The following is a 144,179-nucleotide window of genomic DNA, read 5'->3' on the forward strand; positions in this document are numbered from 1 at the left end:
CTCGACTGAGGGAGGGAGGTCATCATCCCCTGCATGTCAGGTATCTGCACCCATGTAGTCCTCGTGCCAGAGAGATCCTTGGAGCTTCCACCCCTGTTGTCCTGGCACACGGTGGTTCTGATAATAACTTCTACCCACTGACAGAGCTCAAATCATGCTGCTTGGTCTCAGAGCTGGTGAGATCCTCTTGCAGTGGTCAGTCTGACCACTGACTTTTTGGGGACCTAAAGTATGAGTCTGTAGAACTCGTGTGGATCCTTGGATTTAAGAAAAGCCCAAGCTTTGTTTTGCCTCTTGCACAGGCTGTGCAAAGAACATGCAGGAGAGCTCAGAATCTCAGTGTTGTGCTGCTGTAGGGAAAGGGTCACAGCTAATGAACCATGAACAATATAATGAACTCTTAACAGCACATCAGTCATTTCATTAGGCACACACATTCTACAGGATGTATAATCCAACATTAATTTTACAATTAGTCAGGAAAGAACTGTCATCTCTGAGCTGCTGAGTTTCTGACATGGTTTCCTAAAGGAAACACAGGACATTACATCTGAGTACTGATTTTCTTGGGTTTTGGAGGGTCTTTTTTGGTGTGTCAGATACGTCAGAACATATGTGATTTTAACTGATCTACTAAAGAAGCTAACAATTCAAATGTTGTTAATGTTATGTCAATCAGACTGTTGATTTTTTTAAATAATAGATACTATTAATTCCTCCTGTATTTTGCTGAGAGTTTTTTTGGGGAAAAAAAGCAAAAAGTTGATGGCTGCAATCTCTGACCATGATGGTAACACACAGAGGTGAGAATTTTATTATTTTGTAGCCTGTACACTAAAGAATGACTCTTTTTGCACTTTGTACTGCAGCAAAACAAGCTTTAACTTCAGATTCTCAAAAGCCATTAAGACTTCAGTAAGAGCAATGCTGCTGTTTGCCTGATACAAGAGTGTTGTAGCTGTGCAATATCTGAATGGGGCTACAGGAAAGCTGGTGATGGACTTTTTAGGATGTCAGGTAGTGACACGACCAGGGGGAATGGATTCAAACTAGAGGTGGGTAGATTTAGATTGGATGTTAGCAAGAAATTCTTCACCATGAGGGTGGTGAGACACTGGCACAGGTTGCCCAGAGAGGTGAGGAAAGCCCCATCCCTGGAAGTTTTTAAGGCCAGGCTGGACAGAACTCTGGGCAACCTGATCTGGTGGGAGGTATCTCTGCCCATGGCAGGGGGGTTGGAACTGGATGATCTTAAAGGTCCCTTCCGACCCTGACAATTCTATGATTCTACATCCTGGTTCAGATCCTGATAAAAGAATTACTGGAACTGTCACTACACAAACACAGAGAAAGAGAGCAAACTCTCTCTGCTCCTCTGATAGTTTTTTATCTGCTGTCAGTGGCCAAAGAGGAAACAAGATGGAAAAACAACCAACTGCAGCTCAGGCAGATGGAATTGACCCATGTTGAAATACTAAATTATTTTGCTGTCTTTTGACTATGCACATTTTAATTTTTAGTACTCTCCCAAGACATCCTACTGTTACATTATAATGGAGTAGGGCTGTTACTATTGATTAAATTCAACCACTCTTAAATGCTCCGTGACACCAAAGGGGCTTTCATGGGATGATGCCAGGCTCACAGTAACAGCAGTGACAGCAGAATCTTCCACGCAGTTCTTGGTACAAAATTCCACCTCCCATTTTTAAAGGTAAAAGGAGATGGAACCTCTTAACCAACTTTTAAGCTGAACTGCACTGACATTTACAAAATGGTCATTAGAAGGAAAAGTATGAAGAAATTCTCATTCCAAAGGCTAGAAATAGATCCTTCCCACAGCACTGGATTGCACTTCATCCAGGATGAATGAGTTTCTCCTTGAGGAGAGCATGCACTAGGATTGCCTTAGTATTCCAAGAAATGTCAGATGTTTTGAGTTTTAACCAAAATTTTCACAATAGTGACTCAGAGATACTCCAAGCTTGGGTTGCCCAGTTTGAGATGTAGCAGTGCAGCAGGAGCTTTGTACCCTTTTAAAACCAGGGATTACTGAGCAAAACTGAGTCTCTCAGATTTCTTTAGGTTTGCCTCAGTTTTGTGACCGGTGGTTTAAAAAGCAGGCTTTTTTCATCACTTTTGAAAATTACTGTGGTCTATATTTAAGAATTAACCTGCATTTCCACCTCTAGCCACGGCCTTTTGACACCTTTTTAACATGTAATGTACTTCTTACCATGGGAGTGCATCTGACTTGCTCTGAATTTATGGACGGGAAAACTTTCCAAAGCAATGGATGCTGTTTTTATATAGCACAAGTTCAGGCATGTTACATCTGGTTGCAGTTTGGAATCTCTATGTGAGTGAAGCTTCATGAAATCAATGTAGTATGGATTATTTAAACATGAAAAGGAAATCCATGTGACCTTTGATTCAGTCAATACTAAAATAATATCCCCTGTTACTTCCAGGTGACATTTCAGTGTTTCAAAAATTGATTTTCAGTTACTTCTGCAGAAACATGAATTTAAATGTATTTTTGTGTAGTTTTTCTGCCTGACATCACTTCAGTTTCCATGTCTCCAATATTTTTATTCTTTTTGTGTGGGTCAATACCCTGCAGCCTGCACGTGTGTCACCAATCTCTCTCTCTTCATGCAGACATCCAGAACACTTTTACAGCATCAATCAGGATAAGGCCTGAAGTTCTTTTGAGCAGCAGCACAAGGTGGCTGCGCCTCACGTACTCCCGGGTCTGACGACTCTTTTGCAAAGCAGAAAGGAGTGCAGGGATTTCTCCCTTTCTTAATTTTCAGGAAAACAACCACTGAAAACAGAGCAGAAGAAAACACACATTGGCCAAGAGCCAAGCCCTGGTTCAGACAGCCTCCTGGAGTGGGCTGGCTTGCAGTTTATACTCTGCATTGCTTTGAAAAGTCCAGAAGGATAATACCTCCTTTTGAAATACATTCCAGATTTTGTAACTGCAGGGAGAAAGAAATAAAAATGGTACACACACATATACAATTTGCTTTTTTACTAACTGCAGAGCTAGAATTTGATTTTGATACCTGATAGAAGAAATTTATCTTCATCAATGCTTAACTATTGTAATGCTAAAATTTTTGTCAAGGGGAGGCAGGGGATCTAGCAGTGTTTCCCCTCTTGCAAATGCTGCTGGAGATGAGAAAGATGAAACAGCTCAGCCATGATCTATAGATGATGCAGACAACATTTCTGTGAAACTAAGGGGGCATTTCATGGCTGCACTAACAATTGCAGCAGCTTTGCCAAGGCATGAGCTTTTTTTCCCAGGGATGAGCTTTTTTGCTGCAACTATGATCTGGAGGCCTCACTATTTTTGGAGACTTCCACTGGGATGGTGCTTGGAACTTTCCTTTTCTATAAAAGGAAAGTTTGTGTTGAAGGAGTGATTCAAACCAGTGTCACAAGTCACCTAACATATGACACAGTTGGTGCAGCCTTAAGTGATCGCTTTCCATCACAGAGTTGTGCTATGAAATGTGCAATTTTTTTATACCCCTGAATGTACAGTTATCTTTCAGAGCTTTAAATTTAAAAGTTTATTTTCACCTTGCTGCTTTACAGGATCTTACTCCCTGAGGACAGGATTTCAAGTTTTAAATGACAATTGGATTTACATAGAAAAATTAGTTATAAGTTCTGAGTGTTCAGAACCACAGATATTTTAAATATTTGTAATTAATTTTATAAAATTGATAAAGTAACTGTTTTTTCAGGGTGAAAAAAGTCTTTGTGGGATTCATGTTACATTCCCTTTTGTTAGAAATAACTGGATGGAAAACATGTAAGTGAATTTATATTCACAGTAGCTTATTTGAGTATAAATATTATGTTTATTTTGTATTTTTCTCCTTTTAAACTCAATCCAATAAATCAATGTGATGGCTAGAGACTTAAATGCAGAACAACACAGTTATTCTGACTGCATTAGCTGCTTTCATCTCAACAAGGTGACTGGTCTTGCTAGTCTTTAATTTAATTTTTTATCCAAATCAATGCTGTTAGTGTTTTCTTATCAGTATTAATGAGAAGGCAGAGTGTATGTTTGCAGTTTAATAGAGAATGTAGTACTGAATGAATTAAATTTATCTCATTTTTTTCTTTCATGACATTTTTTCTGTGGTAAGTCTGAAAATCAAGGGCATCTTTTTGAAAGTGCTCAGAATCCAATATATTTGGCTTCAGGGGTAGCCAAGAGACCTCTCAGAATCTGTTTGCCTTTAAATGTGTAAGTGATTTTTAAAATTATTTTGGCTTTTTTCAGAAAGAGGAGAAAAAAACCTTGTTCATGACTTGTCTGGAAAACCTGACTTTCGCAAGGGAACTTCATTATGGATGATAAGATTTTTTGCATATCACTCAAACATTCGTTAAGCCAGACCAGCAATGATTTATGATTTATGATCATATTTATTTATGATTTAGAATTGCTGATATAAATAAGATCACCTGTAAATTTTGGCATCAATCTTTAGTTTGTTTTGAATATGAGAATATTCACTGGGAGAGGGAATAGAATACATTGACATAGTTCGATTATGCCTTTTGTTCAACATGCAGACCTCTCCTTCCATTTTCTCTTGCCTTCAAGTAAACAATGGATTTGGAAAATGGAGCTCAATGTAACTACTTCTCTTATTTTTGCTTAATTTTTTTTCTGCATGGATTGAAAATATTGATTGTAATTTGGTTTATAACAGTCTTTGTAATTGTGCGACTGAAAAAGGCCACAGGAATTTCTCCCACAAGGAGAAAGTATTTAGAATTGTGGTATAAGAACTCACTAGAAATACTGATATTTTCTTTTATATATAACTTTATTAAATCCATACTTTGAAATAGAATTCACCTAGCAGGCTTTCAGTTCAATAATGACAATCATTTTTCAGAGGACTTCTTTCATGTAAGACTAGGAAAGGAAAGTAATTAATTTGAAAAATTAGTATCCTCCATACATGTGCATTATTCTCATGGTTGGCTTCATTTTGAGAAGTTTTGAAATGGTTGCATTTTAATCTGGTGTGCTTATGAAAAGTTTAATCTTTCAGGACACAGAATTCATGTGACCCACTAAATTGCAGCATGACCCTTCAGAAATCAGAGCAAAGCTATTTAGGCCAAATCATGTGCCAAGTTTTATGGTCCAGTGTGTTCTTTACATGGCTGAATTATTTATAGATTTGTATTACCTTGAACAGTTCTAAAACCCACAGGTTTCCTCAGACATATGACAGCAAGGCAAGGAAATCATTGAGCAACAAGACTAGAGAGACACAATATGAGCAGCTATAAAAAGACAGACACTGCCATTCTTCTGGCAAAATTCTTGGAATCAGCCAGTCAATACAGACAGAAAGTGTGATTTGGGGAATTTTCCATACAGAAAGACACAAGATTTATAAGAAGACAAAGCACTACATACTTTGTAAAATCTTTCCATATGATCTCCCTGTTACCTTTACTTAATTTCCAGCTAAATACAAAATTTGTCTCTTGTGACTCTCTGATGTTGAGAAACACAAGTTTATCTCTTTCCCAGAAAGTTAGAAGGAAAATTCATGAGCCTCAGAAACAGCAAATAGTTGTGTTATCCTAGGAGAGGGGCTTATAAAGAGTGCAGAGAAGCTGATGAAAGATTGTCTGACAGATACATTTCTGTGAAGGCATCAGAGTCCAATACCCTCTGATCAGATTCTTTTAGTTACACAGGGGAAGTGTATTGTTTAAAACCATACTTATTATCTGAAGAAATTTGATGTTATATGGAATTTCTGATTTATCAGATTGACACAAAATGTATGGAAAACACAACAGAAATGTAAGCTATATTGGCAAAACATAGCATTATCCATACACAGTTCAACCGCAATACCACTGTGATTCCCATTAATCATCACTATAGTATGCTTATTGCCAGAGTGCTGAGCATCCTTGTAGCAAATGCATTGCAAGCAAATGAGAATATTTTTACCATGTCAGTCCAGATATTCACTTAACTCTGTCATTCATTGTCCTGTCTCCATAGGAGACAAACATCAGATACAGAGAGAAAACCTGAAAAGCAGAGCAAGAGTAGAGTACTGCTGTGATACATTTTTATCTTTGTCTAGTGGTTAGTAGGCCAAGCATGTCCTCAGTCAGTTAGGGTGGTTTTTGTCATAAAAAAATAAGAAATCAACAGCATTCTTTTAAAAATGATTGGGTGTGAAACCTCCATATGCAGAGAAAGCATGCTGGAATGAAACTTCACCTGAGGAAAAAATCTGAAAATTAAGTACAAATAATTTTGACAAGGTATATGCTGTTCAAACCATGATATTAAACGTACTGATGGCTACTGATTTTTTCCATGACCTGCTTTTTGAAACCAAAACAATTCCAGCAGGAAGTGGTCCTCATGAGATTTTCAAAAACCCAGCTCTGCAGCAGAGAACCAGGGAACCTGAGCCTGGCTGTCACTTTGGGAATTTCAGGTCATCATTGGCTGAGAGGCTGGAAACTGGGCCCCAAGGGTGCTCTGCTCTGAAGTACTGCTCCAATGTATTATACATTTCTATGATCAAAAACTACAACTACAGGTAGATCCATGTGGTGGATGGATTCCTCAAAATTAAGATGAGATGTCCTGGGAGCTCTGAGTGTGGCTCCAGAGAGATTAAAGTCAAAAGTCACATGATGAAACAGAGCTCCCATCAGTTTCAACATAGAATAAAAATCATCCATACATGTGCATTTTACTTTATGCAGAAGCTTCTTTAACTCTGAGCTGTAAGTTAAGCAGTTGCTCCATAGGGTGTGTGTGGTGATACCCTCTGTACTTGTTAAATCTTGTGCCTGTCAGGATCAACAAAAAGGGACAACCTGTGTCTACAGAGTTAAAAATGAAAATCAAATTTTGCAGGACCCACAAACATTCATTGTGCATGAAAAACTGTGAGAGAAGGAGGGAAGAAACTTTAAAAACTATTGATCCTTGTCCGTTATTCCACCTGAGTGAAAGCTCCTTGCTGTGCAATAATTACAACATAAATATAACAAAACTACCAGCAAGTGTATACAACATTAAAAGGTTAATTTAGTTTAATTTATGTTCCTTCCTTCCTGCTCTGCTGCTGTGGGAACTGTCCACATTGTCAGTGGTTATTAAACCAGCAGAGTAATTTATTCATTCAAGTGGATTCTGTCCCACCACACAGACTTATGTGTAGTAGCATGTATCAAACTCTAGTAATGAAAATAATAATAAAATTCTCCTCACCATTTTGTATTTGAATTAACTCTCTGTAAACCTTTTTCTGCATAGAATTATGAAGTAAACCAAGATAAATAAGACCAATACTGTTTTCTTGAACTTGCAAAGAAGTGAAAAGAGAAAGGCTGCAATGTATTTGAATGGAAGCAGAATGACAGCAAAGCTGATTGGTTTTCAGCACCTTGGACTCCATAAAAAATATTAACTGAATCATGTGACTAAATTTTGTCTCCCCATTTTTCTAGAGAGCCAAAAGACAGAAATGCTGACAAAGGAAAATGAGGAGTCTGCAGTCAATAATCCACACCTAATGTGTCAAACAAAATAATGTTATATAGGGTCTATACAGTAGTCAATAAAAAATATATATAGATAGTTGTTTTTTCCCTTTGAAACATCTTTAACTTCTATGACTTTGGGTTTGGTTTTTTTTTTGTTTTTTTGTTTGTTTGGGGTTTGGTTTTGTGTTTTTTTAATATTTTTTATTAGATGGAAACTCTATGAATTTTTTTTCAGCATTTCAGGAAAGCATGCTGTGGCCTCTTCATGCATCTGCTGTATAGAGCTTTAGAGGGAAGAGAGGTCCAAAAAAGCTGGTGGATCTCTAAGGAACTTATAAAAATGTCATCTGGGCTTTATTCCATGAAGTACTCAGAGGAATAAATACTGAACAATCCACACTGTAAATTAAAAGGCAGCTGCGCTTTTCCTGAGATAGCCCTGGCCTGGAACAGGGTTCTTGGGAATAATAACTTTTCTGATATCCAGAGTGAATGTGTGGATATCGCAGTCTGTGTGAATATCTATGCAATGTTTTTTCAGAAGTGTTCTGCCTTCCCATCCCTCTGAAACTGACACTCTGATTCCCAGTATGAGGGCTCCCATCCCAGCTTCTGAAGATGTGCTCATTGCTTCCTCATATGCAGCAGACCAAAGCTGGATCTGTTTTGTGCCCTGATAGCTGTCACTTCATGGCATTGTTACAAGTGAGGCTTTAGACACATGAAATGGGCCAGGCTCAGCTGCAATGACATTTCAGGAATGGCCTTAGCACAATTTTTCAACAGTCTGTTCTAGCACCATTTTCATGCATCCTGAGAGTACATTAACCCATCTGACAGGTACATTGTAATCACGTGATTTTCTGCTGTAATTTTTTTAGATATGGAAAAGAAATAAATATCATACATTGTCCATAATTTCCTCTCTGGGTTTTCAAGGTTTTTGCCAAGCAGAGGTAATGGAAAAGTACAGATAAAGATTAATATTTTAAGGGTAAAAACACTGAGATTCTTCTTGATCATGATCTATTTTTATTCCATCTCAGAGAAGCAGTCAATGGTCTCTCTCTGTATTTAACTTAAATCCTTGAGTGGTTGATACTTGCCATATCTAACTTTATCACTGGAGGACATGGAAGTATTTCTTAAAATTTCTTAGGGAAAAAAAAAAAAAAGTATAGGTATATTTTTCTGAAACTTTTGTGTATTGCTGTTTTGTTTATAATTCCCAGAGAGAGAAGGCTCAATACAGATACGCAGGAGATAGAAAGAAATAGAAAAATTGTTTTGTCATGACTGATTTATCCAATATTCAAAGCTTTATGTTTAATCTGGAGTAGAGGCTAGTAAAATATCTCTCTTAGGATTGGGCAGACTAGCAGCCCTTCTGTTGGACACCCTGACTGTGCCACCCATGTAGGAAGGGAGACATTTGCTGTTGATCTGTGTTCAAGGACCCCAAAATTCAAGCACTCTATAAGGTCAGGAGTAGTGAATAAAAGCTTCACTTCTTGCTTAAGATATCTTACAGAAATACTATTCTAATTTTTTTCATTTGATTTGACACTTAATTTTCAACATGGAAAATTTTAAGTAAAGTCCCATATTTTCAGTAAAATCTTTTTAAGGAGACTGACACTGGAAGAGGAAGGAGGGATTTTATTTCTTCTGAGCCAGAGATGTATGGCTGGGTGAGAAATCATGATGAGTTGAAGAGCTTGTGACAGAATCTGTGTGACAGAATCTTGTGACAGAATCACCAAGTGAGTTTTTACCTTTCTTGAAGCAATAAGAAATGGTTGACGAACTGAATGCCAGTCTCTTCAATTCCTGTTTTTAGGAAAACAACATTAAGTGTGGAAGCTAGGATGGGGTTTTATTTCTGCCAGTGAGGCTATAATAACATAGTGTAATACAAGGAAATCACAAAGAGTCAACAGTGACTTGACAGGGTTTTATTTGGCAAATCCATTTAGCTTCGTTTTACAGCATACATATATTGGAGATGTTCACTTTAGTAAGGTTTTTGACAGGTTTCACAAAACTATCCTAAATTAAGTTTCAAAAATCTATCTAGAGACACTGCTACAAAATTGTATAAAAGTGATGAGAAAATCATATCCAGAAAACTGCAATTAATATTTCATTGCCAAGACTGAGACTTAGTGAGGTGCAGTTATGCACATTTCTGTCCTTGGACATCTTCCAGTGTATATTTTCATTACAAATATAGGAATATTGTGCTTTTTAGTCTTAAAGCTAAAGGCAAGAAGGGCCTATGACTCCCTGGAGGACAAGTCTGAAAAAAAGATCACTTTAAAGACAGAACAAAAGTTTCCAACCCACAGTGTCTGGGAATCTGTGTTCTGCTCTTCTCTGTGTCCATCACTGTCCTACAGAAACAACTTTCTCCTCATTCCCACAGTTGTTGCCCACTATTGATCAGACTTGATGACTTAAACTAAATTGTTGTGCTAACTAAGGATGCTCAATACCCTGCAGGATTGACGGGATTGAGATGCAGTCCCTATGTCTGTTGAACATTACTGTTTTATATTTGCAGGAATTGTGTACACATTGAACTTTATTTTCATAGCCCTATCTTCTAGTCAGAATTCAGCATCTTAACTCAAATACATTGCCTTTTCCTTGCAGCATGTTTTCCCCTAAAAACATCTGCAATTCAAAATGTTACATTACTTACACCTGAAATGGGGGACATAGTTGACCTAAACACTAAGTTAAACAAGTACACTTTGTTGGGCATCCATGAATCTGAGGGAAGAATGTAAGGAGTGTTTCTGCAGGTGAGTGGGAAGGATCCCTGGGGAGATGCTTCCTTACCACGGGTTATTCCATATGTGCCCGTCAAACACTTTTTTCCACATTATTCCCTAGAGCTGTTCATCAGCAGATAAACAAAAGCCAATTGAACAAGAAAGGACTAAAATTCTACTTTTCATAAGTTTAAATTCCTTAGCCTGTGGGAAAGCATTTAATTTACTATGAGTAAGATTTTTCTTTGATGGAAGGTGTCAGAATTGATCTCAGGGCTTCAAACTGGAGGCATTGTCTGAAGAGGAAAGGGGAACGTTTGCAGGCAAAGCAGTCAGGCAAATCAGCAAAGGATGAAACTGAGAGGCTTAAAGAACAGAAAAGGGAACCTTCCAAGGCTGCTGCAGGGAATAATATCTGGAAAATAATTTTTCTACATAGCTCACTCTTCCATCATTTCTCTTGAGTGCTCTCCAATTCACACCTTTCTAGAAAACTAGTTTCTCTATATGTATGACCAAAGAGCAATTTCCCTGACTGTTGAACTATAGAAATCACACCTTTCTTATCAAATGCAAATCTTCTTGACCTGTAAAAAAAAATGGCAGCAGAAAAAAAATGTTAATTCCAGTCCCATTGAGCATTTTGAGATAATTAGAGAAATGCAAATCTTTAAGTCCAATGCAAGTTTGCTTTTTAGTAAAAGACATTGGTTCTGACCATTGAAGCTTTATTCTGGGTTTATATGATCTTTTAATTTTTTTAACTTTCCCTTAAAGTGTTACGAATTTGTCTGCAGAGAGCACTCAGAAGTGGACTCCTTTTTTTTTCACCCCAGTTAAAAACTTCCCAATTCTCAATTCTCTCAAGCTCTCTTTGCTTAGTAAATCCTCTATCATAGTAGTTAACATTTGAGAATATTTTAAAACCCCATTAAAAAAATATCAAATATAAGTTATTAACAGGTTCACTGAAGTGGGATTCAAGATGGCCCTTAGTACTCCAGAGCACATGCCTTAGAGAGATATTCTATGAGGAACCTACCTTTACTTTTTTTCTTTACTACTTGAAATTAGTTGTTCAGAAGTTTTTTTTAGAGGAGTGTATATTGGAAAAAGCTACTTTCTGGCAATCTTTTTAGCATATGATTTTGATGCAAGCAGTGGTATGTGACAGATATGTTATGTCACTGGGGATAAACAAGCCTTTTGACCTCTTTCAGGGGAACTTTACATCATATATTTAGTTGTGCTCACTTAGTGATGAGATGAATATGCCTTAAGTGCATACTCAAGAGTAAAGAAGACTAGGAAGAATTTTCTCTCTCTTAATCTCATGATGTGTGCTCATGCTCTCTGAAATAAAAAAAAAATAAAAAAATTCATCCTTATCCCCATGTGCAATTTAAGTTTTAATGTTTTGTGGTGTTGATTGTACACATACTGCCGTTTTCAGAGGAACTTATAGATATCCACACTCACTGAAATTAAATGCTTGTTAGAGTGTCTGGAACAGTTACCAGCCTTCAGACAACATAGCACTGAATATTTCATGGTAAACTCCTACTGGAAGTGTATGAATTTCGCCCTATACCTGTTGACATTAGACAAATCTAAGAAAATAAAATGGAAACAGATGCATCTTCTTCTGAAGTGGTGCAATTTCATATGCTTGGCCCAATTACAGAGAATATCTACTTGGCTGATTAAGGAAAATGATAGCTATAAAAATAATAAGGCATGCTGGTTGAACTCTTTTGCAACACCAATTCTTAAGGTCTGCTGCACATCTTGTGCACTGCCTTCTACAGCACAGTGTCACCTCCTGATGGCTCATCTTCTTCCACTGGCAGGTACCTTCAACACCTCTGCTGCTCTCTTCTGTACCAGCAGGGCTCTCCCTGGGGCAGTGATGGTGGGGCTAGTCGTTTGCCTGCAGAAGGGTATGAGAGAATATCTCTTAATCTCCTTGATTTTATATTCATCTAGACAAATGCAGCTCTTGGGATTTTTTATTCCTCTTTCCTGAGTACTGTGTTCCAAGAGCAGTCCTTTTCTGACTTCAATTAAAGCTAAGCTCAGAACAGTATGGAGAAAGAAAGGTATTCTAAACTCACAATATTCTTCTTGAGAATAGAGGGGGAAATTCTTCCTTGGGATGGATTCTAATTCCTTAGATGTTGAAATTTTGGTTCTTAAAAATGAAAGCATTAGAAATCTAATCCAGTATCATTGTGTTTCCAGTCGAGAGCATTATTATAATGCTTCAGGGAAAATGCAAAACTGTGTAATAGAAAGCTGCTTCATAACTTAGGGTTGAGTTTTACTCTGGGTCATATTAGACCTTCCAGTGAGGTATTTTGACCTATTTTTTCATTCTGATCATATCTTAAAGAGGCCTCCCTTCTCATACATTCCCATCTGGTGGCATTGACACTGCCCTCAGAACAGTTGTTGGCTTCTGAGCGGTGGCATCCAACATCCTGAGCTGGATTCCCACTACATGAACTGATTTTTAGTCCCTTCCATCACAGCAGCAGATGGTTTGTCCAACAGCCCTTTAGAGGAAATCCCACTGTCCTTGCAGCCATCTGCAGTCCTGGGAAACTCAATGTGCCATGGCTAAGGACCACTGATGTTTTATGGCACAGTGGAACAGGCAGGTGGGCACAAAAATCAGTGGTGTTAGTGGACAGCTGTAGCCCAGAAGTATTTTGGTAGCTCAGCTGCTGGTGGGTTTGGGAGTATGATGGCCATGATTTCCCTGTGAATAAACAACCACTTCTTATTCCTGCTAACTACAATTGCTAGACGTACAAGTCAGGGACATAAAGCAAGATTATAGAAACATAGTATTATAAAGAACTGTTAAGAAACTGCAACAGCTAATTATAATATAATTATAATATAAACATGCATCTGGAATTTAAAAGAGTATAGATTTTTGCATGATCACATTGTGTAACAGATCACATAACTGCTCAAATGGCTCCTCTTCCCTCTGGATCTTTCAAGGAACTTTCTGGTGAAAATTTTCCATATTCTGTGTAATGAAATATCAGTTTTATTTCAAGTGGAAATCAATATTAGTTTCAGTGCTTGCATTTGGTTTCATATGTTTAAAAAAAAACAACCTTCTTAGTGAAACATGAACTAAAATACTTCAGAATATATTTTCACATTTCACATTTATGAAAAATAGTTCTAAAATCCTTGTCTAGTTGTAGCTCTTTTTATCTTTATGTAGTTAAGCTACTTTTTCTCTTTGTTTTCATGGTAAATATCAAATTTACATATGAATACAGGCTTATTCGGGGAGAGGTTTTCTTACACTGGTAAATTTCTTTTCCAGTAGTAGAGCATGAATTGTGATTATCTTCATTTCTCTCTTATTAATGATTTCTTAGAGGATTTGTTCAGAGTATTTGAAGACTACCTGATCGAGACATAAGTAAATACAGCTTTTCCTAAAACATGTTGTTGATATTCAGCCAAGTCAAGGAAATAATTTAATGCCTTTTGTTGACATTGATCCACAATAATGCACTGAAATGTTTTGTACATGGGGAAGACAAGTCTGAGTCACTTCATGGGCTAAATGACAATGCCAGTCAGACTGGCATGCTTAGGCAAATGTGTCTGTCACTTAACCCATGGCTCATTAGATTCTGAGGGGACTTTCTAGCATCTGTCCTGTAATGTGACTATAAATCAGCTCTATTGGCAGCAGAACAACAATATTAAGAAGGCGCTGATCCTGTAAGCAGTGAAGTGTGTGCTTTATTTCATGCAGTGTATGGTCATGCCATTGGGTTGAGTCTTTCAGTGAATAACTCTAGAGATGTTTGCTTTGGGCACTTAAAGCTTAGTTGGGTGTCAGCTCTGGAGATGTGGGAGGCAAGATCCTCCTGTTTGGGAATCTGACCTGTGAGAGGTGGCCTTCCCCAACACCTCTGAGACAAATACAGTATCCCTGGGCTGATAAGGCTACACAGCAGGATGGATGCTATACTGTTCCAGATATTCAGGTGAATGTCACTCTGTTCTTTAACAGAAGACTCTCAGTGGAGAAGGCTTCTCCAAATGCACAGCTTAGTCATAAGCAGCTGCCTTCCATTTCTGCAGGGGCTCATCCTTGGCATGTTGGAGTCTCAGCTGCTCTGTTTGCTGAGGATGCAGAGGGATAATGCCTGGAAAGAAGACTACAGAACTAGTTCCTCCAAACTCACTGCCTAATCTCTGTGAATTCTGAAATAGAGCCCCAAAGGTCATTAGCAAGTCAAATGTCCTGTTGTCTGAGCACAAGATTCAGTGAAAACAGAAGCTGAGGAATATTCCTGGGACTGGAGGCTTCAAAGTCCTGCCAGTGCAAGGCAGAATCCGTCAGCAGCACTGGCAGAGAGGGCAGGGCTGAGACAGAGTCACAGCTTTGCTGTCACTGGCAGCAACTCATCACAGAGGTGCCAGCTGTGTCCTGGCACCCTCACATACAGCACTTATGAGGAAGAATGGTAGGAACCAACCAATAAAAATTAAAAAGGTTGAAACCAGTTAAATAGAATGTCAATGGCAAGTACTATTAATCAGTGGTGCAATTTAAATGTTAGAAACCCTTTCAGGAGGTGATTGTTTGGTGGGAATGTATTAATTCCCCTGGAAGAAAGCCAAAGAGGTATCTTTGGGAACTTCCCCCTCGCTCTCCCAGAATAGCATCTGAGTGTCTCAGGTACAATTTACACATTTACACACTTGTACTGAAACAAACAAGATGCTATCACTATTCTGTGCAAAATCTAAAGCCCATGAAGAAGCAGGTTATTGTATGCATGTGGATCTACAGAGCTTTCAACTGTTTTAAGAAGGTAAGAGAAAGTCTATGGAAAGCAGTTACCTAGAGAGAAATTTACATAGAGATTGCAGGTATCTGGTTTAGGATTCCTTACCTTGCTTACCCACAAACAGGAATGCATTTCTCTTTGACATTTATGTTAGTCAGCTCATCTTACACAAAGACTAATTTAACTTCGAGAGAATTGCACATTGTTTTCAGTCTTTGCCCACCCACTTTCATTGCCCATCCTCATGAGCTGTAGCATGTTCCATTTGTAATACATTTCAGCACTCCTAAGTTACTGCAGATACTTATAATTACTGGGGAAAATAACCTTACTTAGAAATGTGATTTATCCTTCAGTAGTGCCTCCAGTTATGTCCTGGACACATCCTAGAGAAGAGTGTCACTGGATGCAGAAGTGTTTCTTCATTACTGTAGTATCATGTTTTTGCTGCTGACTTTAATGTCTCTTCAGATGCTGTTATTGACCCCTTCCTCACACAGGAACAAAATGTGTGCTTCACTGCAGCATATGCTCTGTTCAGTTCCTGGTATCCAAAGAACAAGTCTGAGGTATTTTACTGACCTTCTGATATGTTTCTCATTTTGCTGAGGAACAGCAGCAAGACTTTGACATCAGGTAGATCAAGATTATTTATCAACCATCCACTGAAGCTGAAGACATACACATGGCTTCATTAATGTCAGTGGGAAATGGGTTTTCTTACATGTATCTCTTTTCTGAATACAAATTGTTCTTACCAAGTAAAAGAGGGAGGGAAATACTTCCTCTTGCCTTTTAAGTTTGAGATTTACTCTGAAACCACTCTGCACTTTCAGTACAAGTGTAACTGGGTAGGGCAAAGGAAAAGAGCCAGTTCTTGGGAAGGTTGAATTCAGATACCTGGGAGCTATTCCTGTGAATGAAGAGTCAAGGCTGAAAATGTAACACCTTCTGCTTTGTCCAGTGTCTTCCCAACAGCAAACACCAGTGCCTGACTGGACCCCACACCTGTGGTTGCAGTAATGGTCAGTGATGTACATCCCTGGGCAATAGGATGGCCTCAGACCTTGAGAGACATGATGGGAGCTGGCAAGTGCTCCTTAGGGTGGCAGAAGTTTCCAAGAATCCTGATGGAATAAGTGAGAAAGACACCTTTTATATTTGGATGTCAATATACAAATTTTAAATGGTTAAGATGTGACCTTGGGATCCTGAGAGTGTGAGGATTTGCTATTCTACCATGACTACCTTAGTGATCTTTGTGATCAGAGGGCACTCATCCAGAGATGAACCTCCTCTGCCTCATTAGCAGCCTTAAGATGTATGGGTATTAGGATAAAGGTATTAATTACACAAGACCCTCAGAAATGTGAAAGGAGTATGTAACACATGCTAATACCACTCTTTTATGGCTTAGTTACTTCTTTTATAGCTTGGCTTTTGCAAAATGTTGATCACAGAAGAAAAATCTGTTGTGTTTTATCACATTTTTACATTGAGTATAAGAGATAACAGAATAGAAACTGAAACAGGACCTCAGTGGTTTTATCCATGATGCTGCAGCTGCATGCCTGAAAAGGCTCATCCAGTACTGTTGAGAAAAAACATTTCACAATGTGAACTCTGGTTTATGTCTTCACTGCAGAACAATGCAGAAGGAAAGTGAACCAGAAGTGTCACAAGGAAATGTTACAGCAATTAAATAACACTTTTTCTTGTTCACATCCCAATAGAAGAGACATGAAGTTGAAGTAGAAGAGATCTTTCAAGGTTTTGAATTAGATGCCTTGCAGTCATATTTTAGTGATGAACAAGCACACACAAGGTGGTTTTATGGGAAGTGAAGCAGCACAAGTTGTGGATGCCTCAGTAGATCTGTGCACACAGGAACAGCAGGAATAATTTTAATCTTAACTTTTATACTGTGCTTTGTACTGTCTTTTTGGGCTCTTTTGCGTGACTGACTCATGCTTCAGCTTCTCTCATAAATCATGTAAATCAGCTGCAAGGTGTTTTTTGTGGAATATTATGGAAATTTAGTCATTGGTCTCTTCGTACCAAATTAACTAAGGATCAGAATCATTCTGGCACACTTCTCATATCATGTAGTAAGGTTAGCACATGTCAGGTAGTTTTTAGATAGTTATATCCAAAAATCCCAACTTCCTCTTTATCAAATATTTTAAGCATTTATTAACAAGCTGAAATTATGAGGAAATGTTATTTAATTATAGCTGTTGAATGCTATTTCATTACAGCACATCACTTCTGCCTCTTCAGTAAGGTTAAGCCATAAATGGAAAGACGCAAACAATTGTTTTTTCATGCTTATTCTGTTACAACAGGTGGAAAACTCATGAAATAAATCACAGAATCACAGAATGGTAAGGGTTTGGAAGGGATCTCTGAGCATCATCTATTCAAACCCCCCTGCTAGAGTAGGATCCCCTACAGCTGGTTTGAAAGAAATACATCTGTGTGGGTCTTTAATGCCTCCAGGGATGGAAACTCCACAGCCACCCTGGGCAATCTGTTCCAGTGTTGTGTAACCCTCAAAGTGAAGAACTATTTTCTGATACTTAATTTAAATCTCTTGTGTGTCAGTCTGTATCCATTACCCCTTGTTCTATCACTGGACACAGTGTAGAAGAGTCTAGACCCATCTTCCTGACACACACCCTTTGGATATTTTTAAACCTTTATAAGATCCCTCCTCAGTCTCCTTTTCCCTAAGCTAAACAACTCAAGCTTTCTCAGCCTTTCCTCATAGGGTTGATGTTGGAAAAAATATTGTGCACTAGAAAACACAGTGCCAGTGAAGGAAGATCGTGGTAAATAAATTTTTCTGATCACAAAACAATGCTTTGAGAAAAGAAGAGGGAAATATTGGAGCATTTTTTATTTTAGAAGAAGCGCATTGAAAGAAAAGATTTAATTGTATATTATAATGAGTGTTATAATGAAAAAATTTCTATCATAAATAATATTGAAATTCAGTGGCATCTCTGATTTGCTTGAAACATTTATTTCTTCAGAATGTCTTTTGCAGATGAGTGGTAGAATTCGCCTATGGGCTTATATGGGGATAGTCTTAAGTAAAAAGTCATAGAACCACAGAATCATTGAATGGTTTGGGTTAGAAGGGATCCTCAAGTTCACCCAGTCCCAACCTGTGTGCTGGGACAGGGACACCTCCCACTAGACCAGGTTGCTCAAAGCTCCATCCAACCTGGCCTTGAAAGCTTCCAGGGGTGGGACAGCCACAACTTCCCAGGGCAATGTGTGCAGCACAGCAAAGGATTTCTCCCTAATATAGAAACTAAATCTCCCCTCATCCACTTTAAAACCATTACCCCTTGTCCTGTCACTAAAAAGTATCTCCCCAGCTTTCTTGTGGGCCCTCTTTGGGTACTGAAAGGAAAATGAGGAATCTTTGCTCCCCATCCTCTCCCCCTGGCACCCCACCAGCAGTGAGGAGTGCTAAAGCACTGCTTTAGAAGAATTTACCAACATGGCTGTAGTTGGACCTCTCCCTGCTCCTCCCTTCACAACTGGTACAGCTCTGTTACACACTGCATTCTTTCATGCACAGCAAGGATTTAGAAGGAATCTTTTCTTTTAGTGACAGTAAAGACTGAGATTACTGTTAAGATGTCACTTTCCTCCCCGGGTCTTTGAGGCATTAACTCAGTTATTACTCCTGTTGCTACACCTTAGTGTCTAGGCAAAGAGCAAGTATAAACCAGTCTACAGCTACATGGGAAAACAGGCATGCAAACTAGAGGGAAAATCATGCTAACAAGGACTAATAAATGACCCTTCAAAACAGAAGATAAAACATTCTGTCTCCATAAGATTAAGATGTCAGGTGGGTTGTGTTTGTCTTTTAATACACATCAATGCATCCCTGACCTCTTCCCAGGCTCCACACCAGATCCCCACCCTTGCTGCTGGCTGGCAGGAGCTGTGTGGAAATTGCACTGGAGCAGCCCATTTCTGCAAGCAGACTGGAAGTCCTTTATTTATTCAGAGTGTTCAGATGTCCTCATTTGTAGGTGACCACCTCATGGACAGCTGTGCTGGATGTGTAGAAATGGAGGCAGAGAACATGGCTGGAGAGTGCAGAAATGCAGACTGCAGAGTTTGCTCTCCTCCCATGTGCCATCACCTGCTTGTGAACTTCAGAGAGGTGGGAGCAACCCTGGCATCCACAGATGTTTCTTCCTACTTTTCAAAATTATAATGAAGCTTATTAGAGTGAAATAGGCTGTGAGCTTGGAAATAAACATTTGGCAAATGTAAGGAAAACTAATAGAATTTCTAATGGTGGTTTGTGTCAATCATAGAATCATAGAATAATTTGAGTTGGAAGGGACCATTAAAGCTCATCTACTCCAAGCCCTCTACAATAAGCAGGGAGACCCTCAACTAGACCAGGTTGATCAGAGCCTCACCTTGAATATCTCTAGGGATGAGGCCTCAACTACCTCCCTGGGCAACCTGTTCCATTTTTCTACTGCCCTCACAGTGAAGAACTTTTTCCTAACATCCAATCTAAATCCACTCTTCTCTAATTTAAAATCATTGCCCCCCATCCCATCACTCCAGACCCTTGCAAACAGTCCATCTCCAGCCTTCCTGTAGGCTTCTGCAGGTACAGGAAGGTCACTGTTAGGTCTCACCAGAGTTTTTTTTTCTCCAGGCTTAACAACCCAAGCTCGCTCAGCCTGTCTTTGTAGAAGAGGTGTTCCAAACCCCTGCTAATTTTCATAGCCCTCCTCTGGACCCACTCCATCAGATCAATGTCTGCAGATTGTTCTGACCCAGGTGCAAGACCCTGCACTTGGTTTTGTTGAACTTCACCATGTCCATCTTACCCCACAGCATAGCAAAAGCCAAGTGAGTGTTAGGAAGAAGGGGAGGAAACTGAGTCTACTTGGAGAACTGGAGATCAGGATGAGGAAAGTGCTGACCCATTCTTCTGGAGAATACCAGATTTTTACTGTCAACAAATGTGTAATGGATAGGACAGAGGGTGTGTTTCTGCTGTGTGTGACTCATGGAGCGTTGTGATTATAGGGCTGCTCTATGATCTGCCTTGGTTCTGTTTTTAAGTCTGTGATGATCAAGACCACTTTGGCTTCTGCATAGCTTCTAAGGAAGCCATTTCTTTTCTGGTCCCTTGGGCTTCTAGAGGGTCTATGTCGTGTGGTCCTTGGCTGCATGATGTACATGTCCACTGTCTGCACTCAGTGAGCCTTTTGCTTTGGGTAGTCCAGGTTACATGTAAGTACCTAAACTGCTCTTCCACTTGTTGTCATTTGCAGAAGTTGAACTGGCTTTGGGAATGTAAAGGATCTGCTGTTGTAAACAGAGCTGTTAACATCATTTGTTATTAAATTTTGAGTTGTTAAGCACTGCTCTGCCAAAGGAAATGGCAGAGTGTGTGGATGTGTGCTCCAGGGTTAAATTAGTTTCATTTATTTATCTCCTATTATATTTTGACAAAAGAGCTGTTTAGAGGCCCCAGTGACATGTGCTGAAGAGGAAAGCATTTCTGCAGCAGGCTCTTCCTTGAGTCTCAGCTGCTGAGGCCCTTGCTGCTGGTCCCTGTCTCAAAGTCAGATTGCAGCCTTTGAAAAGGCTGATAAAGACTTGAGGCTACCCTGATAAAACAGGCAGATTTTCCAGGGGCTGTTTCCTGCAGAAGAATTTCTTGCTTCACTACCAGACTCTGAGCTGTTGAAGAGTGAGGTCAGTCCTGATAAAACCTTTCCATGTGCTGATCACACAGTGACCAGGAGTAAGTGGCAGTGGCTTTCCCTCCAGCAGGGCTCATAGCCTCTTTCCTAGATCTCTTGGCACATTTGTCCTCTAGATGCTTACCACTAAAAAGGAGTGGAAACAACAGCTCAGCAGTGTCTCCTGAAGGACAGAAGCTCAGCCCACCCCATATTTGCTATGGGCAATGCATGACCAGGACACACACACCAGGTCTGGAATCCCAGCCCCATTCCAGCTTTCCTGCCAGTGCTCAGCTCCCCAGGTTCCTCTCCTGCCCATGGGCAGCAGTGACACTTTGATGATGGAGGAAACTCTGCTGCCTTGCAGGCTTTAAAAGTTGGATTCATTTCCCTTGACTTTCCTGAACAGAAGCTGGGCAGGGATCTTAAAAGGGGTTCTCTGGTGGTCCCCTCCAGTTAGAAAAATAAATGTTTATCTTAGACCAGAATGAACAGCTGTCTGGATGTGTTTCTATCAGTGCATGCACTTACCAGCACTCCTGGAGAAGCACCTACTCTTTCAACAGGTGAGTCTGAGTCAACCAGAGCTCTCTCTTTGCCTTGAGCCACTCAGCCAAAAGGCTCTGGCCCTCATCCCTCAGGGGCTGGGCAGAAGTCTAAGGATGATCCACTTTGCTGTAGGTCTCTGGAATCTTTTGATCTTTTTGGCCAAAGTCACTGTGTTTGCAGTGCTGGAAAGCTCTTTGATTAAACTTTATTAAAAGAGATCTGCAGTGTGAATATTGACATTGAATTAAAGATCCCTCTGCAACATCTGTCAAGCTGTAAAAAACAAATAAAGCTCTGCAAGACACAGACAAAACTGGAAAGATGTGCTGAAGGGGGGGATTGCCTTTGTTCATGGGTCTTTATGTTGCAATAAAAGCAGGCAAATTCTTATTAGTATCATAGCTGTTTTCAGAGCCCGGAAACAGAGTCAGAATCTGGAATAAGCTTGCAGAAGGAACCTTTGAAGCCAGGCACACAGAGGTGTGTGTGGGGTGGAGGCAGGCAGATGAAGGGACTCAGAGGGAAATGCTGAACATGGCTTGTTCAAGGCACGGGAAAAACCAGCAGCAGAACTCAACCAATCCCTGTTGGGAGACTTCACTACTTTGCTGGAGGATTACAAAGCCACTTTGTCCCTGCAGCATTGCTGGTGCTAGTTACTGTATTGGAGAAGTGACCTTGTGTTGAGAGAGAGGAAAAAGGCAAGTTTCAGACAATTCAGAGGTTCCCCTGATGGACACTGTGGTCTCCAGTGAAAATAACAATCACGTAGGAAACATTTTTCACTAACACAGCTGCAGCAATAAGAATTATTAGCTGGGGGCATTCATCTCAGCAGCTGATGAGCAAGTGTCATTGCACGATAGAGTGTGAATTATTAAGCCTTGAGCATTTTGTTGTGATGTGAGACAAAACCTGGGCAGTTCACAGACGGCATCCGTGCTGTGCACTGCATGTCTCCTGTACCTGCTCTGTCCAGTCTTGCTGCCTTCTCTTCATACACAGAGTTCCCCTGATGTTTTAATCTCCTTTTCTTTCTTTGATTAATGAAGCGTGGGTGTGCTCTGTGCTAAGGGAGAAAACAGCCAAGAGCTTGATTCAAAGTCTCTTTCAGATTTATAAGAAGAGACTCATATAAAGTGCCAGTGAAACAAAAGGAATGGTGAAGAGAAAAGAGAAAAATGGTAAACTAAGGATAAGGAAAAGAATAAATACTGTTTTGCCTTATAAAACCTGTATTTTCACAAGCACAATGAAAAATCTCCAAGAGGGACTTTGGAAATGGTACATAAAGTGCATTGCCAGAGGTGGCACAGGCACAAGAAATGAAGCTTTAACAAGTTTGAATTTCCTCTCCTTTTTGAATCCCATTTTCACTGACAGGCTCATAGCAGTGGCCACCAGCAGTGCAGGTGGTATCTCAATTAATATTAAGTTTTACTTATGAGATATGACTCTGAACCTGCACCACAGTGCTTGGAACCACAAAGTTCAGTATTGTGAATTGATCCAGTAAGTCAGATTTCAGTGGGAAGCAATATGTCTTCATATAGATGTTTTGTTCTTTCTTTGGTGGAGTCTTGTTCATTTACAAAAGCAACAAGTCCACAAGGAAAGGGAACCAGGAATTAGACTTAAGTCATGAAGCTTCATACCTAAAGTGCTTGATAAATGTTAGTCTGGGGAAACAGAACAAACTAAAAAGTCATTTGAGATTTAAATTTCTGTGGATAATTTGTCCTGGGGTGATCTTCTCTCTGGAAAAATGTGGTAATTTGTTGGATGATGAGGAAATCCAGTGAATTTCAGCTCTTCAGAATTGGCTCAGCTATCACTTAATCCATGGTCATAACAAAACTTAGACATCCTGTTCAAGATCAAAATATCACCTACTTAGAATATGTACAAATTTGGGGCAGTTTAACCTGGAGATATAAAATCAAGGTGCTTCACCTGACAGAGTCAGATCTATGCCTAATTTTAAGAACCTGAGCCTCATCCAGAGAGTATCTTAACTATCAGATGTATTATGATCTGTTCAATGAGAATCTTTCTATGCATTTTTTCCATTTCACTTTACTTTGATTTGACTTTGTTTTACACTCAGAAATACATCAGTACTTACTTAAGTGGGAGTCTTATTGCAGAAAATGGGTTCTCGAGGGGTTGGGTTTCTTGCTTTTGCTATGTTGTTACTTTGTTATTTGTTCAGTAAGTTAAAAGCTTTTTAGTTTGGTTGTAATAGCTTAGTGAATGGGAAATATATGAAATGCTGAACTTGACTGTTATTGGATATTACAGAATATTATGCTACATTACTGAACGTAATACACCTTTCCTCTCTGTTTCACTGCTCTATTCATTTGAGGTGCTCTTTTAGTCCAGCAACACGAAATAACTGCAGCTTGTGCTAGGAAGCCCATTATCAACTTGCCTAACATTTCCATTCTGCAATCACTCATCTGTCATCTCAGCAGAGGAATGTTAATGTGACATCTGTTATACCCAATTCCAATCTCTGTCCAGAATCTCTCTGCACACAAACAATTTATCCTGCTTACAATATAAATTTCTCTGAGAATATGCCATTCTCATAAACATAATGGAAATATTTATTGGAAGGAAAAAGACTGAAGGGTTAAGGGTAACACCCTCAGAGGCTTCCAGCCAAGATCTGGAACATATGGGGCCATTTTCCCATGGGTTTGTCTAAGTAACTCCCCCAAATATTCAGTGAGATGTCTTACTGCAGCTCTAGGAATGAGCTTTGATGAGTTTCTAAATCAGCATTAAACAGGTGGAATTACAGTAATGTCTTAGTACTTGCAATCTCTTATTAGAGAAGAAAAATTACCTGTGGTCACTAGGGAACCAGCCATTCCCCTTTGTCTTATTTTCCTCATCACAACCCATAATTAAAATCAGCGGTGCTGGTACAACATTTCATCGCTTGCCTTTTCATTAGTGTCACCTAAATTCTTGCACCATTTTTTGGCATAAATGTGCAAAGACTGCAGGCCCAGCTGAGCAGCAGCCCAGCACTGACAGTCTGTGAGCAGCCCTGCACACTCTGCTCTATGTGCATCAAGGTAGATTCTTCTAAACAGAAGGTTTTGTCTTCTCTTTTTATTGCTTCCTTATCCTGCAGAAAACGAGTGAGAGGAAGGCATCCAGTATATTTTCTGGTAAAGCCTGGCATTATTTCCCACAAACATGTTTCAGTAACTGTACCTCAGTCACAGCACCTTACTCGGACTTTCACTACACTGAGTTACAGAAACCAGCACAGGACAGACCTTCCACCATTGGTTCTGTTTGTTTGTTTGTTTGTTTGTTTTCCCTGAGTTTTCCCTGGAAAGTTCACAACCAGTGAAGACCTGGGTTCCACAGTTCTTGCAGGACATGGGGAGTCAGCATCACAAGTGTCTGAGGTACCCCAGCTGCTGTGCAGACCATGCTGGGTGTAACTGGAAGTGGGTTTCCATCTGGGGGCAGGATGAGAGCCAGGATTGTCAGTGATGGGAAGTAAGGCCAGGGAAAATCTTCAGTGACAGTGTCTTCCAAGCTAGGAGCAAGTCTAATTAGCATGTGACAATTAGAGACACACAAGATTAGCATACATAGGGCAGAAAGTCTCTCTCCAGATGTGCAAACTACTTTCCCCAAACTGTCTGTCTCTGATAATCACCATTACAGCTCTGCAGTGCTGTGGCTAAGAACAAATGTTGCTCACTGCTGAAAAAGGAAATCCTTCTTCTGCTTCGGTCACCTGGATTTTATTGGTGAAATAAACAAAAATACATTTCTTTTGATGTTGTGTCTCATTAAATAAAAAAGCAAAGCTCTGTCTGTACCTGTCAATACCAAAACTGAAACAATTTTTAAAAGCTAATGTAATATTTTAATTACTTTTATCATAAGTTTTCATGAAATACAAAAAAGGTTATGATAATAGGCTTCATATGTGCATAAGTCGATTCAATTTAATGTTAAAAGATCTTATGCAGTAATTCAAAGCGATTGAAGGCTGTGTTGGGATTTTTTTCCCCCCATATTAAGGCAGTCATTCCAGGTGGCATATTTGTGCAGATGGGGTTTTTTTTGTATTTTCAATTCACCTGCTTTTTAAAATAGAAATTGATTAATGAAAACCGAATTACAGATGCTATTAAAGACATCATATCTATCCCCTCAGGAGAACACACACGTACACACAACGAAAAAAATCTAATACTTGTGAATTATTTCAATGCTTCCTTTGCAGATGATACCAAGCTGAGCAGGCCAATAAACATTCCAGAAGGGAGGACAGACCTTTCCAGAAGACCTGGACAGGCTGGAAGAGTGGGCGATCAAGAACTTTGTGAAGTTCAGTGTGGACAAGTGTAATGTCTTTCTCCTGGGAACCTAAGGAGTGAAGCTAAGATTGGGATCCACCTGTCTGGAGAGAAAATCTGTGGAATGGGACCTGGGGGTTCTGGTGGACAACAAGCTCAAAAGGAGTAAGCAGTGTGCTGCAGCAGCAAAGAAAGCCAATGGGATCCTGAGTTGCATCCATGAGAGCATCACCAGGAAAAATTAAGTCATAATCCCACTCCATGTTTTTCAGGCCACATCTGGAATACTGTGTTCAGTTCTGGCTATACAAAAAGATGTGGACAGGCTGGTGGGAGTCCAGAGAAGGAGCAGAAAGATGCTCAAAGGACTGGGAAGCCTGTCATCCAAGGAAAGGCTGAGAGAAGAGGTTTGTTCAGTCTGAGAAAATAAAGCTCAGGGGAGACCTTATTGTCATGTTACAGTACTTCAGAGGTGACTAACAAGAAGGCAGACCCTCCATCTTTACAAGGAGTCACATGGAAAAGACAAGGGGCAATGGATGCAGGTTGTTTCTCTGGAGATCTCAATTGCACATCAGAAGAAAATTTTTCACCATGAGGAGAGTGAGACATTGGAATAACCTGCCCAGGGAAGGGATGGATTCTCCAGCACTGGACATTTTTAAGATTCAGCTTGAGAAGGTGCCTGGCCACCTCATCTACACCATGCTCCTACTTGAAAAGGTTGGACAAGGCGATCCTTGAGGTCCCTTCCAACCTGGCATTTCATGGCTCCATGATTTCTTCTTTATATATCAGTGTTTTTTTCAGCCAGATAGAAGATAAAAAGCAACAAATTGCTTACCACACAGTGCAATTATGTTCACTAATAGTGCAGGGTGTGTGAAACTGTTGTCTCTTTGAGGCCATAGGTACATAGCAAAGTAAATTTTTCCTCACTGACTTTAGTGAGATGAAGTGAGATAGAGTTGGTTATTTCTCTATTTCTATCATTTTTCCCCCAAGCAATAATCAGTAATCAGAAGTTCATTAAAGATTGTTAACTTTAATGAGTGTTTAAGGACAAAGAAGAAGCCCTGTTCATCCTATCTGGTTTAAATAGTGAGCAATGGAGTGATTCATTAAACAATCCTAGAGCTTAACCAGGTAGCACCTTCTGGAGTTGTAACTTCTCCTTTTCCCTCCTAATGTATTTTCAGCTTCAGCCTATTTCTTGTACCTGCAACAACCTTCAGTCCAACATGGACTGACCCAAAGCATCTTGAAATAACAAGAAATATCAAGGCTTTTTTCTTGCTGGCAAGATGCAGCATTGGAGACTGAAGATTTTGTGCAGTACTCTGCTAGAATCATGTTCAGCACATGTCCTGTGTCATGGAAAATGGCTTAAGGTGACTCGGGTCATGCTTGTGTGTATTTTAATGAAAGTTGGAAACAGCTTGTAGGATGGTGTTCTTATTATTCATGAAATTATAATCAGGAAAGGACCTGCACATCAGACATGGTTCTTGTGGGTCTGCAGAGAAGCAATGGGAGATGATAAATCATGAAGCAACAACAGCGCTGCAAATACTGTAAGGCAGGCAGTTCTGAAGGGTCAATGTTTAGCATAGAAGTAAAGTCAGTAATAGTACCCTGAATGCATTGTTTGCATTCTTCATGGTTTGGGAAGTAACCTACCTTTACTGTGATTATTTGCAATTTCATGCCAAAAAGAGTGGAAGAAGGAGGTCTGACCCCTTGTGACTAAAACTATATTGTTGGCTTCTTGAGAAAGATACAGTCCCAGAACCTTAATGATTAGTGGCACTCCTTGAACATGGATGTTTCAGCTGCAGGCTGTGCATTCCTTCAAGGACTTGTCATTTGAACACATTTTAATGTTTTTCTTATTTGCATAGTGGGAAGGTTTGAGCTCAGATGGACATGTAAAATGCAGAATAGAAATACTTCCTCAGACTGATTTTCTTCATTAGAGTGTTTGCATTTCAAGAGCTCAAAGATAACTGCTGGTGCAGGGGATGCCAGCTCAGCAGAATTCTGGCACAGATAAAGAGGAAATGGAGGATGGGAGAGAGAGGGATTTCATGCCTGCTCTAAGTGATTTATGGGCAACAGCTCCTTTTAAAAGTGATTTAGTTAAGCTCCTAAATCACTCGTCTTTAGGAAGCTGGAGGCTTCTTAGGGAATGGTGTCTTTTTGCATTTTTAAATGCTGGTGATGTTTCCTTTTTCACTCTTTAGAGTAGAAAAACACCTGGCATTGCTTCCTAAACTCTAAACTCTCTCTTATTTGGGGAAGTATAAGTGCAATTGCAATTTCAACCCAGGAGACAACTACCCAGACAACAACAATTTATACATTAAGAAGGTGCACCTTAATGGTGGAAAAACATCACGCACTTGAAGCAGGTTGTGACCTTGTCTGCTGAACAAGCAGCATCACTCCACACATTTTAAAAAGAAGTTAAGAAACCTATGTGTCTGGAGGCCTCAGCTGGGTGAATACAGCCCATGTAGGCAAAGTATTCAAAAGAAGATGTGGAACAACATTAGAGAGGCCATGACCATGCTTGGAGGAAAAGCTTAGAGATTCAGGATGGTTTAGTCAACAAAAGAATAGCCTCAGAGAAAGATGAAAACATTCAAATATCTACAAGTTTGCTAAAAAGAGGAATGAAATAGATTGTTCTTGGCATCCCATGGGAACGGTGGGAAGCAGTAAATTTAAAGTAGCAAGGGAGATTTCACGTGGGTACACTTGGAGAGCTGGGGTGAGTTGAAAATGGAGCAGACTGGACAGAGCAGGATCTGTAAGTGCTGAGGGCTCAAAATGGAGAAGCAGACAACTGCCTGTGCTACTTCCTTCATTATGAACAGCCTCTCAGTGCTGTTTTCTGCATACTCACAGGTGACACAGAGTTTATGGTTTTGTGAAATGCAAATTATTTCAAAACCAGGCAGGAAATAGCTGAACCCTAGCTGAACCTCTTTGTGCTTGTAGAGTCTGCTCTTAGCTGCTTTCCCATGGTTACCTTTTGCACCAGGGATGTACAAGGAAAGACTGGAGCCCAGAATCAGAGCTGCTGGGCATAAGCTTCACTCCACACCCCCACACCTGTTTGGAGGAGTCTGCGTGTGCTTGGGCAGGGTCAGGGAAGTGTAGGACGTTGGTGCTGGAAGAGCCATGCCAGAATTCAGTGTGGAAGGACACAAATGGCAATGGCCATTGAAGGGCTTTAAGTGGCAGGACCCAGCAGGGTTTTAGGACAGGCCAACAACACTGCCCTGCTCCTTTGGTAACAGGAACCCAAAAGGGATGGTGTTGAAAGGGTCAGGTACAGAACAGGGTGGCAACCTGCAGAACACCCTCTGTGCCACAGTTCTGATTTATCATTCAAATCATCTCTATTGTAATGAGAACAGGAGGAGACAGAATACAATTGCTGCTATGATACAGCCTAACTTTATAAAGGAAAAATGATTGGCAGGCAGAATTTTTACATCTGCAGTTCAGTTTTATAGCTGTAACATTGCTGTTCTTGGATGACATGGCAATTTGTCATTCCCTTGTCTCTACCAGACTTTACTGCAAATCCCCCCCCCCCTCCCTGTACACTTAACAAGAGCCAGACTTTAAGAAGGAGAAGGACAGAGTGGAAATATTCCTTAATGTTCTCTGGTTTTGGAATTCAATAGAAGATTAATAAATGGCTAATATTATCTTCTGCCTCTTTCCCCCGTATGCTGTTGTTGTGACTTAATTTTTGCAGTTGCAAATGGAACCTGAAAGAAGCCCTTTTCCTTTTAAAACCTGTAAGTTAGCAGCTCACTTGAAAACAGGCACATAAAGGCACTGCTTTGTTAAATTGGTGTCTGGCTCTGTTTGGGGAAGACTCTAGGGGGTAGTTCACAAGGCTGGTGATGTTTGGACTGTCTGCTCTTGTAGTTGTTGCTATTTTGCCCTCACAAAAGTGTTTACCCATACAGTGCTCTTTCCTTAAGTGCAGTTTATAAACAGTTTGCAGAGAAGGGGCATTTAACATCAAATTTACCTATGTACAGCCCTTCAGCCCTCCTGTCCTGAAGCTGTTCTGTATTTTGTAAACTGTGTGAGACTAAGGATGCAGTTCACAAAAAAAGGTGAGCTCCCAGGCTGGAGGAAAACAGCACTCCTAATGCACTTGCCAGACGTTCCAGGGTTCTGCCCATCTCTTCCCTGAAAAGAGATCTTACAGTTTTAAGGGGCAATGAATGTTCCAGCTGATAAACTATTATTTTTGAATAGTTGTTACGGAGTGGTCTAGAGATGTGTCCCATGAGATAATTCAGGAGCAAGCAGCCTGTGCTGATGTGTGTGACAACCTCTGGAAACTGAAGTTGGTAGAAAGCCGAACAAAGTAGGCTCCAAATTGCCTCTGTTGTGGCAGAAACAGAAGGAAATGGAACTTTGCCTGAATGACATTACACTAAATATCAGAATAGCTATTTTTAAAAACAGAAAATGGGAGGCAAAAAAGAAAAAGGAATGGAGAGCAATTTTGAGTGTGAAGAATAACAAAGATTTTTGACTACAGGTTCGTGCAGCAGCCTCCAGTAGCATTCAACACATTGCAGTCCCCTTCCCACCCCAGAAGAGTGGCCACCCATCCAGGGGGGGATGTGTCCAGGTTTAATGCTGGATGGGCAAATAAAGGAATGAGAGATGTTCTCTGTTAACCCTGCTCCCCTTCCAGAAAGGGAAAGGAAAGAGAATAAGGGAGAGAGACTCTCCCTTTAGTTGGAAACTAAACTACACAGCTGTAATGAAATGGTAATGATGGAAAAGAAAAGAAAGAAATTTTATAAATGTATCCAAACATGTGGCCCTCATTCCTGCCCCCTCCACACAATTATAATGTTCACATCATCCCCAAGGTGGCAGGGCAGGACCTGGGAGAGTCCCAGAGGGGAGTCCCGGAGCCAACAGGAGATGCAGGAATGTACAGATTCAGGGACAGATGGATCAGGTTCAAGAATCCTCCCAGGACACCAGCCATGGATGAAAAGAGCTTGTCCCTTGTGATCTCATAGGTTTATACCCACTGTGACATGGATGGATGGAACACTTTGGTCGTCTTTTGTCACTTGTCTGGTCCACTCTCTGCAGGAGGATCTCGGGTGTGACCCCTTTTCCTTCCATTTTGTTCCCAGCATATAAGAAGTTCAGCAGGACCAAGCAGTGATCTTGGTTTCTATTGCAATAAGTATAACCAAGAGCCATTCTGCACACCATTCTTCCTACCATTCTCCAGTGGAAATAAATCATATACCTACAGCTCAGCCAGCACAGTTCACAACCTGGTGCCTTTGCTCAAACCAACTTCAGTCAGCATCAAACTGGAGTGCGTCAGAGAGCAGCCCTGGCAGTGGTACGGGCACACATCCCTCCCCAGGGCTCTGCCATGGAGGAGAGAACAATGTGTGCCATGGCACAGGACACGAGGGCAGGAGACCTTGTGGAGCTGGAGATGAGTCCACCAGACTTCTTCTGCATGCAGTCTTGAGGTCTAAAAGAAGATTTCAGTGAGAGAACATGTGGAATATTGCAGTTAGTAATACTGTGGTGAAAATAGATCGAATTCTCTTATTAATCTCTGGGAACAATGAGCTTGTGAACTAAGTGACTATTCCATTACTGCAGAGCTTGGTACAGAAGAACAAATCATATGCATTGAGAAGGTGAAAAACAATTAAATTAATTTGTGAGAAGCATGACTTAGTGAACAATAAGAAACAATAGGTGCAGGACTGCAGACTTTTTATATTGAAGTATGGGTACAGGAAATCACTTTTAGAATCAACCAGAATATAAACAGAAAAGGCTTCCTATATAGAATTGAGCCTTTCCTTAATGTAACTATTTGCTGTGGATATTGGATTTGAAATCTACAGAAAATGAAAAGATAAATATGGAAATGTCCATCTGCGGTGTGCAGAATATTACAGTGAGTTAAAATTCAGAAATTACAGGAAGCTACAGAGAACATCTGTTTTCTGATAGGACTGTCAGGGGACTATAAACATTATTCTGTTGTGGCCAGAATTCATGCAAAGTCAAAATAAACTTTAGCTCTTTTGAGTGCAGAATAATTGCTCCTGTTTTAATTTTCTTCTACCAACAGAATCTATTTGATGTATATTGATGAGCTGACTTTCATCATGGGAAAAGATAATTTTCTGGGAGTTTCCATTTGGAAGAACTTGGAGGATTTTTTTTACCTGCTAGTGAGCTAAAGGGAAACTTGAAATAGAATTATACTACAGGCATTTCCCTTAGCAGTACCAGAGCATCTTTGGTTCCTGAACAAAATTCAAATGGCAAAGCAGTGTTCAAAATCATCACTCAAACGAACAAGACCGGATTTAGCACAGGTCCTTTGCTTTAATGTTCTATGAGTGGAGGTTTGTGAACTAGCTCTATATTGCTACTGGGTAGAATAAAGTTTAGTTTTGTCAGCTGTAAAAAAAAAAAAAAAAAAAACAGAGCACAAATAATGGATTTTTAAGACCTGTGAAAATTTATTAGTAGTACTTCAATGACCCATAAGAATTTTTGAATGTTAGAACTTTGAAATTAAAAGGTTTCCCTGGTTGATTTCACATGTTATTGGCAAAATACGCAATTATTGACACTCTCATGCTGACTGATTACATTACTGCCATCCAGAAGTAATAGAAGAGTAAAAAAAGCTGCCAGCTTTTTATTGCTTTTTGCTCTGTTCTTGGATCTAAGTAGCATAGAGCCATACTTTGCTAATTAAACTATCTAAGGTCATCTATTTATTGTAATCTATAAAGAGAAAATAACATTTGTGATGGTGTCAGTGTCAGTTCCTTGACTGACACATAGAAGCCACTCAGTTTTCAAAGATGAGTGTGATGGTGAAAGCTCATCTCTTCCTGAGGGGGTCAGTAGAGGTGTGCTCCACACAACGTGGTTCAGTCCATAATTAATAAAAACATAAAGAGGAAAAAAGTTAATTTTTCTCAATCATTTTTGCTATAAACCAGGACAATAAACTCAAAGTGGGAGTGAACAAATATTTCAATATTTTCATGTGCATATACAGGAGAGCCTAGAGCACAACCATTTTAAGACTGTTTTCCAAATACCTAATGTTGGGAATAGCCTGGGTTGGTGTTGGTCATGGTGACTGCTGGTCAGGTGTCTCCTGGGATCAGCCCTGCTCTTACCACCCTCAGTCGTTCCCTGGGAAAGCTTTCCTTCCCTTAGCAGAAAGCCAGACTTGGCTGCTTGAATCTAAGTGGACAACTGTGTATAGAAAGGCTATCTCCTTGCCATGAAAGCTGTGGTTTTCTTGGTGCACCTAAGAGTCCTTGGGGTCTTCAGGGTGGGATGAGCTCTTATCATCTCCCTCCTTTGAGTTACCCTGGATGGGTGTCCTCATGGTGAAGTGATGTGCAACCTCTGTGCTTGTGCCAGGGGAGTAGGGGACTCTGGGAAGAGTGGTCAGCCCTGCACAGGTGGCACTGTCTGTGAGTATTTTTCCTCAGTGCCCTGAAATGAAGTGATCAAGCAGGAGTTCAGTCATTGCCTTCCTTTGGAGTCTTGGCTCCTGTCCATCCAGAGTGTCCAGAGCACTGCATTAATATCAGTGCAGCTCCTCAGGAGATGAGACTGGTCAGACACTGCTGAAGTTGCTTTGAAAACCATGAGTTATCATTTCATGTGGTGATGCCTTAAGCAGCCATGCTTGCTACATTTGGGGGAATGTTGGAAAACCTATTTAAGTTTACCAGGGTGGTAAGCTGAATGTTCAACAGGCATCTTCCTACCAAACACAACCACCATGAAGGAGACTACAATGTCCCTCAAGCAGCTTCATGCCTTTATCATTTGTTTTCTTGTGATACATTCTGTTTGTCCCAGTAGCACCACTCTGGCCACTAAATAATGAATTTTCAGTTGTTTACCCTGCTCTATCAGGTATGATCTTCTTCACCTTTGCTGGTGTTTTCTCTCTGTGTTTCCATTCTTTATATTCTTGATGAATTGGAGACTTTACCTCATTTTGCAAAGAAAATTATAGTATGAGACTCCCTAGTTTGTAAGTCTTTACATTACAAGCTTTTTGAGGTTTATTGATGCTGCTGTCTGCATAAAGCAGGAGCATGAAAAACTTGCTCTACAAGCTGAGGGCAGATATGCTGAGCTTGCAGAACTCATACCTTTATGGAGTCCTCTGTTGATCAGAGCATATGTCACAGAAGTTACAGGAAGCTACAGAGAACACTGGGCTGGTAATTAAACACTGAACAATGATCCCTATTAACCTCTCTCCCCTCCTTGATAGAGAAAGGAGAGGCAATAAGGGAGACAGACTTATGGGTTGAAACTAAACCACACAGCTTTAACAGTAATGATGAGAAAGAAGAATTATAAAATATATACAAATACACACAAAAGCAATACCACATTCCTCCCTTCTTCCCTCTAGCAATGCTCACATCACCACTGAGGCTGCAGGGCAGACCTGGGGAAGTCCCAGTATAGGCTGCTGGAGTCAGCAGCAGTCTGGAGCTAGAGACAGGAACACATGGATTCAGGAGGACACGGCAGATGAATGGACAGAATCCTCCCAGGACACTGGCAATGGGCAAAGAAGAATTTGGCCCTGGTGATACCTCAAATTTATACTGAGTATAACACATATGGGTTGGAATATTCTGTTTGGTCAATTTTGGTCACCTGTCTTGTCCACTCCTCTCTAAAGGAGGGTTGCAGGTGTTACCCCTTTACTCCTTTTCTCTTTCTGGACCATAAGATGTTTCTCAGAACTGAGCAGTGCCCTTGGTTCTGCAGACCATTCTCCAGCTGCAACTATAAACACTGAGTGTTATCAGTCCTAGAGGCAGACACTGAGTGAGAAACTTGCTGTTTATCAACAAGTCAGCAAGTCAGCAAGTGCAGCTACTTACAAGAGACTTAGCTGAAAGCAAAAAAAAAAAGACAGAAAATTAGTTCTATTCTGTCCCATGCAAGAACAGCACAGTATCTTACTCTCAGTATCTGAGATTAACACAACTGACTGGCACTGACTGACATACACAAACCTTCAGCCAATGACTTTCAAAAGGTTTTGGTTTCTATGTGCTAGAAGTGCTGCAGATGCTGTGCCTGACACAGCTGCAGAATCAGGACCCTGGTGGGACTTGGGTGCTGGTTGCACCTCTGGAGCGGGTCAGTCACCTCAGAGAGGGCACTACAACCTTCTCCTTTCCTAATCAAGCTTGTTTGCAGGGTCTCTTATTCTGGAGTTCTTCATTACTGTAGTGCTTACTACACAGGAACTCATTACGTTCCCCTCTGCCTTTTCTCTTTCATCATGGTGCCATATTCCTTGCTTTGTGTATTTATTTAGTATTTCACCAACAAAAAATTAAACCAATCCAGCAGTGTCTTTTCACCACATGGTCCATGTTGGCTTTTGATCTCTTGAGGCAGAAAGAATGCAACAAACGTGTGCTAAATAAAAATAACATGTAAACCCCCATAATAATTTTGAATGAGAAAAATGTTAATCTTCTCTTTTTCTATATTTTTTGTTATAAATCCTATCTCAGTGGTGTTTGTTTTACACTATGAAGTTCTGCATACAGATAGTGAGTGTTTTCAAACAGAATCACAGAATGTTAGGGTCTAACCCCCCTGCCAGAGCAGGACCACCTAGAGCAGATCACACAAGAATACCTCCAGATGGGTTTTGAATGTCTCCAGAGAAGGAGACTCCACAACCTCACTAGGAAGTCTGTTTCATTACTTCATTTTCTAAGTATTAGAAAGCACTTCTAAGATTATTTTATCCTTTTTTTTTTTCTTAATCAATCTGCATTGAATGCTATCTGAGCACAAAACCAGAAAGTTAGGGTTTCTTTCCCATTTTTTTAATGTATAGGTACTAGAAGGAAACTAATTAATCTTGCAAATTTCCAGTCACAGCATATTGCTAAGTTTAAAGTCAACTTTCCAGCAAAAATTTAAAGCTTTTGTTAATTTATAGTATCTTTTTATAGCAGGAAAACCAAACCAAATAAAAACAGAATTCTTCAGAATGGAGGCTGCTTTGACATACTTAGCATTCACAGTTGTGATGTTATAGTTTATTTTGCATGTATTTAATTACTTTTGGTTTATGCCTCTAACACTTCATCATATCTTTTGTTGTGATCTTCATCTTAAACTGCTGAGTTCAAAAATTGTAGCATTATAAATAATGCCTAATTCCAAAAGAAATGTAACTTCACATGATCGAAGGGCACATTTCTCTGTTAAGTTGATAATATTTTATACCTAACTTGGAAAAAGTGGTCTTTAGCAATCAGCAAACTGATCATCACTGGTATTTTGTGAGAAATATTTTCAATTAAGAGGAAGGAAGAGGAAACAGGAAGAAAAAGTTCTGTTGTGTCGGTGTCAAAAACACAAAAGTCTGTATCAAAAAAAAAAAAAAGGAGGAGTATTGATAGAGTTGGGAGACTCACTTCCGGATTCCACTTTTACTTTTCTGATGTGATTCTGACACCAGAGTGCTGGTGAAATCACATAAGTCATGCTGAAAACATGTAAGTTTTCTTAGAATAAGCAAATGGAGACAATATTTTTTTTACAGTAAGATGACCAAAAAAATATTTGTGTCATTTATTTTCTGTGGAATGAATATTGTTTCCCTTTAACCTTGATTATTAAATATGTTAATTCATTGTAAACCAGACAGATTTCCACAGTGGTATCTACTTGATTTCCAATGGTGTCTTTAAACCACACAAAACAATTTGGACATTAAAATTCAGATGTGGATTATTTAGGGACTTTAAATTAATTTTATTTTCAGCAGTGTTTAAAATCCTCATGTCCCACTTAACCTGCTCTTACCCTTGTTAGGACGAAGCTTTTCGGACCTTTCCTAGAATGTTTTATGTAGCTATTCAACTTCTTCACAGAAATTTTCTTTACGGATTATTTTTCTTGAAAAAGGTGTCCTTAGAGCCATTTGCTGTTATACTTTCTGGGAAAATGAGATAAGATTTTGTTTGAAAAATGTTCCTTGTTGCGGCTTTTCAATGAAAATGTAATCTTGAACAGAACAACAACTTTACCTCTGCATTGAAACACCTAAAAGGCTCTGACAATGTCCCTATAATGAATGATTTAATAAACCAGGCATCAATTATGCAGCTATATTTTCTCCACCAATAATACCTTTCCAGAAAAAGTAGGAGACAGAAAAGGTGCTGACGTATATGTTAAAGATACAAATAAAGAAAAGAACGTACATTATGTTTTTTGCATGTGATTAATACTCTTTGAAGACAGATGCCCCACCTGCCATTAGGGACATAGGTGAAGAAAGTTAACATGATCCTGAGCCACTGCATCCTGCATAAAGATGAAGTGTAGGGCATTAGTCTGGTGTCCTTCTGCATGCACATGGTGTTGGTGACTCCAGAACACAGACAAAGGGAGCTCACACCTGTCTGAATAGACCTGATTACAAACAATGTCCATGCTGCTGTGTGACTCCAAGTGACATTCTGCTGTTTTGGCTTTTTAATAAAAAATAGCATTCTCCTGAAAAAGCTGTCAGCCCACAGCTTGGACAGGAGCACCCTGTGCTGGGTTAGGAACTGGCTGGAGGGCCGGGCCCAGAGAGTGGTGGTGAACGGGGCTGCATCCAGTTGGCGGCCGGTCACTAGTGGTGTCCCCCAGGGATCAGTGCTGGGCCCAGTTCTGTTCAATATCTTTATCGACGACTTAGACGAAGGGATTGAGTCCATCATCAGCAAATTCGCAGATGACACCAAGCTGGGAGGAAGTGTGGACCAACTCGAAGGCAGGAGGGCTCTGCAGAGGGACCTGGACAGACTGGAGAGTTGGGCTGATTCCAACGGGATGAGGTTCAACAAGGCCAAGTGCCGGGTCCTGCACTTTGGCCACAACAACCCCATGCAGCGCTACAGGCTGGGCACAGAGTGGCTGGAGAGCAGCCAGGCAGAAAGGGACCTGGGAGTCTGCATCGACAAGAAACTGAACATGAGCCAGCAGTGTGCCCAGGTGGCCAAGAAGGCCAATGGCATCCTGGCCTGTATCAAAAACAGCGTCACCAGCAGGTCCAGGGAGGTGATTCTTCCCCTGTACTCAGCGCTGGTTAGGCCACACCTCGAGTACTGTGTCCAGTTCTGGGCCCCTCAGTTTAAGAAGGATGTAGAGGTCCTGGAACAGGTCCAAAGGAGGGCAACCAGGCTGGTGAAGGGACTCGAGCACAGGCCCTATGAGGAGAGGCTGAGAGAGCTGGGGCTGTTCAGCCTGAAGAAGAGAAGGCTCAGGGGAGACCTCATTGCTGTCTACAACTACCTGAAAGGAGGCTGTAGCGAGGTGGGAACTGGACTCTTTTCACAGACGACCTTCAACAAGACAAGAGGACACAGTCTTAAGTTGTGCCAGGGGAGGTTTAGGTTAGATATTAGAAAGAATTTCTTCACGGAGAGGGTGATTAGGCTATGGAATGGACTGCCCGGAGAGGTGGTAGATTCTCCGTCCCTGGAGACATTTAAAAAAAGACTGGATGTGGCACTCAGTGCCATGGTCTAGCAACTGCTCCGGTGGGTCAAGGGTTGGACTAGATGATCTCTGAGGTCCCTTCCAACCCGGCTAATTCTATGATTCTATGATTCTATGATTCTATGTTATTATTAATATTATAAAATTTTATAATATATAATATTATAAAACATTAATAGTTTCCAGCCCCACATGGTGCAGTATCCTGCAGAGCCCATCACTGATGAAAGGACTGTAATTGTATCTTCTTGCAGGGACAAGAACAGACAGGAGCAGCAAGGCTGGGGAGAAGGGAAAAATGGGGAAAAGGCAGAGAGACAAGGAAGGATTTCCTTTGCTGCAGCAGTCAGATTCCTTGGTCAAATTGAAGCCCAAGGGTAAAATATTTAGTGTTTATATCTGAACAGCAAGAATAAACAATTCAATTGGACAAGAATCATCAGAATTACTTTTTTCAAATGTATCCAGGTGTGCCTGGAGGGCTTAGCATACCTCCAAGGAATACCTGACCTTTTGGCAACCTCTGGTGGTGTTGACTCTGTCTCTGTTTAGACTTCATGGAACATGGCTTTGTTAAGCTGGAATGTTTTGAACCTGTTGCAATACTTTTGGTGATTCAACCTTGGGCTGCAGGCAGAAAGCAAAACAATTGGCAATGTGTGTTCTCAGTGAGATGTGGTGGCTTACTCCAGGATGTTCCTGTTCATCATGGTTGGTGGCTGTTTTCTTCTGCACATCTGGATTTAACTCAGTGAGAAAATTCAAATTGATTTCCTTGGAACTGGAAAGAGCAATCTCCTCCTGCTTATTCAGTACCTACAGCCAACATGATTGGACATGTAAAGTGGGTATATTTTCAGACTAGTTCCTAAAGTGAGCCAAGCTTTTCTAGAACATTAAACCAGTCACTAGATATTATAGTCTCCACCCCACAGCTCCCCCTCTCCATCACTCTCTAGGTATTTTTGAGACTTTCCCAACCAACTTAGAAAATGAAGATCTACTTAAAACCCAAATAATGGGAAAAACTTCATCTGGAGCTTGAATTGGTGAGATTTTTGTAGAAATGAGCCTTATTTTCATTCCCTGCTCTTGAAAATCATTAGTTTTACAAACATCTGTATAGATACAGGACTTTTAGATATGCTTAAGCAAACACATTACTTCTTTATTTCCACTATATACATAATGGGATAAGTAGGTTACTATTTATGAGTTTCATCAAAAACTTCCATTTCAAAGCCTTTTTTTTTATTAGAAGCCTTAATCCAATTCTCTTTATTGGGTTGGAAAGTGAAAATAAATTCTCTTGAGTACCAACAAGAAAAGGCAAAATTAAATGTGGTATAGAGCCAACTCAAGCTATTCACAAAGAATCAGCAGAATCAGTTTGAAAAGATTATTTTTCTACTACTGGCTTGGTGCTTTGTCTGCTATAGAGCTGCTGCCAGACACATGTAAAGTCAAAGGTGCTATATTGAAATTTCCAATGTCTTCAGATTGAATGAGGTTTTCTTTTTGTGATGTTACTTCCCTTATTGAATTTTTCATTCCCTGGATATTTTCTTGAGAAGTTTATTTCTCTCTTTCCCAGAATGTGTCAATATCTTAATATTTTTTTCAAGAAATTATACATATATATGGTCTTGTTTAGCTAAAATTGATTTTTGTCTTCTGGGATTTTTAGTTTCCCTATTTGAAATACAGAATTTTATTCAGTTCTATCTCTTTTCATAGAAATAGTTAACAGTAAGTTTCTCAGCAAGTTTTAAAAACATTAATAGTAAATGTTGGCAGAAATTGCTGCATTTGGGATACCCCTCCCTTGACATACTTTCCCCTGAAACAGATTCTGTGTGCTAACTAGTATGAATAATCTGAGAAAAACAAAAAAATTTGTGTTGCCTTCCTCTGACCTCTCTTTTTAACTGAGAAGTGAAAAGTTCATCCAATAGTAAATTCAGTTATTTAAATTATACACAGAAAAGCACATCATGAACTAAGAAAGAAAGCACAATCCATTACTTCCTGAGCAACCTTCGTTTAAGGAGGGTGAAGTTAGAGACCATTTGCACAAGGTCAACAGAAATGACCTGACAGTGTGTATCTGAAACTGTCAAGACAATTGTCTGACATCCTTATGAAGACTCTCTCTCATCTTTGAAAAACTATGGGGATGAGACAACTGAATCCCAGATGAATGGGAAAGGTTAATTGGTTTCTCAGCTATGAAAAGGTGAAAAAAAATATTAAGAGAAACTATCAGTCAGCCACACTTCGGTCTATGGCAAAATTATGGAATAAAGCACTATATAAGTTCTTTCCAGGCACATGAATGACAAAAAGATGCCTGGAAGAAACCAGGCATCATTTTTAGTATGAGCATAATGAGAGGATGATGAGTATTGCCTTCCCAGACCATTGTATGGGCAAGTACACTAGTGATGATGGAACACTTTCCTTAAAACTGTGTCATACAGAGATATCCCTGACTTCAGCCAGGGAACATGACCAGCTGGTACAGTTTGCAGATCTGTAGCTAGACTAAAGGGGAGACTCACACCTGATTTGAAAACAAAAAACAAACAACTTGTTCCAAATTCCTATAGCCTGAAAGATGAAGCTCACAAATAGTCTTCAGAAGACAATGTAGTTGTAGGTGGACTTTTAAAGATTAAGAAATTATGTTTGATTTTGATAAAGTGTTGGTGATGGGTTACAGACATGTATATAGCGGGCTTCTCATTGTATTTATTTGCTACTATCATAAGTATGAATGGGTTTGTTTGTGTTGTAGTTTGTACTGCAGAAGATAAGATGCAGGGCATGGATGCAGCTCCTTCTCTGCCTGGCTGTGTGCCAGTACAGAGATTCTGGAAGCAACCTATGCATCTTCCTTCTCATAGACTCTAATTTTTGTCTCTTCCCATGCAGCAGGTCCAGTGGCTGCAAATGTGTAGGTCAGCTGTGCTTTCTCTTAGGACTGATTCAATTATCTATGGTGAGTCACTCACCCTTCAACTGCACAGTTCTATTTCTACCTTGATCATAAAGATACTTTCCCAACATTAGGCAATTGTATTCAGAGATCCGGAATAAAATGTAACTGTCTCACACATATCACTTGTTTTCAAGTGTGTCTAGGAGTTAAATGTTGCTGTTTGTTTGTGGCCTGGAAGTCTACTCTTGCATAGAGCATAGACTCTGGAAGTCTATACTTTGCATAGAGTAGCTGGAACCAATGAGAAATCATTTTGGTGGTACTGCATGCAAATTGCTCACCCTTCATTACTCTTCCAATAAAACAAGAACTTTCTTAGTGTCTGTGCTTAAGAATTCTCTTCTTCCAACCTCCTGAAGAAATACCTCTGTTGTCTAAAGGCTAATGCTTACCCTCTCCTTTCTGCAGTGAGATTCTGCTCTCTGACCCAGCTTCAGTCCGAGTCCTGCAAAGTAAATTGAAGCTGGAGATTAGTAACAAGCAGTATGGCCTCAAACATGCCTGTCCAGCCTTAATGGGTACATTTGCCCCTGTACTCAGTGCTGGTGAGGCCACACCTCGAGTACTGTGTCCAGTTCTGGGCCCCTCAGTTTAGGAAGGATATTGAGGTCCTGGAGCAGGTCCAAAGGAGGGCAACCAGGCTGGTGAAAGGACTCGAGCAAAGACCTTATGAGGAGAGGCTGAGGGAACTGGGGCTGTTCAGCCTGAAGAAGAGGAGGCTCAGGGGAGACCTCATCACTCTCTACAACTCCCTGAAAGGAGGTTGTAGCCGGGTGGGGGTTGGTCTCTTTTCCCAGATGACTTTCAACAAGACAAGACGGCATGGTCTTAAGTTGTGCCAGGGGAAGTTTAGGTTAGATATTAGAAAGAATTTCTTTATGGAGAGGGTGATCAGGCATTGGAATGGGCTGCCCAGGGAAGTAGTGGATTCTCCATCCCTGGAGATATTTCAAAAGAGACTGGATGTGGCACTCAGTACCATGGTCTAGCAGCCACAATGGTGGTTCAAGGGTTGGACTCGATGATCTCTGAGGTCCCTTCCAACCCAGCCAATTCTATGATTCTATGATTCCCTTGTGAAGCAGGACAAAATGTGACTTTTTGTACACTGCTCCTCACATGAGTAGGAATAATTCTTCTCAGGAGGGTGACATTTGCATTTACAAGTGTACTGACCCTATTTCAGTAGAACATTCTTTCCTGCTTTGCTTTATATGCTGTAATTCTGCTTGGAAATATTTCCTTGATTTAGATGGAACAGCATTCACAGTTTTCATATTTTAATACATACTGGTTGAAGCTGGGAGGAAGATCATGGGTCTAGGAGGAGCAACGTTATTTATTATGCAATAGGAACAGATGTTCATGACTTTATACACACAAAATCCCATTCATATAAAGTGATAGTTTCCCAAATATGTACTTGAGTGAATTTAAAGCTTTTTTGTGTGCACACAAGAATTCATAATATCTTGTTCAGCATACAAGATAGAACAAGGACAGTAAAAGAATATTGCTGTAAGTAAGCCCAGCCCATTTTATCTTCCTTCCAGATGTTTCCTTCCAGCATTTTTGAAGTTTTTTCCATGGCCAGACCTTTAGTCTGTGAGCACTGATATATCTACATAGATCAGGCCTGTTTTTCTCAGATGTGTAGGATCTTATCACAACAGGTACTCTTGAAAATTAGTCTACATCCAACAAGATGCACAATTCTGAAAACATTTTGGTTTCTGCCATCCTAACGCACATTATAGTCTCCTGATGCTTTTGCTTACTTGTTTGTTTTTAAACACAAAAGGAGTTAGGAAAGAACTGTTTGCGTTCTTTACCATGGCAAAATTAAAAGAGAATAAATGTTACTGATGATAGCAAGAAATATACATCACTTGTTTACTCTTCAATTTCAAATGCAGAATAATAAATACTACAACCCTGTTAAAAAAATACTTTTGCAGATCTTTCCATGTCCTGTCCTGTGCATTTGGAGAGGCACTTGAAAACAAAACCAGAGCTTTAAAGCATGGTTGTCTCCAGGAAACTGAGGGTCTGGTGTTTTTGTGGTGCTCTAAGGCAGCTGGAAGCAAAGGCTTTGCACATCAGCAGGCAATGACGGCCTGCACCCTGCACTGGATTTATCAGCTACTAGTATTTTTTCTATTAAGAGTGATGGGCATAAGCCCACAACAGTCCTGAAGCACTGAAGGTGCAGCTGGTCTTGATTCTATCAATAAAGCTCAGGTCCCATTTCATGAAATGGAATTCTTGTTCCATGAATGGTCAAGAATACAAATATTTTATATATCACCCAAAAAGACACATGCTTTGCACATATGATGTCTCTACTTGAAGTTACAGGCTCTCAGCTTTGACAATACTGAAAGACACAAATTCTGCCTCTTGCAATTCTTCAGTTAAATGCTGCCTTCTAGTTGCTATGAAGTCATGATATTCCTATAGGAGTTACTAATTTCCCTTCCAAGAAACAGGAGGTAGTGTGGGTCACGTCTCAGAATTCACTGAATTATAGAATGGAGGAGCACCACTTGTCACATGTCTCCATTTGGACACAGAGCCACTGATCACAACTCTTTGGGTGTGACAATCCTGACAGTTCCTTATCCAATGAGAGGTCTACCCATTGGATCTTTACTGTTCCAGTTTAGAGATCAGAATATTGTGTGGGACAGTGTTGAATGCTTTGCACAAGTCCAGGTGGATGACATCTGTTGCTCTGCCTTTGTCCCCCAAGGCTGTGACCCCATTATAAAAGGCCACCAAATTCCTCAGGCAGGACTTGCCCTTAGTGAAGCCATATTGGCTGTCACCAATCATCCCTTTCTTATCTGCTTGCCTTAGCAGAGCCTTCAGGAGTATCTGCTCCATGATCTTGCCAGACACAGAAGTGAGACTGACTGACCTATAGTTTTCTGGGTCTTCTCTTTTTTCCATTTTTGAAACTGGGGGTTATGTTTCTCCTTTTCCAGTAATCAGGAACTTCACCAGACTGCCATAACTTTTCAAATATGATGGACAGTTGCTTTGCAAATATCCCAACTGATATCTCAATTGATATCCCAACTGATAGCTCAAAACTTTTGACTTTAGTGGGAAGAGAAAAGCTGTATTTTCATGAATATTTCAAGTTGACACAGTTCTCACATCTGTTAAGACTTAAGGTCATCACCCATTTGAGATGCATTCTCTGATTATAAAGGGAAGAGACCTAGGTATCATCTGCTTTGAAGTTTGCAGAGAAGCAGGTGAGTGTATAAATGCACAGAATTAATAGTATGAATGGGAGGGAGAGAGGTAAGGTAATTCACAGCTTAGCACTTCCATGTTTATTTTAGATTTGCATTAAAATAGGTGAAATGGCCTGAAGTTGCACCAGGGGAGGTTTAGACTAGAAGTTAGAAAAAAAATTCTTTACTTAGAGAGTATTCAGGCTCTGGAATTGGCTACACCATGCAGATGAGTCACTTCAGCACATGTTCTAGTGGGCATGGTGGTTTGTGGGGCTTTTGTTTGGTTATTTTTTGAGGGTTGATGGTTGGATGCAATTATGTTAGAGGTCTTTTTCAACTGTTGTAATTCTGTGTTTCTGGGAAACTTTAAAAATATAAACCAGCACATTACTGTCTCTTCTGCATTCACTACATCATAAAACAGCATTCATCATCATTCTCAAGTCCCCAAGAAGATGTCTAATCATCCATTTCTTTATTCTCTCCTGCAAGATAGTAAGCAACTAGAAATAAACTCTTAAAATTTACAAAGTGTTCTCTGATTAGGGAGAATTACTCTGAATTGGGAGCTCAAGAGCCACAGAACAGATTGCAGTGAAGAGTGTTTTTGAAGGGAACTCAATGGCTGACTGGAAAAAAGACAGGAAAAGTGATGAGCCTTGGATTACCTTTGTGGGAAGAATCTCCAGTTTCTGAGCTGTGGGAGGTGTCTGGTTTGTTTTCACTGTTTCCCCAGGCTGCTCACGAAGACCTTTGGGTGCTGGTTCCCAACCTGTGGGTCACACCTGGAGGACAGATTTCATTTTGAGGGTGAAGCCCTAGGGATGCTGGCTTGTCTGTGTGATCATCCCTGCATGGCTGGGCTTCCTAGACCTGGGACTTACTGAACCTTGGAACCATCCAGCCCAGGATGGAAGGGACCTCCAAAGATCATGTGGTTCAAAGTTTGATAGGGAAGGGAACCTAGAGAAGATTGTCTAGCTCCCAGTTTGTATCTTGAAAACCTCATGATGGGGACTCTGCCACATCCCTGGAGAGATGGTTCTCACTGCAGAAATATTAATTCTTCCATTAAGATAAATTCTATGGTTATTGGTAGCCATAACTCCTTGTCTTTGGAACAGAAAAGACAATGAAAAGAAAAGAAAGGAAAAAAGAAGAGGGGGAAAAAGGGTAAGGGTAAGGGCAAGGGCAAAGGAAAGAAAACTTTTTAGTGTAAAAATAGAATATCATTCCTCACAATTCAGGAGGAAATGAAGAGTAATCTGCTGCACTACATACATATACACGAGTCGAAGGGGGCAGATGGGATGCACTCAAATGTGCTGAGAGAGCTGACAAGGGTGCTCACCAAGCCACTTTCCATGGTTTATCAGCAGACCTGGCTGACCAGAGAAGAACCAACAGGTTGGAAATAAGCCAATGTAACCCTCATACATATAAGAAGGGATGGAAGAATGACCTGTGAAATTACAGAGATGTCAGTTTGACTTTGGTGCCAGGGAAGCTGATGAATCAGATCGTTCCAAGTAGTATTGTAGAGCACATGCAGAATAACCAGGTGATCAGGCCCAGTCAGCATGGTTTATGAAAGGCAGGTCCTGTTTGACAAACCTGATCTCCTTTTCTGACAATGTAGAATGCTTATTGGATGAAGGAAAGGATGTCTATCTTGACTTTAGTAAGGCATTTGACAGTTCCCAACAGCATTCTCCTACAGAAATTGGCTGCTCATGGCTTGGATAGACATATGCTTACCTGGGTTAAAAACTGGTTGGATGGCTGGGCCCAAGGAGTTGTGGTCAGTGCAGTTAAATCCAATCAGCAACTGGTCATGAGTGGTGTCCCTCAGGGCTTAGTACTAGGACCACTCCTGTTTAACATCTTTATCAATGATCTAGATGAGGAGGTAGAGCTCACCTTTAGAAAATTTGCAGATGACACAAAGCTGTGTGGAAGTATCTGTCTGCCTGAGGGTAGGGAGGCTCTCCAGTTTTCTCCAAATCAAAGTTCCTTTGCCTGCTGTGCCACTTGATTTTCAACTCATTTGTGGCAAAAGATACTCTAACATGTTCTCAGGTCTATGGGGAAAAAAAGAAATTGGGGGTGAGAAACATTTTTGTTTCTTGAACAGATGAGAAGACCAAATGTGAAACAGGTTTTGACAGAGCATGGTGGTAATTTTCTGTGTTCTGTCAGTTTTTCCTTTTTGAAAAGGCCACCTCTGTGACAATTCAATAGTGTAATGATTCTTCACTGCAAAATAATTAGTGAAAGAAATTGACAAATTTAGTTTCCATTTTACAAAATATTGCTCATTCTTTCTGTTGTTCTCTTTTTCTGTCTGTCCTTCTTTCTTTCCAAATAGGAATATAACCAATTTTGCTAACTATTCTGCTTTTTATGTTACTCAGCTAAGGCATCTTACACACCCAGCGTTGTTTCCATATGTTTTTACATTTCAAATTGGAATGAAGGGCAGTTGTGGATACAGTGTAAATTCCCTGGAAGAATACTTAACATCTGTTAAAATCAACAGTATTATAAAGCACATATAAACATTTATCAACTATGAGATTTGGAACCTGGCTTTACTCAAGCTGGGGAGGCCACATTTGCATGACTGCAGTTCTTCACCCCCACCTCTGGAATGGCTCATAGAGCAAAACGCAGGATAAAGAACATGGCAATGAAAGAGATACAGGGACCAGAAGATAAAAGATCTTTGCAAAAGCCAGAGATAGTACAGCAACTTGATGCTTCCTGAGAAAGTAGAAGATGCAGCAGAATCTCAATGAGGTAAGGGTGTGCAGATGCCTAAGCAGCTATAAAGCTGAAATAAACAAGTGCTAAATGAAGAATTTTTTCCCTTTGCTGAGGTTTTATCACATAAATTCCAGGGGGATAAATAAAAAGGGGCTTTTTTGCAAATTTCTGTATCAGACCAGGTGAGATACTGTGTGTTTTCACATATTTTTCTACAATTAGTGCTGTGTCTGCCCATCTCACCAGGTCTTTCTGTTTTCCTTCCATTGCATCCAGGACTTGCTGTGGGTGAACCCCCACCTGCACAGTGCTCACTGCAGCACCCAGCACCAGAGAGGGTATGACAGGTAAGAGGATGCTGCAAATGCAACTGGGGAGCCAGAAAGTGAAATAAATACTCCTGAATTTGTCTTTTAGAAACCTTTGATATTTCTGTCCTCAGTTATAGCAACCAAGTCCAAAGCTGCATCAAAGTTCTCTGTTGCTAAGTAGATCAGGTGAGAAACCTGCAGGCATTTTCTCCAGCGCTGTTTCTCAGCAATTAGAGCATACAATGCTATGTAACATAGACCCTTAAGTATATGTTACTATGTACATTTAATTACACTGTGTAAGTAATATGCACCCTAAATTATACATTACTGTGCACCACAGCCTTTCCCCTGGATGGACAGTGTCTGCTGTGGAGTCAGGACCATGAAGAGAGAATATGGCTGGGGGGACAGTAGACATCTCAGATCCATACATTGTACAGTTAGCTGCCAACAGGATCTACATAGTTTCCCATCTCAGCCTTGGGATACTGCTTCGTTCTTGCAACAATTCCAATGGAAGTGGCTGCAGAAACCCTCTTTAAAATGCGAGTGTAGTGTTACACGTGTTGCCTGAAAGACAGAATCAATGCAGACTTCAATTATAGTACAGGTATCTAACAGGGATCTTGTTGCAGGTGGTTTCTGGTTTTTATCCCAGTTCTGTAGCTAATTTTCCTTTTTATTCTCATGTGTCTGCACAGATCTCCTTATTTACAACAGAAGTGACTTCGAGCCTGGTAACTTAAACATGTCATGCGAATGCCCAGTTTACCTGGCTTCCTGGGTATGCAGAAAAGAGAAGTATTTATCATCTCTGCTTGTGGCCTGATAAGCAAATTAAACTTCACTATCCTTTGGGATTTAGGCAAGTTATCATCTACAGATTTCTGAGCTTAAAGTGTTCTCCAAAGAACAAATCAAATCCTGGCCATGCCAGAGCACAGCCTGAGGTGAGGCACTCGTTTCTGCATTAGAAACTTGCATGAGGTCAGGCTCAGCTCTGATTTTGAAGACACAGACAGGCAAAACTAATAAGCCAGAGAGACTGTTGCAGTCTCAATACAAATGGAGCAGAAGCCCAGCTGCAATGTGGCAATGCCAGTGCCAAAGTCAAGCATTTTCTTTCTCCTTGCAAAAGAGAAAGATTGTGGATAACTGCTCTGACCATGGAGTTTTGCAGTTTGGTTGTTACCTCTCCAGTTCCTCTTGCCACAGCAATGTTTGAAGGATCAGGGACTTGTTCCCTTTTCTGTGCTCCACCATTTTACTCCCTCAGCCAGAACCCTGTTGAATTATTGACACTGTCTGAATGGTAGCACTTCTTCCACCATGAAGCACCACAAATCCATATCTCTTCCCCCTTATATCAGTGCTTCTCATGGGCACTTCGAGCAGCCACTCCAGAGCAGACACAAAGTAATGGAGTGGAGAAATGCACAGGAGCTAGAGACAGATACATCGCCAGGCAAGTGAATATTGTAGCTTCTGGGAGAAGAAATGTCTCTAGGGCTGAGCTGGCTGCAGGTTTCCTCCCCATCTTTCTTGGTCTCATAAAAAAAAGAACGCTGCATTTAGATTTCCTACGTGAGGAATTGCGTGTTGCAGTTTTATATCTGCAGAGAGGTGTGTGATGCAGGAAGAACATCTGTTTTTCCTAGTTAACTCCTTTGATTGCTCATCCTCTCAATTATCACAGGTTTTGGATGCCTCCTGCGTGGTGGCTTTCATAAGGTGTGCAGGGAATAAAGACTTTGCTAATCCTGAGACCAAAGGAACTGGAAAAGTTTACTGGGAAAAGTGCGAAGAAAAGACTGTGACTTCACTGTTGAAGCCTCTGGTGCAGGGACCTCTCTGGGCTGACTCTTCTCACTGGCAGCCTGACATAACCTGTGAGGTTATGACGCCAGTGGTCCTTTTTGTCTGTGAGTTTCAGAGCTCTGCTGAGAGATAAACAAGGATAAGGATCAATTTTTTCTACCATGGAAAACAGTATTTCTCAAATAGGTCAATGGTACCTTACATCTGGGCCCTGTTGTATAAACATTGTGGCATGAAAAGAGCCATTTTCATATGATCCAGCTGGGAAAGCTGAACTCTTCTAGAGAACAAATGAGAGACAGGAGAAGTCTGGTCTTATGTAACATCAGATGTCTTTGCATCCAGGGCAGAGCCTGGTGAAGCCCCAATTCAGCCATTTCTGAGGAACCATAAAAAAGAAACTGATATTTACAGACACTTTGATCCACACATTCTATTCTGTTTCTCTACATGAAAGAAGAATAAATTAGTCTTAATGGTTTTCTTCAGCCAGATTCATTAAAACAGACTTTGACATATTGTACTTCTTTATTACACTGCATTTTCTGAGACGGTATGTTTAAAATAAGAACAAAATGATAGAAGGTTATCATGCCTCCCCAACATCGCTGGGCTTTGACTTGCAACTTTGCAGCATAGTCAGCCCATTCTTGCAACCTAAAATGAATAATAATTGCACAATATTTTTCAGAATAATCTGTTGTTTAGAACACCTGCAATGTGAGCTGACCCTGAGTACGTATGAGTTGGAGTAGGAGGAAAACTCATCTTGAATCACTATTTAAAATTGTCATAAATTAGTTAGGTGGAGAGCCAAGCTTTCTAAATTTTTCTTCTATTCTCTCAGTAGTTTAATTCAAGTAGCAGTCAAATCCAAGGTTATTTTGTTTCCTGTGGCTTTGTGAGTCTCAAATACCAACCAAGCCGATTTTTAACAGGCTTTTATTTGTTAAATATACTTACATGGAAAATACTGTTATTGCAGCAACTCAATAAAGGCTCAAGGTTTTGCAGTGCTGGGTGGCTTCTTGCTGGTTTGTTTGTTTGTTTGTTTGAATGTAATTTTTTAGTAATACTTTCTCTGTATTTTATTTCCAACCACCCCAACAAATTCTGTGTTAAATCTTGACTGAAACTGCAACACCACAGCAAAATCATCAGTGAGATGTAGGTTTTTTTCTGAGATAGAATATGGCTTAGAGAAAATTGAGGACTTTGTTAGCTTATTACTTTCTTTTTTTTTTTTTATTTTATTTTAACCTCATGACCACTATATAATTCTGTTTCAGACAGCCGAGAAAATGTTGTGTGGATGTTATCTACTGTTCTGAACGACAATAAGAGGTCTAGTGTTGACACAAATGAAACATGGGGAAGAGGCAGAATGACCTTCAGCAGGTCTTTGCCAGGACCCAGGTGATTCAAATTGGCCTGGAATACCCTGACAAACCTCATCTGGGACCTCTCCTCATGTCCTCTGATCCCAGCTCTCATCCAGCACAAAAAGCTGCATTTAAGACTCATCCTTGGTTGAGCTATGCTTCAGGTGTTCAGTTCATTATTTCAGTTCTGTCCTTGGTCATATTGTCTGCTGGTGGACATGGTTCATCCCCTTGTCCCAAAGCACAGAGGTAGAAATTGTCTGGGGGGGTTGTTTTGTTGGTTTTGGAGGTGGGAGAGCCTGGTTCTGTGCACCTTTATGGTGAAGTGTTTAAAGTTGGTCTTGGTACTGTTGTTGGTCTTCACAGGAGTGACGTGAGATAGAGAATGTGAATCATGTGGAAGTTTGGATGGAGAGTGTAACTGTGGGGGTTTGATAGTTTAGGATTTTTTGAAACCAGGAAAGTTTGGATAAAAAATGTAGTTATAACCTGAGAGGATAAAGAGGAAAATTTTAAAGGTTTACTTAAAAGAGAATTTCAAATGCTGTTGGAGACCTACAGTACCCCTTAACAGGTCTCTTCCATCACTACTGTCCAAGAATCTATGGGTGTCCTGCAGCTAAGGTTCTGGGTGGGGAAAATACCAGGACCTGCCCTACAAGCCTTGGGTTACATATGCCATATGAATTCGAATATATCTTATGAATGATGCTCAGTGTGTAACAAAACGTGATCTCACCCATCTACCTGAAATTTCACAGCTCTTTGTCTGGTATTCATGATAACATCTGTAATTCATGAAAACAAACACATGTGGTGCTAGCCTCTAAACATAACAGAAATGGTTCAGGAGCTAACATTATTGTTGATTTTGAAAGAATCACAAAAAAATCATAATCTAATCCCCCCAGTAAAACTGATAGCAAGGCAAGAAAAGTGCAGTGAGGAATCCTTGAACTGTAAGCATTTAGTTGTTTACAGTGGTCTAATGCCTTTGCATTGTCCAGGAGAGTCACCCTGTGAATGGGAGCTCAATTTCTCTGTTGTTGTTGTTGTTATAATGAAGCAGGGTATGGGAAGTGGAACTAATGAAGCAAGGTTTCCAGTGACTGAGGGAATTTGACAAGAAACTGGCTGAGAGTTCTCCTGTGAGGGAGCAGTAGTGAAGCTTTTCTCCTCTGCCTGACCTTCTGGTTTCACAGCATTTTTAGGGAGCTAAATTTATGTGAGCTGTATCATCCAGCCAGGTTTGGCCCAACATGTTTTGAAGTCATTAGGAAGAACAGAAGCAAAGACAGGAACAGGACCACAGAAGCCTGCAGGGTGCTAGCGAGCAGCCCGGGCTCCTCATTCCCCTGCAGGCTGGGGACTGTGCTGGCCTCCAGAGATTGTGCTGGTATTAACACATCAGTGTTGGACTTCCCTGAGGAAAGGTGGGATAGCAAAAAGAGGTTCACTGTCAGCCCTTTGTACAACAAGCTTTACAAGTAAATAATTTTTTTCCTTGTTCTCAGTGCTGAGTCTTGTCCCATTGGGACTTCCTTACTACATTATCCCTCTGCCCTGCTCCTCCACATACCTCTGCTGCACCTTTCTCTGGGACTTCACACCCAAACATCAAGCATCAAACCCCAGACTGGAGCTCCAGGGGAAGGTAACTGCTACTGGGTGGTTGGGGTAGAACCCAGAACCCTGCAGGACAACTGGGAGCAGTTTTCAGAGGCAGGGCTCTCTGTCTTCAGAAGGATTCAAACATGTATTTCATGAGACTTTCCACCTGTCAAGTGTGTAAGACACACAGGAGGTTTTTTTATGTTTCTACAAAGACTTGCAGGCATTGCAACCTCTGCGTGGGTAAGTTTTGTTTCAGGGATGTGTTTTACAAGGTCATAAATAATTTTTAGGATGCCTCACGCATCCATTATGATATTGTTGTGTGAGAGCATTGTGCTGTTCTGTACTGGCAGCAATAGAAATTAATGAATAGCAGAAGACAGTTGCTCTGTCTCCAGTTGTTGCAAATCCTACTCATCTGTTCTTTCTTCAGATGAAATAAGTGTTCTAATTAAATGCAACCACACGGAAACAAAGGGTCTCTGATCAATACAATACAGCTGAGTTTTTCCCTCCTTTTTGCAAGTTTCTATAATGAAAATGTCCTTTTGCACAGCAGTGACTGTGAAATAATACTGCTGATCCACACCTAAAGAGGGGTAGGTTTACCAGAGTGACCCAAATGGAAACTTGGGAGTTAGGTCTGGAACCATGGATTGGGTTTTATGGTCCTACAGTCCCATTTCTGTGACATTAGAAACTAAATGCTAGGAATGATGTATACTGTAAAAGAGTTGTAAAGAAGAAGGTTTTTAAGAGATTGATTTGAAGACCTGAGTAAATTAGTTTGTTCTTATTTTATGGTCAAACTGTGCCACAGAAGATTTAATGAAAAGTAAAGGGCAGCCCTGGGATTTGTTGCTGGTTCATCTCTGTCCCCTTTCCATACCAGCAGGCCCACAGGCAAGTCTTCAATTTGTCTGTTGTCATGTGGGGGATTTGTGGTTTTGGGTTTTTTTTTTCTTTTTCATTTTCCTGAGATTACACAAAAGATTTGGAACAATGCTCAGAGGTTTCTGGAAGCTGCTTCAGAACATGGGGAGAACCATGATGGAGCTGTTATCTGTGGGAGTGGGAGGGGGCATTTACAACAGAGCAAATAAACTGGGAATAAAACCAGATACAAACCTTTGATTCAGATGTATCTTAGAAACAGTCATGCAGGGAGGGATAAAAAGTAACAGCAGGAAAACATCCACATACATTTGCACCCCACAGCTGTGGAGCTTTCCTTGGCCTGTCCAGTAGCCGAATGGTTGTAACACAGCACCTCTTTCTCCTGTGCCATTCTGATGGCCTTGGGCCTTGTGTTACAAAGGTAGTGATGCTTTTTTCATTATTTTGCTCTATGTGCAAAAAAGAGTTTTTAAGCAATTCTTGTTTTATTTGCTGTCAGAGCTTCTCCGTTGTGTTCAGCAACCTGAAGCAAAGCAACGGAGAATTTTTTAGTTTTCTATTTTTTTTTCTCCCTCCTAAGTGGTATGATGTCACTGAAAGCCAGGAATTTTTAGGGACAGTGTTGTGGCAAAGTTCTCTTCATTTTCAGGGTAATTAAATACCCTGTTATTTGGGGAGCATGAACAATTTCAGATAGATGGTAGCTATTAGAACCTTCTCTGGGGACATAAAAAAGACAAAAAATGTGTGCATTTTTTTTCATAAAAAGAAGTTATGATCTCCATTATAAAAAGTACTGTATCAAAAATGATACTTCCCAAGCTCCTTAATTTTACTTTAAAAAAGTCACTCCTTACATTAAATGTAGCTAGGATAACAAGAGTAACAAACTAAAGTAACAATCAGAGAAATGTTGAGTTATTTCTGCTGGGTTTTATCCTGTTCGTTATTCTGGACAGACATAAGAGCTGCCAGCTACTATGGGCTTCTAGGATGACTGGATAAAATCTTGCTAATAATGCTAAAAATGGCAATCAAATCAGCCTGTGAGTTTGGTATATCTTCATTGTGAGTCTCATTCACTAAATATTCAAGGTGGTGAGAAAAAAAAAGCTGCATCCAAAGAAACACATTGCTGCAGCAGGAGAAAACTGTCAATTCATGACTTTCACCAAAAAAAAAAAAACAAACTAGAGGCTACTCTGCTTCTGAAAATGACACTGGAGAAACTGAATATCCTCAACCAAGCTGTAGTCTATACCAGAACTGGCTGTGGATTGTCAGCCCAGCAATCTGTATTTTGCAGAAAACAGGAAAGTTGCCGTCTGTTTGGGATACTTTCTCCATCAATTCAGGATGATGACAGAGACCCTAGAGCAAGTATACAAAAATTCTGTGAAGAGGAACCAAACAAATGGCCATGCTTTACTTCCATATGAAACACCATTCCCAGTGTAAATTAATTATCTGCTGTGTTCACTGAAACTGTGGTCGCAACAAGGATCTCATTCTCGGGCTGGGCTTGTGCTTGGAGCTGTCTAAACCCAGCACAGAGATCACCCTCCTGCACAGTCACCCCAAATGCTGCATCTCTTTAATCTCCTTTTCCTGTGAGGTATCCCAGTAACCCAGTTCCACTGGCAATATTTGCTCACAGAAGGCAAATTTTGAAGTCATGCATTCCAGTTGTCATGGAAACTGCCCTTTAGACTTTTATGCACCATTATTCTCAGTGGAGGCATGGACTAATCCAGTCAGAGCAGAGGAAAAATATGTGGATGATCTGGCCTGCCACAGGGTGGTAGTCTTCAAATTTGCACACAGGTTATGAGCCCAGAGTCACCTCCCTCCCCGGGGCCATCAGAAGCTCCATCCCCAGAGCTCTACCAGACAATGTGCCTGGGGGCCCAGGTGAGACCTGGCAGTGGGAGCCCTGCCTTCCCAGAGATACCATGTTGGTGCTGATTTTTATTTTTTTTTGGTGGGGTTAAAGCAGTGTTGTAGAAGTCCCCTTGTTTCCCTGGTTCCTATTCCTCCTGGATCTTTCAGTAACTAGCTAAAATCAGGGCCATTAAAGCCATGACAATCACTGCAGGTGAATTGGTTTCCACTAAAAATGGAAAGAGGTTCCTGCTGAAGTGTGGTTTGGCCAATGTTTCCTTCAGGTGGAGCAACAAAGGCAGGAGAACCAGCAGCTGAGGAGAGATTCAGAAAAAAAGAGACACACTCAAAGAACTGCTCTAGATCACTGATGTCCTTTTGGAGCTGCCTCCAGCTTCTCATTCATGTTCTCTTTTTTTTTCTACAAATGACTCTTCAGTTTTGACACCACTAAGATGTATAAGACAGCAGTCTGAAAGAAAATAAATTAATTGTTTAATTTTTTACTTTTTTTCACCCCTTTATGTATGCTGATTTTTCTCTGTGGGCACAGAGAGGGTCCAAAGAACCACAAGGATGTTCAGAGGGCTGCCATACAAGGAGAAGTTAAGAAAATTGGGTCTGTTCAGCCTTGAGAAGAGAAGGCTTAGAGGAAACCTTGTTTTGATATTCTAGTACTTGAAGGGAAGCAGCAAAGAAGATGGAGTCTCCCAATTTACAAAAGTCCCATGGAAAAGGCAAGGGGCAATGGGCACAAGCTGCTCCTGGGGAGATTCCAACTGAACACAAAAGGAAAATTTTGCCCATTAGGACAGTCAGACATTGGAATGGTGTCCCAGGGGAAGTGGTCAATTCCTTCACTTTGGAAAGTTTGAAGTCTCAGCTCGATGGCGTGGGGAGACATTTCATATAAACAATAATATCAAAAGGATTGGAACAGGTGATCCTTGGGGTCCCTTCCAACCCGACATTCTATGAATTTTTTAAGTAATTGTGGCACATGTACACTGACTGGAATTTTACTTTTCTCCCAACAAGTATTATCTACTCTTCTGTATCACTGCTGTCACTGAGTATTGGCACTGAACTTTGTTCACATTCTTAGGGGGACTGATTGAAGGCGAGACAATGAAAAACACAGTGGGTTTCTATTATCTGATAAACAGAATTGGAAACTGCATCTAAAAGAAAGGGACTGAAATCTTGTGTGATTCAAAGATCATTTTCATCTTTTTATTCTGGGACATTTGGGTTCTCTTTGAGAAAATACTTATCCATATCCAGCCTGGAGTTCTGAAAAGATATTTAAACCAGGAGACTTTCTCACATTTGCAATGGAAAGAAATCTTTTTCCAATGCAATAGAAAATAAGGGAATTGGCAAACCATTTCCCTAGACCCTATAATTTCAGAACAGATAACTCAGTTATGGACTGATAGAATATAACCTAACTGGTATCAACAGCTGGGCACCAGTGTGTTTGGATCCAAACTGGACTCATCAGGAATTTCCATGGTAGAGGCACTGTTAGATGTGCAGAGGCTGACTAAGACCTAGCAGCAAGCACTGGTTCTGAGACCTGCTGCTGCAGCCAAGAGAGACCACAGAAAGCCACAGGGAGGGCCTGAAAATTGATGTGCCATTGTCACACAGTTGATTCTATGTGTGCATGTGGACACATGTGCTCTTGCCATGTCCCTGTCAGTCAGACACTGATCCATGTACAGATGAGTTGTCTCAGACCAGTCTGGCACATCCTTCCATGGAAAGGAAGAAAGTCTGTGCTCTTAACCCACCTCACTTTGGTCTGGAAGAAGAACAGGAACCATTCAGCCACACTTTTGCCTCCAGCAGGTAGCTGAGGGCTGTTGCTACACCTCTGGGGAAATCAGAACAAGGTATTCTTACATATTTGTAGCTTGACATGTCCAGCCCCACAAGTTTCCTCGATGTCTTTCTTAGTTGAGGTGAGCCTCCAGACTTCAAGTGTGAGCTGCTGGAGGAGTGACCCTCCTCCCGGAACAGCTTTTCCACACAGGTTGCAGTGACATAGAAGAACACGGTCACATTTACAGAAAATCCTGACTTCTGATCTCCTTCTGTAGCTGTGTGGATGTTCCTCCCTCCATTATAAAACCCCCTCCTCTTCTTCCTCTGATTGATCAATCAGACTGTGTGATCAGCAAGTACTTTCTCTTGATACCTGTTTTCACAGGAATACTGGTAATATTCTGGGAATATATAGCTTTAATCTACAAATAAGCAGGTGGATTTCCCACTAGGCTCAAATAAAACTATTTCCCTCCTAGGGCAAATAGCTAACTCCACGCCCTTCTCGATCCCCAGAGCAAGGTGGCATTTATGACACAGTTTCAAAGTTTAACTCAGGAACAATAATTAAACAAATGACAGATCCTCTCTAATAGCCCCTCTCCCTTCCCAGAAAAGGAGAGGAAAGAGAAGAAGGGAGAGAGACTTTTGGGTTGGGAGCTAAACTACACAGCTTGAATGAAACAGCAGTGAGAGAAAAGAAAACAAATATATACAGCTATATACAAAACCAGTAATGCCTTCCCCTCCCTAAGAAACACTCATGTCCACCCTTGAGGCTGCAGGGCAGGACCTGGGAAAGCCCTGGAGTGGGCTCCTGGAGTCAGCGGCAGATGGGAGCTGGATAGAGAAATACACAGATTGTTATCAAAGGCAGAAGAAAGGAGTGGATCCCCCCAGGACACAGCCCATGGATAAAGAGAATCTTGACCCTCATGATCCCTTTGATTTATACTGAATATGATGCATATAGAATACTTTGTTTGGTCATTTTGGGTCACCTATCTCCTCTTCTTCTCCCCACTTGAGGGTTATGGGTGTGATGCCTTTTCCTCCTTTTTGATTGCCACAAGAAGATTGGCATCTTGGATCTGTACACCATTCTCCAGTGATAATTAGAAACATGAAGCATTATCAGTTCTAGAAGCAGACACTGACAGAAAAACATGGAAACATGCTGCTAGTTTCAGCAAGTTCAGTGACTTAGAAAAAACTTAACAGAAAAGTGAAATTACTAGAAATAATATTGGTTCTCTCCTGGCTCAGATCAGGACACACAGCAAATAACCTCTGTGATATAATATTGTTTCCTATGAAATTGTCTTTCCTAAAATTTTCTGTACCTTCAGCAAATTAAGATAAAGTTTTGTATTTTAAATACTACTTCACCACATTATCTGGAAGCATGCATCGTTCTAAGTCGCTAAGATTCTGATGCAAAGTGAAGGTCAGCCGAGCCCCCACCAGGCTGCTTACCCTGGGAGCTATCAGAAGTTCACTTGCAAAGCAGTAAAACTTCTGTACCTGTGGGCAAGATCCAAGCCAAAGGAAGATTTGAAGCAGTTTTCTCATCCTGTATGTCTACTTTATTTGCTTTTCTTTTCTGTATTCAATTTATACCTCTAAGACTATGTAGTATTTTTTAGAATGTAGTCTTTTTATTTTTAGAATGTAGTGTTTACCTAAGATGTTATAATTACACTGTTAGAAATGTCCCTAGCTCTAGGCTCTAGGCAGATATTGCATAGAGCCAGGGAAGCTAAATGAATTTTAGAGGTCATTGCCTTTTTCTTCCTCGGTTTTTTTTCCCCTGGAACTTTTCTGCGAATATGAGTGACATGTGTATCAGGTTGCATTTTACTTCTGGCTTTTGAACTTGTGTGTCTGATTTACAATTGCTGCTGATGGATCTTCAGTCTAAATGTCAGTCTGAGCCTTTGTTCTTCAGGGACAAAGTTGTACCACATAGCATTGTGTAGATATATTATAGATAATGAACATCCAAAGCAAATGCAAAGGAAATAGGCACTTCCTCATCCTGAACATGCACAAAGAAAATAAATTGTGTCTGCTAAGGGAATCATTCCAGTGGATTCTCAGACAACTATTGGTCTCAGTTATGAATTAGCACATAACATTGGCATTACTTTCTGAGCAAAATATATTCTAAAATATTTATTTGGCCTATGGCCTTAAAATTCTTTTTTTTTAAAAGACTGGGGAATTGTTGATATTTTGCTCCTATAACTGTACAAATCTTATTTTTGCAGTTGCCATAACAGCACTTAGACCTCGGATCTCTAAATTCCCAGTATGCCTACATAGTAAAATTGCATAGGAATACATAAATTTCCATGCCCTTTTCATAAAAAATTACAGTGGCTTATAAATGAGCTGAGCCTGAGGTTTGAATCCCAATTTGGAGAAAATGCTGTCGTAGCATACCATGCTGCTCACTGTTGTGTTTCCCAGCCTTTGGCACAACCAGGTAGCTCACACTTACTTTACACCTGGTAGTGCCCAGGAGAGGAGGAAACTTCTCACATGGTTATGTGAGACACCAACAGAAAATAATCACTGCTGCTACCCAGTGCAGAGCAAGCCACATAAATGAGATGTGGAGAAACCAGCTTTGATCTGCTCTCAGGCATTGCAAGAGCAATAGCAAATGCACATCTTCTGGGCTTTATTTCACATTTTTAACACATCGTAACCATAACATTCATAATTTATGACTTTCCCACAGTGAGAAAATTGCCTCAAAATAATTTCTATCATAAAAAGTAGAGGATTTCTTTCATTCTGGAAAATAGGTGGAATAATTTAAACTTTATTTTCCATCAGTAATATCATGAAACTGATTTGTACAGCATCTCTCTGTTAGGGCTTGTGCTGGGCTGACCCTGGCTGAATGCCAGGTGCTCACAAAAGCTGCTCTATCACTCCCTTCCTCAACTGGAAAGGGAAGAGAAAATATAATAAAAGTCTCATGGTTTGAGATACAGACAGAGAGAAGTCACTCACCAATTATTTTCATAGGTATGGATACTCAACATGAGGAAACTAATCTACTATCAGATAAATCAGAGTAGAATGAATAATGAGAAATAAAACCAAATCTTAACATACCTTCCCCCCAACTCCTCCACTTTTCCTGGCTCAGCTTCTCTCCTGATTTCTCTACCTCCTTTTCCTGAGTGCCAGAGGAGAGAACAGGGAACAGAGGTTGTGGTCAGTTCATCACACATTGTGTCTGATGATCCTTCTTGCTCACATTCTTCCCCTGTTCCAGTGCAGGGTCCCTCTCACAAGAGACAGATCTACACAAAATACTCCAGCCTGAGTACTGGGCTTCAGTTCTTCAGGAACTGCTGCAGCTTGGATCCCTTCTGAGGATTTACTGTCCTTCAGCAGCAGACTGCTTGTGTTGGTCTCCCATGGTGTCACAAGTCCTACTAGCAAACCTGATTCAGCTTGGCCCCCTCTCTCCATGGGTCCCCAGCTACTGCCAGGAGTCTTCTCTGGTGTGGGGTTCCCATGGGGTCACAGCCTCCTTCAGGGCATCTCCAGTGTGGAGTTCTCAAATACAGAGCTGTGGTGTGCATTGTACTTAAAACAGTATCTTCTCAAGAGGTTGGTGTTTGTATACTTGGTTGGTTGTTAATAAGAAGCCACTTCTGGTGAAAACTATTTTTTTATTGTATCTATAGGTGCACAAAACAAAGAAGGAGGAGGATTTTCATTAGAAAGTAAAACCAGCAAGACACAAGTCATAGCTATTAACAATATGCAACAAATTTTCCTACCCTTGGGCTGCCTGTAAACATCCAATTGACCTTGGAATTCCCTTTAAAAAAAAATTAATTAAAAATTGCTGAAATGAGGAAGAGAGACATTCCTGTGTGTTGGGAGAAGAGGGTTGCAATATCTTTTGTCTAGATAACCTTGCTGGTTAAAAATTACCTCTGTGGTTTCTGTGGGTCTATAATTCAAAAGAAGAAATTTTTTGTATCATCTGCTGTGGTTTTAAAAGCTATTCAGCAGAAGAAGAACTAAACCTTTAAGGACAAGGAAGTCAAGAGAATGTAGTATGAGATCCTTGCTCTCACCTTAACCTGATGTTTGCCACTTATTGGAGAAAGGAATAATGGCAATAACTTATCACACCAACATACTGCAGATTGATACATTAGTGAGTGTAAGGAGCTGTGATAGTGCTTTCATTAAGCCACCAAAGATGGCTTAATCTGGTTCTTGCCTGAGTCAGCCAGGACTTCAGTACAGCTGAGGGGAAAATCCAGTTCTGTCATTAATCCATCTGTCTATGGATTTATTGCCATTCCACACACCAGTTACATCTGCTCCTTTCTGCAAGGGTTTGTAACAAAAAGACAAAGGGTCCCCTGGAAGAGAGTAGATTTGGGTTAGACATTAGGAAGGCATTTTTTATAGTGAGTGTGATGAGACACTGGCGCAGGTTGGCCAGGGAAGCTGTGGTTACTCCATCTCTGGAAGTGTTGAAGGCCAGGTTGGATGGGGCTTGGAGCAACATTGTCTAGTGGAGGATGTCCTTGTCCACAGGAAGGTACTAGATGATCTTTCAAACCCAAGCCATTCTGTGATTCTGTGACTTCAGAAAATAGTCTAAGGAAACTTCTTTTTAAAAGATTTGGGATTCTACTGTGAGACAATAGGAAGCTCACATTCAGCTTTCGTTTTATGTGAGGCATTTTTCATATTTTAAATTAAATGACATTTACTTGCTTGTGTTTGTGAAAGTATTTGTATTTTGTTGTAGTTTTATCTGAACAAATGAGAGTAAAATGCCATTTACATACCATGTCCTATACCTGGAAGACAAAATGTGACCTTCACTGTTCAGCGTCACACAAAATGGAAACCAGAAGTGTCTGTAGTTCTGTCAGTCACAGAAGTTCTTCCCATTGTGCTTCCCATGGGGATTAGAGAAGGGCAGCACAGCTCTGCATCCCCTCGGTGGCATCTTCAGCTTTTACTCCTCCTCCTCACTCCCAATAGGGTTTCCCCACTCTGCCCTCAGCCCCCAGCCTGGCTCCAAGCACTGGCCACAGGTGCAGGAGTTCTGGTCCCTCCTCATCCCTCCCCTGCCCTCATATTCCCTTCCCTGCCCTCCTCATCCCTCCCCTGCCCTCATCATCTCTCCCCTACACTCATCATTTCTTCCCTGCCCACATCCTGGAGCTAAGGAGCCATCTGGAGGGGCAGCTGATCACGGTCCCCATCCTGCTGTGCCCGTCTGGTGTGAAGGGACTGGGCAGGGTCTTTGTGCACTTCCAGTCATGCCATGAGCTTGAGTTTATATTCTCATTACTTCCTCTTTTATAAGCAGTCTGTATCCATCTTATCTTTTCTGCAGTGGCCCCAGTCTTCCTGATTTGAGACCCGTGTTTGGTAACTCCGTCTTTGCTCACTGAGCCCAAAAAGCCAGAACTAAAAATTTCTCCCAGTGTCACTCACCCTGACACTCCCTCTCCTCTACTTTTAATACGCAGTAACGTCTGCTGGGGCTGTTTTATTCCTGAAGCCCAAACTGGGATGGATGAACCACCTTCTCCCTCTCTTCTGTCCCGCTCTGACACTTCTGCGACAGCGAGCGCAGCACCAGGCGGATGCTGAGCCTCCTGCAGGCAACGCTCTCCTCACCCACTGCCTGGGGGGAAGGTTCTCTGACTGCACAAAAAGAATCTTATTTGCTCTCTGAGGCCCAAAAGTCTTTGAAATTGTATTTTTAAATTTTCATGCTGCTCATGGAGGGTTGTTCAGCAGTTCTGAAGTTCTTTGTCCTTTAAACCATTTTGTTTATTTTGGAAACTGCTTGTGAGCATCTCTTCAACCTGTGGAAAGAAAAGTTCATGTTTGTTTTGACATCAGAACAGTTTAATTCCTAGAAACATTTTATGTTAGTTGTTATTAGCACTGCATGTAAAAGACAGATTGCACTTTTTGCTCTCAAAGTGGAAATTTTGCCTCTCTTGAAACTGTAGGGTAACAAATAAACTACTGCATATGGTCGATAATAAAAAAAGAAATGCCACAAGGTCTGCCCAGATATTTCCCTGGTAGAAACATTTTGTTTCCCACATATTTTTACAGAAAAAACCCAGGCACTTCACAGAGATCTTTATCAATATAAGTAAATCAACCACAATTGGCAAAACTGGAAACACTGTAGGATTTGAAAGAGAAAACATTTCTTTTCCAGTACTCTGCCATCTTTGCTGTACTGAGATGAGCAAACAGAATCTGATTTTTATTTTATACATTTTACAGGTATGATGCAGAAAACACCAGAGCAGTGAATTTACTAGATGGCTTATAAAAAATGATATAACTATTGGTTCTCTTTAAATCTGAAAGTTTAAAAGTATCTACTTTTCTGATTAACTCCTTCAGTCTACAAAGAGGTGCACATCATACTGAAGACAGAATCAAGTTAACTTTGCTTAATATCATCATGAATGACAGATCTTGAAAACATAGCTTTTCTTTCATTTCTCCATGTGTTTCAGCATCTCAGTTCATAACTAATGTGTAGGTCAGTGCTTTATATATTGAATTCTGTATACTTCTCATTTTCCATTACCAGCAGACACTTCAGACCTCCCCAGGACAAATAAAATATTGTGTTTCTGCAGACTTCAAACAAATCAGAAAATATTTCTACTGAAACAGAAAACTCTATTTCCATTTTTGTCATAAAAGGAAAAAAAACAATCCATGGTATATGGAGCACTTAACTTGAAACTAAATATACAGTTTTACAGGATAATAAGGAAATTATTTCATTTCTAACTGGTAAAGCAATAGAAATTAGTAGCTTGGTTTTGAGCATGATTTTTCAAAGCAGCTGGGGCAGCAGAACTTTAATCTCAGTTGTTAAAATTACCCTTTTCTTGAGGGCCACAGGGACAGTCCAGCACAAGTAGCAACAGAAAAGGCAATTGAAATCCACTGTTCCATTAATGAATTTTATGTCCAACAAGCTGAAAGAAGAAGATTGAATTGCACAGTCTGCTGCTGATCTGAAGAAGTGCTCAATTTTCTAGATCCTGCTTATTAATTACCTGGTGGTCATGTTCAGATGCTGCAATGAAAATGTTTCTGAGGAGCATGGGAACTTGCAGGCATTTGCTGGGTAGAACTTTTGATCCTTTTCAACTCAAATGTGCCTTCATTTCTTGAATCTGTTTATAAGATCCTAAAATGTGATATTAAAAGGTCTCCAAAGGCATTTGGTATAAGGTGTCATGAGGTCCAGGAAACAATGGTATTGGATTTCTAAGGTCCAAAGTGAGTAACTTGCCCTCAGAGGGTCACGAAGATGACCAGAGGGTGATCTTAAATCAACCATGAAGACACTGAGAGGGCTGGGCTTGTTCATCCTGGAGAAAAGAAGGCTTCAGGAAGACCTTATAGTGATCTTCCACTAACCTGAAGGGGACCAACAGGAAAGCTGGAGAGGGACTTTTTTTGAAGAGTATGTAGAGATAGGACAGGAGGCAATGGCTTTCAACTAGAAAATAGGAGATTTAGGTTATAATAAGAAGAAATTTACTGTAACTGTGTTGAAACACTGGAACAGGTTTCCCCAGGGAGGCTGTGGATTCCTTATCTGTGGTAATGTTCAAGGCAATCTCAGATGGGGGCTGCAGAAACATGGTCTAGTGGGAGGTATTTCTGCCCCCATGTAGATGGGTTTGAACTACATGATCTTTAAGGTCCCCTGCAACCTAAACCATTCTATAAATGACATTGGTCTTGTGGCAAAATCAAGGTATCAGCTCATCTGTGTGCCATGGATGGTGAATGATAGGAGGAGAGAAGGCAGTGCAGATCTATCACTCTTACCTAGCTTTTGGCTTAGTTTCCCCCAGCAGTTGTCAGTTTAGCTTTTAGTAAGGATTTTGGCTTTCCAGATTTTCTGGAATACTTCTTTCTAGCCAAAACACTGGAATAATAAGTGATAATGGACTTCAGTTCTACCTTTCCCATTGCTGTAGTTTTGTTTCATGCTAAACTAACTCCAGGGGAAAAAACTTCTACCACTTGATTACTCATTGGTTCATACATCTTGGCTTATTAATGTGTTTGCTGTTTGGGTTTCTTTAAGCATATGGTTTCACTGAGGAATTCTCTAACTTTTCTTTGGGTGTCACCTCTTCTATTTCTCACTGCCTCTAACAGGCTACTATTTTTCACTCTTCAAAAGAGAGGCAGATTTTTGCTACAACAAAAATTGGTGCTTATTTGTAAAATAAATACCAGGCCATGGTAGCATTCAGCATTAAGAGGGCATTTGAAGCATTTCTACAGGGATTTAAAGGACAGAGATCCATTTTCCATACCTGAGAGGGCTGTCAGCTAGAGCAGTGATGAGGATCACCTGTGTTCCTGAATTGACTTATCCTCTCACAGCACTTCCAATGTCATTAAGTGGAGTAAAATATGAATATAATTTGCCACATCGATTTACCATAAATATCACTCTTCCTGGAATTAAAAAAAACCCCAAACATTTTCTTCCTCCATTTTAGAAGATTCTCACTTTCAGTTTTCATTAGCTAGGGTGAAGCACATGCTTTTTGCCAATTCCTCTTTCATTCACATTAAATCCTTCCTTAATCATTTTCAGACCTGAAGGTCTGAAAGAACTTGTACATCCAAAAGTTCATTACTTCTTTACACAGCCACTACAATCATAGTGATATTTCAGCAAAGTGGTTGAAATGTGATAGGACAAAGTTTGGTACTTAAGAGTTTCTGAAAATTTCTCTGATTAATATGAGATAATAATATGGATGAGTTTTAAACTAAACCAACTTCATAGTCTTAGTGGAGCTGCACTGTCAAAATTGTACTTTCTAAGAGCATACATTCTGCTGTGGTAATAGCTGTGAGCACCCTGTGGTGCTGTGAAGTCTCTGACATCAACCAATTGTTTTAATTATATCAACTTTTACTTTATTGATATTTTGCAGGTATGTGGCTTTTGTGTTTTTGTTAAGTCATAAGATGTCTGTGAATGACTCTGCATCAGGCAAACAGGCAGATCCTCATTTTGTTTATATAGAAGAAGCAACAAAATGTGTAGACTGGCATAGAAACATAACCAAAGTGCCTGTTCCTTTTCACTCCACCCCAAAAGAAAGAAGTGTGGTTCCATACTCAGATAAATAATAGTAAACAAGCAAATAAAAAGGTTCAGTACACATTTATTTAGCTGTACTGGGACAAGAGAGTGACAGCTGAGATTGTTGCTGCAAGCTCCTATTCAAATGCTCCCAAAACTCAAGAAGATTTAATTCCGTAGGTGTTGTGTTTGTGATGAGTTCAAGTCTCAAATGAGATTCTATAGACCCAGGACTGTTAAATTATTATGGGGTAAGTTCAAAATGGGTTTGTAGGAAAAGAAGTCTAAAAATCTTTTCTTCTCTTGGTGAATAATAACTAATGTCAGCAAGGAAAAGGGGAAGCACAGAAAAGGGCACTACTGTGTCTGCACAAAGGTGTCCAGGGCACTGCAAAGAGAAGTTACCCTGATCTGCAGGACATTCAGTGATACTCGTGTCACCTTCTGTAGACATTGATATCTCAGCTATCAAGCAGAGCATTTGGTTCATGTGAGTTTAGGTTCATATTTTTACTACGTGCATTGAAATATTCTAGCTTTAGTTCTCTTTTTAACACGAGGAGGATCAGCAGCATAGCAGTCTGAGTATTTAAGCTGTAATCTATTTTGGGGGATTTCTAAAGTAAAATAGTCAGACCATTCTTAACAACCAGCATGCATTTCTGGAAATATTTCTTTCTGTTTCCTTATTTGCTCAGCAGTGTGTGTGTGGCAGACCCGTGGCAGTGGTGCAGCTCAGCTGAGAATGCAGCTTACTCACCACTCACACTTACTCTGAAAATGGTTTAAAGGTTCACCAGATAAAGTAAAAGCAGTTAGGCTGAGCTCATGCTACAAATGACAGGTTATCTGGGCACACCCAATAGCACAGGCACATTTCTCCCTCAGTTCTGGTCTACAGTAAAGGCCCTCACCACAAAGACAAGGGGAGAACAAGTAACTGATATTCCTGAGCCTCCTTTAGGTCTGTACACCTTGCCGAAGTGCCTGGGATAAGTGCTTCCTGGGACCAGTGAAGAAGTCTTGTCCTTACCATGTCACTGGGCTCCTTTTGAGGGCAAAGACTGCAGTTAGGAGTGTGAAATAAAATAGTGCCAGGCACAGACATATGAAACGGAAGTTACAAAAATTATCATTTCCTGATGTCAGCTTTACTTCTGTTGACAGTAGAGGTGTTTCACATCTGCTGCATATTTATTTGCTATTATTTCTCACTATTGGCAAATAGTGCAGTCTCTGGTGTTACTGGAGAAGATTATTTCAGTCCTTCTCGGTCTGTAGAAGGTAGATATGCCTATGTAAAGCACAGGAATACACTCATTTTAGAAACAGGAAAAAAAAAAAAACAACATGGTACGTTTAATTTTCATGACAGTTTTACTTAAAGAGCACTTACAACTAAGTCTGTAATGAGAGTTATAAATGTGAATCCTGAGTCTCCAGATGCAGAAACTGAAGGTTCAGGTGTTTTTCTTACTGTCTGTGACATCTGAGAATTCTCATTGTTCAGTGTTGATACTCAGCTTCAGATGGAAATGGCCATCCTATGAAATTTTGCCTCTTGCCTCTTGCTAAGCTGTCTGCAGGAAGAATGAGGCAGTGTTTTCATAGCTTCTTGTAGGAGTGTCATTCCCATGAAATGGGCTGGCCTTTTGCTAGTGAAAAAGTGACTTTGAGATGCTCACTCCAAACAGCACAAGTGCATACACCACCTGCCAACAATTGTTGAATGACCCATTTAATTGCCACCCGTTTATCCAGTGATGTAGAACAAGTCTGTGAATTCATATCTTGGCTCTGGTGGAGCAGAGAATTTAATCATACTATAACCACTGTGCGGGGCACATCTGTGGGAAATGATGCAAATGCAAATTCCTTAGCTCCCAGGCAGCCTGGAAGGGGCTCGTTTTGGTTTCTAATGAAATGTCATCGTTCTTCATTTTTCAGGGAAAACTAGGCTGTTCTGCTAGTCAGGAAATTCCTTCAAAATCACTTGAAAGGGCACAGAAAGCTGAAGTCAGAGTCTTTAAAAATAACCTCTTCCAGCATCTTGTCTGAAAGCACCGAATATCATCAGCATTTGACCTTGACTCTTGCAGCCTCCCTGCTGCTATTCAGCTTCTTGCCCAGCACAGAGATCAAGCATAGAGGCAGCCAGTGCCTCATGTGTTTCCCCACCCTGGTATGGATGGAGATGCAGCAGAGCCACTGCTGGCAGTGCTCAAGGGGTGGCGGAGCACTCCGGGACACACAGAACACATCAGCTTTGAGTCCTTGCACTCCTCATACCATGTGAGATGAACCCAGCCAGATGAACCAGTGCAGAAAGTCAGCGTGGGATTTACTGCTTTACACCAACAGCTGTGGGGGCAAGACCAGGGAGAAGGTGGATCCCAAAGTTCCTGAGCATTGCCCAGGGGTGATACAGAGCCAGGCAGAGCTGTGGCAGCTGCAGTGACAACAGACACTGAATGCTGAGCTCTGCTCCCCTGGGAGATGCTGTTATTCACAGCCTCTCTGCTGCTATGATGCTCTGCTGTTCCCGTGATATTTTAGACATGCTTGATCCTGTTCCACTGCAGGGGCTGGAGTCTAAGTGATCTCCTGAGATCCCCTTCAACAGAGCTTTCCCCAAAGGCAGAGCAAGGTCGCTCTCTGCACTTGTGCTGACCCACATGCAGCCTCCTGTGCTCCCTCTCAGTCTGCACTCTATGATTCCAGGTGGCTACCTGAGACATTTTCAGGCTGGCAAAGAAAGACATCTAGAGATTATTAATGATTATCACTTTTTCCCTTTCCCTGAGATATTTCTACACTTCTGTCTGCTGCAACAAACACAACAGAGCATCTTTACTTTAATTAACCCCAGTGGGGCTCCCTGTGCTCTACTTGACAGCAGAGTCACAAAGCCTTGTTCTGCACAAAATACAGAGAGAGAATTTTTCTTTTAGAGAGCACCAAAACACTTATTCAGCAGCTAAAGAGAGTATCTTTACTATAGTGAAAGCCAAGCTAAAAGTCTGGTTTATTCTTGTTTTGAAAGACATTTTCTCTTCTCTTGCCATACCTTTCTTTGCTGTATTTAAACATGACAAGCTGAAGCCCTCAATTTTTGACCCCATCTTGACACAAATGTGTGTAAGCTCACCACACTGCTTTGTCTCCATGTACAGGCTGATGTAGGATGAGCTGTTAGGAGAACAACTCCAGAAGCCAGCCCTATCCATTTTTGCTTATTTGCTGCTGTCTTCATGTAGAGCTGACATCCAGACACACCAGCTGTATTTTCCCTCTGTCTATGACTATACTCAACAAGAGAAGCAGCTCAGCCTCTCCTTCTGTGGCCCTGTCAGACTCAGATCCTTCCCTCTGGACCTCTACCTTGTGTCAGTAGGGTAACAGGACCCTGGGCTCCAGCAGGAGCTCCAAGCATCCTTCTCCTGGGCTCTCACCTCCAGATCATTCCTGTGGGACCCACAACTGAGAGGTCTCTGGCAGCACATCAGCTTGTCTCTTACAAGCCCTCTTAACCATTCACACTTGTATTTCTTCACTTCTTTAGACCTTTCTCTGCTCCACACCTTCTTTTCCTTTACACATTTCATAAACAAAAAAGGAGATTTGCGGGAGTTTAATTTTGTATAATTAAAAGGTATAACTCCCTCCTTACATAATACAAGTGCATGCCTGCTCTACTTGGGCTTCATCAAACCCAGGGAGAAATTAACTTCATTTTTTTCCACTGGCTGCATTGCCTACTGTTACATTTATAATTCCCAGTTCTGGTACCCGAGCACATTATCTAGCAACTTAAACAAAGTGCTTGGAAATACTGCCTGAAAGCACACGATTTTCTACAACAAAGGAGGATTATATTCCCAGCCTCACTCACTGCTTTGCCAGCTGCCTCTCACACCAGAATTGGAAGCAGAGGTAGAAAAACAAGATTTACTCACAGCAGTGGAAAGAGGTAAGGGTAGGAGTGATACTGTCTTGGGAAGCAGATGTTTTTGGCAAGTAATCAAAGCTTGTTCACACAGCACAGAGTTTCCTCACAGTTTCATTGGACTAAAAGCTTCCTCTCTCCTGTTTCTAGCCCAGCCACCACAACAACCTCTTCCTGCTGTTTATAGGTACTGGCAGTCCTGCCCTGGGCAGCTTCCCTGAATTGTAATTGTACCTCAGGCCTAAGGGAGTGAAGCTCAGCAATCCCAAGATCAATGCTCTGTGGGATGGCGCCATCCTTTCCTCCTCTTCTCACAATAGAGCCTTTTCTTGCTCTATTGACACATTGTTAAGTCTCTTCTTTCCCAGAACTGGGTCAGAAAACCTCCCTGGGTGGCTCCTGGGCTTCAAGAGTAAGGAGGGGGAGAGGAGGTGCTGTTGGTCTGTGCTGACAGCCACCATCAGGGTTGTCTCCCCTGGGCTGCTGTTACCTTCAGCAGCTGGATTATAAACAGCATCAGAGGTGTGGCACCTCCACTGGGCTGTGCTGGCCCTCCTGATGAGGGGAAGACAAAGTTCATTATTTTGAGAGGTTCTGTCCTGTGAAGGATAGGAAACAGTCATTTACATGTAATTGACTTTCTCCATGCCACCAATAGCTCAGTAGTGGCAGAACTGGAACAGGATTCAGCTTTTCACTCTCTATCTCTAGGCTCATTTGCAATACAATGTGTTTTGCAGATGGTACAGATATTGTAGGGGAATTTGAAGGAGATGAAACCTTCTATTTTCCATAAGGATATGCAGTACCTATCTCAGAGAGATTGACATATAATGCAAGCTGAAATACAGTTATGAGTAAAGCTGATGATAGTCCTGTTTGGTTTGACTTGCTTTAGCTTTTTAGCTTACATAGGATAGTTCTGGGAAATCACTGGGCCATGTTAGCAGTAGTATTAACCCAGATAGCATCTAACATGTAGCTCCATGGTCATACTGACCATGGTGCATCTCAGAACCAGCCACTGCACATGAATAGATAAATGACCCCATTGACTCCATCTCTTCAGGCAGACAGGTTTTTCTGTGCCATATGTTCAAAGGCTCTGACTGAATTTTACTGGTCACGCCGTGTGCTCATAGGCCCCTGTGGTCCCTGTCTTGCATGATGGATACCCCTCAACAAGTGTTGTGTCCATGGCCTCCAAAACCCTGAATGCAATCCCAATAGTTTGATACTTATTGAGAGAATTTAAAGTTCTCATTGGGTAGTAAAACCAACTAAATAAACAAGATTTAAAAAGCAATGGAGCAGTGGAATTTAACAGAGAAAAGAATCTTTGTCCAACTAAGGGCTGTCAATTTTATCATGATACAGCAGGTGGAGGGAAGCTCATAAGCATAAATAAATCAGTGATTATGGTCTGCAAAATGGCAATAAAGAAGATGCCCTACACTTTTGAGTAATCTTCTAGGTTATGTACACTTTAATGATAGAAAAGGAATTTATAAAGATGTGTCGCGATCCGACCTATTATTTTAATATTTTGTTTGAGGAAAACCAGCCACTGCTTCAGAGACGCTCAGAATTACAAATAATAATAATAATAATACTTAGTGATTTTAACAAGTTATAGGGATTTATTTTCAGGGAACATAAAACAGGGTATCTCTGTAGGGTAAGGATAAGAGAGCAGATAAAGAGAGGAGATCGGGTTACCAAGTCCAGGCCGCTGCGGAGCTGTTCTCGGCTTTGCCTTCAGGGCTGGTTGCTCCTTGGCTCCTGGCTGCTTCTGGAGTTAGCTGCTGCGTCCAGGCTGATGGCTCGCTGGTTGCTGATAGCTGATCTGGTGGCTTGTCCGTCGCTTGCTTGCTCGCCGATTGCTTGCCTCTGCTTGGTTCTTTTTTGTCGGGTTTTTATAATGAAAACGGGGAGAGGAAGGAGGGGGTCTTCGTTTGCATAACTTGATGAAATTCATGGGTTTCCCGGAACAGACTTTTCCTTATCTATTTGTTAATTTCCCCATTGTTTAGGTAGGCGCCGGGGAGGTGGTCTGACCAGTTTTAGGTCTCAATGGGTGCTAACGAGGCATTCTTGCAGGATTGGTGACAGGAAAGAATTTGCTCAAGAAACATTTGAAATTTTGAAAAGGTTTACATCAAGATTTATCTAAAGATGTGTGCTTATTTTGTAGAATTAAAAAGCCTGTAGAGGTGATTAACTATGCAGGTCTGAAGCTTCTCCTACTTTAGGATAGACACAGCATGTGAGAAGCTGATATCTAAGGGAGAAAAGCTGTAGCCATAAAAAAAGAGAAACTAACACAGGAAGTGAGAAAATACTTGTTGAATAGCCAATGTTAACTGGTGGAAAACTTCTGTATTTTAGAAGATGTAGATGCAAATCCCTATGTTCATTTTACACAAAGCAGCAGTCAGAACTTTGATCACACCAAGAAATTCCTACTGGTGGAGAAACATTAAGCACATAGGACCACAAATAAGTGGGACATCCTGCTAAATGCAAAAGGAAGGTGACAAGACCCAAAGCAAGATCAACCTTATGGAGAGGAGATGAGATCCCTTTCATGAGCAAAAAGGCCCAGGAGTGAAAAACAGCAATTGAAAGCAAGGCGAGATGTGGCAGAAAGAAGTTGTCCCAAGGAGCTCTTGAGCCTGAGCACTTCAATAGCAGTGGGCAAGACCACTGAGGACCAGAGCCTGACCTGCTCTCTGGCTTGAGTGCCCACAGCCTGAGGATACAAACTGGAAGACCCACAGCTGTGTTTGTGTCATGGCAAAATGGTGAGAAGGGTGGGCAGAGAGCATCAGCAACAAGTGTGATGTTAATGAGTGCAGGCCTGATCTGCCAGCTGCCTAAACAGTCCCACCAGTGTTACCTCCAGTCCCCTGACTGACTGATGGATAGATGGATATCAGTGTTTACTTATGCATCAATACAGAGAGAAAGAGAGAGGTAGTAACTAATTTGCAAAATTCTATTGAAAAATCCCATCTTCTTCCAGGAAAGTTTGTCTTAAAAGCAGATAGATCAATTCCTCTCTATATAATCAGATTCACACTCTTTGCTTTATATTTCTCAATTGTATTAATTAGGGTGCCTTCTGTACTGTCCCATGAAGTGGAAACTTAACATTGCATTTTAATGTTTTATTGAATGGCTGAACCATTTGGCTTCATCTAAGGAGTCAATGAAATTGTGGCCTGTTGGCAAAATCCCAAAAAAGGTTTGAAAAAAAAGGAGCTTAAGGGCTTAAGGGCCCCTTAAAGCCAACGGCAAAAAAAGAAAAAGTTTTTTCTTTTGTTTTAATGGAATACATTTCCTCAACTACCTGATTGCAAGGCAGAAACTGCATTTCAACTTTGATATAAAAAGAACTTGTTGTGTTTTTTAAAGAGTAGCTGCACACTTCCTAAAAACATTACTGCCTAATAGTTGGCTTGAACAGACTGCAAAATGCTACATGAAATATGCATCCACTTCCTGATTTTACTTTAAGGGTATCTTTTTTTTTTTTCTTAAATAAATATTTTAATTTACTCTCCTATATTTTTTAAAGCAAGACCTTTTATCCTCCATGAGACTTAGGTATCTCTTGTGACCTCATTATAGTAAAAGTATTTGAAAGAAAAGAGATTTTTAAATTATGGTAATTTAAAATAATAACAAAACTCACAGGTTAAACATGATAAGCTGAAATTTTGCTAGTGACTGTGTACACATCTTCTAGTAAGTATGGCTTAGTTGGTAGCCATTGTTAACTGGAGAAAGATGATATTGGAAATTGGACGAAATTTATCATCAATACCTTTTAATTTAATTTTTCATCCCACTAAAATTTTTCTCCTGTTACTGAGGGGAAAATAACATGGGGCAAGAGGCTTTCATTCAAGCTGCCAAATTTTACTGACTCAGCTGAGCCATCAAATTTGAGTGAACTGTGGGTTGCTAAAATTAGCTGCAGGAAGGAAATTTTGAGCACTTCTCAGTGTGGAAATAACAGAAGGTGTTGAGCGTGACTCGGCTCCCTGTGGTCTGGAATCTCTCTGGGGAGCAGCTGTTTCTGCCACTGCCCCACAAAAGGAGCTGGTGGCCAGCAGCAAGAGCCTTAATTCAGCCTCTGCAGCTGAATGCCTGGAAGTATGGAGAAGTGGTCTGGACCAAAATGTCTCAAAAACTGTCAAACAGAGACACTGTGGTCAGGATCTGGACCAAGATCTCCTGATGAACAGAAGCAAAAGAGATTTCTGTGCCTTTTCTCTGCAGCAATGGCTTTGAAGCAAGGACTGTGCATCAAAGTAATCACCCAGAGATTATGGGATTAGTTGTTAGTATCTGGGACACAGAGATAGCCATATTTTTCTCATTGATGAAAAAATAGAGTCTGCAAAGCAGGTTATTTAGCTGATCTATGGTCCTTCTAATTCTTTGCCATGAAGTCATTTTCTCAGTGTCCTGGTTTGGGCCAGAATAAAGCTGATTTTCTGTCTTGTACTTTTGCTTTCAGCTAAGTCTCTTGTAAGTAGTTGCACTTGCTGAAATTAACAGCAAGTTTCTCAGACAGTGTCTGCTTCTAGGACTGATAACACTTGATGTTTATAGTTACTGCTAGAGACTGGTGTGCAGAGCCAAGGACACTGCTCAGCTCTGAGGAACATTTTACCCTCCAGAAGGAAGCAAGAGGTCCCACCTGCAGCTCTCCTTTGGGGAGGAACAGACAAGATAGATGCCAGAATTGACCAGAGTATTCCATCCCATACACGTCATACTCAATATAAATTTGAGGGATCACGAGGGTCAAGCCAGCTTCCAGCTTCCTGCTTCCTGCCTTTCCTGCCTTTCCTGCTTCCCTTCCTTCACCCATTCCCTGTTTCCTTCGGCATTCCTTAAAGGATTCCGTCCGTTCGTCTGCCTGTGGTCCTGATCCGTGCCAGCCCATATCTGTGTGTTCCTGCCTCCAGTTCCCAACTGCTGCCAACTCCAGGAGTCCAGCCTGGACTTTTCCAGGGCTGCCCTGCAGCCTCGGTGGTGACGTGAGAGTTATTGGGGGAGAGGGGGGAGGAACGTGGTATCAATTTTCCTGTATATTTGTATATATTTAGTAATTTTTCCTATTTATCATTACTGTTTCATTAAAGCTGTGTAGTTTAGTTTCCAACCCATCAGTCTCTCTCCCTTATTCTCTCTCCTTTCTTTATCAGGGAGGAGAGATTAATAGAGAGCATCTCTCACTCAGTTTAATTGCCGGGCCAGCGTTAAACCGTGACACTCAGAATATGTATTGAAATCATAATTCTCTTTTCTGATTTCTTCCATCTAGCTGCAAATATTTTGCTCAGTTTTCCTGTTTCATTCTGTACTGCTTTCTCGTTTGGGTAAAGTGAAACATGAAATGCTATGCCAGCTGCTGAAATCCCTTACTCTGTCTTATCTCAAAGACCCCACTCATGCACATCAGTGTAAGTGATCAGTTAAAACCCATGGTGTAAAATCATTACAAAGGGCCGAAGAGTCAAACTCAAGAAAGCAAAAGCAATTTATGCAGAATGATAACGTAGCTTGTACCTACTTGGAGAAAGTTACTCTGTTTTCTGGATCCCTGCCAGCTCCTGAGGTATTTTTATATATAAGATCAATATGAGAGAGAAAAACATCCTGGCAGATGTTTCCTGGTGTACATATGGCAGCTGGAGAAGACCATAATGTGGAAAAACCTCCTTCTTCTTCTCCATGAATTGTGGCATGCTTGGATTTACAACTTTCAGCAGTAGATTTCTACCTTGCAAATTTACTTCTGTGATTTTATTCTCCTTGTCTTAGTATCTTTGCCTCTTAACTGTAACATTTTGTAACTGAAAGTTGATTTAAGATCACCCTCTAAGTTCTTCCTTATGGTTGATAAATTTCCAAACTGAATCCTACCTTTCTTTTTTTTTTAATGTTAACAAGAGGACATTTACCTTCCCATTTCAGGAACCAAATTAATTTTTTCTCTAACGGTGTTCACAGAGGCAGTCTCTTGTTACACAGCATTCAGTTTTTTTAATCATTTGCTTCCATGTGCATATCTTGCACTTTATGGTCTGCTGCACATTTTAAGTATCTGATAAATTTAATAATATCTGATATGATACTCATGCTGTATCACTTTTAAGCTTCTTAATGCGATCAAAACACAGTAAAAGCAAAGGAGCTCAATACTAAATAATATCATTAGCTAGACTAACCTCTGCTGTTTGGTAGAGCTCTTCTGCATTAAAACATAAAAGATGGAACATATTTGTCTCAAAGAAAAACATTAAATATTTATCAAACCCATTTATTGTAACACAGCGACCTAAAGAGTATTCCAATACACTTTTGCACTCAAGATTCTCAAAGACTGAGAAAGCGTATTAACTAGGTGAATCTAAATCTTTTTAATATTTGAAAAAAAATTTTAAAAATATAACATCAGTAACATGTTTTCAAAATAGAAGACACTTCCACAATTTTATATCTTTTAGGTCTGGGGGAGGAAGACTAAAACCTTCATAGCAAAAATGTAATTATTCTTATCCTTGCCTCAAAACAAAATACTTTTCTATTTCAGGTTAATAGTCTTTCAGTTAACTTTTCATCTCCACCTTTTCTGTTAGGAACTTTTGCTTGTTTTCTTGTTTAATTGAATCAACTTGCAAGAAGCTTAATTACATAGTTTGAATTCAGGGTGAATGTTAGCATTAACTTTAACTTTATACGAACATCATAACCTCTGGCCTCTAATTTTTCTGCTAAAAAAATAGTGAATTTATCATGAATCTTAAAATAAAAAAAGAAAAATATACTTTAGATCACGGAAAATTCTAGTAGCAATGACATTAATTAATCACATTTGGTTCCAAAGACCTCACATAAAATTTATTTGAAATGTGTAAGTTGTATTCTTTTTTCCAAATAAGCCAGTTTGAATATTCTCATTGCTGTCCATATCAAATATGATGTTACTGCTGAAACTTGGGTTGCATTTCCTTTTTTCCTTAATGATTCTTGCAAAATTTTAGATATTGCTCCTCCAAATGTCAAGAACAAGAAAAAGAACAAAGAAAAAAAAAAAAAAAGAATGTGGCACATCAGAAGAGGAAGCTTATCTGCTGCAGAAACTTATATTGCAATACAAGATCCCTTGTTCTCTTCTATTTTCTGTAGTCCTTGGCAACAGAGCAAATTACAAATTAGTCTGAAGATGCAGAGTTTGTGAAGTGTTTTTCATTAAGTATATTTACATTTAGCAACATTAAACAATGTGTTTTTTCTATTTAAACTGTAAAGTTTATTTTTAAACTTTAGTCAGAATTTGGATACAACTAACATGATACTGTATTGTTGAATGATTGTTCAGTGAATTATATTGATGACTGCTTAAGGATTGTTCCCATTCAATCCATTAATTGTACCAATTTGATCTTCATACCCACAGATTGCCACAGCTGTCATTCAGACTGAAGATGCACACACTTACTGAGGGAGATGGGAAGAGGTTAAGTGCAGTGGTACCCTGATGCATTGCAGTTTTCAGAGATGTCTGTGGAAGAAGTCTGAAGAAGTATGTGTGTGTAATATTTATCTGAAAACAGTTAAATCCAAGTAGTCACAGATGACAGGAAATTAGGATCCCAGAGCCTGCCAAGGATTACTTGCTTTGCTCTTTTCATATTTATATTCTGTCCCACTGAAAATGCAGGTTTCTGCTGCTTGAAACACCTTTTACCTGGGATATTGTTTGGTCTTAGTAAGTGACCTGTGTTTGTGCATCTGCTTTTTATCTTGCTAATATGTGGTACATTTCCCCTTGTTGTATTTACTCTTGTAATGGGGAGATAGCACATTCCTCAGGTGACGTTCACATGTCTGGACTTCTAATGTATTTTCTGAAGTGTCAAGTATTTTATAACTCATTTCAAACCTTTTCCATCTTCTCAGGTCTTCAAGAAGGGGCCTCAAGTTAATAGCTTATGTGGTGGGCAGTGATTTGATCCTTTCAATAAATTGGATTATTTTCTTGGAAAGTGCAGATATTTTCCTTGTTTTTCCCACTACACTGCTAGAAACATGATGCACTGAATGCTACAACCTGGCCAATATTTTGAGTTTACTAAAACATTTACAGAAAGCACTTAGACTGCAGAGCAAGTGAGTGACATCCCATGGCCCTTGCCATCTGGCAGGGTGCAGGTTTTCTGTGAAGATAGACATGGTTGTCAGAGCTCCTACCTCTCTGCTTCTGATAACACCACAGCTGCACAGTGGCAGATGTCCCTCACGAGCAGTCTGACAGAGAGGTCCATGCAGCATGTCAAGGAATATGTCTCTCTGTTCCCTCCTTAGCAGAGATTGTGGGCACCAGATCAGCTCTGGAGTTGCTGCCCATATTTTCTTTGTTCAGGGAAAATGGCAAATGCATATAAGGTACCATCAGGTTATCTGTTAGATGGGGAATTATGGTTACAGTGGATTATGTATTTGAAAGCTGTGTGTGAAGTGCCATTGCTCACATTAATGCTAGTTGTGATTTTGTACATGTGCATTTACTCACACAAATTAGTTGCTTCTGGAGATGAAACCAACTTTGATCCCAGGTGTGAAAACAGTAGTTTCAGTTAATATTGCAAGTTAACCTTACCAGCTGTCACATGTGATATTTTAGATCATTGTTAGTTGGGCACTTGCCTATGCACATCCTGTGTAAAGCTGGAGGAAACGCTTGTGTGAGAGATCTACTGATGCACAACATTCAAGCTCTGTATCTTTGTTGCTGGTATTGATTTTCTTTGTTTTTTCTAATGGCAAAAACGTTTGTGAACTTTTACAGCTATAAGAATTGTAGTCTTATTCACCAGAAAAAGATGAATATCATTGATCTCATGCAAAAAGCAGGGAAAAAAAGTTGTTGAGATCAAGGACAGAAATTCACAGCGCTTAAATTTAAGCTATTGTGCTAGGTAGGAAAGGTAATATGAAAGCTTCTCCCTTCTCTGCCTCTTCCCTCCTGTGTTGATCACATAGGACTGATGCCACAGGCAATTAAGCCTCACTCTCTTCTTTTTCAGTAGCTCTAACCATTCCTTATATTTCTAATTGACAGAGGGTTTTGACACCCAGCCACATTTTCCCAACATCATGATTTCTCTGACCTCCCCCTGAAGCATCTGGGATGGGCTATTGACAGGGATGTGACACTGGACTTGACGAAGTTCTGCTCTGATCACATGTGTCAGGTCCTGTCTTTTGGTTTCTCTCTTGCTGATGATCTTGACCCTGCAGCTGGCAGAAGCACTGCTTGAACTGTCATCTGTAGCATCCCAGGTCAGCCTTAGCAGGGGGAAGAAAGCAGGCAGGGCATTTTTTACTCGGGAACCTCAGACTGCAGTAAGGACAGTCTGAAGCAATCAGAGCTGAGATGCCATCCTGCCAGTGCCCTGCAGCTCCCTCACCAGCCTCTCCTGCTCACACCCCCATCTTGCAGAGGTTTTTGTCATCGGTGTCTGGCTCAGCTGAGCAGGATGATCTGGCTGATGACTGAATGTTGGTAATTCCTTTGGACTCCTTAAGAAAACCTCCTGGGGATACCAGCAGGTTTCTAATTAGGCTCAGTTACATCAACAGCAGAAGCAGAGATGCAGGGACCCTCCCGCTGCCTGCTCTGCAGCAACAGGAGCTCAGTGATGGTTTAGGTTATTGCATGAATATTTACCAAGTGAAGGTTTGCAATGAAAGGGTCTGTATCTGTGCTCTGCTCTTCAGTCATTTGCTTTTAAACCCCTGTGCACTAAATTTCTTCTGCAGACTAATTAGGAGAGAGAGAAAGAAAGTCTGGGAAGACCTTCCTTGTTGACATTTGACATTAATTGCTTTAAATCAGTCTGCAATGAGCCTTAGACAGAAGGAAAAGCACTGAGGTACACAAAGGAGCTCATTTACAGCTTTGTAATAAAATGCCTAGGATGCATTACTAAATATGTGATTCAATTGCCTTGTCATAACTCCTAAGAAAATAGAAAAGGAAAATAAGTGGTAATCTTTTATTAAGAACAGGCTTGTCTGTGATTCTGCTCCATCAAAACTAGCATCCATTTTATTACTAATGCCTCACTTCAGAAAATTCAATGTATAAAGTGAGGAAAGAGATGTATTTATTCTTAAAGGTTTTCTAAAGCTAAAACCTGAAATTTAGGAAAAATAGAAGATTGAATAAATTCCACATAATTTTATTATTCCCAAAGAAGGCAAAAAAATGCTCAAAAATTTTTTTCAAAATTTTTCTAAAAGTCAAAGGATTTATTTCTTTAAAATGACAGAAGCATTTTTTAGAGTAAATTTCAATGGTTTATTTTTGCATCAATACAGTAGGAACCCGAATCCTAACAATATCCTTTACACTAAAATAAAACCCTAAACCTAATCCTAACACTACACCTACTCATAATTTTTAGAGTAACTTTGATTTATTTATTTTTACATCAATAGGGTTGGAAACATAACCCTAACACTAACCATAATTCCTAACCCTAACCCTAACCCTATCCATAAACTTAACCGTAAACCTAACAGTAAACCTAACCCTAACCCTAAACCCTAACCCTAAATCCGTAACCCTAAAACTAAACCCTAAGCATAACCATAACCCAAAGCCTAACCCTAACCCTAAACCCTAAACCTAACCCCAACCCTAACCCTAACCCTAAACCCTAACCCAAAACCTAACCCTAATCCTAACCCTAAACCTAAAGCCTAACTCTAACGCTAAAGCTTAACCCTAATCCTAAAACCTAACACTAAAGCATAACCCTAACCCTAAAGCTTAACCCTAAACCTAAACCTAAAGCCTAACCCTAACCTTAACCTTAAACCTAACCATGACCCAAAACACAAACCTAAACCCTAACTCTAAACCTAAACCCTAAACCTAACCCTAACTCTAACCCTAACCCTAACCCTAAAGCCTAACACTAACCCTAACCCTGAACCCTAACCCTAAACCTAAACCCTAAACCTAACCCTTACCCTAACCCTAATCCTAACCCTAACCCTAACCCTAACCCTAACCCTAACAGTTTCTGTGTATGCAATGGGAATGTCCCTCAGTTTAAAATCTTTTCCCCTCTCCTGTCACTGCTGACCTCGGTAAAATTCCCCATTCTTCTCATAAGCCTCTTCTATATATTGCAAGCTGTCAGTAAGATCTCCCTGGAGTCTTCCCTTCTCCAGGCTGAACAATTCCAATTCTCCTGGCCTAGCAGAGGTGCTCCTGCCCTCTGAGCATCTTTGTGGCCACCTCTAGATGTGCTCCAACATCTCTACATCCTTCCTTTTCCAGGGGCTCCAGAGTAGGTGGGGTCTCAACAGAGCAGGGTGGAGGAGCAGAATCACCTCCCTCAACCTCCCACATTTCTCTTTCTCAAAATGATCACACTAACATTTAATATTCATGGTGTGATAAAAGCAGTATTTTCAGAAATGCTGAGGTATTTTAATATAGGTAGCAGTGAAATCCAACTGCAAAAAACTTCCAGTGGGGCATTTTTTATAGAACCATAATGTTCTTCATGAAAGAGATATGGGAAAATAGTGGATATCTGTCTTCCTTTTTTCTGTTCCATCCCAGTAGGCAGTCAGATCCTTTGTCTGTTTGGCTGTGACTCACACAGCTCTCTCAAAGCCGCCTTATGCTCTGTTTGCTCTGGTGGTTCAATTTTCACTGTAAGTTCTCTGGATCAGGCTTGAGTTTTAGCTGTGCCTGTGTGCAATCAGTAAGGACAAGCAGGTTCACGTTTTTTATGAAGGAAAGACTGTATATAGTGGCCATGGTATGTAGACACTACATTCAAAATTATACCAGCCCCGATGTTCAGTAACGTAAGTTTTAGGCAGCCATCTTCCGTGAGATTTTTGCAGAGCTTTTACAGAATTTAGTGTTGAGCAAATTATGCTGAGAGTGTGGTGTTGACTTCAAATTCTTTCCTGACATTACCTATCACTAATGTAAGTCATCTAATTAATACTGGTATCAAAAATGTCTGGTGGAGTGAAGCAAACTTGTGGTTCTCTGTATGCAGCTCATGAAAATGAAGAAGGAAGAGTCTAAGGGACTGAGTATTTTTTGTTGTCTCAAGTGACAAGAACACTTACAAAAATAATTAAGTGCCTTCTTTTGTTTCCTGATAGGTCATATGTCTATCAGAAACAGTCAGTGCCTGTCCTGTGGTGGCCATGGATTTAAAACAGAATTCAGTTACAGAAGCATACATTTCTTTGTCCTCTTATGAAATGTTAAAGGCCAACCCTAATTTTAACATCAACATGACTGATATCTCATGTATCATTTATAATATGTCCTTTTAGCTCTGGTGTCTCTCTTTATTCTCACTGACAGATTCCCATGTTCAACACAGCGTTGGGCTTTGAATTATAATATGATCACAGCAAAAACCTTCAAGAAGGTTGCTGCTGTTTTCCTTCCTGAAAATAGCCTCTGCCTTTTCCAGGTAATTACTGTCATTTTCTTTTGAAATGCCTTGAAAGGTCAAGTGCCCAAGGACCCTTGGGGTCAGCAGACTAATGGAGTGACTGTTTTGAGAGAAATGTCTGTCTGTGTTTGGCTAAGTCTAAAGCAACACAAATGAATCCAGAGCCAGGAGTTGCTGCCAGATGATCCCACTGCAGCTGTTCCTCTAAGCAAGCAGCTCATCAGTGGGCCTGCCTTTAAGCCACTGAGTTTTTCCATTTATTTAAATGAAAGGGTTGTGGTGACTGGGACACACAACTACTGAAAGAAGACATCTGAGAGTAGGGGCTTCCATATCCAGAAAGTAAAGATTTCTTTTTGCTTTTTTCCCTGTTTACTTGTGTAGAATCTCTGAGAAACAGTGTGGTCAGAGCATTCATGCTGATACCTTCTGGGCTTCTTGTCTCCACTAAATCTTTGCATTTCCAGCTGTTAGTGGAGGAGAAGCAATGCTGGAGAGCCACACACTGCCTCAGAGCTCTCTGAATCCCAGGGAAAATCTCACAGGTCAGATGTAAGTAAAATCTGCAACCAAATTTCCCTTTGATGTCAGCAACACAACGACAGCAACAGCCCTTTTGTTTAGTAAAATAACTCCTAAAGGAGTTTGGAGTGGAGAAAGGGTTTCTTCAATGCAGAGCAAGAACAAGCAGACTTTAGCCGCCTCTTTGTGACATGACAAGGCAAGCAGAGGAAATCTGTAACCTCTCTCAGTGGCCCCAGGCTCTGCAGATGAGGGTGCCCATGTAGGACTGGCAGATACAAGAGAGGACCTACAGAAGACCCAGATGTGCAGCTGCAGCCTCTATCCCACGCTCCTGAGATGGCAGCAGGGTTTTGCACAGTTCTTTGCACTCCCTTTGCAGAGTCAGGCACAGTGCACTCCTGCCTCAGCCCCTGCTCATGCTCACCTATGGTCAGTGTGCACAGCCTAATAAGCATTAATTATTTCTGTGTGTTGCTCTTTTAATAGTAACAACGGAGTTTTTCCATTTTACACATGAGAGAAGAGGTTGATGACCTGGAATTTCACAAGCACTGTGTCATAATTATATCAGTCATTAAATCTTCAATGGTATTTTTAAAAAATGGGAGAGATAAATGCTTGTCTTGCTGTTCCTCCTGCTCCAAGCTGCTCTGCAGCTTTTTGTATTTGCTGAACTCAGTAGAAGCTAAGGATGTTAAATTCCATTTGGAAATGAGATTGGCAAATCAGTGATGTGTTTTATCTCATATCCTGCCTCTGAAATTAGCTCAATTTGTTGGGAGAATTAGGGTGGTATCTGAAGAGTGGCCTGGCTGGTGAGTGAGGAGATGTTGGGCTCCATTCTTCCCCATCAGTGGTTGGTTCCTGTGGAAATGCCACTTCAGTCTTTCATGTCTTTATTTCTTCCATCATTCAGCTCCTTTATTCACTGGAACTGAATATATTTCAACATGAAAAACAGTATGTTCAGGACACAGGACCCCAGCTATGCTGCTGTAATAACAATACTAATGAATAATAATAGTAATAAACAACTGCAAATCCAAAGAGGTGACCATTTAATGACAACATTGTTGTGGTGTGGGTGACTGGATAAATTTTTCATTTTATGATGATTATAAAACTACTGAAGACATGCATAAGTTTTGTTTGATTTTTGAGCCTATTAGTAGTTAATATTATCTCTTCAGCCACAGAAAATAAAAGCTAGTGAGAAAACACACAGGTTTTGGACAATTTTATCAGTCAATTAAATTTTTTTTGGTTTCTCATTGTTTTTCTTTTTAAAATGCTAATTTAAGAAAAACAACACTCAGGTAATATACATATTCATGGAAACATTTTCTTTCAGTTTTCAGCTTCAGGAATATAAGGAGAAAAATCTCGAAAGTACATGTCATTTGCCAACATATGGGGAGATTCTTAGGTTAAAAAGAATTATAATCTGATATTTAAAGAAATCATCCTTGTACAGTTATTTTTAACAGTCTATGGGGTTTTTTTGGTTTGAGGATTTTTTTCACTTAAGTTTGTTCTGAAAATTCTTTTAAAGTGAGAATCTTCCACCTCCTAGGGCAAATTTCCTTAGAGAAATCTCCTGCTATTTCTGTTTCTATACTTGTCCCTTATAAAGTGTCATCTTTTGGGGGGAAGGCTCCATTCGTTAGTGGACTCAGCTAAAGCCATATTTGTTTCCTTGGCTTGGTATATGTTACTGACCTGGAAAAACTGTATGGAAGCTCTTGGGGTTGAGACAAATTGGAGTCTTAGCCCATGCAGTCTCTGGGGATCACTGAAAATGAGTGTTAGAGGCTGACACACATCAGCATTGACACTGGGGAGAGAAAGGATCGAAGTATGAGATGATCCATGGCTGTAAGGAGCAGATTTTCTCTGCATGAGAGGCTTTGGTCATAAAGGAGCCAGCACAGAAGGGACTGAGCAGCACTTACCTCTCTAACAGTGTTTGTGCCTCAGCTGCAGCAGCACAGGTACAGGATGCCCCCTAAAAAGACATGAAAATGGATAAGGTGTGCAGACTGGGCTGCTGAGTTTCTGGAAAGACAATTCCTAAGGCTGAAGAAAACCTAAAGCAGTGACTGTCAGAGAAGCTGATATCTTTACTGGTGAATGTTCATTTGGGTTTTGGGTTTTCTCCTGGCTGTTCTTCCTCTAGAGGAAACTCCTGGCTCATCTGAAGCCCAGGGGTCCCTTGTGAGCCCTTCAGGTCCCCAGCCCAGCCAGATGTGACACCCTGATCCTGCTGAGGGAGATGACGTGGGCTCACATGCTGCTGGGCCGAAATGTCATCCAGGAAGCTCTGTTGGCCAGGGAGGGTGGGTATTTCCTTCTAGGACCTTGGGAGATGTTTACAAATTACAGTGTGAAAGCAATGTTGCGAGGTGAAAATGCTTTGATAATTTATTTCTCTTGATAGAACCCCAAACATAAAATTTCTATAAAGCAGAATTAAAAGTAGTTAAAACACTGGGTGAGGTGATAGACATTAAAAACTCTGCCATGAAAATCACAGTCTCTGAAAGAAACATCCAATTACTCTTTTTTTAAAATAGTGATGAAACCTCCTCTTCTAAATTAACATATTAAACTGAAAAAGCATAAGAATTATAAGCTGAAGGTTTTTTTATCAGTGTTCTTGCTTAACATTCTGACTCACACAATTAAAGGAAGATTTCTGTAACTACAAAAAAGCTCTTTTATTCTCTGCTAACTTCCATCATGAGCCATTGGAGAAAAGTTTCAGGAAATCAAATTTTTCTGAAAATGTTTTGGATAAAACCTCAAAGTGAACTACTGTGAAGTGGGGAAAAAAGGAGGATTTTTAAGGCAAATTTGTTGGTTGTCTTTTTAAGGAAATCCTGAATGCTGAACCTGGGAGTGTCTGTGGGCACCGCCTAGGGATGGCTCAGCACTGGTGCCAGCCTGCAGGGCTGCTGTCTCAGTGCTCCTGGCGTCAGAAAAAGAGGCAAGCAGCCTGCTCACCTGAGGTCTTTATCCAGGGTCCATGTGCTCCCTCACTTCTTCCCATGAGGTGGTGCTGGTTTCATTTCTGGGTTGGAGTCCACTCACTTTATTCATGTGTTCGTGTTGCTGGATTGTCAGCTGCACTGGTTCCTTCCAGACAGGAGTTACAGAGTCGAGTTGCCCAGGATAAAAAAAACATTATTTTCATTGGTGAACCTTGAGCTCTGTAATATTTCCCTGAGTCAAGAAGATCTCTCTCCAACTTTAATATTCAGTTTCCTGATATTTTTAATCACCCTCCTCATTCATTCATTCTTTTAGATTAAAACCTTGGTTTCTCTCTCATTTTTCAAAGACCTAACTGTATCTCTCATTTAAGATTACATTTTTCCTCTCACCAGCTAGTTCTTAGAAAGAAAGACTTATCATGAAAGACCTATGAAAACTTTGGGAAATGTAATCTTTCTCTTGTTACCTGTGTGTCGTATTGTAGACAAAGCTAAATACATTGCTGTGAGCTCATCACTGATGACTAAGAAATGGTATAGCTTCATCACCCTTTGCATGGTGTAGTATCAGGGTCTTTTAATCTCTGTAATCCTTTCTGCTTCTGATGCCATATCTTTTCTACCCAAAAGAAGTCTTTTGGTCTAATAAACCAACTTTCATTCTCTTTTCCTTCCTCAGCTTCAGTATCCCCTATTTCCTCTGTATTTATTTCCCCTTTCAATAAGCACACTGCTGGTTCCATTTTACAATTTAAAAAAAAAAATTTTAAAAAAAATTTTTAAAAAATTAAAAAAAAAATTTTAAAAAGTGTTTTTCCAAGTATTAAGGGATTCTTCTGGCTTTTTACACTAGTGAGAGGTTGCAGTCAGGCTTTGCCTCAAATGACAGTTGGAAACTGGAAGCACTACCCATCCCCCAAAATACACACACAAATGGCATACAGTGTGGTAAGAGAAATTAAATGTTGTGTGGAGCTCTGCATAGAACTGGCCTACCACTCCAAGTGAAGGAAGAGTCCTCTGATTTAAACAGATGGTAAAATTATCACAAATTTTGTACTTTCCTGAAGAATGCTAGATTGTAGTTAGGATCTGAACCTGTGCTGTTGTTACACAGGGTAGAGCAGCTCCTGCCCTGCATTACAGAGAAAGAGTAAAAAATGTTCCTGTTATGATTTAACACAGGCCCAGCAATTAAACCGACTGACAGATGCTCTCTATTAATCTCTCTCTCCTTCCTTTATCAAGGACGATACATATATACTTGCTCCTCTAGCACAGCAATAGGTTTCCGATCCCACTTTTTCATGTCCTCTCCATATTCATTCAGGAGTGCCCAGAGGATTCCTCTTGCTGAATTCTGTTTCTCTCGATTCCGTCTCATTGGAGGGCGTCTCCTCTTAATGGCTGCAGTGCAGCATCTTCCTCCTATCTGAGGAAAAAAGGGGGAATGCAGTTTCTCAGCTGTTCTCTTCATAGCTGAGACCCAGGTCTGATGAGGGGCTGTGACAACATCTTCACATTCTTCTCCAAACAGCAACTCTCGGTCTCCAAAAAGGCATGCTCAATCTCATGACTGTGGTTTTTATTTTACTCCTCACCAATACATGAGAACAATTAACAACACCCACCAGAAGACTGAGAAATTAAATGCTATTGCTACTAAAGTCTGGTGGAGTCAGCCCAAAATACGATGGAATGGTAGAATTTCCCAAATCAAAACTGGGAGTGTAATTACCAACCAAGTCTTTTATCTCTGTATGAAACACTACTGCACCATGCACCATGATATACATCAATATTGAGGACCATATTGCAATGATGGTTCTTAAGCAGCTATTAGGAAAAAATCACATAGTAACACTCATTTCAGCTGATCAAAACAGATCGCATACCCTAAATACCAAAGGTACAGCATGATTGGTTTAATCTCCAACCCTGTGAAATTACCAAAGAACAAGGTCTGATCCCAGCTCAGCAAAGCCATTCTTCCACTGGAGTTGGAATTCAAACTATTCACACAAATAACTCAAAATTTAAACTGGACTCAAGCCAATTAGCTTGGGCCCCACACTGGACATCAATAAATCTCTCATGGTTTAACACTGGCCCAGCAATTAAACTGAGTGAGAGATGCTCTCTATTAATCTCTCTCTCCTCCCTGGTAAAGAAAGGAGACAGAATAAGGGAGAGAGACTTATGGGTTGGAAACTAAACTACACAGCTTTAATGAAACAGTAATGATAAATAGGGAAAATTACTAAATATATACAAATATACAAATATACAGGAAAATTGATACCACGTTCCTTTCCCCTTTTCCACCAACAACTCTCACGTCATCATCGAGGCTGCAGGACAGCCCTGGAAAAGTCCAGGCTGGACTCCTGGAGTTGGCAGCAGTCGGGAACTGGAGGCAGGAACACACAGATATGGGCTGGCACAGATCAGGACCACAGGCAGACGAACGGACGGAATCCTTTAAGGAATGCCGAAGGAAACAGGGAATGGGCAAAGAAAGGGAAGCAGGAAAGGCAGGAAGGGCAGGAAGCTAAAAGCTGGAAGCTTCTTGACCCTTGTGATACCTCAAATTTATATTGAGTATGACGTGTATGGGATGGAATACTCTGTTTGGTCAATTCTGGCATCTATCTTGTCTGTTCCTCCCCAAAGGAGAGCTGCAGGTGGGACCTCTTGCTTCCTTCTGGAGGGTAAAATGTTCCTCAGAGCTGAGCAGTGTCCTTGGCTCTGCACACCAGTCTCTAGCAGTAACTATAAACATCAAGTGTTATCAGTCCTAGAAGCAGACACTGTCTGAGAAACTTGCTGTTAATTTCAGCAAGTGCAACTACTTACAAGAGACTTAGCTGAAAGCAAAAGTACAAGACAGAAAATCAGCTTTATTCTGGCCCAAACCAGGACAGTTTCTTTTGGAAGTGAGCATTTAAATGAGTTGATAAAATTCCTTAATATATAAATGGCAGTTTGCAAATTCATCTTTGTCTAGATTTAGAGAGATGTAAAAATTACTTCTAGCACACTACCTAATTATCCTAATTGTCTTCCATTCCTAAACTAAAATTGTTTCATTTCCCATAGCTTTTGGCTTGTGGAAAGGCATTTTTCTGCTTAGTCTCTTTAGAGAAAGAATTAACTTTTTTTATATGTTTTGATAACAGGTCTGCTCTAAAAATTAGATTTTCCTCCTAAATTTGATAACCTAACATGGTTTGGATATCGAATCCATTCTGCTGGATATTTAATTAGAAGACTTCTGGGAGTGCTATTTACATTTAATTCTGTGCTTGATATTGAGCATTCTCTTTGTTTTATGTGAGACTTACAATATAACCTCTATGCTGTTGAGAATTTATTTAACTTATAAGTAATTTACTTAATTAATTTACCTGATGAGCCTCCCTGCCTCCTTTCATGGCTCTGTTTTCAACCAAGCTGGTGAAATCTAATAGCACTGAGAGCATGCTCAGCAATATTAAAAGACTTTGGCAGTGGTGTCCGTGCCCCAAGGTGGGTGTGACAGATCACACATCTTCTCTGCAGTGTTTGATGGATGATGATGTGTCACACATGCTTCATAAAGTTTAACTGCTTGCAGGGAAAGCATTAAGCTTAAGCACCAGTACAACAACAAGTTCTAGGCTTGAGTTGTTCGTATCTCTCAAAAAAGCTCCTGGGATATGATCCTGGGTTTCCTGGCCCATAGACTTGAGCTGCTGTGGTCAGCCCTGCATTCCCTTGGCTCTCTCCAAGTGTTGCAGGATTGCTCTAAAGAGGAGCTCTGCCCTGCAAGCAGTGCCAGGGCCTGAGCAATCTACACCACCAGGAAACAGAGGCAGAGAAAACAGCAAAGAGGAAATTCAGGCAAGCAGCTCAGTCAATTCAACTGAGGAAAAAAAAGAAAAAAACACCTCACAGTATCTTCTTTACTTTTTTATGATTTATGTCAGCTACATTAAAGGAAAAAGAAAATAAATAAAACAAAGTTTTTTCCTTAAGGTGTTAACTTGTAATTTGACATTTGAAAATTTATGCTTAAGAGAACTTTCTGGACTAATTGTCCTTTGTTTGTTACAAAGGCTGGTAGATATTTTGTTTATCAGCCAGGGCTTTTTTAAACTACTTTCATGGCAATTGTTTTCTCCTTCAGACATTTGCTGGAGGGCATCATCCAGACTTTGTGAGAGGAGTCAAAGAGGATATTTGGAGACAAGTCTAGACAGAATTTCAGCCTTTTCATAACAACTTTTTCAGCCTTTCTCTTGCTTCCAGCTCTCTGCTGGCTCATATTGCTGAAAATCTGGTTTGAGCTTCACTGTGCAGCAGAGGGGACAATGTCTGTGCAGAGCTGGTGCTCTGCATCCTTGCAAGGGTAACAGCTCTCACTACAAAGGGACATCCAAACACGTTTTCATTGTGTCTGAACTCACAGTGCTCCCTCTGCTCAAAGCACTACCAGCTGGAAAATCCCTCTCTCCCACCCAGCCCTCATCCCTGATGCCTTCCCTGACACCTTGAGGTCCATGATGGGTGAGGTCAGCTCCTTTAGGAGAAAGGTTCAATGAAAGCAAAACATTTGTTTATATTCATCCTGTTTGTCAAAGGGCTTTATGTCTCCTAAAGTGTCAGAAAGAACATTTCCCAGGAGAGCAAGGGAGGAAGGGAAGCTTTGCATGAGGCACCAGCAGGTCAGTTGCTTTCAGACAGCCACAATGGGAACTGTCCCCACAGCAGCCACCTCAGCATTTCCCAGGAAAGAGCTGCCTGGTTTCACAGCTGGGAAGCAGGGTGGTACAGGGACTTGTGAGCAATGCAGAAAAGTAATTAAAGTAATAATCACTTACCCAGGCTGGTAGAAAACAACAAACTGGCTTAGATGCCAAGCACTTGTCACAGGAGGGAACTGTTTCACACCCTTGAGCTGATTTAGAATATTTGGTTTGAAAATGCCTTGGAAGGAAAGCTGAAGGAACGACTGAAAACGCCCCAGCCATAACCAAACAGTTTCACCACTGTGGGCATTTTCTCCAGCACAATAAAACTGGGGCAATCTCCTCACCTCTGATCAGGCTGAGGGAAACACCTGGAAACAACCTCACCATCATTTCACCAAGACACTGACACTGACACTGGCACCAGGTGTGACAGGATACACAGTCACAGGCTGCCCAAAGGGCTCCTGCTTTGCTACCAGCACACTGTGAAACCCAGTCCGCAGCACGTCTGGGAGAAAGAGAAGGATGGAGGGGAAGTCACCTCCATGGGGGAAGATGCTGCTGTCCTGGTCCCCAAGCAGCTTGGTATGATGGGGAGCCTGGGAGAAGCAGCATCACACAGTGTAGGCACCTACCCAGGCATGGAGCAGATAAACATTGCCTGAGAGGCCTTTGCAGGTGCCTGAAAGCCAGACAGGCTGTGTGAAAATAAAGAAGCTGTAGCTTTGCATTTCACTTAATCTTGCTGTGCTTTTCTGCTTGTCTTGTTCAGTCTGCTCAGTTAGGAAAAAAATGAGACTCCAAGCAAGGGAGGGACACTCAATGTACATATGGGCAGGGCTACCATCCAGAGAGAGGGACAGAAGGAGGAAAGGGCCAACGGGGCCCCATGTTATTCAGGCACAAGTAATCTATTATCTCAGGAAAATAAAGATTTAAACTAAATACTTCAAAACCACAATCAAGTGAATATACCTTCTTCAAAGCTATAGCTTTAGAATCACACTTTGATGTTAAATCATCAGTTTGTATCAAACTAGGACTAAAACTAAAACCAATTTAGATTTGTAACTATACATTTCTCTATCTCTTTGAAAACAAAATTCATATCTATTCCTGTCCCTGCTCCACAGTGCTTAACTTCGATGGGAACACTGGGGAAAAAAAGATAGCATTAACTTTTTCTGTGAAGAAGCTTTTCTTAAGGGATGCAGAAGAAAAAGCTTTCTGCTCAGCTTTTTTGAACATACACAAAGAAATGACTGAATCTATCCTGAGAGGTACTTATATCTTTTATGAAGGGAATCAATTTCTCTAATGTGTTGACAGCAGCTTATTGGTTGATAATACATTTAAAAGGACACTTGAGAGATAATCAACTGCCCTGACTGCAAAGATAAAATTTACTATGTGTATCATAAGATGAGGAAGACTGCAAATAGCCCAAATATTGACTGCTTTGAATGTGCTCATTAAATTCAGTCTTTTTAAACAGTTAATAATGGAAATTTAGATTCCAGCTGTCTGAAATTAATTGATCCACTCCCTTTCTTCCTTTGAGCTAATTGAATATTGGTTTCTTATTAAAGCTGAATCTTCATCAAGGAGTCTCAGTAAGAGGCAAACTGATCTCACAGATAGGCAAATGCACAGCAGGAGGATATTTTAGCTGTAAATAAAGAAAAATATATATAAGGTACAAGGAAATCCAGAGTGTGTTACCCTTGAGATTAAATCAGTTCTGAGACTATGTTGGAAACACATTATCTATGTGACCAAAGCACTCACAGTTTCCCCTTACAGAGCACAGCCTTAGCATGGTCTGGGATTTTCCAAGTTGAAGGTGGAATCTCTGCAGGGATGATACTGAAGCAGCTCAGACAGGGATATCTGCACTGTCCTCTGTAGCCCAACCCTTTCAAGAGCTCCTGCTCTCAGATACTTTCCCAAATCTCTGCATTGCTCTGACAAACCTCCTTTTGCTCATACAGTCCTCAGGGTGTCAGGTGGGCACAAGACACTACCAATGTCTCAGCATCCTCATGTGCCCTGAAGGAAGTGCCAGCACCCACCACTGACATTGGTTCTGGAGAAAGATGACCTCCAGCTTACATGAGGTCCCAGAGCTAGAAGGGCAGAAAATTCATGCTTTCAGTCCTGGTGCAATTCACATTAAAGGAGAGTAAAGAACTTTGGCAGAAAATAAACCCCTTTGCAACCCAGCTGACCCTCATATACTTGATGAGCTGGGGGCAGCTGGGCTTGGATTCTGAGGGATAGCCAATTCACCTTTAGTAGTCCAGGAAGCAAGGGTACAGATGCACTGCTAACACAACACTAGCAAAGAAATTATTGAGGACATGAGATGGAATTTGATTGTGTTAAATGAGGTTTCTTACCACCAGTTTAATGAATAGTGTGATTTATTAAAGCAAGAGTGTACAAGTCCTTTTGGACTGCTAGTGATAATTTTTTTGCCTGCAAAAGCAGCACATGCAAAATACCTTGGCTATGAATACCTTGCAGAGATTTCCCAGGGGGGCAACCTGGCCAAAACAGCAGGCATAGAGGTTTATGCTATTGAAGACACTCTACAAAATTAAGGAGAAGAAAAGGGGAATGTTATAAACTTACCCAAAGGTGTCCCAGTCAGGGAGAAGAGAGGCCCAGGGGGCTGGCAAGGTCTCTGCAATTATATCATTTCTTCAATTGTGCCTTCCCTGATATCCTTGCCCCCATTGGCTATTTTTATACTATTTTACCTGCCAGGTGGAGCTTGGGTGTCTGTAGTCAAGCATATCACTATTGAGATTGGTGCAAAGATCTCTTTGGGTTTAAAGGTACAGGGTAGAGAAAATTCAGAGCTCAGGCTCGGTCACGGGTGGTCGTGCCTTGCAGGTGGGTAATTATAGGGATGGAGATGTGGTTTTTATATTAAAATGAGATTATAATGAGCAAAAGTACACTCTGGGAACAGCATTTGTCAAAGGGTGGGAGGTTGTTGGCCCAGGGTATCAGAAGTGCAGTTAGTTGGTATTGCTGCCACAGAGCACGGTGTTTGCACTCTGCTCTGCCCTCCATGCAATTTCTCTTGGAGTTAGCACATTGAGTACCCCTGATAATGCCAACATTTAGGTCAGTTATGGTACTCTAGCCACATTCCACCAGCTCCAAATGCTGTACCTTTCCTTAAAAAGTATAAATTCAGTCTGTGTAGTTTCTAGCAATTATTGCAATTATTCCACAGTCCAGCACCAGGGACTGTTGTGCCCATGGCCCCAGTGCTGTGGAAGTGGACTGAGGATTACAGGATTACACCAGACAGAATCACAACTACTCATGTATATATTTTTTTGCAGCCTGACAGGCTGCTTTCCAGGATAATATCTTCATTTTATAATCTCCCTCTATGGATACTTATGCATCTAATTCTTTCTGTAGTCATTCAAAACCCCTCAACACAGCCATAGTTTTTCCCTCTCGCTTTCCTTTTCTCTCCTGCCCCATCCCTACTTGCTTTTTTTCATTATTCTTTTGTCATTTCAACAAAAAAAATAATGTTAGTGTGCCTAGAGAATTCTTGAGATACATGGCTTCTCTTATTGCCTCAGCCTAACTTTCTCTCTGTATTTTAATCACCTACAGAAGGTGCTTTTTTGCTTCTTGGCCTCCTCTGTCATAAACATCCCTCTTAGTAGGCCATGCATGAGATTTGTGGTGTAGATGAAGCTGCAAGTCACTTCATTGTTGTTCCCCACTACACATCAGTAAAATTAAAAAATAAATTTAAAAAAGCACTCAAGAGAGACTTCTTATGCTGCTGTGATGAATGTTTGACAGCTCCTTTATATAAAGTCAGACTCAATGTACACGTAAAGATGAAAAATTGAAAATAAAAAGATAAGGAGAAAGGAATGTTAGAATATTCTAAGATCTTTCTAGAGCAGAGCACGGTAAAAGTTGTTCAGAAGAGTGAACACAGAAAGCTCCTGTGAACCCTGTATGTAAGGTGCAGACTGAGTCTCTTGGACGTGATCAAGCATACAAGACATGTGAGCTTTGCTAAAAGGTGGATACTGACCCGGATCAATAAAGAGAAAAGCAACTTCAATAGTTAGATTAATTTGTATTCCATCATAGACACGTCCCCGTGTTAGGGTAACTGTTGGCTAAGCACACACATTGTGTGATGAACAACTGAGTTAAAGATTTCAATAAAGATATTCTCACAGAAGGGACAAGCATGGGAGAAGGTTCTGCAGGAGGCTGGGTCATGGCTGCTGTTGGAATCCCTGCAGTGGGCACAGCCCTGAGTAACCTGTTTGATCTTACAGATGGTCCTGTTTTCAGCAGGATGTTGGACACCAACCTGAATCCTTCTCTTTCTTCTTTTTCTCTTGTTTCACAGAACAGAGCTATAGCAGAATAAATATTGATTATTCAGAAGGTCAGGAATATCCCTGTACTCAGTATCAAGGTCCTCACTGGTGGGTGGATGAAGGTTCAGCATTTCCCAGTGCCTGAGATCACACAGGCTCACAGATTGTCTCACCACCTGGCCATGGAGGTTGTTGGGAGCAAGGCTGTTTTCCATAGTGTCAGTGAAACCACCTTTATTTGGCATAGCCCTGTGTCCCAGCGAGGGAAACAGTCTGATTCTCTTGCACTGAGAAAGCATTTCCCTGTGATCCCCTGACTCATGGCAGAGGCTTGTTTTGCTGAAATCATTACAGGGATCTGCCTTGACTTGGGAGCTCAGTTCCAGATGAATTCCTTTATGAGATAGACTTTCCTTATTAGCCCATGTCAGAAGGACCTGGGCTCATATATCTCTGCCAGACTGCCAAACTACTGTTAGCTTTATTTCAAGCATGTTTTAATTGCTTTTGAAGAAAGGCAACACTTTGATTTATATGCCATGCCAGAAGATTATGCTATTTCAACTGACCAAATTGCCTCATTCAACAAGGCAGGAGAGTAGTTTTCAGATTATTCATTAGAGATAGATATGTCAATTGTGTATTAAAATTGCAAGAGAGGAACATTTTTCTTGTCAGCAGGCTCCTCAAAGCAGAGAGGAGTGTCTTCTAGATAGTTTCAGGTGTGTCATGGTCAGACTGCCCCGTGGCAAACCCTGTATGTGTGCACAGGGACGGAGAGACAGTCAGCACTTTATCAGTCAGGAATGGCATCTCACTGCCTTATGTCTTGTGTGATGCTTTGGTACCCTGCTGCAGTCCCAGATATGATGCAGAGGAAGGCTGTCCCTGCTCTGGGGATGGTGTGACCAAAATGAAGACAGCCACCACCAGAAAAACACTCCTGGGGTTCAGCTAAAGGTGATGGAGCTGACTTGTCAAAAATGAACAATTGGAGAGGCACAAGCCCTGATGATTCCTCAGTGGTTCCTAAAAACAAGGGTGTTCTGAGCTGAAAAATGCCTGTTAGAAAAATTATTATTTCATCTCAGATTTGTGGAATGGAACCCCAGTTTCTCCTCACCTCCTACACTGAAAGAGAAATGAAGCTGCAAAACAAAGCTTTCAAGGAACCTGGACAGTTTCTTGGCTGTCTTACGTATTTCTGGATAATTAAAAGCATCTTTTCCTTTTTTTCCTCAATAATAATAAGATCTGAGGTGGTTACTAAATTGGTATTCCTACTCCTTCTGTCCCTCCTGACATGGATATGGGGGGGAAAAATTAAATTTGCTAAGAAAAAAGATTTTATTCCTTAAGTGGGTACATAAAATCATCTGATCTGAAGACCTATCATTTTTTAGAAACAAAATGTTTCAACAGTTATTTTTATTTTATGGAAGAAACAGGACATCCTTTGAGGCTAAACCAGTTGGTTTCTTTAGTTTCTCTTGACCACTGAACATCTTATCTTTATTTCTCATGGTGTAGCAGATGTTGTGTGTCATTTCAGTTACAACCAACAAGATCTTCTCCTTGATGAGCAAATCTTAATTTTCTCAGCTTTCCTATGAGAAGTTAAAGGGTCACCAAGAAGCTGATTTCCCCTGAATCTGTGGATGGGTTTTAGACAAAAGGTATTTGTATGCCATAAAACATAAGGCTTTGAAGCCACATGTATTTCTATTGAACCAACATTTAAAGAAAGTATGGTAAACCATGTGATATGATATGGTAAACATCTCATGTGACTATAATATTCTGTTTTCAGTTTAGTTTTTTCTATGGCCTGACCCAAAGTGTGTATTAAGTAACGGTGCATACGCTATATGCATATTGATATTGAAATATTTTCTACTCATGCTGGAATTCAACCTCAATTTTTATTAAACAGCAATCTAGCACTGAAGTGCCTCCCAAGCAACTAAAATGCCTTCATAAACCAAGTTTATAAAGAATTTCCTGAAAGATCTCTGTCCATTTCCTTTTTTCTCTACCCTAAGGAAATTACAAATGTTCTAATAAAACTAGCAAGTTTCCTACAGAATTTAGCTGCTTCTGTTGGAACTCAAGCTAACTTCTTGTGGATGGATGGATAAATAGGAAAATTTCTCTCGTTTGTGGAGCTGCAATTTTGCCAGCCTGTAAACAGAGACTTCTCTCTGCCCAGCACATATAAAAAAATCTTTGTCTTTATTCCACCAGTTCTTGTAAGTCATTGGACATCCTTGTCCATGTTGAAGCACTAGAAGAAAAGAGCATGGAAGCCCAAAAGTAATTTTCAGAAATTAATAACACGGGAGACTAATGTTTACACTGGGAATACAGAGTCTGAGACAGAGCAGCAGCATCCCATGACCACCATCATCTCTCTGCCTGCCTGCAACTAAAGGGCAAAATTTCACAAGGATTAGTGTCAACAAGCCAAAAGCACTCACACAGATTAAGCCTTCTTGTCATACAACGCAGTCTTGAAGTCAAGGGGTAGCAAAGTACTAGGAATGTATAAAATCCGTGAACCATTTAGGCTTTTTGTTTTGTGTTTTCCTCCCCTTCATATGTCTCAGGCACAGACTGAAAGGACTTTTCTCTCTCATTGGTCTGTTGAGGCAATGTTGACATATTTCTGTGAGAAAGCTTATGCTGACAGAACACATGATGGGAAGAGAAGCTCTGTCCTGGCTGCTGAAGTTCACAAATGTGAGAGGAAGATGGGGACTGTCTGTTCTTTGTGAAAGAAACCTCTTTGTCATCTCAGTAAGTCACTTGGCACAGTAATAGCCCAGCTGTGTGATGCTGAGACCATCCCTCATTCTGCTGTTACCACAGCATGACTGGATCCTGGGAAAATGCAAATGCTGGTGGTTTCCATGAGCAGCACTGCCCATGTCAGTTCTTCCCTCTTCTCCAACCCTGAATCTCTCAGTGCTCACTGCTGGGTGGCTGGGAATGCTGCTCACCATTCCATCATGGATCACCTCCTCAGGGCTCTCTCTTACAGGGGACAGTGCCAGAAGGGTTCCTTTTTCTCCAACCTTTCTCTTAAGCTGTAATTACTTATGAAATGCTTGAAGGGTTTAAGACTGAAATTCAATATTTCAAGTCTAAATAATATTGGTTAATTATAGCTCTCATTAAATCTTTCTTCAGTCTAATTAGGAACATTTGAGAATATACTGCTAGAATTAAGTTATCCTTCTATCTCCCCACTATCTGTCATTGATTTTTAATCTTAGGAATACCTATGATGATAATTTCTGTATTCTCAGCACACACAGCAGAATCAACATAAACAGCTCGTTAACTCTTCAGGTTTTCAAGTGACTTTCCTGAAGAATGTGCCCAGGAAAGTGAGGGCAGAAAAAGACCCTGATCTCTGAGAAGAATGAAAGGAAAGATGGAGTAATAAGGGGAGCAGATTTTAAAAAAAGAAAAATCTGGATCAGCAATTGGCTTTCTAGTTAGAAAATTACGTCCAGGGACATTTTTCATGAAGCTGTGTACAACAAAATTTCAGAAACCAGGATTTTTGGCATACAAAATAGCTAAAACAAATCCTCAATGAAGGAATTACACAGATAATTTGTAATTCATAGTAAACATGTAAGTGGGGCAATTCACTTGGAATCAGAAGCAAACTCAGTATAATATCATCAGCTCATCAATCATCAGAACACAACCAAAATTCCCAGTGTAAAATGCCTTTACACATCAGAGGAGAAGAGGAGTTTGGGAGTTTTGCCTGGACTCCAGGTTTGCATTTTAGAGCACTGTCACATGGATAAATCTTTTGCCGCCACTTTAAAAAAAATCGCCGTCTCAAGTGCTGTGTTTCTGGTGAATATTTTATGCCCAGAGCACCGCTCATGAGCAATTTACTCCCCACAGCGAGGGGCAGCGAGGGGACCCCGGGCGCAGCTCTGCCCGTGCCGCTGTGCTGACCCCGCGCTGCTCAGCTCACAGGACGTGTCTGCCACGGGAGGGGACACCTGCGTGGCCCTCAGGACCCGAGCTGAGGTGACAGTAGAGGAAGAGCCCACCCTGTGCTCATTAACAGAGCGGTAGTTGGCTGCGGGCGGGGAGCCGGCGGTGGCAGCGGCCCCGCAGCGTTCCTGACACCCGCTCCTCGCTGCTCTTCCCCCAGGGGATCCCATCCTCACACCTTTCCTGCCAGGTCCTCGCTCATGCACCCCCTCTTTGCTAATAATACCTTAACGCTGGAAGGAACGGGCACCTACAGACAGTTACCTTGAAACAAACAAACAAAACCGGCCCCGACTTTGTACCCTCCGCTGCCTTTTCCCTCGCCCATGTGTACATTGATCAAAAATGCAGGAGCTCCTTTCACAGCTCCAGAACCGGAGCCATCAGAGCAGCAGGGGCATGGGACACCACTAACAGACTGGAATACCTGATACTGTCTCCCACATTAAAACTGGGTTGCTTGCAACACACGACGCTTGTTTCTGATGGCCAGCGCTGGGGAGACGATCACAGAATCACAGAATGGTTTGGGTTGAAAGGAACCTTAAAGATTATCTAGTTCCAACCCCCCTGCATGGGCAGGGACACCTCCCACCAGACCAATGAGGGAACACATTTGTTTTCAGACTCCTTTCAGATCTGATCTTCCTGTTTCACTGTGAGACCCGTGTGTTCTGAACACTGCTGCACGATCAGTGCTCTTGCTGTCAGAAGATACAAGAGGCACGTTCCTAGAGGGATTCATCCCTTTTAAGATAAGTTGGCTCACTTCAGCCTGTCTAAAAAGCAGTAGCAGCACTTCCAATCCTTCTCAGACTACTTCACAGAGAGAAGATACTTTGGGCATAAAACCAGCTCATATCAATCCCTCCTGAATGCCTCTGGGGGGGACAGTTCTACCCCAAACAGGGATTGCTCACCCGTGTAGCAGAGACTCCTCTTGTGATGAAGTGTGTCTGTTTATAAACTGTCAAACAGCTACAGCAATTCAGATTCACAGCCTACCTTAATGTTTAGGTAAAGGCAATTAACTCCATATATTTTCTCAAATGCTTGTCTGAAACACTAGCTATAGCATGGTTTAGACATTATCAACAGACAGCTAATGTGAAGCTACCTCTGTAACAATACCATTGGAAAAATATTCAAACTTCACCATTTTTCTATGATTTCGGTTCCGGTAGAAAAAACATCTATAATAAATATATATCCAGTGAAATTGATTTCAAAACCTAGCTGTTTTCCACTTCTAGAGTACTGTAAACAACAAATTCACTTCTAAAAATAATTATCTAGTCAGGTTGAGAAAATATAGGACTGGGCACAGAGTTTGTGTAAATCATGGTAGATATATGGAAACTGAACTAGATGATTTACATCAGCTAATGGGTCTGACCTAGGATTCATAGTACAGAATAAAATAAATCTCTTTACTGCTGACTCATTCATTTTCTAGAAATTCACCCAGTACTGTATCAATTCAAAAGGCAATTAAGTGTCCAACAGCTTCACAGAGACTTTCTAGAGTGTTCCTACGGCTTTAAAAACTTGTCGCCTCTTTTGCAAAATGTACCCATAAATACCCACTCAGCCTGTAATTGAGCCTGCTGTGCTGGAATAAAAACAATAACCAATAACACCGTACTGCAGACTAAAATAGACAGCAAATGATCAGCAGCAGACTTGTCTAGGATGAGCAAAATTACCTGGATGCAAACCAGTAAAATCTTCAGTAAAACATCCCTTTGCATCCTGTTGTCTAACCCCCTTGTGCACACATAGTCAGGAATGAATTTGTTCATCTCGGAAGCCAAATTTCCCTTCAGTATGAGGAATACATTGAGAGAATCAAGGATATAAAAATAGAGGAAAACATGTTACTTGTTCCAGCCAAACTAACTCAGATTTTAGTATTTAGAGCACATGCTGAAACAAACCCAGGCTTTTTAAAGGAAATGGTAGGTTCATCATGGTTACAAACAGGCTGTACCCTGAGCACCTGGCAGGAAGAAACAATATTTATGAGCTACCAGTTCTTAAGTATTGATGCAATTGTTATGTACCCCCTTTGCCCATGTTCCTCACTGACTTATTTCTAATTTTTTTTTATTCAATCTGAAACAAAAATCGACTGATGAGTCTTCCAGCCCACACCCACTCCAGGAGATGCAGTCTCAGTCCAGTTCTGCAGCTGCCCTACTTTTCCTTTACCTGACCCTGAAGCTTCCATCCCTTGCATATGACACAATGCAGAGTTGTGAAAGGCCCAATGTTTCCTGAACTGGGCTCCCTGTGCTGCTCAGTCCTGGATGGAGACAGGCAGACAGACTCTTCAGCCACCCAGGAAGGAGGATAGGGAAAGGAGCAAGATCATCTCTGTCTTTCAGCATCGGTGTTTTCACCTCTGCAGCCACTGCCAGCTGTCAGCAGGGCCATGCTGGGGAACAGATCCAGGGGCTTGCACAGTTCTCTAGCTCTGCCTGAGGAAATGCTTTCATGACCTGTTATCTCTCATCTAACTTAATCTCTGGGTTGTATGAGAAAGATTTCCCCGTGGTGTGCACTGACTTCCCAGAATGTGATGTGGGTTGGCAGAATATTTTGGCTTTTTTGGTTTTGGTTTTGTTTTTTTTAGCTGGGAAAGACAGATTATTTTTCCTGCCCATTTCTTGTAGATATCATAAACCAGAAAAAGGTGTTCTTTTAGGAACAAAATCTGTTGCTGAAAAGTCCAGTGAGTGGTCAGAATTGTAAGGATTACTTTTTGTTATGAAGGGTTCTCTCATTGCTCTGCATAGAGATATTGTAACATATCCAGGCATCTCACACAGTTTGTCTCATTTACAACTGTTGTTACCAGCAATGACAGGCTATTAGGATTCTCTGCCAGAAATATGAAGACCATAAAGCCCAGAAACAGAGAAGAGATCATTGGAAGCCTCAGTGTTGAACCCACTTCCCTGGGAAAGCTCAGATGTAGAAATACCACAGGATTCAGTCACATTTCCTATGACAGAAAGATTTCTTTTCCTCTGGTGTATCATATCCTGGCTGACAGTCTTGATGTGTCATATTTATACATGCTCCTGATTTGAGTGAAATACTTCTGAGTACAATTTAATTCACTTTCCAAAGGCACGTGGTGTTTTGTCAAAAAAGTTTCCCTGTGTTCAGCAGAGCTTTTTTTTCAGACTAAACAGCAGCAGAACAGGTTGTTCTTGGCTCTCCCCTCACCTGTGGTATAGATGCTGGTTTGCTGGTTGGTTTGTTTTTCATTTTTTCAAATGCACTTAATGTGTCCATGTTATGTGTGAAGAACCACAAATAGTAAGGGAAAGGAGGTGGATTTTATTCTTTAGTTAGAAGACACTCACCCTTTAGAAGTGAATTTGGTAGAACTCGGATGTGTAATAAAGTGAATTTATGGGGCAGAAAATTGGTTTCTCATGCAGTAGATGATTTTATGTATTTCAACATTTTTTCCTTTCTGCACTGAGTTGAGCTATTCCACACTGAATATGCAATCAAATATGTTTGTGCCTACGAGCACATTAGTTCTGTCACCCACTTATCCTCTTTTTCCAGTTATCCAGCAGGTATTGGGTCAAATCTCTACTCTGATCTATATGAGCCATATAATAAATATCCTTCTATATTACCCCTCTGAGACATGTATCCATTTAAACAATGTCCATTCACATGCTGCTTCATTTGCATAACTGTTTCTTCAGCTTTCAAAATCCAGATTCTTTACCTTACCTCCATAATGAAATTCCCAACACTCCCAGAACTCTGATTTTTTAGCTTTTTAACTCGTTTTACCATTGACTGTCATATTGTTTCCTTGGTTTCTGCTGATGCCTTCTATCCCTGCACTACACATAACTGTCTTTTCTGTAGGTTCCCGAAGGACCAACAAGACCCTGTGTTTTTGCACTTCCTTGAAGACTTCTCGGCTGCTAACATTGACCTGGGTTACACTATACTAGTTTCTATTTTTATCATGTCTGAGCACTTTCAGTTTTCTTTATAGTTCTCCTCATGGTTACCCCTGTGACACCAAAGTGACACAGCAAAAATTTAAACTACTGGCTTTTTAAAAGAGCCACTTTCAGAAAGGAAAGCAAACTCTGCAAGGTTATGTTAGTGTTTAACCAGGCTGTTTTCCCAAGCCCTGTCTTCAAATGTTGTAGAACTGTTCTCTAATATTTAACAACTGTTTTACATTGTGACTGAAGTATCAGGACAGATGATTCTTCTTGAAAGTGTGAGCTTCTCAAAAAAAAAAAACAAAAACAAAACAAACCCCACACAAACCCACACAAAAGAAACCTAACAAAAAAAACCCCAGTCCACAGTAAAACTTTAACGTTCGCATCCAGACTTTTTCAAAAGATAGAAAAAAGCACTTCTTACATTTCTTAAAAGATCATTGTAGTTGGAATATCAAAGATTTTATTTTATTTTTTCATTATTTTTTTAAGAATAATTTATTTTTGCTGGCTTTCTTTCTCTTCCTAATCTCACCTGTTTTGATTTCAGTAAGCTACACAGCAGCCTCTACAAGAAAACAAGATGGCTTCAGCCTTCTGCATGGTTGGCTGGTGGGGTTCATAGGTAGCCAAGTATTTTTACCTATGTCAATCTATCCCAGGGCTGAATCTGCACAGGCTTCCTGGATCCCAACCATGGAAGTTCCCAGTGCTGGCAAAGTTGGAGCCCCCACCTCCCCCTCCGAGTGCTCTTCACAGAATCATGGAATAGTTTGGGATGGGAAAGACCTTCAAGATAATCAAGTCCAACCATTAACCCAAAAACACCAAGTCTGCCATTGAAACACATCTACACATCTTTTAAATCCTGCTAGGAAGGGTGACACCACCACCTCCCTGGTGATCCTGTTCCAGAGCCTAACAACCCTTTCAGTGAAGAGGTTTTTTTTCCTACTATTCAGTCTTAACCTCCCCTGACACAACTGGAAGCCATTCCCTCTTGTTCTATCACTTGTTGCTCAAGAGAAGAGACCAATCCCCCATCTCTCTGCAACCTTCTTTCAGGTAGTTGTAGAGAGCAATAAGGTCTCCCCTCCTTTTCTTAACTAAAAAAACCCAGTTGTTCCTTTTAAGACTTGTTCCCTCGAGCTGTTACCACATTTTTCTCCTCTCTCCTCACCAGCTGCACAGGTTGGAGTTAGTGTTGCTCCTGCTGGTGCTCATAATCCTTCCTGTTTGTCTCTCTGTTATGGCTGTGCTTTGGTTTTCTTCCCATGCTCTGTCCACCCCCAGGTTTCACTCCTAGGCTCTGACATTTTGTCTCTTTTATACTATACCTATGTCTTTTTCCTGCATTTTCTTAAAAACAAAACCTTAGAACAAATGTCTTTTTCATACCTGCATCTATGCTTTCAAGACAATTCTGTACAAAGAAAAGAACAGCATAAAAGTGACCCCATCTTTTTTTAATTTATTCTTTTGAGGTGCAAATGAATAATTACAAATATTTACCATAACTTTAACAGCAGCTTGGGACCACACTATCCAAAGAGCTCTGCTGCCCTCTAGGAAGCTTTGGACTGCCTGCCAAATTCGTTCCTTATATTCACACATGCAACACAGCCAGAGTTCATTTCTTACCAGACATCAGATTGTTAGAAATTAAAAATTCTTTGAATAAAATAAACCAAGCATCTGGAAATAATTTATGAATTTCAGTGAAAAACCCCTCAAGGCTCTGATAGGAAAGAATTAAAAATAGGAGGTTTTACTAGGTGATCCTGACACATATTTAAACAGCTAAATACACTGCTAGCTGCTTGTTGACCTTGTATTGAAAACCTGTCTGCAAACCGGGAAACATGAGGATAAAAGTACTTAACACTAAAAAAGATTCTTTTGTCTTTCTGTGCCAAATGCTATCAGCCAAAACTTGACAAACCTTAAAATCCTCTTTTTTTTTTTTTAAAGGTACTTCTTTTTTTTACTTTTCTGTCTATCTTACTTAATATTCTTATTTTTTCCAGTGCCATCATCACTGCTGGAAGGAAGTTAGACTGATCTGTCCAGCTTTAGGCCCAATGGCATGGCTTCATTCTGAGGATGCTGGAGCTAGTGTTCTTTCACAGTCACAGCTCAGGGTGTGACACCTGAAGCAAACTGCAGAAACCACACAGTGTCCATAACTTCATGGGGCTGGTACCTGTGTACAAGCAGGCATTTCCCAAGATGTCTCAAAAACACTGAAATTTTCTTCAAGCACGGCATGGAAATATTTAGTATATTCAATTTTATTCTCTCAATTTTTTTCATTTGCCTCGGATGAGCTTTCAGTTTCAGATGAAAAACATTTTTTTGTGCTTTAATTCCTTTGAGGAACAAAGGGCAAGGGGACTTGACATTTTTCTAAAACTTTCTTAACAGGATTATCTCTAGAGGAAATATGAACACAGAAAAGGCTAAGCTCTCTTCAGGAAACTGTAAACTCTTTATCTCAGGAAAAACAACAGTCAAGGAAGTTTAAAAATTACTTAGCACATGAAAATGGAAATCAATAGAGGCAGAACAAAACATACATTTGTAATACTACATAGATACACTCAGTCCAAGAGCAATAAAGCTGTGAGTGTCCAGACAAAAATGTCTTGCATTCTGGAAGTGCTCTGCTGATTTGGAGGGAATTCTGGAGCTAATACACTTATGAAATCCAGAAGTATAGCAGCCAGTTTCATGAACCATAGAAACTGAGCTGTGAGCACATTTGTCTTGCAAAAAACATCTCATGTTTACTGTCCTCTCAGTATTGCTATTACCTAACTAATAGCAATCAGCACTGAGTTTATCCCTCAGGCCATTTTAAAAGAAAGACCTTAAAGATCGTCCAGTTCCAACTCCCCTGCATGTGCAGGGACACCTCCCACCAGATCAGGTTGCTCAAGGCCCCATCCAGCCTGGCCTTGAACACTTCCAAGGATGGGGCAGGTGCAAATCCCCTGGACAACCTGTCCCAGTGTCTCACCACTCTCACACTAGAGAATTTCTTCTTAATATGTACACTAAATCTTCCCTCTTCCAGATTAAAGCCATTCTGTCTCAACCCATCACTCCATGCCCTTCACAGCTTTCATGTGGCACCTTCATCTGCTGGAAGGCCAATACAAGGTCTTCCCATAATCTTCTCTACTCCAGGCTGTACAATCCCAATTCTCTCAACCTGTCTTCACAGGAGAGCTGTCCCAGCCCTCTGGTTATCTTCATGGACCTTCTCTGGACTCAGTCCAAAAGGTCCATGTCCTTTACCATTTATCATTTAAAGCTGTGTCTGTAGAATTAGAGAAACTGCAAATGAGAAGATAACACTGACATTAGAAGTCAGACTGTTTACCTCTTGCAAAAGTTGTGACCTTGCAGCAGATGTAAAAAATAGAAATAAAAAGAACAAGCTTTCTCATTACATGGTGATGCACAAATTTTCAGGTAGTTTTAAAAGGTAATTGAAGACCAGAAGAAAGGGGAATATAGTGACCTTGCTGCTAAATCCCTCTAAATATTAAAACAATGGTCTTTTTAAAATTCCAGTGACATCACTGTGACTTTTTTATTTCTGATGAACAAGATTTGTTCTTTTCTGGAATCATTATTACTTCATAAGGGAAAAACACCAGGTCAAAATCAGAAGTTAAGAAGGTTGTTACTCCAAATCTCAACATCTTGAGCTTAGTGGAATGGTTTACAAAAACTTCAGCACATTTGGATTAGAGATCTAAAGTGGAAATGAAGCTACTCAGCTTGGTTGATGTTTCCAATCAAATGCATTTGCTGTAAATGCTGTAGGAAACTATGGCTGTAACCTGCAAGTATAGAAATTATACATTTAGAGGATTATCCTGAATCATTCAAGGGATACTTTAGAAAGAAAACTTAGCTGTAAACCTGTTTCAGTTATGTCCAGGACAGACATGAAAACTATAGAATAATTTATTTTCTCAGATTTACCTAAAGACATTATAGCATCTGCTGGAGCCTTTGAATAGATTGTGGGTTTTAGGGCATATTCCTGAGTTCTGGCAGTTATCTGCAGATTCCAGTGGGATACTTGGGAACATTACAGGGCTTTTTCTTATTATCTTTATTTGAAATAATACCTTTCAGTGTGCAGTTTATGGAGCTTTTGAATGTTCGTAACAATGACTTTCATCAAAGTTATCATTTCTGCTATTGCTTCGTGATCATGTTTGAAATCTGTGGGGAATGAGGCACGCTGAAAACTGCTTTCATGAGTGTTACCTTAGCTGCTTAATAGTTTCAGCAGGTCATCTCTCTCAGCTCAGGAACCAAAGTTCACTTCTTCAGGGGTGTGAACTCAGCCTGTGCAGCTGTTCAATAGACAGGCAGAGTGCTGGCTTTATGCTGTAGCCATGGGAAACTGGGCTCTTCTTAGAGGGATGCAATGGGATGCAGCAGCAGCATCAGAAGGCTCTGGTTTTTGTCTCAGGCCTTCTCTCAAGGTTCATGCATGATGTACAGAAGGAGAGGATGCTGGGTCCTAGAAATCTTTCACTGAATGTTTGAAAATAGATGGTAGGGAAAAAAAGTGAAATGAAGGCTTCCTCTCACTTTATACTGCAAAACAATAAAATCTAAGTCAACTTCATGAAAAATATAAACGTATCAGATTATTTATTCCAACAAGCTTGAAGATAAACTAGAATATTGGATTGGTTTTATTTTTATTTGTTCTTTTTTTTTGCAATAGAAAACAAAAGAAGTAATGAAATTATGCTACTTGGTTTTAAAAAATAAAATTTAATTTCTTATATTAGTTTAGAACTGAGGTTTTCTTGACCCCACTGAATTTCTTTTTAAGTTCTGGGGAAAACAGAGATTTAGGGAGGATTACAATTGGTCTACATGTCTCTGGAAAGCTCCAACAGCAGCACACAACCATGTTTTTAAACCTACCATACACATCCATATGGCACAATCAGCAAACTACCATTCTTGTGCATGGGGTGCAGTCAACATGGGTCTCCTAAGACAGCAGCTAACTCCTCTCAGGAAAATCTCTCATGCCATCATGAAGCAGATGTGTCTGTCTTTTACAGGGATTAATTAATTTCATCTGTTATACTTACTTTTTATCAGTGAAAAGAAGTCATGTAGAGACAGAAAAAAAGTATGCTTAGTATCATCTTCATTTTTTTTCTTCTTCTTCAGGGTACTTGGAGTGCTCTCCTACATCATTAATAGAACTTTATCACAAGAAAAAAGGTTGCATAAATTTAACATTCATAACAGATACAAGAAACATGAGTCATAGCAACTTATTTGTATATGATATAAGAAATAAATTTATACAAAATTCATCTTCTGAGATTTAAGTTTCTACTTGAAAGTAATAACATATACTAGTTTTAACTAGAGCTTAACGTTTTAACAAGAGCTGAATTTTAGGTTCTGATATTTCCTCAGTTTAAAAAAAAACACTGAACTTTGCCTACAGAAAGATTTTGAAAACATTTTGTGAAAGACAGGATTGCCTGTGGAACTGGTAATGGAACAGAGTCCCTAATTCCACTCCAGGTCATATAGATGACTCTGATAAGTTATTAATGCTGTCATGTACACAGCTAGTGTTCTACTAGACTAGTGAAATAAATAGTTAAAAATATGGAGCTGCATAATATCTTGTGAGCTTTCAAAGAGTAACTTAATTTTTTATATCTCTTGAGGAACTGCTACCCTGGAGAATGAAATATGCAATAAATACCACAAGCCACCAACATGAGGACAGCTACTTGGTTTATCTGAAATAAAGCCCTGTACAAGAATGAGACAGTACAGCTCAGATGGTCAATATATTTACCCAGCTGAGTCAAAGGTGCAGAACCCAAGTGGATTTCTCTCCCTAGAAGTCTGATGACTGATGGGTGTTCGCCACGAAGCTTTCCATCTGTAAGTGACACATTGTTTTGATGAGATCAGGATGTAAATCAGAACCAGCAGGAAGTGGAGGGTGAAAAAAGTCAGTTTATATAGATCATAACAGAAATGGCTTTCTTGTTTCTGTACCAGGGGTAATGAAGGAAAGAGATGGAATCAGAGGAGCCATAAGAGAGATCTGCACACTCACAGTTCCTTGCACTGAACACGAAACCAGAGAGAAACTGTCACCAAAATAAAAAAGTTTGGAGGAGGAAGGGTTGTAACCAGTGTCTTGGGAACAGGTCCAGCCCAGGAATGTTGCCCTGTACAGCTGCCATTTCTGATAAAGCTTTCTACCACTTTCCTTAACCCCATCACTGTTTCAAGAGTACCAGGATGTCTTTTGTAAATAATTGTCCCAAATAATGGTGGGGTGCTGATTTAAAAACTTCTTTAGTGCTCAAAAATCTCCAAAAGAAAAGGAAGGATCTGTTTGAGGGAAACTCTGCAAAGAAGCACTGGCATTTAGGAACTAAACTTTTCCTTTACAAAAGGAATCAGTTGTCAAAGGGCTGCTGGAAGCTTTGTGCTAGGGCAAGATTGTTCATCTGTTTTCAGCAGAGCTGAAGCTGAGATCTAGAACTCCCACAGAAAGTTATTGTGGGAAGCAGCCCTTCATGTTGGGAAATGTCACTGCCATGGACCCAGAAAAGTTTAGTGACCAGGAAAACAAACTGTTAAACTCAGGGTTGCGTCTTCATTTCTCTGCTTAACCAGTAACTCTGTGTGACCATGTTGAAAAACCAGGGTTATTCCATAAAGCAATTAAGGCTTTCAGAGTGGTATCTGTACCTTCACTGCAAATTAAATATTGACTCAAATCTCAGGCCTGAATTATAGTTCAGGATTGAAAATTGCAAACCTTAGGCTAAAGTCTAAAATATAGAACAGGTTAAAAATTTCAGGACATCGATATAATTTAAAATTACTGTTGCTTTCACTTAACAACCTTGGCTTTCCAGAACTGAAAATTCCTGATTGCCCTTATCATTGCTGATTCAGTTTGCAACAGATCTTTCCAATCCATTTTTTGTAATTTTAAAAATTTATATTTCTCATTATCTTCACTGTTCCACTCACCCTTAATACAGGAGATAAAATTTATTCACATCTCCTTTTATGACTTTTATCTATTGGATTTTTTTAATTATGTTCTTTAGCATGATTTTATCTTACTCTGGTTAAAGTGATGATTGCTCTTTGGTGTTGAAATGACCTCTGCAAATCAAACTGAAGCTTTAGGTGACTCAAACGTACTTTGACAGACATATGTCCTGTAGCTATACGAAAATGTCTTGCTGGGCCAGGGCCACATTTGGTTGCCAAGCTTCTAGGTACAGCTAGAAACATCATTTTTCCATCTTAGGAAGGAGCTAACTGAACTGAGTGGTTTCTACAGACTTGGATGCCCTTGCTTTGAAGTGAACAGAATGGGAACTTTGCATGCTTTCAGTAATAAAACATATTGAAGGGGGAAAAGCTTCATGAAGCAAAACCTGTCCCAATAACCGTGTGACAGGTTGTGCACCAAGATATCACTCAGGATCAGGCAGGATGCTTCTACCACTGCCATTCCTCTCTGCAGTGGATATCATTGTCATTTTTGGGCTCTCACTCGGTGTCCACCTTGCAGAGACAGCCAAGCAAACCAGCTTGGGGATCTAAGGCTCAGCCTCACCTGGAGCTGCTGTGCTCAGTAGTGTCACCTTTTCAGCTCGCAGTTTGCAGTTGGATTTCACTGTCTCTCCATTGCAAAACTGGGACAGCCAGGATGAGGTATGACTCTGGGTAACTGGTGCAGGATATTCTCCAAAGTGTCCTCTGAGGTGTAGGATTCTTTATCATGTAAGTATAGCATTAATCTTTGAAACAAATGTGTTTGAGATCTCAATGTCCTTTGTGAATACAGAATTGTCATGGAAACATTTCTTCTAGAGATGAATGAGAAAATTTTGTTCTGGGAATAAAGCAAACATGGCTGACTCCAAAAAATGGCATATTAGGAGTAAGATGTCATTTATAATGTGATAGTGAATACAGGTTAAAGCAGCTTTGAAATATATTGCAAATAGAGGGACAGCTTCAGATTCACCAGGCAATGGCAGTGTCAAATAAAACAAGTGATTGAGAGTGCCAGTGTAACTTTCTGTCTTATTTTTGTCAAGGAAAAAAGAGATACTAGAGGTGCTTTCTCACATTATTGTTCTCTTCAGGAGATGTGCCTGTGACACAACCAGATTGTTTATCTCAGGACGAAAAATTCATTCATGATCAAAAAAAAAAAAAAAGGCAGCTTATTTCATCGTGTATGGACTTTGTTCTGTTTAAAACCTTCATTGACAATGACACTTCCAGTAATCAGAATGATTTGTCACAGGAGAGCTAGAAAGCCATTCCTTCCCCTCCCATCACCACCTTAATAGAAATGCTACAGACACAGCAGAGGTTTACCACACTCAAACTGTGTGGAGACACCTATGAGGGAGACAGAGATTTCATCTGCACAAATTTTTATGTATTGTACATGGAAGTCATTCATTTTTTGGCTTTGCCTTCCCCCAGAACATGAATTTTCAACACAAAAATCACTACTACAGCTGAGGAACACAGGGCTACGTGTTGCAGTAGAGTGTATAGGGCAGCCATGTGGTACATCACCAACTCAGGAGGAACATCAGGGTTCAGATTACTGTAACTACCACATCTGTGCATCCTGAAAGGATCACAGAACATTTAGGGGATCAAAGAGACCTTGAAAGGTGATTGAGTCCAACCCCCCTGCCAGAGCAGAATCATTTAGTGTAGGTCACACAGGAACACATCCAGGTGGGTTTTTAATATCTTCAGGGAAAGAGACTGCATAACCTCGCTGGGCAGCCTGTGCCTGTCACCCTCACAGTGGTAAAGTTTTTCCTTATGGTTATGTGGAACCTCCTATGATCCAGGTTGCATCCATTACCCCTTGTCCTGTCATTGTTCATCACTGAGAAGAGCCTGACTCCTTCCTGCTGGCTCTCTCTCTTTACATATTTATAAACATTAATGAGGTCACTCCTCATTCTCCTCTTCAAGCTGAAGAGAATCAGCTCCCTCAGCTTTTCCTCTTAAGGGAGATGTTCCCCTCCCCTCCTCAGAACCTCTGTGGTTCTGAGCTGGAGCATGCAAAACCCTGGTACATGTAGCTGATAGCTCTTGTTCTGGATAAACTCACAGGAGGGTGTTCATGGCAACCAGAGGTGGCACAGGATTGTGCTCTGAGTCTGATGTTGATGGCCTCACCTGCCCTTCACAGACAGTAAACATGGCAAATGGCTGGACAGTAGGGCACCATGTCTGAGCCATACAACCCTGCACACACAGCTGTCTAAGACACTCCTTAGGCATCTTCTCCCCCATGTGGATCCCTGTTTAGAGTGTATGCAACACAACATGCACAGTGACCTGACTTTGGTGGTAACCTGGTGCACTCTGTAGTGCTGTAACCTCACCATGCTTTTATTCAGTGATTGCTTGGGGGTATCTTGGGTACTCACCACTGTGTACAGCCCCTGAATTCCTGTGCTCCTGGTGTGATGAAGGTTTCTGCCAGGACTGCCTCAAGGAATATGGAGCACCTGGTGCTGTGGGCCAGGGGTGCTGAGGTCTCCCTGGGGAATGCTCCACCTCCAAAACACTTCTGGAGCAGGACTCACACTGAGCAGAGATGTCCATATTGCAACAGTACAGCTGCCAGGAGCTGAACATTCAGAAGAAGTCAAGGTCATTGTAGAAAAAGGGTTTTCCGTCATCTCTTCTTGAAAACAAGGATGTTGCTGAAGTCCAGCAAGAGCCACACAAAAACAGTTTGAGGAGATTTTATATGCTTCCTGTGAACACAGCAGAACTCTGATGTCAGTCTACTTGCAGTTAAAATAAAAATTCAGAGTCCTTAGCTTTTGTGAGCAGTTCTTTAATTGTGGTGAAGGGCATGCAGTAACAACTTCATTATTACATCTGTTAGAGATTACTACTACTAATAATAATAGGTGTTTAAGTATTGTGTTTGATTGAAAGCTCTCCATTTATGAAGGAACTCAGCCTCTGTAGCTGAGCCTTTAACCACAGTACTTTCAGTCATATGTACTCCAGTAATGTGAAAATGGCTTAAATGTAGTTGCCAAGTCCCTGTATTGTGGGGGAGCTGAATCCCCACAATCCAAATGACATCCAGCAATGAAAACCTGAGTGTTCATTCCTCTCAAAACTTCTGATCAAGGTAATAACAACACAATTTGTTTTCTGAAATCATTGAGCTGGTGTGCATTTCTGGTCAGAGCAACTCACTTTTTGGAACATATCTTGAGCTGATGAGAACTGTTTTGATGCCAGTTCTTGCAAAAGCAACAAAAAATGTTCATTCTTGCTTGTTTCATCAAATTTGCATTCCTTATTGATTTTAATCAGTGTCACTTCTCTAACTAAAAATGAAGTAAATCCAAATTAGCTTTGAACTACATAATATTCCTTGACTGTATAACACACCAGTGTCTCACTATCCTGACAGCAAAGAATTTCTTCTCAGGTCTTATCTGAATTTCTCTTCCAGTTTAACCCATTCTCCCTCAACCCATCACTCCATGTCCTTGTAAAAATTCCCTCCTCAGATTTTTTGTAGTCCCTTCAGGTACTGGAAGGTCACTGGAGCCTTCTTTTCTCCAGGCTGAACCCTCGCTGTCTCAGCCTGTCTTCATTTGAGAGGTGTTCCATTACTTGGATCATCTTTGTGGCTCCCCTCTGGACTTACTCCAACAGCTCCATGTCCTTCCTGTCTTGAGGAAACCAGACTTGGACACAGCATTCCATCATGTGATCCAGATGTGATTCATTTATTATATATTAACAATTATCATTGATAAAAATATCACTCAGAGTCGTCTATTTTCTCTAGAGACCAAACAAAACATCAAGCTACACCTGCTTTTTCTCTGAAATGTGGCAGAGTATATGGACGTAGAATACATCTCATCTCAACTTAGAGAACATTGATATTATTCCCATTTGTGCTTCCATACACAATATGATTTAAATGAAGCTGGGTAACATTAGGGGAGCTGTTCTCCAGTTAATTTAAAATCTGAACATTTCTCTAGGTTAAAACTAAAGACTGTGAAACCACACAGATTAAAAAGGTCTTCTACCTCCTCCCATCCCAAGCTTCTGGTCCACAGCCTCCTCCATATTCTTCTCTTCAGGGCTGTCCTCCATCCTTTCTCCTCCCAACCTCTATTGGTGCATGGGATTGCCTCAAACCTGGTGCAGAGCCTTGCACTGAGCCTTGGTGAATTTCATGCAGTTTGCACAAGTCCACTTCTCAAGCCTGTCAAAGTCCCTCTGGATGGCATCCCTACCTTCCAGCATGTTGACTTCACCACACTGTTTGGTGTTGTCAGAAAACTTGGTGACAGTGCATTGGATTCCACTGTCCATGTCACTGATGAAGATGTTAAACAGCACTGGAATAACTACCAGCTCTTGAGGAACACCACTTGTCACACACCTCCATTTGGACACTGAGCCAAGGATCACAACTCTTTGGGTGTGACCATCCTGACAGTTCCTTATCCAACGAGTGCTCCACCCATTGGATCTTTACTATTCCAGTTTAGAGATCAGAATGTTGTGTGGGACAGTGTTGAATGCTTTGCACAGGTCCAGGTGGATGAAATCTGTTGCTTTGCCTTTGTCCACCAGGGCTGTGACCTCATCATAAAAGGCCACCAAACTAGTCAGATAGGACTTGCCCTTCGTGAAGCCGTGTTGGCTGTCTCCAACAGCTCTGAAAATCAAGGGGCTGGGCAGGAATGATCTTCTTACACTTCATCCCATGATAGGGATACCAACAGACTCCGGTTTGATGGTGCTTATACTACAGGCACTGTATTGACCTCTCTGGGTCCAAAGCATCAAAGTCATCCTCCAGCTCCATGGGGAGAAGGGCTGTGTGGGATTGGGGTCAGAGGTGAGACATCCACCGTTCCTCCATGCAATGAAACCATTGATGTGCTGAAAATCCTCTGGAGCCCCATCCTTGTCTAATGCAGTTTGGATCAGTCCATGGCAGGGAGTTGGGCTGTGTTCCACCCCTGGGGCAGTCAGTTCCTGGTGTACTAGATTCCCCTCCAGCTGGAAGCAAATTGTGATCAGCGCTTGAAAAGGGAATGGAGAAAAAAGAGTTGGAAGTGAAAAGCAGTCTACAAAGGCCCTGGTCCTGTGCTCAGAAATCAAATTATTTTATTGTTTTCTCCTGCCTCTGAAGTCAGTATGGTTGTAAGATCTTTGTTGCCTCTGAATCTCCTATACTGGGTAACTCCACCATTTTTTTAAGCACAACACAAAGTACCAGATAGAAATGTATGCAATGACCAGTCTGCACCTAATGAGCTTTAGCAAATTAACAGAAATGTTGCCTGTTTATATTGCACTGTCTTAGAAAGGGACAATATTTTTTTATGGAAGGAGTAAAGCCATAAAACTGATGATATAAAGCAGACTGTTGAGGCTGAGGTTTGCCTTTAGAAGTGTGCACTTGATTCTGCAGTACATTGAGCTCTTCAGCTCTCTCAGAAAGCCCCATGCACAAGGGCACAGTCAGTAGTTTGGGCATCTCTAGCCATGTACCAAGGCAATGAGGGCCCTGCACCCTGTTCACAACCTCACCATCACTTACAGTAACCCTGAGGAAACAGAAAAACATCTTTAAGCTGTGAAAACATAATCAGGAGACTCTAAACTCACAAATCAGCAGCACTTACACCCCTGAACAGAAGCTTTGTAAATGTGGTACTTAGCCATTCATTTGGACTTCCTACCTCCCTGGACAATGCTAATCCAAAGAGGTAAAGGAAAGCCATCTCTACAGGATGGGAGGATCATAAATTTAGCAACCAGAAATCAAGATATTATGAGCTGAAAAAGATTGTTATTTCATAAACAGATTGAGTTTGCTTGTAGAAGACAAAGTCTTAGGGATAACAATTTAAGAAATTTTCACTGCATGGATAAACATTTGAAATGCACTTAAGAAAGTGTGATAAACTTTGCACTTTTTTATTACTTGAGTTCCAGAGCCAGAAGAAAAATATTCTGTGTCTTATAAAGCAGCAAGGAAGACATTCCACCACAAATTGTCAGAAAGATTTAAACCCGGATAATATTTAGCAATTTGGATCTGATCCACATCTCGTATAAATGTCATATCTCCCCTTTTTCCAGTCAAAGTATAAGAATTTACTTTACAAGGAGATTTTCACTGCAGCCAAAGACTGCTTAAAGCTTAGTAAAACTTTTTTTACTTTGCATGGATGAAAATAAAAAGCTTTGTTTTAACTCTTGTGTTTGATCACTAACCCAAAGTCAGATTGAATTAAAATTCTTTTTAGGTTCCCTTCTCTTTTCTTCATCTTCTGAAAATCCCAGTTCTGTGCTATTTTTAAAATAAACAGTTTTTCAATTTTCTCTTGGTACTTAAGAACTCATAGGTTCAGGTGAATGCTGTAAATTTAGATCCTTTGACAGAATTTGAAGTATTTTGTAAGACTGTATAGAAGCACTGTGTTTGATGGTGGTTGTATGAGGAGTACACGCATTGGCCTGATGGAAAATCTGTTGCAGTTTGTAGTTTTTTAATCCATAAGCTCTAGGCATAAGATTCTTTAACATCATTATATTGATTTTAGCAGACATACATTGCTTGAACAAAAAGATTAATATTTAGTCGAAAAGATCTAAGTAAGTTTAGAGAAAATTAAAAGTGTATAAATAATTTGTCCATATGTAAAATCATGTTGGGTCTGGCTGAGATGTAGTGAGGTTTGTCCACAGCAGCCCTCACACTGCTGTGCTGTGTATTGTCAGCCAGAAAGGTGTTGTTAACACACCAGGGTTTTGGCTGCAGCTGAGCAGAGATAGCACAGCATCAGGGCTGTGTCTCCAATATCCCCCCTACCCACACCACTGGGCTAGGGATGGGCAAGATCTTGGGGATACAGCCAGGAAAGCTGACCCAAGCTGAGCAAAGGTATGTTCCATATGACTTCCTTTAAGTAATGAGTAATAGACTTGACTCTAGTGTAGAACAGAGGTGGGGTAAGTTGGTTACAAGGTGAGTCTGGCCTTGTAGTAACAATAACATGTGATTCCCTCTTGTGCTTAATTAGCTGGGTGTGAATGTATCAACAGGTAAAAGCTCCTACATGGGGAAAAAAAAAAAAAAGATTCACAGGTGAAGATAAAATGTTAGAGTATAACAATAATGTTAAGTAATTGCATAAATAGCAGGACAACCTGTGAAAAGTACATGAAACTTCAGTGTCTGTATTTGCTTTTTGAAAATTTATTGCTATAGGGAAAAAAAAGAACTTTATCCTCCTAATCCCACAGACATTCCTTCTGGGCATAAACAGATTTGCCCTGTTGTTGAAAAGGTAGAGAGCTTATAGGACTGTAATATGTACAATGGAAGGTGAAATAAAAGATGCAATCCAGGTAGTGAAGACAGTGGTGAAAAGATCTTCTTGATGGACCAGACTTTGCTAGGTTGTGACTAGTTTCATGTGCAGTTTTGACTGAATAGAAATTGAATAGTGAAGCAGGTATTACTATGACAAAGCTGTTCTTGTGTCTCACTGCAAATAAATAAAAATTTATCTGCTCTATGAAGCCAGGTTCTTTTAAGACAGAGATGAGGGGAATGCTGGGATGGTTAAAAATCAAACATATTAGAAGCCCTGTAGCTGAAATCTGTCTCCTCTAATATGGGAAGAAATTTACAAGAAGGCAAACCAGATGCCCTGTAGAGCTTACCCTGTTTCTAACTGGATGCAGCAGCTCAGCTGCCTGTTGCACATAACTCAGCTGCTGAAGCATGACTTTTTTTTTTTTTAATTTCCCTGAAGGAAGCTAAAATCACTTTCAGAGAGTGTTGAATCCATAAATGTTTGTTTTATCAAACCTGTTGTAAATTCATGTCTATTGACAGAATTTTTGCTGGCCAGTTAGGCAGCAAGTCCTTGGGTACAGCTGATTCTGGTTTTGTAACAGTATTTCTGGGGAACTGTTCTTCTCACATTTCTGCCTTTCTGGGAAATGCTGCAATTTTTGTTTTATTTTTGTTTTGATGCTATTTGGTGAATTATGGAAAGGAAAGGATAGCAACTAGTCTAGACATAAACTGTGGCAAAACCTCAGTCAGTGATGGTAATACCGAAATTTCAAGTGAGTCCACAGTACTACAGTGTGGATAAACCCAAATACCTCCCAGTGATTAAGGGCTGTAGTTGGGTGAGGTTTGCACAGACAGTATTCATTATGAAAAAATACTTCCAGTGCAGGCTTTAAGACAAAGCCTTCTCTCCCTTAAAGACAAAACTCTTATGGATATAAATAAAAGTAGATTTCCCCAGCTTTTTCTGGAAGGAAACAAGTTATGAGATATCAGATGACTCTCTCACATGGTAGCTTTTGTGAGGCATGAGCAGTGCAATTTATTACCCACTCCCATCATGCTCCCAGATAAGGTATGTAAACTCTTCTATGATGTATCTACTTTTCAGATTGAATTATACACAGTAACTCATGTCCAGGAATCTGCAGCTGAACTAGAGTTATAACTGAGTTTTACAGAGATAAATGGAGTAGAATTTAAAGGAAACATGCTCAGGCTATATAGATTCTGCTTCAAAGCCACACAGAAGGTTGGCATCTTAAAGATTTTTCATGGCCCCTATTCAGAAAAATATGTGCTGCCTTCAGGACTCAGAGCATGGAGCTTTACAACAATTGTTAGGATGCTCTTGACTCCTAATTTCTGACAAATTAAACAAGAGACATGGACCTTGAACAAATTAACCCTTCTACAACAAACATCAAGAACACCATACACAGGAACTCAGCAGAGGACTGTTGAGATCAGGTTTAAATCATCAAGAGTGTTTTAAAAATCAAAGTTAAATGAAAAAAGGCACTTTCTGAATTCCACAGGGAACTCCTAAAAGCTTTTTACTTAGCAGAACATTAAGGTGCCATCTTTCAGCCACTTTGACCTGGCTCTCATTCCACTGATAAGTCTGATTATGGCTCAATAAGTTTCAGTGTCTCAGCTCCCTAAGATGAATCCATGGGTTTCAGTACTCCATACTGCCTGCCTCCCCTCCAGCCGTCCTTCCCTGCCTTTATTTATTAAAAACTACCATGCTTCAGTTTCAAACAGGAATGCAACTTTAATAAAATGAGGGTTTTTTGTAATCCAGGAAATGTAGAAGAGAGAAACTTCATTGGACTACATTAATTACAATTATGGGAGTGTATCTTTCACTTCTACTAGAATATTATCTATCAAATGCTCTGGAGAGAATAAAATTATTTAAAAATAAGATCCTAAGATAACAATAACACTATTTAAAAATTAATTTGAAAAGAAAATGAGGTTTTGCCATGAACTGAAAACAGTAATTCTTTTTTATTTCATGCTTTACAGAAATGTTCTCTGCCAGCAACTGTTTACCGATTTGCTTTAGGAAATTAAAGCAGAAGGGCAGTCCAACTAGGGTATTTGCCTGAAGTAATTTAGTTCTCATCTTCTGTGTGCAGAATAAAAACAAGGCAAAAAATTTCATTCCTGAGGAGCTTTGTGGCAGTAAACACAAAAATGAGCTGCACAGCTACTGTGGTGATGGTGGCAAATAGAGAATGATTTCATAAGGAAAGACAGAGCTTGTCAGGCCCTCTTCTGCTAAATGCAGTTTACATAAAAGGGTAACAAATCAAAACTAAAATCCCAGTCTTTCTGCTTTTTTTTCAATATTCCTTGGGAAATTTTTCTGACATAAGTCTAGATAATTAATTCAGGATAACTAAGGGCAGTTCCTGTGCTTAGGGTCTCCTTTGACAGCTAACCACATGTGTTCAAGTGTCTGCTCTAAAGTTTTGCTCTGGTAATACCAGTTTAAACTCCTGGTAGATGGAATAAAAATAAATAGGGAAAACCCCACAAGACCATGTTCTTCTTCTCTGAAAATCTCTGAAACACAGAGAAACTGGCTCACCCCAAGACTGGATTTCAGTTCAGTTACAAGTGTCCATGTATGAACTGCTGGTTTTAGTTTTGGGTACTCAGTGGAGCTCTGGTGATCTGGTCAATGGAGTGTGCCAGATGATTGTCAAGAGCAGATGAAGGTGTCTGCTTTGAGATGAGACAAGCTGTTCTGGCAGCTCCCTTGACTGCATGGGGCAGAGGAAGCCTGACTCAAATGTAGGCTTTAGGGGTAAAGCAGCTGATCATTTTCTCTCTAAGAGGATTTCTCTAAATTATGAGCTGTCATAACTTCCTTTGAAAGGAGAAGGGTTTCTGAGGAAATTACACTGCTAAATGCAGTCTAAATGAAGTTTGAAGCAGAAGCAAGGCAGAGAAGAATCTGGAGAGGTGAACTGACCAGCATCACCTTCTAGCACTTAGTGCCCTCAGCCTTTAGTGCATGACCTTCATTCAGCCTGTATAAGAGACAAGAAACTCCCTAGTCAGCAATTCTTTCTCACTGTGAGAACCAGGGCTTCTCATAACCCTTACATTACTTCAACATGAGCAACAGCTGGGCCTCCTCAGTCTAGAGGGAATATTTTCCCTCTAAAATTTAAAAAATATCTAAGTGATGAAAGTTGGTAGAAATTACCCTTATACCTAACACTATGGGATTTCTGTCAAACCTATTCTCATGTTTTCATTTAAATGGCATAGAGCTAATACCTTGTCACACTTAAGCAGTAGATTGGGAACTTCACATTTATCCAAGTGCTTTGTAGTACCTCCACGGGTACAGAAATTAAGCACTTCAAGTGTATTTCTAAGTAAAACTAAACTATTCCTCAAGTTACAATTGAGGAACTGAGACACAAATTGCCTGAGTCATATTCATATGTCCTACAGGGATTTTTACAAGAGCTGGAATTCCAACCCACTCTTCAGTCTCCAAAACCAGTGTCCCCAGTTTCTCAGCTGCTTTCATTCTGAATATTCCATGAATGGCAGCATGGGATCGTGCGAGGTCTGAAGAGCATCAGCTCTTGGTACACGTGGTCATTGAGCTCTGGACTGTCTGGAGCAACAATTACACAAGGCTGTTCAGCCTGTTAGGGTGACAAGACAGAACAAAAACTTTAAAGGGAAAAACTGGATGTCAAAAAAATTCTTTGAGGGCTCTGCTGACCATTTGCACAGAGAAGACCCTAATTTTTTTTCAGATTGTTTGCAAATGTTCTTTTCTTCTAATTTTCCCTAAATAGAAAAGGTTAAGTATACTTAAGTTTTATAGAAATGCAAAGAGAACAGATTTAGAACTAATTAATGCAGTAGAACATTAATCAAGTCTTCCTGAAAAGTTTAATTTAACTAGAAAGGCAAAATAACAAGATTTTGTTGTGGCTTTTTAAATTAAGCAATTTATATAAAATACCTTTAGTAGATGAGAATATTGAACAACACAATTTGATTCTGAGGCATCTGGACATTTGTCTCAAGTCACAGCATATGAATATTAATTTACTACATGGAGTGTCCGTGAAGTTGGTGTTTCAAGCAGAACTCAAACTTTTCAATGAGAACTATAAAAATATCCTGTGCTAAATATATCTACCTTAAATTCCTAAATCATTATGAGATGTACATGAGCACAGACCTTATGTTTTCACTGTGTCTGTGAGAAGCACAGGAACACAGGTCAATCTGCAGCTCCTGAAAATCAAGTCTGCTTCACATGTGTCAAATTATACCTCTGAGAGACTGCTTTAAATTAAAAACTAAATCATAGAGACTGTTTTTAATGCTTAACATCAGATGCCTACTGCAAAAAAGTAACCTGCATAGTCTGATGAGTGCTTTGTCACAAGCACACAGAGCAGCAAATGGTTTCAGTGTCTGAGCCTGAAGTTTGCATTATGATCCCTAACTGTAAATTTGTTTTTTTTCAATGCCTCGTGGCACAACACCAAACCTATGGAGTCCACTTGGTCTGCAAGAAGCAGGTTTGTCTGTGATAAAGACATCACTGGCTGCACAGTCTCTGTTCTGACTGATGGCAGCAACGCTCTAACCATCAGATTTACTCTTATGTGGCAGAAAGAAAGCATAACACCCAGATTCACAGAACTGTAAACTAACCTCACCTGAGATCTCAGCAGAAAGATAAATGGCTGCAGCCATGGCCACTGTCACTGGAGTGCTGCAGTCCACACCAACAGGAGCATCGCTCTGCAGCAGCCTCTCCTAATTCATCTCTGCAGATGGTGATTTGCTGTCTGCTTGGTTCTCACAGTCATAATGCCATGCAGTGCTATGTGTCACCTCCCAAGCCTTCAAACTCAAACCCTGGAAAACTCCAGTTTTCCCTTTTTATAGCGTTCATAAAACAGCTTCTCACTCTGAGGCAAACTGGGGAGCTTGAAGAGTGCAAAGCTCCATGTGGTGCTCCCTGGGTCCTTGTGGCACCATCTGGAGAGATGAGTGGGAATCTTCTCTGCCCTGGGGTCTGTAGGAAGGCACTTAGGACTGGTGGCCAGGGGCTGCTCAGTCAGCATTTGCTCCTGCACGTGTTCATGATGTCCATGTACAGTGAGCCCTGCACACTCTTTCTTTCTACATGACCTAACTATATTCCTAAACTCTTCCCGAGCAGCCAGCCCTTTTTTCCATAGTCTTTAATCTCCCTTTTTACCCCAAATTTCTTTCAATATCTCCCAGTTCAGCCAGACTGGTTGTCATTTCCTCTGGTTTGCCTTTAGGCACACAGGGACAGCTGCTCCTGTGCATTCAGGACTTGCTCCTTGAAGTACATGGCACTGTACTTCAGACATTTTATTAAAAATGCCATTTTATTAAAATGTCTATTTTGTTTAAAATGACACTGACATTTTATTGAAAAATATTTCAACCCAAACCGAAGTCTCCTAGTCAAGTTTTAAGGATGGAAAATTCACTTGGAAACACCTGGATTAATCTTTCTAAAATCTGTGAGCCCTGGATGGCTGTGCATGAAATCTCACCAGGTCACTGTCTGGGAAGCTCAGCTCTTTGAGACAGGGTTGTCCATGCCACACGTTAGAGAAACTTTATGTTCAAACATTCCAGTTTTCAGGTGTGGACGGAAAGCAACATTTATATGGAGAATGGTAAGGATTACAAATGGCACCATTAATTCTGATCCACAGACATTCAAACTGAAAAAAACAAAATTGCTGCTTTTGTGTTGACGATGTCTGTCGTTTTATTCTAAATGTACTCCTCTGTATCTAAGAAATGTGACAATCATTTCCCTAGATGAACATTCAAAGCCACCTATCTCCCAGTTATCTCATTAAATAATGACTTTGATTCTCTTATAAAGGCTGTGGTGTGCTTGCAAGTGTTGCTTACCCCTGACACAACAGACTACAATTACTCTTCATTAGTGTGTTGAAAAAATTACATGACAAGGACAATTTTGATTTAACTGTAAGCTTGAGATAACATTTCTTCACTGTTTCTACCTGTATTAAGCTGTTAATTGTAACCATTATTTCACTTCTGCTGGCAGACAGCAAAATTCAAAGGAAATTTGAGATGCTGCAGTTGCCTCTAACAGCTGGAAGCTCATCCTTACCTCATCTGCACAAGTATTTCCAGCAACTTCTGATTATTTTTTTATGTTAAAAAAACATCTTTTTAAATGGAAATACACAGATGTCCTGCATCCTTGCAGTATATTATCAGCAGATAATCACCATGGTTATGAATAATTCTGGCTTGCCTTTGCCCTGGTATTTTTCACTTCCATGCAGGGCAGCTTTGAAAGCTTAACAAAGAGTCTGTAAATGCCAAAATCATTAATAAAATTCAGGCTTTACAGAATCACAAGTGATGCTCAGCCCTGAAAAGTGGTAATTGCCTTTTGACTCCATTGAAATCTTAACAATCAAGGAACTTGTTGCTGTTTTTCATGTCACCACCAATCAATTGGAATAGTTTCAAAGTAGATTTTGTTGGGAGCCATAGCAGACCACTAGCCACTGTTCTTCAGTGAGAAAAATTACTAATACTAGTTCTTCTACCAAGAGCAAAGTGAGACCAACCCACCGTACTGCTTCACCATTGTTAAAGATAATTCTAGTTTTAAAAAAAAAAATGCAAAATTAAGAAAGGAGAAAGAAAATAAGGTATAACAGAGTACTTGTTCACAATAGGGTTAATTTTATTAGTATTTTCTTCCACTTTTTGATTAAGAAAAAACATTGAAGCATTATTTAGGAATTTTCACAGGTTAATAATATCTTTTAAAACAATTTATTTCATATATTGCCTGGAATTTTGCTGATGGCATTAAGGGCACTTGTGTAATGACTTCATGATCAAACAACTTCATATTTTTAATGACCTTCTTTTAATTCTTCCTGCTTAAAGAAAAATTGAGTCATTTTTGCAGAATTTAAAATTAAGTATCTATAAATGCTGTATAAAGTTGTCACAAGCAAGAGTAGTAATTGATTTATCAATTATGAAGAAATGTCCAGGCAGAATGATGTTACTCTTTGTTGAGTAAGCCACGGAGTGGTTTCGTCTTATTCTCTTATTAGATTTGGGCTCTAATACAGGCTCATAATACATGTCCTAAAGCAGCATGTATGCCATCCTCTGCTAGAAATACACATCTTTTCACATTATGAAACTCCTGTTTTTGGGAAGTGACACAATAATCCACAATCTCTTTCACCATAAGAAATAAAACAACAAAAACAATCTCCTCTGATTTATGCAACCTGGGTTTGGAAATTAAATTTTCATTTAAAGTATGTTTTTTCATTGGTGTGGGGTTTTTTGGTTGGTTTTTTGGTTGGTTGGTTGGTAGGTTTTTGGCACCACAAACCCTGTCCATAGTTGGATGGATTAAATTGATTGATTCAGCACATTTGGTGGTTTATCCTTAACTATCTGCTACTTCAACCCCTGAAACAGATGATGAAATTTCCACTCCCCCAGGAGTGATCTGTGCCTTTTGGCACAAACTTCTTACACATTGTCCTCCTAACTGGGTGGAAAGTTTATATTCTGTGACATAGGATGCACATCTGCCCCTTCCATTGCTGGCAGCATTGCTTGTAACTTCTGCAAATAGCCTCACAGAAGTCCTTCAAGGAAAGATGAAAGGTATGTGATTCTTCATCCCTTTGGAACAAATTTTCCCTTATAAATTATTCATATATATTGACAAACTCCTGTCTTTCAAAGTGACATCCTAAGAATTGCATTCTGACATAGTTTTGTTTGTTTTGTGTTGTTTTTTAACTGCACACAGCTGAAGTTTTCTAATCAAAGCTTAGCACTCCAAAGAGTGGGATGGAGAAAGGAGTAAAAGCTTTGGGGGTAATTTGCTCCAAAGATTTGATGCATTTTCTTGGCATACAGGGTTGATGGGTTGATAGGTAAAATCACCATCAGTGGGTGAAGTGGGCCACATAGTGTTGTAAATTTAATAAAGCTTCACCACCCATGATTGTTCATTAATGTATCAAAAGATTAAAGTGCAATCTATTGAAAATAACTTGTTTCACCACTTGCCATATACTAACTCACTGGGGAGTAGGTGATGTCTAGACATTCTTGCAAGAATATGAAAGCTTTGCAGCTAAGCAGAATCCAATTTTAGACACTGAACTTTTATTTAAAAATATTTCAACTCAAACTGAAATCTCCTAGTCAAGTCCTAGGGATGAAAATTTAACTTGGAAGCATCTGGATGAATCTTTCTAAAATCTGCCATCACTCTGCATTCTGCCCCTGGACTGCTCTGTGGCATCACCACCTCACAGTGAGGAGAGAATGCAATCAGCTTTGACTCCTCTTCTTCCCAAGGTGCCAGTTAGCTGAACATTCCCAGGGATGGGGTGTGGGTGTGCAGTACATGGCTGCTATCGGACATCTGTACCCTCAGGAAGAAAAGTTTTCATCTGTATTCATTCCCTTACATAAACATGCTGTAAGCCCTTTAAAATCACCTGTGTTCAGTACTGACCATACACCAATAGTGGAAGTGTAGCAGCCTCCCAAGGCCCAACTCAAATAATCTTGACAGTCATGGCAAGAGAGTAAATAGGAAATTAAAAAAACCCAAACCTATAGTAACCTGACTGATGACAGACTACTCTCAGTCAGAAAGTGTGATGTTTTACATGGTAAAACAGAGTTTATTCACTTTATGTTACACTTCTGTTTTCTGCAGTCAAATAGAAATCTGGAAATAGTTAAAACATTCCCACATTTCTGCGATTTGCAACATGGTAGAGTATGGGACTTGGTGTGCCGATGATGGTCTGTTATTGTTACAGAGGGATTGTGTGTGATATAAGACATTAAATATTTTGTATTCATATGGAGATGCAATCAGGACTCTGCTAACTTCAGACTGTTATCTAGACATGGAAATTACTATTAAGAAATGCCAAAGCCTATTTTTCCTGTGTTTATGGAGCTGCAGTTCCAGCCCCAAACCCACAAACCTAAGGAAATGCTTAAGTGTGTGGTGCTTCTGATCCTATCCCACCAACCTGCTCTGCTGAGGAGATGCTGTTGAAGGAGTCGAGTTGGCATCAGGTGTAGTCATGTCATTGTCCTCTAGATGTGCAGCTTTTTTGTCTACGACATCTTTGCCTGCTGCCTCCTGAAGGACTAAATGTCTTTCAGAGTAACAACTCATGCACTGGTTAGAAAGCACAAAGCTTTTCTCACAAAAAAAGCAGACAAAAAAAAAAAAAGAGATGTAAAGAGAAGGAAGCAGAGGAGATGAAAAAGAGAAGGGAAAAAGATTATCATACCATATATTTTTACTACTATTTTTAGCTAATCACTAGTGGATTGGCATTGCTTACGCACTGGCTGGATAGCAGAAAGTCAAACAGTCTCCAGATTTAAGCACTGTTTATTTCCCATCCTGCAAGAGTTTTCTGCTCTTTCCTCTGGAAATGGTAGATAAATGAAGTAGCTGTGTCTGATCTCTGCTAGAGTACTTTAGTTCAGTTTGCTGGAAGCACAGAGGGATGCTGCAGCTAACACATCTTCAGAGGCGCAGAGAGGACAGGTGCCTGACCACAGTGGAAGTGCACTGCCTGCTCCTTGTGATTTGTTCTATCAAGGGCACTTGTTTAAGGTGTGGAAGTTACTTGGTAAAAACACTGAATCCTTCTTAAAACAAGGAAACTTTTGTTACTCCTCCATATCTTGCTATTAATAATTATATCTGGTGAGACAAGCTGGAGGAAATATGTTATCCAAGACAGGGAGCTCAGCTTGCAGCTCAGAGGGCAAAGAGGGCGAGGGACCCCATAACACTTTCAGTGGTATTTTGTGAGCCATGTTCTCTCTATAGAGAAACTCACAGGGATGAGGAAGAGAATTCAAAGGAGCATTCCTGCACAGTTTTTCCATCCTGCTCTTTGCCAGAGTACAGACTTTCAGTTGCATCCTCACTGTGTGAGTCCAGGCTGGCACTGGAGCTTTTTCAGTGACTGGAGTCACAGCATCCCCATGGCAAACTGATCCTGTCCTTTTGGCATCAGCTGGGATCATCCCAGGCATTATGGCATGCTAAGACAAAGGCTTTATTCCTGCTGAATTTGGAGTGTTGTCAGATGCTGTAGACACATGATGGATGGAAAGTCACACTCCTGTTCAGATCTGAGCACCCTTCCCTATACAACCTCTTTCTCCAGAGATGAACCATCAGTTTCCTGAATCCATGCATCCCTATCACTCTTTTCCAAACACTTTTCACTCTGTCCTTGCTACTGATTTTTTCTTGAAATATTTTTTTGCAGACATGATTATAAAAAAAATCCCAGCCTCAGAGGACAGGGGCAATCACTGCTCTTGTCCTGCATATCTCCTGGTAAACAGTCTAGAGTATTGATGTTTGCCAAGGGGATACCCACAGGTTTAAATGTGCTGCGTTTAGTTAGGGACCTGACCACTGAAGGCATCCTATAGAGCTGATGTCAAGGAGAAAGCTCCAGCTTAAGACAGTATTTCCTTGTGTTAGTTCTAGCTTCAATTTTAAGCCTTTCCATTTCTTTGCAGATATTGGAGAATGTTAGTACTTTAGCCTCCTAAAATATGTGAAGTCAAACAATAGAAACACTCCACCTTCATTTTCTGCATCCCCTGTGTCTTTGCACCTGTACACTCCCTGCGTGGGATTGTACATGAGCTGAAAAAGAGCATGTTTTCTGTTTTCCTTATATCATATGTAATATATGGGTTATGAGTGTATATTGGAGCTCAAAAGTATTGTAATTTCCTATGAAATTAATAATTTTAAAAAGCAATGCCAACAGAGGGTCTCAAAACTCCCATTATGGGAAAAAGATAGGAAGAGGTTTATCTTGGGCCATTTCAGTGAATGTTCTACAACAATTTCTACAACAATGGTTAGAAATTTAAAGCTGGAATTGAGATTTAACAATAGTTCAGCCTGATAGTAGAATTATAACTGGATATACAGCTATAAAACTCACAACAGCTCTTTATGGTGTGTGGTGAAGAACCAAATGGGAGGTTGTGAAGCTTAGACTGATTGTGTCTAGAAGGTTTTTTTCAAGAGCAAACTTGTTGAGACTGCACTCAATCACACCATCCATGTAGCCCACAAAGACGCTAAACAGCATCACTCTCAGTACTGACCCTTGCTCATCAGTGCTCATCACTCATCTCCATTTGGACATCAAGCCATTGACCACAACTCTCTGAGTGTGACCATCCAGTCAGTTCCCTATCCATCAAGTGCTCAGTCCATCAAATCCATTCCTTTCCAGTTTAGAGACCTGGATGTCATGTGGGACAGTGTTGAATATGTAGACACCTTTGACACCTTACCTCAAGCACCCTCATTTATGTGAAACAAATCACTTAACCTTTTCTTGTGCCCTATTTCCCTGCCATAAAATGGAAGACTACAAAGATGAAGTGTGTTGAGTTCAGCTATTGTCTGCCTCAACAGCTTTCTCTTTGTTTCCCCCTTCCTTGCAAAAAATGTTCGTTTTTCAGGAAAAAAAATATTGTATCCCTGAAACAGGAGTTCACTCCTTTTTCTGCTTTTCAAATGTCTTTTCAGGTTCATGAGGCTGCAAGATAAGAATGTGTTCATGCAAGCTATTATCACAAAGCTTTACTAAAATTAATTTCATTAATCATGCTATTTGAAATAAATGAAAGTTTGTCTATACAAACATCTTTTTTTTTCCATTCCCTCCTACACATTTAACATTTTGTAAAAATACTAGTGCAGTTTCCTAGAAAGGCAGATTTTATATGACACAGCTGCTAAATACCAGCGGGCACATGAAGTCATGCTGTTCTAATGAGGATGGTGCTGTAAAGGTTACAGCAGAATAACTTGTGAAGCAATAAACCCCCTAATTATCAGCCTAGACCAAAATGCATTGTTAAAGTTTTGTTCCAATATTTTGTATTTGTACTAAATTCACTTTAAGGAAAATATTTCTCCTATTTATGCTTTCTAGTGACTAATTTTGAAATGCATGACCTAGCAAACTCTAGTTCAAAGTATAAACTAAATTAAGACTCTGAGTCAAGAAAACAAATTTGCATATGTTTAATCCCATGGAAAAGAGGAAACTGTTTATTCTTGTGGGTCTAATCAAGTGGATGAAGTTGAGAGAAAAAATTAAATCTTAGCTCAAGTTCTTTAATTGGCAATAGTTTAAACTTCTGGCTTAGAAGCTCCTGGGGATGAAAAAAGTTCAGGATATTTTTTTTTCAAATCAAAGCCATCTGCACAATTGTTAATAAAAGAAAAGTAAATCAGGTGCTTTTTCCCTTGCCTATTTAGCAATTTTTAGAAGGGTTTTCATTTACACTCAATTTTAAGAGTATCCTTTGAGTCCCTATTAATAAGAGCCAGAAAGTTCGCAAAATCACTTAACTGGTGTTGCTGCTGCATTCCAGGCCATCAGGATAGCAGATGCTGTAATTTCACACATGTTGTAATAGGGGACTGAGGAAGAGAAAAAAATTTAGATGATCTAGTTTTGATTTTTTTATATCACTCTTTTTTACAGAAATGTTGAGTTTTTTCTTCTTTTAATGACTTGGATCACTTTTCTCTCCACTATCATAGGTCTCCTAGGCAATTAAGTTGAAGTCTGATGAAACCTGAACAGAGAAATTGAAGTCATTTTGATGACAGCCATCATCAAGAAACGTTAACTTAGAAAAAGAATATAATATTATTATCATTGTGCAGGGATGGAATTTATGCTAAAGACTTTCTTGTAAAACCTCTGTTGAGGCAAAGTACTCACTAAGGACTATCAGCAAAGCAAGTAAGAAGGAAAATGAATTGCAGAAGTGTTGGGGGAGTGAAGGAAAAGAACATGGTATATAAACCTGAAGAATTCAATTCATCAGCCTCTAAGCATCCCATTCTTTTACATCATGTCTTTCCTACACTGATTTCTATCGCCTGAGTACACCTCTGCATACACATGGAGACAACTACAACCTGACTGCAACTTCTCTGGGGAGAGACAAGCACACTCTGCCTCCAGCTGTGCTGCCCAGAAGCTGTTTGGAACAGGTTTTCATGCCAGAAACCAGCAGCAGTTACTACTAGGAACGCCTCCAAGCCTGTCACATCTACTTGGGCTGTACAAAGGGCTGGACAAAAAGCTTTTTGATGCCCAGGTACTCAGTTGAAAAAGTGGGAGTTGGGGGACAACAATTTATTCTCAGTCTGCTCAGTTCAAGAGGCAAAGTGGCTGCATGCAAACATGAGAAAGAAATTCATAGTCTGATTGTTCTACTCCCAAAAAGGACACATAACCTGAAAAAAAACTTGTTCCAAGTTCTTGTTCTGCCCAAAGAAACACAGATTCCACTGCAGAGCTCATTTTCTCTGTTTCTAAAAAAAAAAATTGATCATCAAGACATGAACAGGTGTCCATAATTATTGATGTGAAGTAAAGAGGGACAAGAGAGCAGGATGAGCTTTAAAGAATGGGAGGTTTTCGGCCACTGAGACAGAGAATCAATTAGTGGAGAATAATAGCATAACAACAAAAAGACAAAGAAATGAGAAGCAGTGAGAGGATAATCTAAGCTAAAACCAATTTAAAAATAGGATGTGTTAGGGACAGTTGTGAGTAGCAGGAGTGGTTTTTCATTTTCATTTACAAAACTTACTATAAGTTATTACCTCAGAGAGCCTTTAATCTTTATTTGAAGGCTGTTATTTCAAAGTTCACAGGTATCAACTCATTTCTTGCTTTTCACTTTGGGATAATCATAGTAGCAAATTTATCAAAGCCAATCAGAAACATGAATTCATTTAAGGGGCTGCCATGCAGGTTTCCTTTAGAAATGACATGAGCAGTGCTATCAAAGACTATGCTAAGGATTTTTTTCAGAAGTGTTCCTTTTGATACTTAGGTCTTTCAGATTCTGCCTTCTAGAAGGTTTCCCTCTCCCACTGCTCCACAAAGCTGAAATTCTCTTAGGATGTCTTTGAGCACTCAGCTCAAGGACTCTGATATATTTCACAGTCACAAGAAATGCAGAAGCAGAGCATTCATACCTAATATGTTACTGTGAAGAAGTTTTCCTTGCCTAGAACTTCAGCCACTTTTCATCCCTTTTCTCTCCCTTTCCATCCATTCTGTCTTCATTGTCTCATGAAGGATGTCAGAGACCTTGCATGGCTCCCCACCTGGTCTATTGCCTGGTACCATGAGCCAATGCTGCCACTCTACCAGGCTGTGGCTGTAGCCTCCTGGGCTACAGAGAACCCTTCCATGCCTCCAGGCATGAAATCCTTGATGCCTACAAGAAAAAAGATACATCATTGTTTTCTTCAATATCGCCTTAAAACTCTTTATTTGTGATGCCAGGAAAAAAAAATATTCTATAAACCCAGCAGATTTCCTCTAAAGTTCAGAAAAATTAGAGGCAAAATGCCAATGGGTTTTAAAGATCTTGGCATTCTGAAATTGTATGTCAATTAATCAAATTTGTATATATGCATATAAATATGCACCTTGTATATAGAGATTTGGGTGGGTTGTGTAGGTGACTGTGTATATGCACACAAATGCTCAAACGCCCAGTATTAGTTGAAGCAGCTTTCTTTTTCCCTCTTTCCATTAGAAAATGAAAATATAAAGTCCTGTGGCTGTCTTTACTGTGACTTTGTGAACGTTTATAGGTGAGAGATACACAAACTGGATGCTGCCTTCAGTGACAACCAACCTGTACTGATTTCTCTTCAATCTGTTGAAAAGCTCCAGTGAAAATTAGCTCTGCAAACACTGGCAGGATTCTCACAGAATATCCAGTCATCATAGGAACTCCACAGCTGATAGCAAAAATAACAGAAATTATGTTTTTCTGGAGATAAAAAAACAATGTCTCAGTTAATTTACAGCATAAGTTAAAACTCATGTTTGATTGGAATAATTTTGACAAAATTTAGGCTATCATTCAGATTTTTTCCCTCTCCTGAGTTTTTGTTTTGTTCTTTTTTCTATTTACATATACTTTTTTGTCTTAGAGAAAAAAATAAACCCTCAGGGGTAGCTACAGTTTCCTGTAAAAGCAGCTCAAGCCTGTCCTTCCTGCTCGTACCCTAGCAATAATGGGAGTCACCTTGCTGTGAGTTGTCTGATATCACCTTTGCCTTTTCAACCTTGGAATGGCCCAGTCAATTTTAGTTTAAGATTAAATCTCACAGACCTTATGGACCTTACAGTGGGAAACAGAAAGTCTGAAGCCTCTCCTTGGTGCATTATGTAGTTAAAATAACTTGAAGGAATCTTACTCTACTGCAAGGCTTTGCAAGCATTTGGGTGATAAAAATCTCTTGAACAAAATGGGCAATCTGCATGAAAGATGGCAAAATTTTAAACAAAAAACAAACTACTCCAGAAGAATGAGATAAGAAAAAAAATTATTCAGGTTTTTCCAGCTATACATAACTTTAACTTTTAAAGTACATACTTGATTGGCTTCCATTAACAGTATTCCTGTTTTCCAGAAAAACCTTGGGTTTGAGTTCCTTATAACAAGGAATATCTTTCAGTTAAATAAACATTCTTAAGTGTTACAATAAAGTGGCTTTCTAAATAGTGGTGAAAATGGCATTACCATGACACAGACATTCTGGATGATGCCACTCCCACACTACAAAAAGAAAGAATGAAGCAGCAAAAAATAGGATGAAGTGGGAGTGTCACATATGATATATGATTGTAATATATATTAATGAATTTGTATTCCTAACCAATAAAATACAGAATTAAACTGAGAAAGAAGTGAATATCGGGCTAGACAAAGCAGTTGAGACATGTAATTTTCCACTGTTTCAGTGTGAACAAAACAAGGCCTAACTTCAGTCTCAAAGACAATTAAAAGTGTAAGTCTTGTTCTTAAAACAAGGCACTGCCAAGGCCAACTAGGCACCAAAAGAATGTGAACATCTGCAAAAGAACATAAAGATGTCACACCAGCAGATAAGGGGAAAGCTATGGATAGGGTCTGGTATCACCTTGTAACAATATAATGAAGTCAGCAAAATCAAGAAAGGTAGCAAGTTCAACCCTGAGGAAGACCTCTTACTTCATCCAAAGACCCCCTGACAACCTCCGGCTATCTCCCCAGAAGAGGACTCCGCCCAGACTCCTCCCAGACTCCACCTATCATGAATATTATAATGACATGATGTAATCCCTATGAATATGTATGTAAAGCCACCCCTTTTTAAATACTCATAGAATTGTAATCAATAAAAAGTAATCCTAGAGTTTTAGATTCGTGAGTGTGAGTGGAGCAGAGACTCCCCATGAACCCAGTGCTGTTTTGCTCACTGCAATTTCAATCTTATTAATTAATTAAATCATTAACAGAATATTGAGTCTCGGTCATAACAGAAAGAAGCTGAATTGTTTACCCCATGGGGTCTCTCCCACACTTGTATTTTGATAAAATTTTCTTAAATCTTCTAAATCCTCTGATTTTACCTGGAATCTCTCAGTCCACAATGACCCAGGAGACCATTCTTAATTTATATATTTTGTTTAATATGATTGATTGGCCCACTCAATAAAATTACACTGTTATGAGGCATTTGGGAACCTGGTCTGGTTTATATTCTAAATTAGGAAAGGAAAGGTAGAGATCTGTGTGTGGATTGATGAGAGGAGAGAGAGAAAGGTCTGTGTGTTCTCTTTTACAGCCACTGTGGTAACAGCCTGGTACAAACAGCCTTTTACTTTTCCCCCACTCTCTCTCTACCATTAATACCTATGAATAAATGCAGCACCCCTTTGGAAGGCATACAAATAATGAAAATTTTACAAAACACGTATGTGTGTGAAAATGCTTGTTCATCTGCTGTTTTCTAATTCCCATGAATGCATCATCTCTCCAGTGAAATGCAACAGAATCTTCTCTATAAATTGCCTTATTCCCAGCCTAGGAGCAGCTGCACAAAAGCAGAACTTTTGGGAGGCACATGAGACTTGAGGAGGTGTGAATAAAAGGTGGGGTGGAGGGGAACCCCACTGCCCTACGTCAGCACTCTGAGACATGATGGATTATCCTACCACATTTTATCAAAATACCACACATTTTACAAGATTCCATTACTAAAATAAGCATACACTTGCAGTGCCTCCTGAGGAGTCTTAACAACAAGGTTTTTCTGAATGCCACATCCAGGTGGGGTTTGAATGTCTCCAGAGAAGGAGACCCTACAACCTCCCTGGGCAGCCTGTTCCAACATTTTGTCTCCCTCACAGTGAAAAAGCTTTTCCTTATGTTCACATGTAACCTCCTGTGCTCCAACTTGCCCCTTGATCTATCATGAGTCAGCACTGGTGAGGCCACACCTCGAGTACTGTGTCCAGTTCTGGGCCCCCCAGTTCAGGAAGGATATCGCGGTCCTGGAGCAGGTCCAAAGGAGGGCAACCAGGCTGGTGAAGGGACTCGAGCACAGGCCCTATGAGGAGAGGCTGAGAGAGCTGGGGCTGTTCAGCCTGGAGAAGAGGAGGCTCAGGGGAGACCTCATCGCTGTCTACAACTCCCTGAAAGGAGGTTGTAATCGGGTGGACGTTGGTCTCTTTTGCCAGACGACTTTCAACAAGACAAGAGGGCATGGTCTTATGTTGTGCCAGGGGAAGTTTAGGTTAGATATTAGAAAGAATTTCTTTACGGAGAGAGTGATCAGCCATTGGAATGGGCTGCCCAGGGAAGTAGTGGATTCTCCGTCCCTGGAGCTATTTAAAAAGAGACTGGATGTGGCACTCAGTGCCATGGTCTAGCAACCGCAACGGTGGTAAAAGGGTTGGACTCGATGATCTCTGAGGTCCCTTCCAACCCAGCCAATTCTATGATTCTGTGATCACTGAAAAAAGCTCAGTGATGGCTCCATCCTCCTGACACTCACCCTTTACATATTTGTAAACATTAATGAGGTCACCCCACAGTCTCCTCCAAGCTAGAGTCCCAGATCCCTCAGCTTTTCCTCTTAAGGGAGATATTCCACTCCATTCATAATCTTAATATGAAACAGTTCCAGAGCAATGAAACAGATACTCATTGCAATCTCACTCCACAGCAACTGCATCATTAAAGCAAGACAGAAATTCTGAATAAAAAACAAATCTACTTTTTATATTTTACTTATTTTAGTTTAGTGGTTCTTACGGAATGATGCTGAACATGGTTGATTAGCTTGTAATCTGTTATCAACTTTATTTTATTTTATATTATTATTTTATTTTATTTCATTTCATTTCATACACTGAAACCCTTCTCTGTAATAAGATTATTGTGATAGAAGTAACTTTATTTGCAATGCCCAATCTTAGACTGTGATTTTATCTGTGGTTTGGTTATTTAAAAGGAGAACAGGCAGGTGACAGCTTCTGACAGCATCCTGGGAGGACTTCAGGATGTGCCTCTCTCAATTTTCCCATTGTAACAGCCATTCCACGCATTAATGAGTGATGGGAAGACCAGATGGAAACACATCAAGAAAATGGTTTGATTTCTCCATTCTCTGTTTTTAATTCTTTTGTCCTTTTTTAAAATGGAAACACATCAAGAAAATGGTTTGATTTCTCCATTCTCTGTTTTTAATTCTTTTGTCCTTTTTTAAAATGGAAACTAAAAATGAGCTTTAACATTGCTATTTTGAACTCCTTTCAAAGCTTTACTGTTTGAAAGACCCTGCTGCCTGCTCAGAAGACCTGCTCAAAGCTCCATCCGGTAAGAACTGACTTGGATGCCTCACTTGGTGCTACAGGTAAAAAATACAGCTCAGCAGGACTATGTTCATGAATAATATGCCTACATTTCCGGGTTTTTTTGACTTTAAAAAGAATCACATTAATCAGATCACATCTCTCTGAATAATTTCAGATCGTCATATTTACAGATATTCACAGGAACTTTTTTAAGTATGAGGCTCATGAACTATAATACTGCAGCTTTGCAAACTAGGTGATTAAGAGCCAAGTTTATAATTTCTGTTGTTCTAATACCCAATAGTCTACTCTTTGCAAACAAGTTATAGCCATTTCAACATCACACTGCAGCAATGCTCCAAAGCAACAACTGCCTGAAGTATTGTGATTCTCACTGGTGTGTTACCACAGGGAGACAGAGAAGCTCCACTGTTAGACACAGAAGAGCTGTCTGATTCATTTATTCTTCTGTTTATCAAAAATTCAGATAAAGGCATCAGGAAGTCTGAAAGTTCAACACCAAAGGTCACGGATTAAAAGACTTCTGGGTTTATGCATTTTTTAAGTTTGCACATCAAAAAGACCATGTTGAAGGTGAGAGTGAAAGGTCCTTTAAGTTGCTTAAAGAATAACCAAGAAAGACATCAGGAAAAGGTGATTTTTAATACAGATTTTTTAAAGTGTGACTTAAAAGGATTCAACAACAATGTTACTTATTATATGGAAGGGACATGTAAGGGTTGGGAAGGGACTGGAGTGATTTATGCAGGGATTAGAGGACAGGTATGGGGGAGACTGGGTCAGGAATAAGGTGAAGTGAACTACAGAGGAATTAGGGAGAAGAATAAAGAAGACCCTCTTGTTGAGTGGGGATTCAGATTGGGCCTCCTTACTTCCCAAACTCCTTCTCAGAGAGGAGTCTGTGTGTGGCTTAACTCACTCCCAGTCCCAGATTTAGTAGTTTACAGCTAAGGTTTAAGTGTAGGAATTTCATTGTAGTGCTTTCACACATAATCATGGGACTGGTGTGATTCAGAGTAGCAGTAAGTTAACATTGTTTTATACTATTATAATGAATCACAAAAATAAATTTTCTGATTTGCTGGTACATTGTTAATCAAGAATCAATTGTAATTAGTACAGAGGTGCAGGGAAAAATCTAACAGTTTCTAAGTTAAGTTGTGCACAAACTCATATACACAGAGCTAGAGGTTAACCTGTTAAGACTTGAAATTTTGGTACCTAATATCATGAAATAAATTACATTCTTCTCCTTGAAATTACTCAACAGAGTCAAATTATACCAGCCAGATTAATTTGATTTGCTTCTTAACATATGACAAGTGGCCAGCAACTCACTCTTTCAGTCAAATGAACCAGCTTCATTTGTAAGACACAGGATGCAGGCAGCAGCTCTGCATTTCCAGAAGCTCTGAAAAGCCTCCCTCTTGAGACCACTATTTGTAGAGCCCAAGATGACTGACTGTGGTATTTTTCCATGATAGCCTTGATTCCATTAGACAATCTTTGCCAAGTTTCAGGGTGGGCCTGTGCTCTTACCAGAAAGGGGTCCCAGGTACATTCTGCAAACAGAATCTCAGGTACAGTTAAGGAGTACCTGATGGCCCCAAATCACTGTGTTTGCACTAGAACAAAAAGGTACAGAATTACCCACGCTCACTGCTCCAGCAGGGAAGATCAGAAAGTTCTGGATGGTATCAGCTGGCTGAACTTGCTATTGAAACAATAACAATGTCAGGCCCACTGCTCTGGTAGCAACAACACTGGTGGGCAATGTTGGTGTTGCAAAGTGGCCCATTTGACAGGCGGTCTGCACCACCACAGACCCAAATACTTTTGCTGCAACAGAACTAGAAGAGCCACAGGTCTGCAAACTGATATCTTTTTTTATTATTATTATTTTTTGTCCTACTTTTAAACTATCTTACATCTACACAAATAACTGAATTAGTGAAAAAAATAACTGAATTACTGAAAAGACAAAAAGGCTTCTGCTCAGCTAATTAAAAATCAGCAGTCCCTTAGAATAATTAGACCATGATTAATTTTTCAGCATTATCCATATTTGTTTTGCCTTAGCTCTAGAAATATGAATTAATTAAGATGCCAGGGCCGTTTGATTTAGTGCTGTATAATGGATCCAAATCTATGAGTTTAATCAAAGGGCTCTCTCCATCAGAACTGCCATTCCGTCTGATCCTTTTGTTTTCTAAAGAAAAATAACCTTCTAGTGGAATATTACAACAGAGGATAAATGAAACTGCACAGAAAAAGATATGGAGAAGCATCATACAAATGCTGGTCACTAGCTCTAACAATAGCTTGTTTCACTTTATCAGTGAAATAGGCTTGGACATATCCATACCCAGTGTATGGTTTTACTTACTAAAACCTTTTATTCACTCTGCTTCTTTAGTCACATGGCTATAACATGCTAAAGGGCACACAAAAATGTTACAGATGAGGCTGAATAGTTTCTGAATATGTTCCAGCCAAATTGAATAACAAAGACAAGAGTGAAAGTAAAACAGACTAAATGACTTTCCAATGCAATCAGTGTCCAAGCTGGAATGTTCATGTCCAGTCTAGTGCCTTAACCTGTCAGGTATGAAACACTGAAGCTCTCATCAGGATTATCAGAAAGATAAAAATTGAGGTCACCTGACAGGTTAGGCAGCAGAAAATCCAGCAATGACTACTTGGTACAAAGATTCCACCTTTGGTTCTGTGTCCTTGAATCAATATTTGTGAGCTGGATGGTTTCTCAGGAGAGAACTTGGGACTCTTGGACTTAGCAGAGCAACTTCCCTGTTGCTGGAGACAATAACCTCACTCCACAGCTGTCAATATTTGAAGTTATTTGCAGATCACAGATTCACAGAATAATTTAGGTCAGAAGGAAGATTTAGAAACTTTGTGCTCCATCAACTGCAGGATCATCTTTCAAGCTGGATTCAACTTTACATTTTCTCTAGGTCACATCATTCATGTTTTAGACATCTCCAAGGATGGAGATGTACCCGGGTCCCTTGGCCCTGACCCAAGGTCACTCTCATTTAATAAAATCTCTTTTCCTGACCTCTGATCAGACGTCCTTCTGTTGTTACTCACATAGTGATCCTCTGTTGTACCACAAAGACCTCCCACTGTGTCTCTCCATGCTTTCCATATAGGCTCCTTGGACAACAGATCCTCCAACAATGTGACCACTTGGTGTCCTTTGCTCAACATTCTTGTTCTGGGTAGCCCAAAAAAGCAGGCCAGGACTCTGTAGGCAGGCTCACCAACAGCAGGCAGAAGGGGAGTGATCCTTTTTTAATAACAGCTACTGATAACACTGCCCCAGCCTTGTTCTTAGTTATCTTTCACCATCACAAGCACATGCTGCTAAGATAAGATGAATAGCAATGCAGTCTAAAGAAGGGTCTGAGGCTGCACTGTGAACAGAGAACCAAGAATAAGTTTCCAATTTTCTACACTGCTGATAAATAGGAAATATTTTTTTCCAGGAAATGAAAACAAAAATACTAAAAAAAAGGTAACATATGAAGTTTTATATATACATATTTCAAAGACCTTTCAGGAGGGGTGGTATGTTGTTTATCCTATGGGAAACTTCAAAACAGGCAAGTAAAAATGTTTAAAAAAACAATTGAGAACTTAAAATAGCTTGTATGTGAACATATCCATAACTATTTTGAGTGGAATGCCTTTCTTAATAATAACTACATGCCTGGTCAAAAAATTCTACAGACACAAAATCATTGTATCACATTCATTAATTCTATTTCATATACAAGAAATGGTCATATTCAGATTCAGAAACTTCTTTACATTCTCTGAAATGCTCTGTATAAGAAGTATAGAGCTGAATCTCATGTATGAGTTATCACTTCCTCTATGAATTAATCCTACTTCTTTTCCACATATATTAAAAGGTTTGTTTCTTCCAAGAATTCTTTATCTGCTGCTTCTGGAAAACACTTTGACACTACAGAGGTCAATTTGTGCAGGACAGACCAAGTTCCTTACAGACAGGATACACTGAGACAAAGTAAAAAATAGTATGGTGCTACTACCTACAGGAATGCCCACACATCAAAATATTCCCTACTAGCCTGAATCACTCCTTTCTTAAAGTCTCCACCCTATTAAGCCAAACTGCTGTACCACATAACTATATAAGCAGCCTAAAGCACCTAAAATAAATTTCACTATATTTACTGCCTGTTTTAATTATTTACATCTGATTAAAAATCAATGTAATTTGTGTAGGCTGTGACTCAAGCAGTCTGCTTAAAGGCAATGGAATAAATGCATTTGAAGAATTTGCTGTTTAACTCAGCCACAGGAAACACAGGTCAGCTGCAGCAATAAGTAGCCTCTTTTTTTCTTGTTTGGGTTTTGTTTGTTTTTTGTTAAATTATTTCAGAAATGGTAGATGTCTTCAAAATTTATTTTTTCACTCCTGCTTAATGAAGTCTGAAAATACTCTTTTTTTTTTTTTTTCTGGAATAAGGGAATTTAATTGTCTGCCTTTGTTCAACCTGCTGTAAGTAATTTTTGAAAATGTATCTGACCTGCAAAAACGTGCTCTTTTCTTATTAGGAACGTGTGTTCCTAATAAGAGAAAGTCTGTGCCTAGTTCTCACTTACGTTGCTGTTTCAACCAGAAACTACAGAAAATTGTTTTCCATAATACCTCTCACTGTACTTTGTGAATGAAAACTGAATTCCCCAGCCACATTCAGAGCAATGAAGTTCAGCAGAAAACCTCTCACTCCAAATTTTTTTTCTGTGTTTCTCTACATTCAACTTACTTCAGCAATCCAGAATTAATGTTTCTCTATCATTTTACATGATATGACCAAGGAATTGAAGTATGATTACAACTGGTTGGGTATCATCAATACATAAAACCATTAAAAAGTGTATTAAAATGTTGCGGAGCTTTTTTCTGTCATTATGTTCAAGCACAAAGAGTAGGTTCTTCCTTTCTTTAAGTCAGTGCAGATCTTCATAGTTATACATGATATCTACCAAATCAACACTACAATTTAATAAGATAAGCATCCCTTTTCTTTGACATTATGTGATAGTGGGATATTCTTAAAGCTTCCTCTGACAGTTGCTTTGAGTTTTGCTTCAGAGCATTTGCGCAGTGTTAAAATTGAGTTATAAAACCAGTGGTTTTAAATGTACTCACGGGTAACTTTATACAGTCTTGTCTGTTCCTAAGCCAACAGTTTGATAAACTGTGCTAGGAAATTAAGAAATTACATTTTACTACATTACGAAGGACTCTCAGTGTTAATGGATCTTGGCTCCTTGCAGTAAATTTATGTCATTCATAACAGGAAGGGGCTGTAACTCTGACTTCCAGGGAAAACAGAATATATTTAAGCACAGGACTGAAGTGCTCCCTGGCTGGTACAACAGAAAATGCTGGTACATGGTTATATGCTTATTACTTATTAAATACATGGACCTGAAAGTCTGTAGTGGAAGTTGATGAATGAAGATTTTCCAAGGAACTTTTTGTCCCATGTATGTCTTATGTAGCACAATTTGTCAGAGTGAACTCTTTACTCACTATTTTAAGTACTTAAGAAATCTGCATCATAAGCTACTGTGTGAATCTAAAATAGTCCCTCAGTTATAGAACATCCATCCTAGGAAAGTCTCTAGGGGAAGAAACCTTTAAGCTGCCAGCCTTCACCTGATCTCAGGCCGTCTCTGTGGAGGAGCCAACCCTGGTGGCTGCCAGGGCATCTCATCACATTTCTGCTAGAATAAAAGAACACTTCAATAGAAATAGCATGTGCATTGTTGGTTTAGTGATGATAACATAGGTGAATTACACATCAAAATAACTGCATAATCAGACCCTAACACTTATGGCATTTGCTGGAGTACAAAAGGATTCTCAGAGGATCTCTTCTCTGGGACTAGAAAATCATTTTTATGAGTATAGTACATCTGAACCTCAAAATAGCTCCTTACAAGTGTAAATGAGATGTCATTTTGTCTTTCCTTATTCTGTTGAGAATTCAACACATGTAATCACACAACCAGATATTTTATGGTACCCTCGGACCAGTTTTAGTAGACAACAAAAAACTGGAATGCAAGAAGGATAAACTGAAAATAGGGATTGAAGAGGGACTGAATAACCTAGAGTCTTTCTCTCCTTTGGAATTATTAGTCTCAGGAATAATTTGAGGTGTTTTACATACAAAAGGGAAAAAGAAGTAAAACTATAGCATCATAGAATGCCAGGCTGGAAGAGACCTCAAGGATCATCTGGTCTTTCTTGGCAAAAGCACTGTGTAGAATCATAGAATTATAGAATCATTTTGGTTGGAAAAGACCTTTAAGATCACCAAGTCCAAGTGTGAACACAGCAATGCCAAATCCACCACTAAAGCACATCCCTCAGCACCAAATGTCTTTGAAATACCATCCAGGGATGGTGACTCCATTGCTTCCTTGGGGAACCTGTCCCAGAGCCTGAAAACCCCTTCAGCAAAGAAATTTTTCCCAGTTTCCAAGCTAAGCTTCCTCTGGAACAATTTGAGGCCATTTCCTCACACCCTATTACCCATTACTTGGGAGAACAGATCATCCCCCATCTTGCTGCTATCTCCTTCCACAGAGCTGCAGAGAGCCATAAAGCCTCCCCTCAGCCTTCTATGTGTTAGGAGAATACGACTTCAACAATAGAGGGAGATGGAGTTATGAAGGAATGCAAGTTTCCACTGCGTGATATTTCAGTTTCCTTCTCTCAGAATGCTCATTGTTATTTATCAACTTAATAAATATGACTCTAGGGTCAATAAAATGTCAAAAGATTTTGCTGGATTGCATCATGAAACACGTATCTTGATGCACATTTCCCTCCTTCAGCTTGCCTGGGCAGATTTTTTCTCAGTTTCCCAAGGGCAGTGCAGCCCTTAAAGAATCTCCCTTTCACCTTCCAGAATCTGCTCACCATAGGAAATGAAGGAAAAACTTCAAGAAAGTTTGCATTTATTTTTGTTTGTGTTGTGTTATGTTTTATTTATTAAAGTAAACATCACTCACAAAGCAGAAAAAGTACAAGCCCCAGCCTAAGGATGTGAAATTTACCTCTTCAGTATGGGAAGTCTGAGAAATTTCTGTTAGAATCTCAAACTTGAAAAATGTGACAAAGATTTCATTGTGGCTGCTCTTGCCCATTTTAATTGAACATGTATTTAATTCACAGAATATTTCTACTGAAAGAAAGCCAGAGATCAGATGGTAATAACATAGTCTGGAGGAAAGACATGAAAGCAATATAATGGAAAAAAAAGCACAGATAAAATGCATTAGGCAGAAAATTCAAGCATCAAACTGCAGTTTGA

This window comes from Calypte anna, chromosome Z, assembly GCF_003957555.1.
Source record: "Calypte anna isolate BGI_N300 chromosome Z, bCalAnn1_v1.p, whole genome shotgun sequence".
NCBI lineage: Eukaryota > Metazoa > Chordata > Aves > Apodiformes > Trochilidae > Calypte > Calypte anna.